The 109,168-nt window shown below is 54.0% G+C and overlaps 5 protein-coding genes across 8 annotated transcripts; 3 read left to right on the top strand and 2 right to left on the bottom strand.

The window, feature by feature from the left end:
- Positions 1–4,308: 4,308 nt before the first annotated feature.
- Positions 4,309–14,835, top strand: PDRG1 (p53 and DNA damage regulated 1). 2 transcript variants are annotated; one of them, XM_040981668.1, is made up of 6 exons: positions 4,309–4,459; positions 5,848–5,923; positions 7,788–7,862; positions 10,006–10,086; positions 10,478–10,563; positions 14,416–14,835. In XM_040981668.1, the coding sequence occupies exons 1-5, from the start codon at positions 4,373–4,375 to the stop codon at positions 10,558–10,560; spliced, it is 402 nt and encodes a 133-aa protein (XP_040837602.1). In that variant the 5' UTR covers positions 4,309–4,372; the 3' UTR covers positions 10,561–10,563; positions 14,416–14,835. The 2 variants fall into 2 exon arrangements, with proteins under 2 accessions (XP_040837602.1, XP_040837601.1); XM_040981667.1 differs by lacking the exon at positions 14,416–14,835 and having other exon boundaries at positions 10,478–11,101.
- On the bottom strand, positions 12,282–48,732 carry TTLL9 (tubulin tyrosine ligase like 9). 2 transcript variants are annotated; one of them, XM_040981665.1, is made up of 15 exons: positions 48,683–48,732; positions 45,067–45,110; positions 41,557–41,649; positions 36,142–36,253; positions 34,968–35,153; positions 29,339–29,407; positions 28,768–28,842; positions 27,148–27,238; positions 25,810–25,850; positions 25,125–25,212; positions 19,579–19,637; positions 18,700–18,896; positions 17,243–17,356; positions 16,279–16,397; positions 12,282–12,620 (listed from the first exon to the last, which is right to left on the bottom strand). In XM_040981665.1, exons 1-15 carry the CDS (start codon positions 48,695–48,697, stop codon positions 12,544–12,546), a joined length of 1,380 nt encoding a protein of 459 aa, XP_040837599.1. In that variant the 5' UTR covers positions 48,698–48,732; the 3' UTR covers positions 12,282–12,543. The 2 variants fall into 2 exon arrangements, with proteins under 2 accessions (XP_040837599.1, XP_040837600.1); XM_040981666.1 differs by lacking the exon at positions 34,968–35,153.
- Positions 48,733–56,139: 7,407 nt separating this feature from the next.
- DUSP15 (dual specificity phosphatase 15) lies at positions 56,140–63,169 on the top strand. Of its 2 annotated transcripts, none has more exons than XM_040981133.1 (7): positions 56,140–56,151; positions 56,989–57,022; positions 58,418–58,500; positions 60,121–60,170; positions 60,906–60,980; positions 62,008–62,179; positions 62,897–63,169. In XM_040981133.1, the coding sequence occupies exons 1-7, from the start codon at positions 56,140–56,142 to the stop codon at positions 63,167–63,169; spliced, it is 699 nt and encodes a 232-aa protein (XP_040837067.1). The 2 variants fall into 2 exon arrangements, with proteins under 2 accessions (XP_040837067.1, XP_040837066.1); XM_040981132.1 differs by lacking the exon at positions 56,140–56,151 and adding an exon at positions 56,426–56,446.
- Positions 63,170–73,123: 9,954 nt separating this feature from the next.
- On the top strand, positions 73,124–74,164 carry FOXS1 (forkhead box S1). The gene has a single exon (XM_040981134.1). It carries the CDS (start codon positions 73,124–73,126, stop codon positions 74,120–74,122), a length of 999 nt encoding a protein of 332 aa, XP_040837068.1. The 3' UTR covers positions 74,123–74,164.
- Positions 74,165–82,619: 8,455 nt separating this feature from the next.
- On the bottom strand, positions 82,620–93,528 carry MYLK2 (myosin light chain kinase 2). The gene is made up of 12 exons (XM_040981135.1): positions 93,477–93,528; positions 92,551–92,998; positions 91,554–91,855; positions 90,378–90,483; positions 89,820–89,913; positions 87,897–88,006; positions 87,672–87,813; positions 85,051–85,121; positions 84,813–84,941; positions 84,124–84,276; positions 83,877–84,009; positions 82,620–82,700 (listed from the first exon to the last, which is right to left on the bottom strand). The coding sequence occupies exons 1-12, from the start codon at positions 93,526–93,528 to the stop codon at positions 82,620–82,622; spliced, it is 1,821 nt and encodes a 606-aa protein (XP_040837069.1).
- Between the last annotated feature and the right edge of the window lie 15,640 nt (positions 93,529–109,168).

Raw genomic sequence — 109,168 nt, forward strand, 5'->3', positions numbered from 1 at the left:
TCGCACAGTTAGGGATGTTGTATGCACAGATGTCAGCTTCATGTCATGGGCTAAAAGCTTGTGCTGTTCAGGACTAGGTCTGTCCTGTGCACTCTCGGGTCCCCAGGGCATGGCACATGAAGAAGCCAACGGTTATTGCTCTGAAGGAGCAAATCGATGTCAACACCCATTTTGCAGATAGCTTGCCTTCCCACCCGCCCCGAGAGAGGAGATGGTTCCGTGCTGTGTCTTCTCCCCAGGGCAGTGAGCTGAAGGGCAGAGAGGGGACGGGTGGAAGGAGAGGCAGTGGGATCAGAGTTCAGTGGCCCGTGATTAGGTCATAGCATGGGCCATGCAGAAAACCCTTTGTGAGTGCAGTTGGAGGTCCCAGGTGCCCAAGGGGTACCCTGGGGAGCCCTGTGCTCGCTATATTTTGGAAGTTCACAGTCCATAATCATACAGAGGAAGCAGGGTGGGGTGGGGTGCTGTCTTCTCTGTCCATATTTATCATACCGTCATGGTTTCACCATGGAGCTCCATCCAGCAACCCAGTCCAACTCGATCACTTCCTGAGGCCCCCACCTGCAGACATGGCCATTGGATTTTTTTCCTGGGTGCCTTCATACGGGCTCCACACGAGCTCATAGGCGATACCCAAACTGCTTATCTTAAGCATGACAAGCCTCCAATGGGCTCAGGCTCTCGGGCTGGGGAAGCCAAAGCCATGAAAAACGCTTGCTGTCTTCCTAACCAAGAAAGAAACTTACACCAAAAGAAAATAGGAACCCAAGGGACTGCGGCCCTCCTAGGGCAAGGAGAAGAGGAGCAGTTGACACAACTTCCTCGAAACTGTATTTTATGGAATGTTTTGCAATTGTTAGAGAAGGAGAATCTGAATATGTGAAAAAAAAGTTCATGGGAAATGTTTATTGGGGAAATAACCAAACATGGATATTAACTTTTTTTTTGCACCAAAGTAAATCTTTTTGAAATCCATTTGCACACATTTTTTTTTTTTTTTTTACAAAATGTGTATTTGTTTTTATATGCTTGAAAGGCAGAGGGAAAAAAAGGAGAGAGAGAGAGGGAAAAAGAGAACATTATCTTCCATGTCCTATTGAGTCTCAGAGGGCTGCAATAGCTGGGGATGGGTCAGTCCAGGAGCCTAGAACTCCAGCCACCACCTGCTGGCTTCTATGGTGCGTGGGAGGTAGGAAACGGGGGCAGGATTCAGGCCCAGGGACTCCGGGATGGGATGCAGGTGCCCCATGCAGCATCGAAACAATGGCATCAGACCCCAGCCCCATGAAGTTTTTGGTTTTGGTAAGAATCTATTCGTGAAATGTAAAATGAGTGGATTTGGGAGGAAAGGCTAACTGCAAGACCAGCCAGGGAGGCCGGGTATGTTCTAGGCTTGCCCTTTCTTGAAAGTCTCTGAAGATTTTTCAAGTCAAGCTGTGGAACATCTGTTGCATGATGGAACTAAGGTGTAGGACTGGGGAGACATCCCCATCTGGGGTCTCCATCCGGCTGCCTGACCTCGGATGTCTCCCTCTCTGGTTCCGGGGCTTAGGGTCCTCATCTACCCAGCAGCAGTCAGATGTCTGTGTTACCCAGGAGTGTGGGAAGATGAATGCATGGGATTATTCTCTGGGCCAGCAGGGAAGAGGGCGTGGAGGCCTCCCTTCCACCTGCCAAGCCCACAAGGGCACATAGCAAGGAGCTGGGGACCACCCAGGCGAGCAAACAGCCTGTCTACAGGACAGGACCATGCGTGGTCAGCAGCTGGGAGGCCTGGCCTGGACAAGTCCCAGGTCAATGCCGGGAGCAGCCACCCAAGCTGTGTGGAGCATTGAGACATGGAGCAGGCTTCCCTCACTTCCCTCCACAGCCCTGGTACAGCCACAGCCTCTCCCACCACCCCCTTCCCTTCCTCACCTCGACACACACACAGCAGAGAGGACCCCAGCACAGGGCTCCTCCTAGCCCACCTTATCGCCAGAACCAGTGGGGGCTTTCACAAGGTAATCCCAGCCATGCAAGGGTTGGTTTAAGGTCATCTTAATGGATGAACTGATAGAACAAAATCCACCCTGTTACCTTAGGCAGCAGAGCCTGGTGGGGTCTATGGCCGCAGAAGCCAGGTTTCTGAGAGAACTTGCCTGCCTTACAATGCTGGTTCTTCTCATTCATCCACAAATGTTTACTGAGAACTGGGTGTTTGGCCTAGCAAGATGCCGGCATGCGTTATCAGAGTACCTGGGTTTGATCATGGCTTAACTCTTACTTCCAGCTTCCTGCTGGAGGCAGTGGGTGGTGGCTGAGTATAGTTCAATCCATACGGAAAACCTGGATTGGGTCCTTGATTCTGGCCTGGCCTGGCCCTGAGTCATCACTGTGAACCTTTTGGGAGCAAATCAGTGGCTGGGATAGTTTTTTTCTCTCTCTCCATCTCTCAAATACATATCTAAATAAATACAGCTTGCAAAGGTTGACCAAGCCCCACACTGTGGCCCAGGAGTTATTCCGAGAGTCTGGGTTCCATCTGTGGGAGAGAGCAGAGGCAGACGCGTGGCAAATCCAGTGCTGCCTGTGGAAAGGGGGCAGAGCTGTGGAACGCAGCAGGAACCAGAACAGAAGGAGCTGCTCAGGAGCACCAAGCCCTCTGTGACGGTGACAAAGGTGACATGCAAGCAAAGCCTTGGAGGAGTGAGCAAGGGCCCACATAGACCTTGGGGGAAGTGCAGGGGCAGTGGGCCAGGGCGCTGAGGACAGATGGGATGGACCCAGCCTGGCTTGCTTGAGAAACAGCCAATAGGTGGAAGGTGACTTACAGAGGTAGGGGAGTCGTGCAGGGCCTCGTCTTTTGGCCTCTGCTGCCCGAGATGGGAGCCTGGGAAGGCTGGCCCTGAGGGCCCTGTGAGCTCCGCAGCTTGGCTGTGAACCCTGGAGCATAAGTCATAATGCAGCCACCCCTGCCTTCCCTTCCCTTGGGTAGGGAAAGTGGTTTCCATGCACCTAAGAAGATGGGGTATGGCTGACAGGGAGCAGAAGCTCCCCCCCCCCCACTCTACCCCAGGGAGGCCCTGGGGTCGGGGTGGTCTTCCCTAAGGAGAGACGTGGTGTAGATCCCTCCTGGGCCTGACTACCTCACCGTTGCGGCCCTGTTTGTGAAGCCTCTTCAACCCCCAGCGTCCAGAGAGTAACTTCCCACGGTCAGTTGCAGCCAAGATGTTGCTCATCTGGCCGGGGTCAGAGGTCAGCCTGGGCGCCAAGGTTGGGCAGACTCAGTTCTGGGGTCCAAACCCCTCTGAGCCCGTTCCTGCATTCGCTGCTGTCCCTGTATCCCCCGCAGCGTTTGTGTCTGTGGGTCCCGAACCAGACGGTGTTTACACAAAACATGCTGAATTTGCCGGCAAATTCATCCTCGCGTGAGGACTCCCTAATGAAGCTGCCGCCTTCCCTACACCAGGTGGCGGCAGGGAGAATGAGTGAGGTCTCCAGCAGTGGAAGGCAGCAAGAGGCTGTAAGGACTTGGAGAAGCCTCTGGGTTTCTAGGCTACTAGGTAGGGGGCACTTTTCCCTTAGGATCTTAGGACGGAGCCCTTCTGCACCTGCCTTCGCTCACGACCTGCTGTGTCACAAGGCACTGCCCTTCTCCTGGCCTCGGTCTGCAGCTCTAACAGGGCGGTAATAATCCTATCTGGATAAACTAACTCTCAGGGCGTGAGGAAGTTTAGTTACTCCGGGCCAAGCAAGGCAGGAGGGATGGCTCATCCAACTTCAACACCTGGGATGGATTCCTAGCTTCTACCCTTGGCTGGATCCAGCTCTGGCTATTTTAGGCATTTGGGGAGTCCGCCAGCAGCTGGCAGCTCGCTTTGTCTCTTATCTGTTTGCCTCTTGAATAAATAGTATGGTGAAACAACCCCCACCCCCCGCCGCCCCATCATTGCTGCTTCCAAAACAACGAGGGTGGTTCCTATGTCTCTTTATAACTTGGAAGCCGAGGGTGTTCCAGGTTAAATATAAGTCGCGGGAACTTCTCCAAAGCCTTTATTGCTACCACCATGGTCACAATTATTTGTCGGTGTGTCCCGCTAGCATGAAGTTCCCATGCGGGGACGGGTTTTTCTTTGTTCCCGGGGCCCCAGCAGGTGCATTGGAACGGGTGGTGGGAGGGGCAGGAGGCGGCGCTGTCTGCGGCGAGTACTCTTGGAACCTGCAGGGGGCGCTCCAAACGCGCCCGCAAGGCAAGGCCCCGCCTCCGGCGTCCCGTCGACGCGCGTGCGTCGGGGCCGGCGCGCCTGCGCCGGAAGTGCTGCGGGGGCGCGTGCGCGGCGCAGTGGCCGTGGGGGTTGTTGACGGACCCGGAGTGGCTGTGCTGGGCGCCATGCTATCTCCCGAGGCGGAGCGAGTGCTGCGGTATCTGGTGGAGGTGGAGGAGCTCGCGGAGGAGGTGCTAGCGGACAAGCGGCAGGTGGGAGACGCGTCCGTCCCGCTGGGGCCTGGCGGAGGGCAGCGCGCGGGGGACTGCTCGGCCACCGCCGGCCGACATGATGGTCAGACGCTTGGCCACAGCGCAGCGCTGGCGTGCCGTCCCTCTCCTTCTTTACTTGCTGTGCCCTCCAGCCTTGGGCTGTGTCCCTGTGTTGCCTGGGCCTCGGTGGGAGTGCCCTGGGCGCCCTGGTGGGAGACGACCCTGTGGACCTCACAGGGAGCCCCTATTTCAGAAGGCAGTGTCCAGGGCGCCCTGTGGACATGCACAGGTGGCTTGTGTCTGGTTCTAATCCTAGTGCAAGAGTTCACGGGGGCAAGGAAAGGATCTAGGTTCTAACGAGGGTCTCCCTGACCGCTGTGCAGAAGGCGGATAATGTGGGAGCGCAGCGAGGTGCTGTTAGATTTACCGACCAGCTGTTAAAGTAAAAACACCGGCAAAGTAAGCAAAGAGAAGTCCGTTCCTGGGCCTTTGCCTGCACGTCGAAGGGGAGGACCGCAAGTGGGAAAGACAAGCTGGGTAGCAGAGACTTGGGTGCTGGCATCATCCCTGCTTGGGCCCTCATAGGACAAGGCATGTTGGTCTTTGTCCATCATTGGCTTGTATGTGGCCTTGGCAGCCTTCTGGGCGTGCCACATCTCCTTAGCCAAGGTCACTGTGGTGTCCACCCACTTGCTGTAACCATGGTAACCATCAGGTGCACCTGCCACTCAGGTTGTGGTGATGGGGAGATGGACCCAGTAGGCAGTGAGAATAGTAACACGGCAGGTGAGGCACTGGAAAGAGTGGCCTCTGCTCCGTCCCCCAGGCGGGTAGGGGAGAGGTGGTCGTGTGTTTACTTATAAAGGGTAGACTTGAGGGAAGACTGGTCTGATTAAGAAGTGCCTTGAGGTATGCTGGCAGTTTGCTGAGTGCATACTTGGGTGTCGGTTCCTGGGAAGGCTCGCTTTGCCGCTGATGATTATTTCGGGGAGTGAGCAAGCAAATGAAGTGATGGAGCTCCCAGCGCGTGGCTGGGTTCAGTGTGACCCCCCTGTCCCCAGCTGCAGAGCCCGGCTCTCCCTGTGCGCCCGCTCCTTAGCAGCTGCTAGATGTCACCTCACCCAGCAGTACCTTATTGTGAATCTCTCCTCATCCTAAATCAGAAGCAGCTGGAGCAGTTGGGCTGCAAGGAGAGCTGCTTTGTGGGGGGGAGGTGTTCCTGCAGTCTGAGTGGTTGTGATTTGCTCAGGACTCGGGCTGCCACGGAACTGCCCAATTAGCAGCCATTCCCAGCACCTGCGCCAGGCAGGCGTTCTCTGTCAGGGGGTGGGAATGGAGGCGGACAGCCGTCCATGGGAGCCAGCTGACCTGTGCCCTGTGCGTTTCAGATCGTGGACCTAGACACCAAGAGGAATCAGAACCGAGAGGGTCTACGGGCCCTGCAGAAAGAGCTCAGCGGCTCCGGTAAGCTGCGTGTGCGCCTGCCATCTCGTCACCTTCCATTCTTACAGCGGCCACCGAGTCATCCACGTAGACCGAAGCAGGCTGTACCCCATACAGGCGCTTGTATAGTGACTGTGTGTCAGAGCCAGAAAGCTTCTGTCAAAGCCCTTGTCGTGTCCCTGATGGAGACTGCGCCACAGATGGTGTGCCTCAGCCCTGGGGGATGCGGAGACAGCCAGTGGAGGGCGGGCAGCTGTTGCAGGTGCTGCCCAGATTGTGGCCTGGGGTTCCAGCTGGTACCCTGGTGACAGGCTGTCAGCTCCTGGCTTGTCAAAAACAGCAGACACAGAGCATGCCGGGGTGAAGCATGAGGCCCCAGCGATGAGGCTGCACGTGGAGTGGAGTTGAGAACAGGCAGGAAGCAAAGCTCTAGATGTGGCCAGGGCATAACGGGGTAGGGGACACGAGTAGGGTATAGAGCAGGCCTGGAGGACCAAGAGGAAGTTGGTGTTTTGGGCTTCTGGTGTCACCCGCATAATGTCTAGTGTCATCCTAAAAGACCCTCCCCCCTGGCCAGTGTTCTCTCGCTCCTGGCTCTTCACACACACACACACACACACACACACACACACGCGCTCCTGGTGCTTCCGACACACTCCCTTACACACACGCTTCTGGTCTTTGCTGGCCCCGCATCCTCTGCCTGGCTTGCTCTTGTTCCTGGATGGACCTCAGCAGGGCTCACACTGTTGCTTTGTTTGGGTCTTTGCCCAGATGGCACATGAGGAGTGAGGCCTCGAACCACTTGGTGTGCCTCCCCTCCCCTAGTATTCCATAATATTTTCTTTTAAAGGTTATATTTATTGGAAAGGCAGATTTACAGAGAGGCGAGGCAGAGGAAGATTTTCCATCTACTGGTTCACTCCCCAAATGGTTGCAACTGCTGGAGTGGAGCTGATCCAGAGCCAGGATGCAAGGGCCTAGCGACTTGAGCCATCCTTCACTAGTTTCCCAGGCCACAACCAGGGAACTGGTTGGGAAATTTAGCAGCTGGGACAGGAATGCCCATGTGGGATTCCAGCGCTTGCAGGAGGAGGATTAACCTACTGAGCCATCACGTTGACCCCTCCTTATCCTTATTTTTCACATTTTTTAAAAAAGATTTTTTTTTATTGAAGAGATGAAGATCTTCCGTCTGCTGGTTTACTCTCCAAATGGCCGCAGTGGCCAGAGCCGATCCAAAGCCAGGAGCCTAGAGCTTCTTGGTATCCCACACAGGGGCAGGGTCCCAAGGCCTTGGGGCATCCTCTACTGCTTTCCTAGGTCACAAGCAAGGAGCTGGAAGGGGAGCAGCCAGTATATGGACTGGCACCCATATGGGATTCCGATGTGTGTGTGAGGACTTTAGCCACTGGGCTACTGCATTGGGCCCCCCCCCTTTTTTTTAAGGTTGTTTATTTGAAGGCAGACAGAGTCTCTGTCCTGTGGTTCACTCCCCAGATGGCCACAATGGCTAGAGCTGGGCCAGGCCAGGGCCAAGAGCTTCTTCCAGGTCTCCCACATGGGCGCAGAGAGGGGTCCAAGTACTTGGACCATCTTCCACTGCTTTCCCAGGTGCATTAGAGCAGGGGACTGGGTTGGAAGTAGAGCAACTGGGACTTTAACCAGTGCCTATCTGGGACGCTGGCACTGCAGGTAGCAGCTTTGCTTTGCCAGCATGCCAGCCCCTCATGTAGCTTTCCTGAGGGCCTGCCAGACCGCCGTGGCATCCTTCTGCCATGGGGACAGGAGCCTGGGCTTGTTCTGCCATTCTTTCGGCTTGCTGCGGGCAGCGCCCAGCAGACAGTGGGTGCCTGCAGGCTGTTAACGGGAGTGTCTATTTCAGAGGATGTGATGGTTTGCTTCGGAAGCATGTTTATCAAGATGCCGCACCCTCAGACCAAGGAGATGATTGAGAAAGGTAAGGTCTCCCTGGCGTGGTAAGGACCTGGCCCGGGAGTCGGGTTCGGGCAGCCTGGGGAGCAGGTGCACCTGCTGTGGGTTGGATGGCTGCCCTGTTGCTCTGAGTTAGGCCTTCTGTGTGTGCAGCATAGTGCTTGTTAGGAACTAGTTGGGTTACAAGTACCATTAAACAACAGCTTGAGGCTTTAGGGAGACAGTGGCTCAGGCTTTTCCCGCAGAGGTGGGCCGTTCAAGATGGGCAGAGTTGCTGGGCTTTGGCTTCTGACCATCTTCTGCTGCGTCATTACAGGCCACATGTCTTGGCCCGGCTAAGGCCTCTCCACTATGTTCTTTGATTCCAGAACTAGGGCCATCTTCCCCAGGGGCTTCCTGCTGACGCCTTGTTGGCCAGAATGTCATGGCTACAAAGGATGCTGGGAGTATGAGTCTTTTTTTTTATTATTATTTTTCTATTGGAAAGGCGGATATACAGAGAGGAGAGACAGAGAGGAAGATCTTCCGTCTGATGATTCACTCCCCAAGTGAGCGCAACGGCCGATGCTATGCTGATCCGAAGCCAGGATCCAGGAACTTCTTCCAGGTCTCCCACGCGGGTGCAGGGTCCCAAAGCTTTGGGCCGTCCTCGACTGCTTTCCCGGGCCACAGGCAGGGAGCTGGATGGGAAGCGGGGCCGCCCGGACTAGAACCGCCCGGACTAGAACTGGCGCCCATATGGGACCCCGGACGTGCAAGGCGAGGACCTTAACTACTTGCGCCACGGCGCCGGGCCCGAGTCTTATTTTTTATACTGAAAACAGACTTGGAGAACAAACCTGTAGGGCAGAAGCAGGGAATGTACACGAAATCATTGCTTCTGCCCAGGCCCTTGGACTCCAGTGAGTCTGTAGGAGGCTAATGTTGAAATGGGTAAGTCTGTGCTCATGTTATAGCAAATGGCCCTGGGCAGGTAGTTTCCACCCCTGCTATAGGGCCTGCCCCAGTCTGGGCAGCTAGCATGTGCCAGGCATGTCTCCAAGCCACAGGTGCTGGAACCCTGGAACGGGAGTGTGAGGGCTGACAGCCGGGAGCAGGTGGGTCCAGGGCTGGGCACAGGCGGGGAGGAGGCTCAGGTTTTTGCTCTGTACCCTGGAAAATGTGTAAGCCCAGAGGAGTGCTTCAGGACTGCCTGGAGGAGTTTCCAGCTGTGCTCTCCACACATTACTATTGTAATTACAACACTGGCATTTGTCATGGCCTGTGGGCGTCTGGCTGCAGGCTGCTGGGGCTCTGCTTCCAGAGCTGGTTGGTCAGGATCTAGTCTTGCGCACTTCTGGCTCTTGACCTGGCCTTGTCCCTTGTGCCTCGAGGGGTTCCGCCACAGTCCAGGAAGCTCCTGAGGGTCTGCCTCACTTTATTACAGAGGAAGACCTTCTATCCATTGATTCACTCCCCAAGCGGGGCTGCCAGGATTAGAACCAGCGCCCCCGTGGGATCCCATCATGTGTAAGGCAAGGACTTTAGCCTCTAGGCTACTGTACCGACCCCTGCCTCATGTTTATGGTGGAAAATAACCCTAGCTCAGGCCACGAGGTGGGGATGGCTGTCAGTATGCCTGGGGTGACCCTAATCTGTCTACACTGGGTTTCAGTAGCCACCCCGTTTTTCCACGGGGTGGAAGGTACCATGAGAGAGCCTGGCTGAGGGTGTGCCGTGACTGGAGGATGGCTTTGTTCCCTGGGGTTAATGTGGTTAAGTTTGTGCATCAGGCTTGCCTGCTTGGTATTTAGGTTGTGTCTCTACCACACTGCTCTAACCACCCCGCCCAACCTTGCCGGACTTGGGCCTGCAGAGTGCCTTAGCTGTCTGGTTCTGCTGCTCTAGGGTCTCTGGGCTGCAGGTGCTTCCACTACGCTTTCTGTAGTTGCACTGTGAGGGCGGCCGGAGGTGCTCTTTCCCCATACACTGCTACCCATGGTGTTAGCATAGTGGAAACCAGGGCAGTGCCCTGGCATGTGGCCTGCTGGGTCCTTGAACCTTTATTCCTTCCTTGGTGGATCCAAGGTTTTCTCAGAGCCAAGTGCGCTGTGGGGCTGGCACCCCCACTCCTGGGTTGGTCAGCAGCACATGGCCCACCTCATTGTTCACCCACCTCATTGTTTCAGATCAGGATCATCTGGATAAAGAAATTGACAGACTACGGAAACAACTGAAAGTGAAGGTCAGCCGCCTCCTGGAGGCCCAAGGTACTGGGCTGGGGGGCTGGGGGGCTGGGGGGAGGGGCAGGTTGTGTCTAATATCTAACCAGAGACTGGATGGGGAGGGCTGGGGGTGCGGGAAGGTTGGTGGGGCTCACTGAGGAAACTGGTGGGCTTGAGGTCCGAGCCGAAATGCAGAGTGGGTGGCAGCAGCTCTGCAGAAGCTGGAGCGCTCGGGCCACAGAGCCCCGTGACTGCAGGTCCGTGGCGACCCAGGAGCAGATGCACTGCGGAGTTTGATGCCCGTCCTGCCAGCACCTGAAGCGGAGTTTGGCAGCATTCGTGCCACGCTAGCTGCTTTCTTGGGCCTGGCGCCAGAGGCAGCAGTCGGGCAGACGGCGGGAGGCCCGGGCACTGATGGGCTGTTTTCTCCTCCCAGGCAAACCGGAGCTGAAGGGCTTTAACCTGAACCCCCTCAACCAGGACGAGCTTAAAGCTCTCAAGGTCATCTTGAAAGGATGACGTGTGAGCACCGTGGTGGGGAAGTGCAGACCAGTACCCCCAAGTCGGAGGAGTCGGGCAGGGGCAGCTGTTCCTGGAAGCAGCAGGCAGCTCGCCGGGGCTCCCTGCTCAGCCTGTGTTGTGCTGGCCTGCTGGGCGGTGGTGGGAGGGGTCCTCGGCCCACCACCTCAGCCTGGAAGATACTGGACCTATTGATGGGCTCTGGCGGCCACCAGCGGGTGGGTGGGGGCGAGAATGACTGCAGTCTGCACTTGCTGACAATGGCCTGCTGTTCCCGAGGGGCCCCAGCCGGAAGAGGGACAGAACTGGGCTGCCTTCCTGCCTGCCTCGCAGGAGGGATGTTTTGCAGGCAGCACCTGTAGTGGATCTGGAGCAAGCCTGTGCTTCGTGGTCACTGCAGCGGCCGTCTGGGGGTTGGCACACATTCCCCTGCTGCATCCAGGGCACATGTGCCACTTACTGGCTGCCTTTGTGGCCTGGGCTCTGAGTGGGCCAAACCATCCTGTGTTCAAGAAGGGCTCAATAAAAACAGCGAAACAAAGACTACTAGCACTTTCCTCACTGCTGCTCCAGTGAGCACCACCATCCCATCAGCACACCGCCTGTGGACAGTCACGTGACACAGCTGTTAGGACACCACTCGGGACGGACATCCCAGGCGCAGCTTCCTGCTAGTGCGTACTGTGGGAGGCAGTGCTGATGGCTCAAACGCAGGTGGAATTCTGGGACCTGGCTTCTGGGCTGAGGCAGTAGGGACTTCCAGATGCCTGTAAAGCAGGGAGACCCCCATCCCCGGGGGATCACAGGAGCTGGTAGCTGCGGACAGTGGGGCACGGGACCCTCTAAGGATACGGGAAGGGTGGAGCACTGACTTGCAACAATTTCTAGGTTGCCAGGGTGAAGGGGAGCAGGTGTCCCTCCCGTAAGCTGATCCCCTGCATATGAACGTCAAGTGCCCCTCCTGCTCCCCGGCTCAGGGCTAACTGCAGGTGGGGATGCGAGTGGGAGCGGTCCCTGTACAGCCTCTCATAACTTTGGATTTTTAAACCCCACTTAGATATTGTAACAAACCTGAGTGTGTGGACACCCCCTTGTTGTGACTGCCTGGCTCCCCCGCCTTCCAGGGAAGGAACACCTGTGCCGGGGAACCACTTAACCGGGGTTTGCCGGTGCTTTCCTGCTTCATTCCAACCCTCCTTGCTTAACCTAGGCCGGCACAGTGCACTGCTGTACCCAGGAGAGCTGGGGTATCTGCAGGTGGCTTGGGGGAGGGGATGTAGACCGTGAAACAAGCAGCCCTGGGCATCCTGCCTTCAGCCTGAGGCTTTGTTTTGAAAATTTCCAACCTGCAGCAGTGTAGGTGGACGCTCTGTTAAGATCTTCGCCAAGCAGCCCTGCCTCCCCATCCTTACCTCATTCATGCGTCAGCGTCAGAGGCTATGGCCCACTGGTTTTTCACTGGTGGTCAGTGGGTCGGGGCTGAACTCGATGGGCACAGTAGGGCTGTGCCAGGAAGAGAGGACAGGTTTGGGGGCTCAGGACTGCCCTGTGTTGCAGTGAGTAGTCCAGCAGCTACTGCACACAGAGCTTAAGGACAAGTTCCCTGATCCCTGAACCCCTTATTCCTCAAGGACCCCTTTCAGTACTGACCTCGTGAGATGTCAGACTGTAGCTGGCAGCCTCCGCTGCCCCAGGCCGTGGGCCAGAGACTCCAAGACAGGCCTGTTCTCGTTTATTAGACGCCATCTTCAGGCTAGCAGAACCTGCTGCATTTGTCTCCTGGGCCTGACAGCCAGGCCAGTCCATCAAGGTTAGAAACCCATCCAGTCCTGGCGTCAGCTGTCTCCTGGTGCCAAGATGCCTGGAGGTGGAGGGGGGTGCCCAGGCCAAGCAGCAGCTTAGCCAGCACAGCGGCTGCCAGGCCTGTGGGAAGGGAAGTAGGGTGGGAGAGGCCTTGGGGCCCACCCGTGGCCACCGTGGCAGTCAGCTTGAGGATTTCTTCTGGACTTGCAGGGAGTGGAAGAGCTGCCGCAGCTGTGTCTCCCGATCGTTGACGCAGCCTGGAAGGGAAGGGGCCTGTTGGCTGGGAAGGCTGATGCGCTCTACCTGGGGGGCTCCACTCCTGAACTGCCGTGGCCTCCTGAGGGGTTCAGCTCGCTCATCTGTAAACCAGAATCATACACACCCTTTGTGGGGAGTGGACTGAAGGACTCACGTGAACCACAGCCAGCATGGACTAGGGGCATACCTCCAGCTGGGGCTGCTTCTAGTGTGTTCATGTGAATACGCTAGGGACCCCTTGCAGAACTAATGGGGAGAAGACCAAGGCTTATTCAGCATGGTTGTCCTTCGCCTCCAAGTCACAGAGCACAACTAGGAAGTGGACCTGGGCTCCCTGGCACCTCACGCATACTGTTAGCCATCCCCCTGGCTGCCTTTGCTCAGTTCAGCTCCATGGAAACACAGCTGGCACAGCAGCTGGCACCTGGTGAACATTAGTGCCCAATGACCATTTGCTTTCTCTGCTTCTCTGACCCGCGTGCCAGGCACGGTTGGACGAGGACGACTTTTCCCCACTAACGGCCCTTGGTCTCCCGGCAGCTGGCCCGGACAGTCAGTGCTGAGCCACCGCCTCTCCCAGCACACTCCCTCCCTTGCTTCCTATTTATTCCCAGAGCTGATCCTCCAGGGAACTCCATTGTTGTTTCAGCTGGGATGTTGCCTGCATGGGCCTCCAGGGCCACACAGAGAGCTGGAGGTAGCCACCATATTTCCGAGCCTCGAGCCTGGTCCCTGCTCCCTGGGCTCCAAGCCACCAAGAGGCTCTACGCATCTGAGGAGCCACCCTGCACGTCTCCAGGGCTGCCCCAAAGGCAGCGCTGCGGAACCCTGGCTTCACTCCCAAACCTTCACATCCAGTACATGGCCAGTCCTTCTTGTAGTTCTAGACTCTGAAGTTTGCTGATCTTCCACCTGGGTGTGCCAGACCATGTCACTACCTTAGCAATCCTCTTCCTACCTCTGACAGCTCCTCCTGTGCTTAGCGCCACACACTCACTCGGTGGGAAACCTGGGGGTGATTCTAGAAGCTTAAAGCTGCTGCCTGGATCAGCCAACCAGACTGTTGCCTCTGATAGGCGTCGGGTGCACCTGACAGCTCACGGGCGTGTCTGCAGAACAACCTAAGAGCATCACTGCTCTCCCTGTCTTCCTCAGAAGCAGCAGCACCAGCAGCATAGAGCTGGTGTCACTGGCCACAGCATCCCTCCTGTTCTAGCACTCGCCCTGTGCAAGGCCACAGTCCCACTCTGCTCGAGTGTGGGGAGCTGGCCGGGCCCTTCCTCTAAGCTCACGGAGAAAGAATGCAATGTTTTCTCTTTAGAACCCTGTGAGGAAGCCAGGGTTGGTCTGCTGGGCCACATGGAAAGCGAGGCCCCGCACATGTGGATGACATGTGGATGAGGCTGTCCTGGCCAGCAGGTGCTAGGCAGCCCGCCAGTTGGCCTCTTGGCTGTCCCCAGAAAGACCTGGAGAATTCTTGAGCGTAAGGTCATTTTGCACTGCGAGCCTGTGGGAGAGGCCCCACTCAGGCCCCAGCCCCACTCCTGAACAGGGAAGCTGCAAAAACATTAAAGTCTTCCATGGACGCAAGAACTGGCGGTGGGAACATTGCTCACACACTCCCTTGCCTTGCTTTCTGTGGGGTAAACCATTCAATGTCTCGGTTCCCCTGCCACTGGGGCGGCCTTGGGACCCAGTACTGGCCAGCAAGATGCCAGGAGAGGTCCCTGGGAGGGCTTCTATTTGGAAAAGCCACTGACTCCTAGGTCTTCCTATTTCTTCTGCCTGGGACAGGGGCTCAGTGTCTGGAGCTGGAGCAGTCATCTTGACTCCATGAGACTACAAGCAGGACTTACCAACCACGTGTGCAAAGCAGAAAGAGCAAAGGCCTGCCCGAGACTTCCTGTTGCCCCAGAGCAATCACTCCCTCTGGTTCATTGTGGCCCTGAGCTGCCTGCAGCCAAACCCACCTCTAAGTCCTACCCAAAGAGGATTTTAAGAAAAAAAGGAGTCGGGCATTATGGTTCAGTGAGTTAAGCTACCATTCAGGGTAGCTGATTCAAGTCCTGGCTCTCTGTGCTACTGTTGCAGTTCCCTGCTGACAGACCTGAAAGTGGTGGATGAGGACTCCAATAACTAGGTGGCCTGGGTACCTGGCCCGGCTGGAGCCCCAGGCTCCTGGCTTTGGCCTGGCCCGGCCCAGCTGCTGCAGTCATTTGGGAAGGGGACCAGCAGATGGAAGGTCTCTGTCACTTTGCCTTTCCAAAGGAAAAATTGAAAAAGCAAATAGCAAATGACACACTTGGGAAAATACCACACATTAGAGGGGTCTTATCTTTAGCATATTCATATAGAAAGGCCTTATAAACCTAGTTTAAAAAAAAAAATGCAGAGCGCTGGGAAAAATACAAGTGCAAAACACCGAGACATGCTAGGGAGCACCAGAATGCTCGGCCAGCCGGTGAGTCAGCGCTTCTCTCTGTGAGGCCGGCACTGGGGTTTTTTGTTGTTGTTGTTGTTTTCTCTTGACATCCAGTGCTGGCAGGTTTATACAATCTTTCTGGAAAGCAGTTTGGTTGCAGTGAGTTTGCTTTTGACCCAATCATTCCATTTCTAGGAATCTTGTCCTAAGGAGATCATCAGAATTTTAGGAGAGCTTGATGTGTGAGGATGTTCATCGCAGGGATTATTTATAGAAAGTGTAAAAATCCGAGTTAGGGCAAACATTCAATTGTGAGGAATTGGTGTGGTCCTCTGCTGGGGTGCATAGGCTCTGGGGGCTCATGATTCAGAACACCGAGACATCATGCTCCTTGCCTGGTAGACGGCACTCAAATCTGCGCCAGGTGAAACGAGACCGTGGACTATTGGGTCAATACCTGGCCACAAAGCACCCCAAAAAGAGAAGGCTCCTGTTACTATTCTAGCGTGTGGGAAAGGGGGACGATCTCGTGAAAATGTGTGCAGATTTGAAACAAGGAAGGAAATACATCAGATGTTGAAGATGGTTACATCTGGGTGTTGTTTAAAAATTATTCCCTGTTTTGAGCCCAGCACAATGGCTTGACTGGCAAATCCTCTCCCTTCAAGTGCCTGTTCCACTTATGATCCAGCTCCCTGCTCGTGGCCTGGGGAAGCAGTGGAGGTCCTTGAGTCCTTTGGACCCTGCACCCATGTGGGTGACCTGGAAGAAGCTCCTGGCTTAGGACCAACTCAGCAATGGCTGTATTAGCCACTTGAGGAGTGAACCTGCAGATTGAAGATCTTTGTTTTTTCTTCTCTCTGTAAATCTGCCTTTCCAATAAAAATAAATCTTTAAAAAATTATTTTCCCTATTTCATTTTCAGATACTTTATAATGATTGTGAATGATTTTTATAATCAAGGGGAAAGTCACTTCAGGCACCAGATTTAAAGTCAAGCCCTGAAATCCTTCATTTCTCTTCTCCTGAGGCTTTTCATCTGTTTTCCATCCACACCTTTCCAAATCCCCTTCCTGACAGTCATGCCTGCCTGTCTCCGCATGCCAGGCCGTGTTCTAGATCCCAAAGAAAGTGCCTCATATCTACCCACAAGAACAGAGGCTGCATCCCTCACCCAGGGTCACACGGCTCACGTACTGCAGCCATCATGCCTGACGTCCACTGACTGCACATACCCAGGTGTGTGTTGGTCACGAAGTTGCCCATGGGGTCTGGAGCTCCCTCCTCCCTGCTGACAGGGCCGTCGTTCCACATGAGGTCGAAGCCCCCGACTCGCTTCTCTCTTCCTGTGAGTCTAGATGGGCAGGGGACCTGGGGTTAAAGGTAGTGCACCTGCTGGGGCCTCAGGCCCCCAGTCATCACCTCCCAAAACCCGTGAGCACCCACCTGGCCAGAGCCCTGCCAGGGCCTCCCCATCATAGGCTATTTGCCAGATCTGCATCTCTCCAAGACTCCCCTGCCTGCCCTGGGGACTGGTGTCTAGGTGTATTTTAGCATGTCACCTTCCCCTTTCAGGACAGAGGCTCTGTGAAGCCAGGACCAGTTCTGTTCTTTACCGCACCTCTGTGGCAGGTACTCATGCATTTATCAAATGAATAAGTGTTTCTAGGGATACTGTGAGCCCGAGGGCTCTGTCTTCTCTGCATCCCATGTACCATCTTGGGAATCTTGGGATCCAAGGATACCCCAGCTTTACCTTTGAGAACCATTCCTCCGTCTTCACTCATGGAACTCCACCCACTGGGAGGTGGGCACAAGACCTCATTCAATTGTTGGGGTGGGCGCAGGGTCAGACACATGGCTCAGTCCCCAATAACAAGAAGTCACCTTCTGCTTTCTGCTGGAATGACTGGGGGTGAGCCAATGTGGGGGACAGAGAGAGGGACAGGCCCAGTGATCAGCCCATCCTGGACATCAGGAGCCTAAGCTTTTCACGATGAATACCCACAACAGCGACAAACCATCTCTTACTAAGCACCTGCTGGGGGGCCTGGCTGCTTACAATGAACTCATCTTGATACACTCACACACACACTTCCCACATGACAGATGAGGAAACAGACTCCGCGAAGCGAAGGGGCAGGGCAGGGGCCCACAGGCGGGAGGCCTGCTGAAGTCCTGCCGAGGCCGCCCACTCACCTGGCCTCCATGTCCACCACATGCAGGGTGTCCTCCAGGAGACATGTCTTGAGCTCGTAGTCCTCTTGGCTGCTGGCTGTCAGTGATGGGGAGGCATTGACCTCCAGGAGCCACCTGAGAAGGAGGGAGGACATGAGCTTTGGGGTACCTCGGTCCCATTGGGGTGAGGGGTGGGTGGAAGGGGAGCACAAAGAGGCTGGGTGGGGTGCCTGGCCTGATGAGTTCAGCCACACAGTTCCCTCCCCATCTCCATGGGGGAGAGGCAGCTTATGATAGAGTGTTTGAGCGGCCATGGCATCTTAGTGCTGCCACTGAGTCCTCTTCCTCCCACAGAGCTGTGAGTGCAAGGAAAATTCCTTCCCCTAAGGAAGGTTTGCCTGTGGATGGTAACTACCCTGTGATATCAGGGGCCGGGAAGGCAGCAGGGAGGGATGGGGACTGTGGTGAGCTGAAAAGGATATTCAATGTCTGAAGGAATGGCGGTGGCCAGCTCCTCCAGGATTGCAAGATCACCTAGCTTTCCAACCAATCTTCCTTGTTGTGGCTGTGGAGTTTGATGTAAGCATCTCCCAGGGCCCAAAACAAAGTAGCAGCAGGGCAAAGGTACACTGAGGGCATGCAGCTGGTAACCTCCTCTGGGTGCCCCCAGGAGGCTGGGCTTGGAGAGCCCAGGCCTTGCCACGGGCCAGCAGGGCCCAGGGCTCCCCTTCCATTCCCTCTTCTTGACCCCTCAGTGTTCACCCTAGCACCTTGTGACAAGCGGCCAATGGGAGAGGCACTGAACTGGGGCCAGCCTGAGGTCTTGGGCCCCTGTGACGTCTGGCAGCTCTGAAAGCCTCCCAGCACCTGCGTGGTAACCCAGGGCAGGGAGCTCAGCTCCTGCAAGGCGGCAGGACTGATGGGTGCAGATAGGCCCAGGGGTCTCGCCTCTGCCCTTGACTTTGAGCTCCTGAAATTGCTTAATGAACTTTTACATCCTGTTGTATCACAGGAGGCCCTGTAGTTCCTGCCAGCTCAGTCTCCTCTATGGCGTTGTGGGGAAACAGGGCACTGCCTTCTGGGAATACTGTTGTGGTGCCCCATTCTCCAACACAGCACTGTGTGTCATGCAGAATGCCAACTTAGAGAGGGGAAGCCACTTGCTTGCTGCCAAAGGGGCGCCCCGGACCCAGCAGATGACTGGGAAAGTGCTCCCTTGTGGCTTCTTAAGGCAGGGGCACAATGGCCACGCATGGTCACGTATCTACCTTGGGCTCCCTCTCAGCTGTTCTCAGGCCTTGGGCCTGCTCCTCCCTGCTGACCTCCAAGTCCCAGTCAGGCCCATCCTGGACTCATTCTGCAGATGGTTGCTGCCCAGATCAAGGAGGCATGCCCAGGGTCATGCAGGCAGAAAGTGGCAGTGCTGGGATCAACCCCGGACAGTCTGGATGCAGAGCGTGTGAAGCATGGCCACTTACGGCTTGAGGTCCTGGTCGATGAGGATGTCATAGCCGTAGAGCTCAAAGCAGTGCTTGTCGCTGATGATGACCTTCTGCACGCTCTGCAGGCTCTTGATGAAGATGTTATCCATGTCGCTGAAGAGCCCCTCCACTGCCTCGGGCCCGTGTTTGGATGCCAGGTACTGCCGGAAACGCTGCAGCATCCACTTGCAGCCCTGTGGCAGGGGAGCCACGATGGGAAAGAGAATCCACATTTAGCCAGAGGTCCCCTACCTGCTGAGAATCCTGGGAGCCACCTGCCCCACCCTGAGGCTCGGACAAGAGGCCCTCAGCCCCAAGTTCCATAATTAGGATAACTCCAGGTATACCCCCTCTTTGTGGGATAAAGGTCCCTGGGGAGCCCAGCATCCCTGCCCATGTGGCCTGCACAGGGCTCCTCCCCAAGGACCTGTGGCACTGACCACACGTGCATCCCAGGCTGCTGTTGGAGGGAGGGTGTGTGCATCTGCTCCTGCAGTGGGTGGAGCCAGGGGAGGGAAGAGGAGGAAGCAGCTGCAGGTGCAGCGGGGGGGCCTGAAGCCTGAGAAGCCTGAGTATCCATGCACATGGCCTGGCAGGTTATTACAGATTAGAGCAGTAGATGGATGCTCAAGTGAACAAGACACATCATCCAACTGAAAAACGGGCAAAGAAGTTGCACACATGGATTCCCAAATAGGTTTTCATAACTATCATTCATAGCTTACAGCCTTCGTATGTCTAGATGCCCAGACAAATGGACCTTCAGGGCCCCATTCATGGCAAGGGTGGGCCAGCTTTCACAGGAGACCCAGAACCTGCCAATGCCTGTTCCCGACAATCACTCTGCCCTTCCCAGTGTCAGCTCAGCGTGCTCACCTTCTTGGGGTGGTAATCAGGCGACGTCTTCTGGACGGCAACATTGGTGAGGTGGACATCTGGCAAAGGGTGGCAGTCAAGGGCTCATGCAGACAAGAGAAGCAAGACCCCACGTCCTGACCCAAAGTCCTCAGGGCCTGCAGCAGGGACCTCAGTGCCGCTCCTCGGTCCACACAGCCCCTTCACACACCTCACCCCTCTTGTTCCATCTCACCAATGAGAACGTGGAGGTGCTGAGAAGTGATAGCTGTCCAGAATAAACCCTTTGCAACATCCTCCCTCCATCACAAACAGGAAGGACCCCCACACCTTATTGGAGGACCAGAGATATAGCTTCATTCAGGGCCCATGCAGCTGGAGCTGTCCTCCCTCGGGCAGCTGGGGTTCAAGGTCTGGCTGAAGCCTGATTCCCTGAAAGCACGCGTCTCCCTGCTCATTCACATGGGAACATGGGTCAGAGCACGGGGTGCCAGCCTCACTGGAGAGTAGTGTGGCACCAGTTGCGAAGAATTCACCTTCCCTTTCTTCCACGTTGTCTGCATGAGTTCTAAAAGCAGCAGTATGTGACAGCTCCCCCAGAAGAGAAGGAGGCCCGGCATCTGGCCAGGTGATTTCTGAGAAGGTAAATTCAGAGACACACTGGGATATCCCTGAGCAAAAGCATAGAGTGGGACCCCTTCCTCACACCACAGACAGATATGAACTCCAACTGGACCAATCACTTGCAGTGCTATACAACTGCCAAAAGGGAAATTTAGGGATAAGTTGTTGTAACCTTGGGGTGGGCAGAAGTTCCTAGCTGTAACACCAAAAACACGAGCCAGGAACGAAAAAATCAATTCAACTGTATCCGAATTTAAAAATGTGTATATCATAGGACATTTTGAAGAAAATGACTAATATTCAAAGAGGAGGAGAAAGTATTTGCCAATCATGAACCTGATGAGATACATTAACCAACAACTATAAAAACAAAACAAAAAAACACTCTTGTAAGCCAACGAGACATGTTATCCAGTTTAAGAATGAGCAAAGAAAAAAAAAAATAAAGAATGAGCAAAGAGTTGAACAGGCGGGTGCCTGACCATCAGGCACTTGAGATTGCACATCACCAGAGGGACACCACTGGGTACCTGCCAGGATGCCTGCAGTAAGCAGAGATGAAAAGAACCGCTGGGGAGAACCTGGGGATGCTGGCACCCCTTGAGAACACTGGGGGACATAGGGGAACCGTGCAACACTGCAAAACAGCTTGGTGACTCCTGGAAAGGTTGACCATGGAATCAAGATGGACATTTGGCCTGGCAATTACAGTACTGGTTGGTATGTCTACACCCCACAGTGGAGTGCCTAGGCTTGACGCTGGCTCTGTCCATTTGCAGTTGGTGGCCAAAGCAGAGTTTAGGAGGTGGCAGCAATGGTTCAAGTCATTAGGTTAATCCTGCCACCCCACATAAGGGCCCTGGATTGTGTCTCCAGCTTCCCAGCTTCAGCCGGGCCCAGTCTGGCCACTGAAGGCATTTGGGGAGGAATAGCAGATGGGTATATACAAGAAATATGCTGGGCTTGGTGCAGTGGTATAGCCTGCAATGCCTATGCCCATGGTGCCAGCATCCCATGGTGGTGCTTGTCCCAGTCCTGGCTGCTCCACTTCCTAAGTCTAGCTCCCTCCTTGTGGCCTAGGAAGGCAGTGGAGGGTGGGCCAAGTCCTTGGGCCCCTGCACCAACATGGGAGATCCAGAAGAAGCTCCTGGATTCAAACTAGTTCAGCTCCGGCCATTGTGGCCACTTGGGGAGTGTACCAGTTAAGGGAAAATCTTTCTCTAACTCAGCCTTTCCAATTAAAAACAAACACGTAGTGCTTGTGTGGGGTGAGCGGCACATGACACATGTTCCCTCCTGAGCCTAGAACACATTCCTGTATGAAAGGTCCAATTACATTGCAACAATATATATATGACATATAGCCCAGTGAGCTGCTGCTTCAAATGTCAGTGGAGGGACACCCTGGCAGAGCGCTTGAGCTTGGCTTCAGATGAGGCCGTTATGAAATCTTGGGCAGGGACAGGGGCGTGGGCTGGGAGGGAGAAATCTCTCAGCTGAGAAAGGGACATCCTTGGAGGCCAAGGAGCCGACCACGTGGCCATGAGGCTAATCAGATGCACAGACACAGAAGTGAGCTTGCTGGGGGCCCTGCAGCAGACGGGCCAGTCCCACGTTTTCCACGTGGAAATCTCACTTCAATTGTTTAACAAGAAAGCATCATGCCTCTAATAAAGAAAGGCTACAAAAAAAAGACAAAAAACATAGCCAGCTCAAGACCATCTGGGAAAAAAATGATCAAAGTTAGGAATCAGAGATACAGTTTCAAAAGGATGCAAATTAGGGGGAATTGTAAACAGTGAGGGATACATCTTCTGAGGCAGAACTCCCATCAGTTTGTTTTATATGTAAACTGCTTCATTGGGGAAAATACAGAACTCACAGCATAGTGGCGAGAATTGAGCCATGAATGGTCGGTTACACACGCTTCCCCCCAGCTGGGCAGGTCGTCTGAAAAATGGCCTTTGCAAAATGGCTGGCCCCAGGACTGGGAAGCTATGGTGAACTGCACGATGCACATGCAGGAGGTAAATGCGTCAAGGACTTTCAGAAAACCACCTGGCCAGATGCCCCTGACCAGAGTTCTAGCTGACACCTTCCAAGGGAAAAAAACATTAAATGTGGTAGAATCAAAACAACACAATTTTTTTTTTTTTTGGCAATGTTGTCACACTAGCAAGAAACTTACTATCTCCCCAAATGCCACGTCAAATCAATACACTGGAATATAACAATAGGAAAAAAAGGGGTTCGGGGGACCTGACGTGACAGCTCAATTGGCTAAGCCTCCCCTTGTAAGCTCCGAGATCCTATATGGGCACCAATTCTTATACCGGCTGCTCTACTTCCTATCTGACTCCTGGCTTGTGGCCAGGGAAAGCAGTAGAGGATGGACCAAAACCTTGAGACCCTGTGCCCACATGGAAGACCTGGAAGAAGCTTAAAATCAGCTTAGCTCCAGCTATTGCTACTATTTGGGGAGTAAACCAGTGGGTGAAGATCTTCCTCTCTGTCCTTCACATAAAAATACATATATATATACATATATATACATATACATGTATATTTTCTATTTTTGTGATCCAATTATTACTTTAAGATTTATTTTTATTGGAAAGACGAATATACAGAGAGGAGGAGACACAGAGAGGAAGATCTTCCCTCCGATGATTCACTCCCCAGGTGGCCGCAACAGCTGGAGCTGAGCCAAGCCAAAGCCAGGAGCCTCTTCCGGGCCGCCGAAACGGGTGCAGGGTCCCAAAGCTTTGGGCCGTCCTCGACTGCTTTCCCAGGCCATAAGCAGGGAGCTGGATGGGAAGTGGAGCTGCCGGGATTAGAACCGGCACCCATATGGGATCCCGGGTGTACAAGTCGAGGACCTTAACCACTGTGCCCCAATTATTACTTTTTTAAAAGACTTATTTTTAATTTGAAAGGCAGATTTAGAGAGACAGAGAAATCTTCCATCCGCTGATTTACTCCCCATATGGCCACAATGGTTGGAGCTGAAGCCAGGAACCAGGGGCTACTTCTGGGTCTCCTACATAAGCTGTAGAGCCCAAGGACTTGAGCCTTCCTTCACTGCTTTCCCAGGCCATAAGCAGGGAGTTGGATGGAAAGCAGAACAGCTAGGACATAAAACAGTGCCCATGTGGGATGCCAATGTAGTTCACTAGTCACTACTTCTTAAATTTGTTTACTGATTTGAGAGGGAGCGAGAGCTCCATCCACTGGTTTGCTCCCTAAATGTCCCAGTGGCCAGGGTCACACTCATCCCAGGCCTCCCAAGTGGCTGGCAGGGACCCCATCCTCCGAGTTACCCCTGCTGGCGTCAGGAGCCCGAGCCACACACGGAGCCCAAGGACTCAAAGGTGGGAGCATCCTGACTTCTAAATCAAACATTTTAACAGTTTGTATGTAATACCCGAAACATACATGAATATGGACGGTGCACGATTCTCTGCAGTCACCTTTTCTGCAGTTTTTATTAGTATTTTAAGATTAAAAAATTAAAAACCAATTTCAAAGAAGGGGTAGAGAATGCTAGACATTTTCTCCACAAGGAAACAGCAGACGTTGTTAACTGGAAACTGACCCTGGGAGAGAGCTGCGTATGTAAGGAGCCCCCGTGCTGCCAGAGAGGCACAGCACGAGCAGGTGCTGAAGGGTCGCTCTGGGCAGACACTGCTCTGTGCACTTCTCATGTAATATTTAATTTTTAAAACATGGCAATAAGACCAAACTCAACCTGATAACCTGCACGCCATTACAATCACTGAAGACAAGAAGCTTCCTGGGAAGTGAGGCACAGATAGAAAAAAAGAAATTGTAGAAGAAAAACAATAATATTCAGAGGGGCTGAATCCCAGCCTCATAGGAGGCAATGTAAACGGCACGACCTTGGTCACACACATAACTGAATGATAAGGAGGCAGGCAGGGGGCGAGGAGAACCACCCTGGCTGGGAGGCCCACGCCTGAAGCGGGCCAGCAGCACCTGCCATTTCCATGTGTAAATCACTCCCAAGATGCCAAAGACAGAACTGCCCTTTGAGCTCCTGAGTCTGTGTGGACTATTTACCCATTTTTCATTTTTCATTTTCTTAGAGGCTCAGGTCTAAACATCTTACAAACTTCATAAAAAATGTTTATATTTCGACAAGATTAACAAACTCAGAGTTCAAAAAAAAAAGTACAAAAACAGAAAAGGAAGCATTTCCCCACCCACTCATTTCTGCCAGAGACAGCTTCTATTTCTAGTCTTTCTAGATAGAAAGGCTTTCTCTAGAGCGGCCTATGCAGAGACGCCAGCGGGGATCAGAGCATACCTGTCGCACCATCCTGTGCTTTCAAGGTTTTACTTCCAAATCAACAATGCCTCTTGGAACCTGCCTCCTGGCCACCGTTCCTTGTGCACAGCTGTATAGTAATCCACTATACTAGTGAGCTGGCACATGAGGCTGTGTCAATGAACAACCATGCAGCCTGCTGTGTCCTACATAAATGCCCAGGATTGGGCCATTGCAGGATCAGGGTGATGCCACTGGTCTTTTGATAGACACCTGCCAGACTGCCTCCTGAGGAGCTGGATGTCTACCCCCAAGCCCTGCCCAGTCTCTGTACCAGAACTTCCAGTCTTGCCGATGGGTTAGAGGACAGTGGCACTGTGTGTGTGAATGAGCGGGCGAGCCTGCAAGGAGACACTGAGGACACAAGAGAATGTCAGTGTCCTCCAGGGAGGCTCCAAGGTCCAGTCCCACGGAGGGGAATACACACAACTGCCAGGACTACTGCCAATGCCATTGTCAGAGCAGTCACAGGGGATGGGGTGGCAGGGGAAGGCTGCCCCTTGGGGGGGCCTCAGGGGGAGAGCCCTGGGCCCATCCTGTCCACTCTGCACTCAGGGCTGCAGGGACTGGGAGGAGTGGGTCAACGCTGGGATACACTGGTCATCGATGCTGTTCAGCGTGAAACGGGTGTTGGAGAACCGGGCAAAGCCGTCCCGGTAAAGCCAGGCCCGCAGAGGGATGTACTGTGGCAGGAGAGAGCAAGGCAAAGAAGAGAGGGTATGTGGCTTTTGCAGCTGCTCAACCCCCTTCTTTCCCAGGCACCCCGATTCCCAGGGGGAGGGAGACACAGGAGAATGAATAAGACCCCTAGTGCTCCCCAACTCCCCGGACACCCACAACCTGTCTGTGACGTCTAGGAAAGACAGAGGCCGAGCCTGCTTCAGTCACCCTGTGCCCAGAACCAGGAATGTGTGCACACTTGCCGAGTGGGCTGTGTGAAGGGGTGGTAAGAGGAGAGCCAATTCCTTGGTTAAGAGAGTGGGCCTGGGGCCAGGTGCCTGGATTTGATCCCAGCTCTACCACCCTGGGCAAGTCACCCAACTTCTCTGTGCCTGTTCCCTTTTGCTGTAACATCAGGATAAGAATGGAAGCCCCCTCAATGGAGGACTCAAGGGGAGCACTCCTCTGAGTTAGCAGGTACTTACAGATGACTCAACCCAGGGGCACAGGCCAGGGACAGGTCTGGATGCTGGGTACCCAAGGTACCAGACATACCATCTTGGGTATGCCTGTCTGCCCCAGGACTCATACTCCATGCCCCAGCCTGACCAGTGACTCACCGACATCACCAGCACGTAGACACGCAGGTCGAACTTGCGGCCTGTGAGGCGGAGACAGGGTGAATTCATCGGGCATCAGGCACTGGGCAAGTCAACAAGGCACACATGTGACTCCCTTGCCTTATGGCATTCTGGGTCAAACCATACCAGGTGTGGGAGAGGATGGCTGGGGGCATGCCGGGGAGGGAGGCGGGGACCCACAGGGTAAGGAGCCTGTCTCCGGGTGGGGAGAGGCCTTCAGGCAGGAGGGACCATGTGGACAGAGGCCCTGGGGACACAAAGCACTTGTGCTAAGGGCCAAGTGCAAGGGGACAAAATCCGTGAGGCCAGCAGTGGCTGAGTCACATGTGACCCTCGTGCTTTGTCCCACCAACTACTGCAGAGCTCCGAACTTCTGGCATGGGGGTGAAGGTGACCAGTGCACCCATGGGGGTGGCCCACACAGTGGTTAGGACCAGGATAGATGCCATAGAGGTGGCTGGGCAGCCTCTGGAGACAGGTGGAGAACCAGCTGTGACCAGGATGGAGGAGGGGCTGGGGAGTGAGGCAGATCTAGGTTGGAGTGGGGGGTGGGGTGGTGATGGGAGGCAGGCTGCAGTCTGAACATGGAGCTTGTTGGGTTGGAGTTGTGGGTGGACATCCAAGGTGGATGTCACCAGCTGGTACACATCAAGATCTGGGACCAAAGTCTTGGACTGGAGACAGAATTGGGATGGCGGCCACTTGGGTGGTGACAGTGTGCGGTTGCTGGGGGAAGAGAAAGAAGAGACCTAGGACTGCAGGGGGAAAAGGGGAGGAAGGAATACCACCTGCCAGGCCTGAGAGGAGGCGTGTTTCCACCTGGCCTGTGGCCCTGCATCCTTCTCTTACAGGTGACTGCTAGCCATCATCTGGCCTCAGCCGCTGGGTCACTGCCAGTCACAGGCCTGCCCTGATGCCCACGTCACTGTGCCCCACTACTTATTATTTACTCCACTGACACACGCAGCTGGTTAACGGCTCTGTTCCCTGGCTATGTCTGTCGATGAGCCCACGCTCCGAGAGCAGGGTGGGCAGCAGGCACCTGGGACAGAGGCTGTTACCCAGCACTTTCCTGCATATGTGCACGGGAGAGCTAGGTCTCCACCTCTTCCTGAGCTGCCACAGGCTTGGCAAGGGTGTGGCTGGCTGGAGAGACTGGCACAGGCGGCGGCCTGGAGGGGATAGCCATGCCAGGCTGGTTCCTGTGCCCCTTCATGCCTGGTTGTCAGGCTGGGCTCTTGGCAGCCCTTGCTGGAGGCTTGTTGACCGGCTGACCAAGTGTTGGTATACAGCCTGGGGGAGGAGCCGGCAGCTCACCTCCTATCAGGTAGGGGTTTTCGATGTAACGCTGGGCCACATAGTTCTCTACCGGAAGCTCTTCTTTCTGCTCCTCTGCAGTTTTTACTTCCTGATCGTAAGGACAACCGGCTATTAACATCTGTAGGCACCTGTCGGGTGCCAAGTGTGGTGTGGGGACATCTGTGGGGATCCCTCACCAGGTCCTTCAACCAACTCAACCAGGGAAGTGCTGGTATGTGTCCCACTTCACAAATGAGAGGCTGAAGCACAAGGCAGGGGAGTGAGGTGGGGAGGAGCAGCAGGGAGCCTGCCCAGGGCCACAGAGCTGGTTGGTGGTGGTACTGCTCGGGGAAGGCACCAGAGAACCTGCGTACGTGACCTCTCCACGTGTGCCCACTGTGCTTCAGCCGATTCAAAGTAAGATCACGAGTGTCTGACCTGATGGTTAAGGCATTACTTGGGAAACCTGCATCCCATGTTGAAATGCCTGACTGGAGTTCAGATCTGCTTGCTTTCTTTAAGGTTTACTTATTTTAAACAGAGTTAGAGAGAGAGACGCAAAGGGATAGAGATCCTCTATCTGGTGGTTCACTCCCCAGATGGCCTCGATGATGTGGGCTTGGTCAGGCCAAAATTAGGAGCTTTATCCAGGTCTCCCACACGGGGGTCAGGAACCCAAACACTTGCACCATCTTCTGCTACTTTCTCACATGCATTAAGAGGCAGCTGGATTACAAGTGGAGCTGCTGAGACTCGAACTGGCACCCACGTGGAATGCCAATGCCGCAGGCAGAAGTTTCACCCACCGCACCACAATGATGCAGCTTCCTGCAACTTGCATCCCAGGAGACAACAGATGATGGCCAGCAGGTGGGGGTGCTCTCTGCCACCAATGTGGGAGACCCAGATAGAATTCCAGGTTTCCGTCTTCAGGTTGACCCAGTCCTGTATGTTGAAGATATTTGGGTAGTGAACCAGCGGATGGAAGATTTCTCTTTCCCTCTCTCTCTGTAACTCTTTCAATTAAATAACATACATTTTTAAAATCTCATGTTCCAACACAGATGGAATGGGAAGACGATATGCTAAGTGGATGAAGCCAGACACAAAGGACATCGGGTGCTCGGCGGCACGAGGCTCCCAGGGCAGCTAGCCTGCAGTGGACAGCCAGCAGAATGGAGCCGGGTGAGGGATGGGGACCAAGTCTTAGCTGGGGAAGGTGGCACCATGATCGGGAGCTGGGTGGTGGTGACGGTGTGTGACACGGCTGTGCTGAGTGCAGTGGGAACACATCTCCGTTCTGGCTGGAGTGGCCAGTTCTGCCTGGTATGCATTTTACAATTAGATCCAACAGACAACAGAACTTAGAACCTGTCCCTTCACTGGCACCAGCCAGCCCCATCTGGGGTCTCAGGGTCATGTGGCTGGTGGTCCCCAAGTCGCAGAGGTCAGATATACAGCATTTCCATAGAAATCTGTGATAGTCCTCTACACAGGGTATCTCATACCACCCGCAGGACTCCCACGCCCTATGCAGTCCCTTCTTGTCCATTGCCCTTGTCATAGTATCCATGGGGCGGGAGCTTGGTGTCAGGGATGCTTCCTCCAGTCCCACCCCTCCGCCCAGCTCCTACTCACGTGGCTGCTGGAGAGGGTGATGGCACTCCGAGTAGGCTGCAGCTCCAGGTTGGTGAGCTTCCTCCCAGCAGTGCCCTGATAAAGGCAGGGGAGGAATTGGCACGTGGTGGGCAGTGGGAGAGGCAGTTACCCAGCATTCACTGGTGCATTGGGTACCCCCTGCCCCCCCCCATCACCACTGAGGCTTTGGGGGCTTCAGCAAACAACAAGGACAGGGTCTGGGCAGAGGGACAGCTGTTTCCCCACCCTCACCCCCCACCAGTGGTGGCTCAGTACCCCCTAGGCCAGAGAGCAGCAGACCCAGCTAGAGACCTTGGGACTGTGTGCGTGCCTGCTGCAGGGGACTCACGTGTACTAGCCCACAATGTTAACCTTCAGCAAGTGCCATCCCTACTTTCTGAGGCACCAAGAGCTGGAGAAACCTGTCTGCTGTCACATAGCCACTGGGTGGTGAGGTCGGAGTCTGGATCCAAGGCCTCCTCCTTCCCCCACCCCCTGTAGGGGACAGGCCAAGGGGCAGAGCTGAGGGGAGCAGCGGAGGGCTTGGGAAGAGGGGGAGAGGCACGCTCACCTTCCTCCAGTCCATGATGTCCTTCAGCCTCCGGAAGAGGAAGATGCCCTTCCCCTGGGACCGGGCTACCTGGCATGGGGACAGGCCCCTCAGATCTGGGCGGTCCCTCCTGGCAGGTGCAGCCCCACTCTGATGGTACTAAGCTTGGGGGCGCAGGGAGAGTGGTCAGGAGCCAAGAACGGGGCGGGGGGGGGGCGGTTCACTCACACAGAGATGTACATTTGCATGAATAATGCAAGAGAACAGACAATTAAAAAGCCATTTTAACAGTCCTGGGAACATCTCATCCAGTTCTTTTTTTGGAAATCAATTTGCCTTCCTAATTAGGTTTTGCCTCGGCTAATACTGAAATCAGCTTAGCTTGACTGAACCCTGTACTGCTGATTCCTGGCTTCACTGAGTCTGGGAGCCAGCAGACCTTTCCTACTTTCCACAGGGTGTCCCTCCCTCTGTGGTAGCCACTTGCCTGCATCCCCTCCCATCCCCCACACTGGCACACTTGTAGGGCCAGGAGCTCACGATCCTCTCCCACCCCACACAGTTCCATTTGGGTGCAGAATGGCTTTGCTAAGCAGTGCACAGTCCAGCCAGAAGGCATACAGTCGGTGTCTACTGTGTGCCAAACATTCTGCGACAGATGTAACCCAGGTCTGGGGGATCATTCACAGCTCCACTTAGTGTGCCAAAGTCCATGGTGAGTGGGTCTTGCTCCACCTGCCATGCCATGCACCCTGTGTGTACCCAGAAGACTAGGGGCATAGGTAAGGGCAGCCATGTGGACATGACCATCTTGGGGAAGCACTTGAGCCAGGGCTTCCAGCAGTCCACAGTTCTGCCAAAGACTTGGGCAGGCATTTTGGGCAGGAAGACAGCTCCATGCTAGCATGGAGACAGGAGCTCAATTGAACTGTACCCTTCCGAAGAGCAGCTGGGATTACAGACAGATGATGTCCGAGAAGCCACGGAAACTCACTTGGCTGCTGGAGCATGCCCCACTGGGAAAGCGCTAGGCGGCATCCTCTGCCTTATGACCGGCACTTCCTCTACCATGCAACTACACACCCAGGGACCTGGACACACCCACAGCAGCACTGTTCACATCGCTCCAGCCTGCGTTGGATAAACGCTGGCCCAACCGTCCAGTATTGATGACAACCACCATCCACAGCTTGCAAAGCCTAACCTCCGCCCCTATGGTCAGTATAAACCCTTCAGTGGAGTCACCAAGGACGTCCCAGACCTGCAGGGCTGACCTCAGCTCACAAAGAGTGCATCTAGGACTACAGCACACAGAACTGTGGGATGGTGTGTGATGTGGCCGTGAGCATGCACCTGCCAGCCTCCACCTACAGCAGAGCAGTGAGCCGAGAATGCCTCGGCCTTGTGCTGAGCCCCATGCCGTGCTGATATCCTCACGAGGGGCTGCTTCCAGCCAATGACCGAGCCCCACAGGGAGCTGAAGGATGAGGACCCCAATAGTGACTCCCACTTGAGGCCTCCCTGTGACTGAACTTCTAAGGCCACACAATGGTCTGGGAGCTTCTAGTCTCCCTCCATCCTTCCTTTTCTTGCACCTGATGCTCTCCCAGCCTCTTTCCTTCTTTCCCTCCCTCTTTCCCTCCCTCCCTTCCTTCCTCCCTCCCTCTTCTCCTACAGGCAAAACTGTGGCCGATTCAGGGGTCAGGGCCAGGGGCCAGCAGCACACTGGGTGAAGCTGCTATGTATAGAGCTGGCATTCCATATCAGAGGGCCAGTTCTGGTCCCTGATACTCTGCTTCCACTCCAGCTCCCTGTTGATGTACCTGGGAAGGCAGCACAAGATGGACCAACACTTGGACCCTCTGGAGCCCCTGTGGGAGCCCTGAAAGGAGTTCCAGCCTCCTGGTTTCAATCTGGCCCAGCCAAATGGGGAGTGAATCAGCAGGTGGAACATCTCTGTCACTCTTTCAAGTAAATAAATAAATCTTACCAAAAAAACCCCCTGTATTTAGCCTCATCTTGCCATCTGTTTCTTGGAGGACCCAGATTAAGAGATTTGTGACTGTTTTTCAATACAGTTGCTTTATTTTTAAAACATTTCTTTGAAAGGCAGAATGGCAGGGAGAACAGGAGGGAGGGAAGGAAAGAAGGTGGTGAAGAAGAGGGAGAACCACATAAACTAGGGCTGGGCCAGGCTTAAGCCAGGAGCCTGGAACCCTGGATGGTAGGCACCCCAGTACTCAGGGCATCTTTCACTGCCTCCCCCAAGCGCACAGGCAGCAGGGTGTTGGGGTTCTGATATGGGTACCTTGAGCAACAGCTGAACCTGCTGTACCACAATGCATGCCTGTTATTCTGATGTATTTATGGGTGCAAGGTGACAGTCTGATCCATGAATCCCATAGGTGCTGATCCAGTCACACTCATTAACTCCTCTAGTACTTGGGTCCCAATCACCCATGTGAGACCTGGACTGCGCTTCCAGGTTCTGGCTGGGACCTGGCCCAGCTCTGGCTGTTTCAGCTACTTGAGGGAATGAACCAGCAAGTAAGGGATCTCTGCACCTTTCAAATGAACAACAATTTTTTTTTTTTTTTTAAGTAATGGCTGCAGAGTCGTTTATTAGAGTCTTTCTACTTTTGCACTTTGGATGCTTTTTTTTTTTTATGATTTTATTTTGACATTTTTAACATAGTTAATTAGGGTAAGAAGGTTCAAGGGCTACATGAAAGTGGATAATACTAGTATGTTTTCCATATTGTTACCTTCATGTTTAAAGGGGGTTATTGAAGGGAGAAGGCCCACCCAATTTCCCACCCTCCCCAGGTCCCCAAATGAACAACAATTTAAACACACACACACACACTACTCTGTGACTTTTCTAGGTGCTAAGGAAGGCCCTGGCATAAGAACACTGCAGAAGGCCTCTGGCTGAAGCGCTGTTAGTTGGGGTTTCCATTATGTACAGACAGAAACACCTAGTGCTTAGGCGGGCTCAGTAAGGCCCTGGCTGGGGTGAGCTAGCAGAGTGTCAACATGTGGCTCTTCCTGTCTTGTGGCTTGGAAAGCAGCCCCTGAAGCTACAAGCATCCCAGCAGTCCAACAGGTCCACAGAGCACACACAGAGAACTGTCCCTGGTCAGCCCAGCGGACACACACCAAGACCATCGGGCTCACCCAGCCCAGCCACCTAGCACCTGCCTCCGCGCCACACGCAAGGCTCCAGGAACCCAAGGTGTCCCCAACATCCCTGCCCTGGCCATCTGCCCCATGACCCAGCAGGCCTGAGCTGCAGGGAAGGGACGATGCTCAGAGGGGGAAACCGCTACCATTGATGCAATTGTGATGGCCAAGCCCTGAGATGAGCTGGGGCCTGGTGCTGTGGGGAAGGAGGTCCCCCACAGCGGGGTCTGACTCAGCCCTGTCTGGGCTGCCGGGCTGCCCCTCAAGAGGAACAGGATGGCTCAGCCAGCCACAGGGAGAGAAGTGTTTGGCTGCCCCATGACTGGCCTGGCCACAGTAGCCTTGCAGGGCCAAGGTCACTCGGAATCACAAAGTCAGGCCTTGTGGGAAGAGGCCAAGGACCCACGCAAGTTGGTTTTCCTGCTGTTATCCACATTTAATGTCCACTTAAATGAACAAAAAACTCCCTTTTTGTTCAGATCTACTCTGAAGGAGTAAGATCTCAGAAGGAACTATCTAGTCCAACAGTTTCCAAGCCGTGCACTGGCCGCCTAGGCTGAAGGCTAACCTTGGGCGTCAGCTGCGTGAAGTTCCACTAGCACAGCTGTGTGCACTACCGATATGATTGACAGGTGATGAGCACCTGCTATCACTCAGTGGCCACAAGGATGGCTCGTTCACAAGCACTAAAAAGCAAAAACCTAGCAAAGGGAGAAACTGGCCTCCAGGCCCTAACAGAGAAATCCTGCCAAGCCCACAGCCCCCTGGTCTGCCCTACAGCCTCCAGACCTGCCAGCCCCCACAGCTTCCCAAGGTACCTACCCCCCCTCAGCAGTGATGGCCCCACCCAGACCTGAAGCAGGCTCTGCATTCTAACCAGCTGCCTGGAGATTCAGAAAACCCTAGAAACACTTGATCCAGCGCTTCCCAGGGAGCTGCCCATGCTTTTAGAGGGAACAATCCCAACGCCCCTGATTGGCACCTAGCTGAAAGCCCTCTGTGGGTACTGCCTGACCATACCTTGTCACTACCACGAGGTCACATCCGGGCTGCCAGGTGGGCTAAACCAACTCCATAGCAACAGATGGAGGGGCACATGGATACGGAGGCTTCCACAGGATGAGAACCCCCCAGCGGAAGCACCCTCTTCCCACTCCCCTAGGCGGGGCCCTGTTCTGCACAACCCTCGCACTCAGCCAGGATCCCTCCTCTTAATTACAGCGTTTGTGGCTCACAAAGGCTGTGGGCCGGGAAAGGAATCAACTTACCACGCAATTGCTCATTCCCAATTAGTGTAAATTAGCATCTGCCAGGAGGATAATGCTGGGAGCTGGAGCCAACTCCTGGCGGCCTGCGCTCCATCTGCCTAATCCCCAGCGCTCTCTGCTGTGCCTGTAAGCACCAGGGACCATCCCCCACACCCCCAACTTTCGGACCCAATGCCTGCTGGGAGCGGCCAGTGGAGTTTGTGCCGAGTGGTGTCTTTGGCCAAGCACCTGTGCATCACCCAACACTGGGCTTCAAGAGAGCTGTGCCTTCCAACCCTGACCCCAACCCTGTCCCTGGAGCCCAGAAAACCTAAAGGGGGTGGAGGCATTGATGATAGTATCTGAGGCTGTGTGGCCCGTGGCCTTCTGGCATGTGAGTGACCGGTGGGTGTTCTGCCCTCCACTCAGCTTCTCCATCCTGAGGGGGCTACCTCCAGATGCCAGGACTTTGCACATACAATTCCCTCCACCTGTATGCTACTGCCCACCTCCCTCCATTCTTCTTTTAGGCCAATCCCATGAAACCTGTCGGCGGCAGCTCCATATGGGTTCTTACAACAGGAACAACAGCTCTTATTTCTTGAGTACCTACTGTGTGTTTTACCCACAGTGCCTCATTTCAGTGCCACTACACTAGGCAATGGCATTATAGCTCTTCCCATTCAGCAAACAGGGACACTGGGACCCAGAGAAGTCAAGGCGCCTGCCCAAGGCCACACAGCCAGGATCAGCACCCACGGATTGGGCCGCAGAGTCCGTGCTCCTGCTCCAGGGCAGCCTGCCAGGCCAGGGAGAGCACAGAGCTTTCCACACGGGGTGCCGGCCTCTTCACTAACACTCAGCACCACTACCTGCACGTGTGGCCTGTTCACTGTGGACTGAGGCCAAGGGAGAGCTCAGGGGGTCCCAGGGCCTTTCCAGAAGCTCATGGAGAAGCACTTTGTGATCAAACTGTGTGTACATTTCAAAGCTTTTTGCACCACAAATAAACCTTTCCATTCTGTTTTCGCACCACCGTGTTGAGGTTGCCTGCACTTGTGGATGCCTGGACTGACGGGCTGTCAGTCTCAGCTGGAGAGGTCCCTGCTCGCTTTTATGCCAAGAAGGGAGGCTCTGGGTCTCCACTCCAGGGAGAAAGCATAGGGGCCACCCGAGGCAGGGCCCGCCCTGGGGCCCCAGCACACCACGGCTCCACTCACCGGCTTCATGATCCAGGTGATGCCTGGGTTCTTGCGGAACTCCTCCACGAACAGGTGGTACTCACAGGGCAGCTCGAAGGTTTTGGGGAAGAAGTCGCACTTCGCTGCCTCCGCCTTCCCCACCTCACGTTCCAGCTGCTTTCGGAACCGCTTCAGGTTCTTCACCATGTAGTTCTTACGGGTCAGCTGGGTGGCGGCAGTGGGGCAGACCATGGACCCTCGGGTTCCCGACCTACCATCCCGCGCCCCGCCCCCCAGCCCTGCAGCCTCAAGGCCTGCCGGTCTACACTCACGCCCACTCCACAGGTGAGGATATTAAGGCCTAGAAACCTCAGCCAGTCACCTGGAGTTATTCACCAAGGAATACCACATCCAGAGTCTGACCTGAAGGGTGCCCGGCTCCAAAGTTCATGGGCTTAACTACTCACGTGGGAGACCCGGATGGAGTTCCAGGCTCCTCCCTGGCTTTAGCTCCACCCAGCCCTGGCTGTTGTGAATATTTAGGAAGCGAACCCGCAGATGGAAGATCTTGCTTTCTCCTCCACCCATGCCTCTCAAGTAAGATAAAAAGTGTTCATTCAAAAAAATTATTTGAAAGAGTTAGGGAGAAGGAGAGAGAGCAACATCTTCCACCCACTGCTTCACTCCCAAGGGCCGTAAGGGCCAGGGCTGAGCCAGGCCAAAGCCAGGAGCCTCATCCGGCTCTCTCGTGTTGCGGTAAGGGCCCAAGCACTTGGGCCTTTTCTGCTTTTCCCAGACTATTCGCAGGGAGCTGGAGGAGAAGTGGAGCAGCTGGAACGCAAACCAGTGCCCAAATGGGATGCTGGGGTGTTGTAGTCTGCAGCTTTACCTGCTACCTCACAAAGGTGGGCCCAATAAATAAACTTCTACATTAGCCACTAGGCTACTGTGCAAACTTCCTCCCCCACTGGCTCCTTCTGGACCTCTGTCTTTAGATCTCAAATCCCCCCACCTGTTTCTCCCAAGACCTGTAGCTCCCCAGGCACCTGCTTCTTCAGTTCCTGAACCCTCACCACCCCCAGCAACCTGCCAACCAGAACCCCCACTGAGGACAGTTGGCTCCTCCTCTGGGCTGGGGGTTCCTGCTCTCATGCCCCAGGGCCCTGAGGGGGCTCACCTCACCCTCAAGCCCCAGGGCCCTGAGGGGGCTCACCTCATAGTGGTTCCGGAAGTGACTGATGCGCACGTGCTCATCCATGTAGGTGTGGTCAAAGTTCTCTCGCAGCCAGCTGACATCACACCAGTAGAAATCCCACTCCCCTTCACTGTGGGAGGGAGGACATGGTCACGGCCACAGGGCCTTGCTAGCCGCTGCTGGGCTCCCAGGAGGACATAGGAGGGCATGGGGGTCATGGGCGGCCACCAACTGCCTGAACTTAGTTAGGCTGAGAATGAAGGCTAGGATCAGGTGCCCATGAAAATCCAGGCAGCTGTCTTACCTTGAACCAGCAGCAGGTGTGGCCATGCTACATCTCCAGGGCCTCTGGGCCTATCTGGATGGGGCTGGGAGCAGACCTCAGCCCGCATCCCTCGTCCCGCACACCTCAGCCAGCCTCACCTGCTGCTAGCAGCCCAGCCACCTGTGCAGCACCCGGAAGGGAGAACTGGCAAGCCCTTCATGCAAGCGAGGTCCTTGTGGATCCCTTGGATCAATCCCTGGGATGGCCATGGTCATCCGTGAAGCTCTTGGAGAGGACGGCCTGGCTCAGGGTGGGCACCAGATGCACCAAGACCCACCCATGCTCCTCTGGCCTCCAGCTCTCAAACCTTTTTCCGTCACCATGCCAGGGAGAGGGGACAGGAACCCAGACCCAGCCACTGAATCTGGGTGCGGCTGCTGGGGTGCAGGGACCAGGAGTTTGGAAAAGATGCCATAGGAAATGAAATGGCTCCAATTTGTTTGTTTGTTTGTTTCCAAGTTAAAAATGACTGCAAGTGAAGGCCTCTGCATTTTTCTCTGTGTCCCAAGGGACAGCACTAGTGGGGGCCTGGCGCACCGTGTCTATGCAAGCCCCCATGGCATTCCTGCGTGTGCACATGCAGACACTGCACTCAGCACCATGCGGCATGCTTTTGGGCTTTCTGGTTGCTCATACTTATGGTTTACCCTGTGCTAGACCCTGCTTCTGAGCACTTTACAAATGTTAACTCATGGGGCAGAGTGATGACTCAATTGGCTAATATTCCACCTGCAAACTCGGGCATCCCATATGGGCACCAGTTCATGTCCCTGCTGCTCCACTTCCCATCCAGCTCTCTGCTTATGGCCTGGGAAAGCAGTAGGGAATGGCCCAAAGCTCTGGGACCCTGGGACCCTGCACTCGTGTCAGAGACCAGAAGAAACTCCTGGCTTCAAATCGGCTCAGCTCTGGCTGTCACAGCCATCTGGGGAGTGAACCAGCAGATGGAAGCTCTCTCTAAATCTGCTTTTCCAAAAAAAAATATAATAATATATTTTATGTATGCCACCCTAAGAAGCCGCAAGAACCTTCTGTGGCTGATTTGTGCCCATGATTGCTGGGTAGGGAGGCAAAGATGCCCCAGCACGGCTGCTCCTCATCCTCACTGCGACCCCCAGTGTTACAGAGAGGTACTCTACTCCTGGTCCACCGGAACTGACAGCCTCGTGCCACGCTGACTTAGCAACGAAGCTTTTTTCTCTCTCTTTTTAAAGATTTATTCATTTTTTTATTGCAAAGTCAGATATACAGAGAGGAGAGAGAGAGAAGATCTTTCATCCAATGACTCACTTCCCAGGGGGCCTCAATGGCTGGAGCTGCATCAATCCAAAGTCAGGAGCGCAGAGCCTCTTCCAGGTCTTCCACCCAGATGCACGGTCCCAAGGTTTTGGGCCATCTTTCACTGCTTTCCTGGCTACAAGCAGGGAACTGGATTGGAAATTGGGCTGCCAGGATTAGAGCCAATGCCCATATGCAATCCTAGTGCGTGCAAGGTGAGGACTTTAGCCACTAGGCTACCACGCCAGACCCTCTCTCTGGAATTTTCAGGACACCATTTAAGTAGCTCCTCAGTTCCCAGGGTCTTCTCAATGTTGCAATCTTTACTTGGTGGGGCGGGAGGAGGGAGCTTCGGTGATAGAAGACGAGCCAAGCCTCACTTTGAACTCCAAGGCTGGGGGCATGGGGCAGGGAGAAGAGCTCTGTGTCGCTTGCCGGGGGCGCTGTGTGGGACAGCTCTGTAACTGTCGCAAGCTTCACGGTACACCATTTAGAAGGGTAACAGCCATGTCCTTATTCTCATGTAGACCGGAAAGCAAGCAGACGTAGGCAACAACCCCGCCATCCCACAGACAGTATGGCACGTTTCTTTAGTTCAGTTAAACAGTGAGTCGGTCTTGAGGAAAATCTAAACAGCACATGCCCCACACAGATGGCGAGGCACGAGGGGACCGAACGGCGGCGGAGTCAGGAAATACCCACTTCTCCATGGTGCCCTGAGTTATTCATGAAAACCTGGGGCCTGGGCTGTCTCCAGACTCCCTGTGCTTGGGCTGCTGCCTCAGGCACAGCAGGGCTACTGACTGCCTTCCTTCTGCTGGTGGCAAACTGCCGGGGGCCAGGCACAGAGCCGCTGTGGACGCTTCACTGGTGGACTGGGACCTTGTCCAAACGCTTCATTGCTCTTTGCCACCTCGAGGCCTTCCTGGAGCTGAGGTGATGCCACGCAGGGACCAGCAGCCCTGAGCCAAGAGCCCGGATTCAGGTCCTGCCTGCTGGGCGGCTGTGCCGTCCTCTCTATGCCTCAGGTCTTCTGGCCATCACAGTGGACTTCAATAAGCAGAAGTGATCTTAGCAGCCAGTGCCATGGGTCAATTAGCTAATCCTCCACCTCCAAGCGCTAGAATCTCATGTGGGCACTGTCCCAGCTGTTCCTCTTCCTATCCAGCTCCCTGCCTGTGGCCTAGGAGAGCAGTTGAGGACTGCCCAAAGCCTTGGGACCCTGTACCTGCATAGGAGACCCAAAAGAAGCTTCTGGTTTCTGGCCTGGGAATAGCTTAGCTCCAGCCGTCATGGATATTTGGGGAGTGAACCAGCCAGTGGGAGATCCTTCTGTTTTTCCCTCTTTCTGTAAATCTTCCTTTCCAAGGAAAACAAATAAATACTTTTTAAAATAAAAGTGATCTTTAATACCTGAATGGCTAGGGGGACAATGTCACTTTGCAGAAGAATGCCACGTCATAAATGGGGCATGACTGAGAGTCACTGCTGTGGCCGCAGGGATAAAAACAGCAGATCCAGGCAAGGGTCCTCTAAGATGCTGAATCCTTGGTGTTCAAGTTTGTTGATGCTGGTGCCACTGGTGACACCAGTGTCTCATCGTGGATCACCAGTTCAAGTCCAAATGCTTGGACCGCAGCATCTATGTGGGAGACTCGGATGATGCTCCTGGCTCTGGTTTGTCCCAGCCCTGGCCGTGGCGGCCATTTGGGGGTCGAGCCAGAGGATGGATCTCTCTCTACCTCTCCCTTTCTGTAATTCTTTCAAGTAAAAGGATAAATCTTTTTCCAAAAAGAAAGAAAGAAAGAAAGAAAGAAAGAGAGAGAGAAGGAAAGAAAGAAAGAAAGGAAGAAAGAAAGAAAGAAAAAATGAAGTTGACATGCTGTTGATTAGAAAGATTCAGGTCTAAAAACATAGTAATAAGGCATCAAATGACAAAATAGCTTAAAAACGTTAGGGAGTGAAGGCATGCGGTTTTGAGAGACCAAGCTCTACTTCAGTTTTCTCCAGGGCCTTCTCACCACCATCTCACTCAGAGCCCGCCTGAGCAGGGAGCCTGGGGAAGGCTCTAGCATCACCAGCAAGCAGCAGACAACTCGGGGTTGTGAACTGGCCCAAGGGCCCTGGAGCACTCGGGGGAAGGTCTGCATGGTGAACAAACGTGTGAGCAAAGAACTCGCCCCGTCTCCCCTGTTGCTCCCTGTGCACCCAGGCACCAAAGGAAGCCTCATCTGATACCGGGACTAGCAAGATCATGATGGAACCAAGGAGGCAGATCCCTGGCAAGAGCCATGATCAGCGACATTCTCATGATCATATTCTCTCCAGATCCCCAAGACAGGATTCCACCGTCTTGGATTCTCTGTGTCCCAGCTTGTCCTGGAAAGTCAGCCCCTAATTTCCTTGCACAATGGAAATGGTGTGCGGCTCCTGCTGGACCCTGGCAGTGGGTAGCATTCTCTCTCTCATTCCTTTACTCACTGAGAGGCCATGAGCATTGGGCAGGGGATGAGCTGGATAGCGAGGCAAGGTGCCAACGCTAGGCCGCACCCCTACAAGCTGAGAGGCTGCAAGTGGGATATTTTTTTCCCACCACTTTGTGTCCAGTTTTCTCATTGGTAAGAGGAAGACACTGATAGCGTGGATCTGGATGATTGGCTGGCAGGAGTGAAGGACATTGTGCAGGTGAAGTGCCAGAAAGAGTGCCAGAAAACAGGCTCAGTGGTTGGTATGAGATAAGTCAAAAAGTTCATGCAAAATGGAATTTTAAAATGCAATCAATTCTGACTTAAAACCATTCTGAAGTCCACGCATATTTTCCCTAGACCCCTCTTGACATAGATTTCAGAGGTTTTGTTTGTTTGTTTGTTTGTTGCAGCAAATTAAGCTTAGTGTTTAACTCCATTTTCCACGAACTGTTGGAACCACACTCATGACCACCAAGCTCCTCGGCAAGGCAGCCGGGTCCCTCTTACATCCCATGTCTCTCTCCCCCTTCTCCTACCAACAGAATCCTCAGCCTTTTCTGAAATGAACACATTGTGCAGTCCCTTGCGGCTGGTTCCGTTCCAGCCAGCGAGTCCTGAAGGGCTCCTGGGTTACGTTCTCCTGGGCTGGGACAGGGGAGCGGGAGGGGCGTCTCTTCTTACATCCTAGGGGAACTCACCGGGGGGACAGGAGGGCAGGGCCTCATTCAAGGGAGTGCCACTTGGAAAGATGGAAACAGATTAAGAGATGCTGCCTTACTCCTCTGAACTCCCTGTGTGGCCTTCCAAGGGACAGAGAAATTGCCTGTCAAAGCCTGTTTTACTCTGCGTCTCCATTAAGTGACTCTCAACCCGACTGATAGAAGCACTCGAGCTAATACAAGCACCTGCTGTGCAGCACACATTGTACCTTGATTTATCTTTGCATTCCCAGAGCCCAGCATGTGCGCACACACACAAATGCAGAATTTGGGGTCAAGAGCACACAGTGGCCAGGGGGGCTATGGTCCTGGGTCCACTACTGGAGAATTCAAGCCAGTGAGGGGACAGTAGCTGCCTTCCTTGTTTCTACGGAGAGCTGCAGGATACTGGCTATGCTGTAGCTACACTGAACTGGGCTTGGGTCCCACTCCAAGCCTTACATGCTGGGTGACCTTGAAAATCAGGCTTAGAGATTCTGAATGTGAGCCTGGCTCACAGGATGGCAATGGGGCTTTAAGAATGATGGCATTGGTAATGTCCCTGACACACTGAGACTAGACAAACGTCATAGCCATTTTGAGTCTCAGTGGGCTCCTGGGGAACGCTGGGAAGAAGGGGTTGGGGAAGCAGTGGGTGTCTTACTCCTTTACTTCCACCCATCCTGGCCTGTGGCGAAGGACATCCATGAGCGTGTTCATGAGGGTGGTCTTGAACCGGATTGATGCTCTCTGCTCTCTGCAAGACAAGACGGTGAGCGGAACACAGCTCAGCATCAACAATGTTCTTAGCACGGCCCAGGGGTAGGAAAGCAGGAGCGAGGAAGGTCAGTCAAGTTCTACAAAAACAGAATTAGTGCATTTCACCATTCATCATCCCAGTGTGACCACACCCAAAATAATCAACTTGAGGATTACAGAATCTTGAAATGATTAAAATGGCAATCCTTTCATCCAGCACTTACTAGGTGCCAGGTATGGTGCAGTTGCTTTACATGAAACCTGTCTAATTCTTTTTTTTAAAAAAAAATTATTTATTTGAAAGGCAGAATGGCCCAAATCTTTGGGCCTCTGCCTTTCAGAGGAAGCTCCAGGCTCCTGGCTTCGGATTGACTCAGTTCCAGCCAATGTGACCATTTGGGGAGTGAACCAGAGAATGGAAGATCTTTCTGTCTCTTCTTCGCTCTGTAAAGTGTCTTTTCAATAAAAATAAACATATATTTAAAAATAAATAACGACATGGCAGAGTTACAGAGAGAGAAAAGGAGAGACAAAGACAGAGAAAGAGAGGAAAAAAAATCTTCTATCTGCTAGCTCACTCCCCAGATGATTACAACAGCCAGGTCTGTTATGCGGGATGGAGGGACCCAAGCACTTGGACCATCTTCCACTGCTGTCCCAAGTGCATCGGCAGGAAGCTGGGTCAGAAGTGGAGAAGCTGGGGCTTGAACCAGCACTCAGCTATGGGATCCTGGCCTTACAAACAACGACTAAATCCACTGTGCTAGAGTGAGGGCCCATGAGTTTTCTCTCAAACGGTGAAGTATTTCAAATCTCTTTTCCTGGCAGTCATTTGGAAAGTTGAAACAAGTGTCTTTTTCACTATTCCTCCTATGAATATGACTGAAAACCCAGGACACTCTACATAAAACAACCTAAGAAGATTAAATGGTGGAGAAGGCACCTCAGAAGCAAAAACAACAACAAGCTGGTGGATTTCCTGAGTTTCACCTCAAATATCCCACATCTGGAAATAAAAAGCCAGTAACCCAGAAATAACAGTGAGTGCAAGAAACAAAACAAACTCACCATCTGCAGCCAGGGGACCAAGAAATGACCCAGCACCACAGAAGATTTAGACAACAACTGCTCTACACCATCCAAACCCCAGAAAACACCTGTGACTCGCTGCCAAAGACCAAGTGGGGAGTCAGTACAAGGCATCCCAACACCCCCTAGGGTAGTGTCAAAGAAGGGCAAAGACAGATGCAGGGCTTTCATCCCTGCCCCTGCATGGTGACAGTGGACACCACACATGGAACCTGGATGTCCTTCTCCACGAAGGGGTAAGAAGGAATCAAGCGTGGCACCTCCCACTCTGGGATGATGTCAGAGTTAGGAATCATTGATACTGAGTTTAGAAAGACAGTAGAGAGAAATCAGTCAAAATAAGAGATTTGCTCACTGAAAAAGCAATAAGATGGACAAACTTTTATGCCAAAGAAAACACAAAGACGATTCTGCTGCCAAGATGAGGAATGGCACAGGAGGTGTCACGCTAGCTCCTACAGACGCAAGATGACAATGAGAGAACGCCATTGGCAACGTCACACTCCAACAGCTGACAACCTCAATGAAATGGACTGGTTCCTTGAAAAGCACAGATGACCACAATTCACCCAATGTGACAGAAATTATTTGAATAGCTCTGTCACCATCAACGAAGTTGGATTCATAATTCTTAAAAATCTGTAGGTCCAGATGCTTTTCCTGGAGAAGTCTCCCAAATGTTTAAAGGAGAATTAGCTTGCCTGCACATGATCCCTACCAAAAAAATCCAAGCAGAGGCCTCCCAGATTTGTTGTGTGAAGCAAGTACTAACACAGCAAAACCAGATGAGGATGGAACACAAACAGAAAACTGCAGACCAGTGTCCCTTGTGAATACAGGTGCAAACAGCTCAGTCAAGCAGATTTCTATACCATAACCAGTCAGTCTAGCTCAACAGCAAAGCTGACTCAAGACCATTTCCTGTAACTATCAGGAAATGTCTGTGGCTGGACCCTTGACCGTGGACGCAGGTCACTGATCTAACAGCTCTGGAAGTCTCCCAGCTCGCACCAGCACTGCTTGGCTTCTGGCGAGGGCCTCTTGGCACGTGGCACCACAGAGCAAAAGTGGGCACAGGTGGTGAGCAGGTACAGCTTGAAGAGCATGAAGGGAGGCCGATCCCCTCTGCCACAACCCACCCTCCTCCCTGCACAGAATACAGCCAAAGACAACTCAGTCGGTGGGTGGACCTGGCTCTCTCTTGTCTTTCAGTGGGGTGAGAGCCTCAACTCTCTTTGGCCCCACCCCTACACACAGTGAATTCCCTGCCTCCCGGCAATCCCCAGGGGCACCGAACCCACTTGGCCATGGTGGCAAGAACCTGTTCACTTCCTACCAGGAACCGGCGCCCATGTGGGATCCTGGTGTGTGCAAGATGAGGACTTTAGCCACTAGGCTACCACATCAAGTCTAATTGTTCCACTTTCATTCAACTCCCTGCTTGGGGCCTGGGAAAGCAGTCGAGAATGGCCCAAAGCCTTGGGCCCCTGCACCCGTGTGGGAGACCCGGAAGAAGTTCCTGGCTCCTGGTTTCAGATCGCCTTGACTGGCTCTTGTGGCCGCTTTGCGGGTGAGCCAGCGGATGGAGGGTCTTTCTCTCTGCCTCCCTTTCTCTCTGTGAATCTGTCTTTCTGATAAAAATGAATAAATCTTTTTTAAAAAAAGGGGGGGGAGGCATAGATGGAGAAGGTCACTGCTGCTGGTGGTAGTAGCAGGAGGGACCTCAAAGAGAACATAACCTCCAGTGTGTGTGAACCAGATGGACTCCTCCCACTCTGCCTGCCACTCCCCAGTCTTCAGTGATGTCTACACTGCTCATTCCCCAGCTCTGGGCAAGTCGGCTCTGTCCCAGGGAAGCCCTAGAGGGCCTGACCTTAGCAGCCGGGTTGCTGGTGCAGAGTGAAGCAGAGGACCAGACTCAGGGGACCAGGGAGCCATCAGTGCTCGCAGGCTTGCTGAAGGCGCAGGAGCAAGCCATCGTGATGAGAGAGCTGGCCCTGGTGTCCAGCCAGTGCTGCGGATGGCAGAGCCTGCGATCAATCATGGGCTGGCACTCAGCCTCTCTGAACTCCAGCACCCCCATCTGTAAAATGGACACAATCCTAACACTTCAGACAGTGTGGGAAGGAGCTGATGATACAACGAAGGTGATTGGCCCGAGCACGTGGTAAGTGCAGGCTTGCTTGTTAGTAATCATACTGGCCATGAGTATTGCTGTAAATGCTGAAGCCAGGGAAGAAGAAAGGGCTGAAAGATGGGAGGGAGGGACGGAGTCTGTAGGTAAGAACCGCAGCTCCTGTGGTTATGGTTAAGTGGGATCACTCACCTTTCTTTCCCCTTTGACACTCCATGGCCCTTCAGATTTGGATTCTGCCATGAGAAAAGGAAAAGGGTGCAATTGGTTTTGCATATCCATCCTGCCTTCCCAGCTCAGATTAACATTCAGGCCACTGGACTCAACGATGTCCAGGACCTGGGTAAGGTTTGGGCTAGCCAAGTTTTTGGGGGCCATCCTGTGCTCAGCAAGTCAAGTCCAGAATGGGTCTCCTGTTCTTGGGGTGAATGCCCCCTATCTGAGGGCCCTCTGCACCCTAGGCTTCCTCCCCACACAGGGGTTTTGCCAGTGCCTAGTGTTCCATGCCTCAAACGGTGAATCCTCAATCCTGGTTTTGAGGCTCAAGGAAGGGGCTCTGAGCACCACCTAGCTTGAAACGGCAGATGGGACCAGGGATTCAGGAGGGGCGGGGTTAGATGGACCTTCCCAGCTGTCAGTGAGTGGGTGTTGTCCTGCTCCACCAATGTCCAGCCTGGTCCTCTGTGTTATCTCCAAGGAAACGGAAGTCCAAACCAGTCCTGGGCCAAAAGACCTTGGCATCAGATTTGCCATGCTTATTCATTTTCTTTTGCTGGGTGGAAAAATGGCCACCCACTGGGTGGCTGACAACAATGCACATTCACCATCTCTCAGTTTCCATGGGTCCCAGCAGGCCCACGTACCCAGCTCAGCTGGAGCCTACGCTCAGGTGCCCCAGGGTCAAGAAAGATTCTGGTGATGGCTGACAAGCTAGCTCTGTGTCTCAAGCTATTCAGATCTCCACCCACAGTGTTTTCCAGCTCCAGGGTGGAAGTCCTGCACCTTTTAAATTGTATGTATTCAGGCACCTTTGATGTGCAGTGCTGCTGCCACCAGTATCTCTCTTTCATCTTGTAATGCTTTGATGTTAATAAATGGTGATCAGCAGAAAGGCCACCCACAGAGACGTCTACGTGTGTGTGTGTCTCTCTCTCTCTCTCTCTCTCCCTTTCTCCCTCTCTCTCCTGTACCCATGGTACCCGACACAGAAAAAGGGGGGTTCAGGATGCAGGTGGCTGACCTAAAACCAGAGTGCTTTCTCTGGATGGTCAGGGTGGGGTGCTCCATGTACTCCCGAGGGTCCTTCAATGTGGCTGAAGGAGGCAGCTGAAGCCAAGGGGCTGGCGCTGACAACAAGATGGGGTGAGGGAGGGCAGCCGCTCTGAACCAACAAAAGTGAAAAAGTGAGCTCCGTGCCTGGAGTCCCCTAAGAGTGAGGCAGGAAGAGGGAGGGGGCACAGGGCTGGCTGCCTGGCTCAGCTGGCTCCTGCTAGCCCAGCTTCACGCCTGCCTGATCCCATTCCTCACTCCCCCTCCACTCCCTGAAGGATTCCCAGCATGCCTCCGGAGGGGCTGAGATCCAGGCTGGAGTTTATGTTAGTTGGACCTGGGAGCCTGTTTTGATGCAGTGCACAAATACGCCCTGCATGAGACCAACCTCCATGGCCCAGCTGATGTAAACTCATGTTTCTATTTCCCCTGAGTCTTTTGAAAGAAATCACAACATCCTCAAAGTACAGTGATCTGTGCCTCCCTCTTCAAAAACAACAGAATACATGGGGCTGGCGCATTGGCTCCACCTCCAAGCGCAGGTATCCCAAGTGCATGCCAGTTCTCATTCCAGCTGCTCCACTTCCCATCCAGCTCCCTGCTTGTGGCCTGGAAGGCAGTAGAGAACAGCCCAAAGCTTTGGGACCCTGCACTTGCGTGGGAGGCCCAGAAGAAGCTCCTGGCTTTGGATCAGCTCAGCTCTGGCTGTTGCTGCCATATGGGGAGTTGGCCACCACATGGAAGTTCTGTCTCTCCTCTCTGTAAACTCGCCTTTCCAATAAAAATAAATTAATCTTCAAAAAAGAAAAAATAACAATGCAACAAAGCAGTTTTCATGCAGATGTTCATTCACAGTGGAGATGCAGGGTCAGTGCCTCCCACAGCCACCTGCACCTTGTCCCTCCTCTCACACGAGCCAGTCAGGTGGACAGACAATGATTCTTTCCATTGATGTTCAGTTTCTGCTTTTACAATACCGAAAAAACTGCCATGCATCCCAGTCTGTGTTTGAATAGCTATCACTTTTTTTTTAAAGATTTAGTTATTTTTATTGCAAAGTCAGATATATAGAGAGAAGCAAAGATAGAGAGGAAGACCTTTTGTCCGGTGATTCACTCCCCAAGTGGCCACAACAGCTGGTGCTGTGCCAATCCGAAGCCAGGAGCCAGGAGCTGCCATGCATTGGTTCACTCCCCAAATGGCAGCAACAGCCAGGAATCCGGAGCCTCTTCCGGGTCTCCCATATGAGTACAAGGTCCCAAGGCCTTGGGCCGTCATTGACTGCTTTCCCAGGCCACAAGCAGGGAGCTGGATGGGAAGTGGGGCTGCCGGGATTAGAACTGGCACTCGTATGGGATGCCAGCGCATTCACAGCGAAGACTTTAGCTGCTAAGCCATTGCGCTGGGCCCTGAATAGCTATTACTTTTTAAAATTGAGAATTAGATGAGATCTGGCGCGTTCAGGGTGGTATGGCCATAGACAATAAAATTGAGAATTAGATCAGGATTATCATGGTGGAAACAGAAGCAAAGAATAGTACAAATTCAAGATCTACTCTGAAAGCCAGAAGCAGACCCTCTGGAAGGCAGAGAAGGCCAGGAGGCGTCTCGGGGCCAGCACAGGCCCAGTGCCGAGGACAGCCGCCTCCCAGGGCCGAGTGCCAGGCTTCGCGCCCTGGCTCCTAACTCATCATTTCTGAGGGGGCAGTGGTGACGGTTCAAGTAACTGGGTCCTAGATCAGCTCCTGGCTACAAACCAAAATATCGCAGGCATCGAGGGAGTCAGCCAGAATAAAGGAGCTCTCTGCTCCCCAAGCAGACTTTGTTTGGCTACCCCAGGAGGTAAGCAGGTTCAGTATTAGTCCTTTAGTGACAGTCACCAGATGCCCACCACCAGATGCCCACCAGGACACTGGGGACACAGGGAAGCAACATCTTAGGCTAGGTCCCAATGTCCTGACTTCAGCCTGAGATAGCCACAGTTGTTGTAGCTATTTGGGGAGCAGAAGTAATGTGTGCATGCCCCCATTAAAAGGTACGTCTTTATTTATTCTAAATGTTATTTATATTTAGAATGGAGAAGCTGGTCTGTGCTCTCCTAGAAAAGCTTATCTGATTCACTTCTGTGTTTTCTGGTTGGCCCCTGGCAAGGGTCAGTCTGGACAGGCAGTCATTAACATGTTTTAGATGGATGATCGGGTGGGTGGGTGGGTTAGTGGATGGATGGATAGGCAAATGGCAGGCTGAAGGAATCTCTAAGATCTGCTCCAAGTCAGATAATCTGAAAGAATCAGTTTCCCTAGGGTCAAAATAACCTGTGCATACAGGTGAGGAGTCCAGAATATTTTAAACTTGCCGCCAGCACGCTGGGCTCACGGGAAGGCACAGCATGCCAGCCTGAGTTCAACTTTTTCTACTTCTTCTATCAGAATCGCTCCTCGAGGGCAACCCTTCCCCAATCCCAGGTTCTGAAGCCCTCAGCAGCTTCCCTCCCTCTCCCTGAATACTGTGAAAACATCTGGATTGGAGGCGCTCCTACCTTCTGCCGCAACATGACCCGGTTCTCCAGGGCCCCCGACCCTAACCGCCACCCGCCTCCGCGCCGGGTGCGAGCGCGTGCATCCCGTTGCCAAGGTGCCGGCCGGCGCCCAGTTCGCCACTCTGATTGGATGAGCAGAATGCACAGCTCTGGGGTTGGGGGTGCGCAGGCGTAGGTGCATCCCGGAGGCCCTTGGATGGCCTGGCAGTCCCTATCCCGCGGCTTTTCTCTGCCAGTCCCAGTTCTCCGTGATGTGGGGCTCTCGCCCAGAGCCTGGCTGTCCTCCACGGACACTTCCCTGCCCAACACCACCTCCAGCTGCCCCTGAAAAGTTGCGGTTGCTTTTCATGAATCCAATGGAATTCCATGCCCTTCCTCGGCAGAATCCCCAGGAGGTGCACAGGGACAGGGCCACTTCGTAGTCTTTAAGCTCTGGCAGTGGCTTTGTAGTTCTTAACCAGGAAGGGTACGCCTGAACTTGTTCCCTGCCCTGCACCTCACCAGCAGAGTCCACCCTGGCGTTCTCTGCAGACCAACAGCTCTTGCAAGCACCCCACACCCAACCTCTTGTCCCGCCCCACACCCAGCCTCCCTTGGCTCCCCAAGGCCTCCATGTACATGACACCTGCAAGGCTCTCCCTGAGCTGGAGCGGAGGACTCTGGCCAGCCTCATTGCTGTTTGTGTCCCAGGATGTCTGCCAACCCAACTTCTCCCCGGATTCCATCACCACACTCCCACGTGTGCACACACATTTCTGTCACTCAAAATTCTCTTGGCTGGTGCCTTGGCAAGCTCTCTGCCTCCATCTCAGCTTGCATGCTTCTGGAGAAACAGGGAAGAGAAGGAGGAGAAATTGGAAGGGATGAGAAGAGGTGAAGAAAGGAAGGGAAAATATGTGTAATGAGTTCAAATAGAAATGGAATTCATTGGTGCAATGCTTGACAAGGCAAAAAGTTGGTGGGAAGCTGGCAGACTCAGGATTTAAAAAGGGGCAGGGACCAAGGGAGTGATCAAAGCTGGTCAGAATCAGATTCTGCAGAAACCCTGTCTAGGTGGTGCCAGCCAGGCCACTGCTGGAGCTGCACCTGTGCCCAAAGCTACCACCAGGTGGACATTTGACCTGGCAGGCAAGGCACTGATTAAGACATCTGCAATCCCATCAGAGCGCCTGGGTCTGCACCCAGCACCACCGCGCACCACAAGCTTCTTTTGTTAATGCAACCTGTGCCAGGCAGTGGTTGGGTCTCCGCCATGCACAGGTGAGACCTGCATTTTGTTCTGACTCCCTGTTGCCTTCTTGGCCTGTTGGGCAGGGGGAGGGAGGAGGGCTGTTGAAGGTCTTTGGGGAGTGAAGCAGCAAATGGGAGCATTTGCTCACTTTCTCAAATAATTTTTGAATGACAATGTTTAAAAAGTGGCCGCTGCTGCTGCCACCCTTGGCCAGATGAGTTCTCAGCAGACATCCACCTGTTTTCAAGTCCTCCTGGATACAATCCTGCAGTTGCCTGAGCACAGGCCCGCAGAGCCCAGCTCCTACTCACTGCACCTGCTCCCTGTGTGCCCGGCGCTGCTGCCTGCCTCCATGACAGCACCTGCCGTGGCTGCCCACCAGCACTGCTTCCACTCACAAACCCAAGAGAAGCGAGCCTGCTGCTGGCACAGTCGGTTGAGCCACTGTGATATTGCAGTGCTGGTTTGAAACAGGAATCCTGTGCTTCCAGCTCCCTGCCGAGGGGCCTGGGGAAGCAGAAGATGATGACCCAAGTGCTTGAAGCTCTGCCATCCATGGCTCTGGCTGTTATGGCCATTTGCGGGGTGAGCCAGTGGATGGAAGATCTCTGTCTCTCTCACCCTTCTTGCCTCATCACTCGGTCTTTGAAACAAATAAACACCCACAGAGTGTTTGCCCTTGTGACGTTTCAAGTCTCATGGAGAGATCAACCTAAATAGCAAAACAGGCAAGGAGAAAGAAAGTGAGAGAGAAATTCTCTAAAGAAAAAAAAAAATTAGATTTATTTGGACTACCACAGCATTGCAATGTATATGCATACACTGGTAAACTACAGCCATATTCAAGGAGGCCGTAGCAAGAGAACATACCTTTTTTAAAATCAAATTTATTTTATTTACTTGATGGTGATTACAGGGTTGACCAGGGTGGTAAGGATGAGGATCAGAGAAAAGTGGGCAAAACCATTGCTTCCTAGTTCTCCATTTCTTCTTGTCTCTGTACTTTTACTTTATTTGAAAGAGAGACAGGGGAAGACATTGAGATCTTTCACCTGCTAGTTCATGCCGCAAATGACTGCAACTGCGAGGACTTGCCCAGACCAGAAAGTGGGAGCTCGGTGCCACCCTACCACATGGGCGGCAGGGACCAAGCATTTGAGCGCTCACCTGCTGCCTTGTAGGCTTGCACACCAGCGGAGGAGTCAGGCCTTAGGCCAGGCACTCCTGTGTGGCATTAGGTGTCCTAAGCAGCCACTTGACCGCTGGGCCACACGTCCCCCCAACCACCCAGGGGCAAGCTTTGAAAGGCCCGAAAGAGGAGGATTATTTTTAAACAATCACCTGTGGCCACAGTGACTAGCACCAGGATGTCATCTGTCCAAGACTGAACATCCAGTTGCTGGGAAGGAATCCTCAATGTGCCACATCTTATCCCAGATGTGGTGGCCTCTGTGCCGTGTGTTTCCGGTAGAGGTTTTTGTGACAGTTAATGTCAAGCAGTTATTCCAAACAACAACAACAACAAAAAAAAAACCCTTTATCTGTATAGGGTTGACACGGGCAATGCCATTCCATTTCTGACAACTTTCACAGAGAGAACTGTTAACACATTACTGAAGGGCATTAAATAAGGTGTGAGCAAATGGAAGATTATACTGCTTTCATGGGTGCAAAGACTCTATATCAAAGAGAGTTTTTTAAAAATCCAAATCCACCAGGATTTCTGAAGCACGATATCCTTCAGCTTGTTTGTCACTTTAACTGGAATACCAGAAAGAAGCTGCTTAGGAAGGAACCAGAATTGTTTGGGCTCACAGATTTGGAATCTCCGAGTCCAAGAGCCCCATGAGTCTGGCGTCTCATGCGGGTGGTGGGCGGCAGAATGCAGAGGGCGGATCTCACGCCAGGCTGGGCAGCAGAGAAAGAGCCAACTCAGCTTATGCAACTCAGCCTCCCAGGAGAAGCACCCACCCCCCGGGCCGGGCTTAGTGACCAAGAACTGTTTCTGGTTTTAAGGGAAGCATTAAGCGCTCTCTCTCTCTCACACACACACACACACACACGCACGCACACACACACGTATGTTTCTAGAATCCCTGCTATTTTCCCCTGATCAAAATAGGACTCGATAGGCAGAGCAGCGTCTCTGGCCCCCAGCACATACACTCTGTTCTTCCCATGTTTGAACAGAATTCTCCCCAACCCAGGCACATTTTGAAGTCATGAGCTGATGATCCTAGAAATGTTAGAGGCTCAACCCACTTAATGATGATGATGCAAAATCTCTCTTCCTTTCTCTTTTTCTCTCCTCTTTCTCTGTAATTCTGCCTTTTGGATGAATCTTGTTTAAAAGGAAAAAAAAATCTGTAACAATCTCCAAATTTAAACTGCTGCCATGTAACAAAAGGAATAGTAAGCCCAAGAAACAAGCTACGGAGGGGCCGGGGTGGAAGGGGGCCTCCGCAACATGGGTAACAGGGATGGTGCTAAGGAACTGGTAGGACACGGAACGGAAATGACACGCTCACTCAACTCCGAAAAGACAAGAAACACGGGCAAAAGAAATCAATAGGGAGCATTTTTTAGCAAGAGAAAGCCAAGTGAAGAGGGCAGCAGGATAGTTCAGCAAGCTAACCCTCCACCTACAAGCACAGCATTCTATATGGGCGCCATCTCATGTCCTGGCTGCTCCATTTCCCGTCCAGCTCCCTGCTTGTGGCCTGGGAGAGCAGTGGAAGATGGGCCAAAGCCTTGGGACCCTGCACCCACATGGGAGACCCAGAAGAATCTCCTGGCTCCTGGCTTTGGATCAGCTCAGCTCCAGCCATTGCTGCCAGTTGGGGAGTGAACCAGTGGATGGAAGAACTGTCTCTCTGTCTCTCCTCTCTGTGAATCTGTGCCTTTCCAATTAATATATATATATATATATATATCTTTAAAAGAAGAAAAAAAGAACAGCAGCAAGAGGAAAGCCCAGTGATCAGTAAGCCAGTTGAGAAGTTGGTGTGAAGTGTTGTAGTAACACAGAGTGCAAACCACACTGTGGTGCTTGTGAGAGCCCGTGGGAGACAGGTGTCATATCAAAGTGCTGCATTTGGAAAGGTAATTTGTCAATCCCTCCTGAAGCAGGTTTCTCTCAGCCCAGCAGTTCCCCTGTTAACCCTGATCCTGCCAGGATGTCCCCTGCAGCACTCCTAAGAATACAAGAGATCCGAGAAGTCACGTGAGACCAGTGTGCTGGTGCAATTTGTTAAGCCTCTACTTGTGACTCCAACTTTCCCAGCTCCCTCCACTTCCTTCCCAGTTCCCTGCTAACACACCTGGGAAACGAACAGAAATCGGCCCAGGGACCTGAGCTCCTATCACCCGTACGCGAGACCCAGACTGAGTTCTGATGCACAAATAAAATGAAACATATCCTCTAATAAATGGCATTATAAAAGTGATCTAGCTGTCAACGTGGGAACATCCCCCAAACCCGTTATCAAGTAAGTAAAGTTGTAGAGTAGTCAAAACAATGTTAAGGATACAAGTTCATAAGAAACACAGATACAAAAAGATGCTCCAGCATGTAAGAGTCTAGATAATAAGTTTTAAAATATGGAAAGATACATGTCAAATTCATGATGGTGAAATATTTGATTTAAACACAGTTGAAGCAAAGAGATCAATGTATTCTTATTTGTATTTAAGTATTTTTTTCCGAACAAAAACCACAAAGCATAGTCATCCGAAGGCAAGGGATGCTTTGGGAATGTGCAACAGTGAAGTTCTAAACAAACAGAGCCTGTGTCTGTCAAGGAGGGGTGGCCAGGTAGGGGGGTAGCTGGGAAGGGACTGCAGACCAAGCGAACAGGAGCAGGGTTGGCAGAGAGGCTGCAGGGGCTGGAGGGAGCGAGTGCTGACTGGTGACCAGGAAAGGGCAGTGATGCTGGACCCAGATCCTGCACCTATGTGGGACACCCAGAAGCAGCTCCTGGCTTCAGCTTGGCTCAGCTCTGACCATTGCAGCCATTTAGGGAGTGAATCAGCGAACATAACACCTTCCTTTCTGTTTCTCCTTCTCTCTGTAGCTTTTGTCTGTCTGATAAAAATACATTTTTTTTTAAAAGTGGGGCCCAGTGCAATAGCCTAGTGGCTAAATCCTCACATTGCCTTCACTGGGATCCCATATGAGCACCAGTTTGTGACCCAGCTGCTCTATTTCCCATCCAGCTCTCTGCTTGTGGCCTGGGAAAGCAGTGAAGGATGGCACAAAGCCTTGGGACCCTGCACCTGCGTGGGAGAGCTAGAAGAGGCTCCTGGCTCTTGGTTTCGGATTGACTCGGCTCTGGCCATTGTGGGCCACTTGGGGAGTAATCAGCAGACAGATCTTTCTCTCTGTATATCTACCTTTCCAATTAAAAAAAAAAAAAAGATGAAGTGGAGCAGCGGGACTTGAACCGGTGCCCATACTGGATGCCAGAGCCTTCCTGACTCCAGCCCTTCAATGTTTGGAATGTGCCTTGTCTGAACCGACATGTGCTCTATTTCAACACACACCAGATTTTGAACACTTCATAGGGTTTTTACAATTTTACTAGAGATTTTAAAATATTGACTACATAATGAAATGATGTTTTAGATACACTCGGTTAAACAATGAATTTCTTTCTTCTTTCCCAAATGGCTACCAAGAAATGTAAGTCACACATGTGGCCAGAATTCCATTGCTAATGCGAGTGCTGGTCCAGAATGAAGGCAGGAAGCATCGCACCCAGTACTGCGTCCCCAGTCCCTGCCACGCAGGTGCTCAGTAGGTACTCAGAATAGCTTGTTTTATAATGCTGATCCTGGACACAGAGGGAGCTGAGAGGTATCCCCACGGACACTGTGACCTTGAGAGAGGGAGAAACATGAGGAAGTATCTGAAAAAAGCCTTGTCTTCAATCACACCACGTCAGATAGCTCTGTCCTATGCCCCTCCCTTGGCATCTGCTGGAGACAGAGGGATGGAGATGGAGAGATGAGGGGTCAGGAGGTCGGGATGGAAGGATGGAGGTTTAGGGGATGGGGGATACTAGAATAGAAGGTAGGGGTGAGGCTGGAGGGATGGTTTGGGGGATGGAGGGTTGGGGAATGGAGGGTTGGGGTGAAGGATTTGGGGATGGAGGGTTGGACTGGGGGCTGGAGAGGTGGGACGGGAGTGCAGGGTTGGGGGCTGGAGGCATAGGATGGGGGATGAGGGCATACTGCAAGAGGAAGGCTGTGCAGCCACTTGTACTTCACTTCCTGAGGAGCACCTGGTCATTGATCACTCACATTCTATGGTCACGGAGATGATCTTCCATGTTTTGGTCCTGCTGGCCAGGAAGTGCTCCCCCAACATCCCGAGACACAGATGAGGTCAGTGAAAGCCCACGGAAACTTCTCCAGGGCCTCCACATTTCATTCAGTCTTCTGTCCCTAACCACAACCTGCTATGGTCTGCTCTGCTCCCAAGGAGCCCAGAGGCATGGAATCCTCCACACTGATCTGTCCCCATAGCCACTTCTGACTTCCTGGGACTCCTAACGGCGGTTAGAGTTGCTCCAGATACACCCTTCCTACAGAAGCCAGAATGGATGGCAAGAGGGGAGGGAGGGAGGGAAGGGGAGGAAGAAAGAGCCGGTGAGGGACAGAAGGAAGAGAGAGAAGGGGGAGGGAGGGCAGGGAGGGAAGGATGATGGGTGGTGAATGGATGAATGGGAGGATGATGGATTGATGAGTAGACGGATGTAGGATGGATGAAGAATGGCTGGGTAGAGGTATGATGGTCCATGCACACAGCTGGATGGGTGGGGGGCTGGGAGGGTGACTGGGAGTGAAGAAGAGTGAATGATGAATTATCCACTACTCTCCCCTCCAACCGAATCTCACGCGCAGAGAGCCCTCTGAGACCTCAGCCACCCGAGGGCAGCCCCATCGCGCTGCTCCAGGAAAAGGCAAGGGCGCAGAACAGGCCGGAGCTGGGATGGGAGCGAGGGAGTCAGGGCCCTGCTGGCCGGCCCTCCGAGGGGGCTCTCCCGCTGCATCCCCCATCCGCCCGCGCCTGACACGGCCAGGGTGGGGGCGGCGCCCCCGCCCCCTCTCCGGAGGTGGCGCCCCTCGCGGGCCCAACAAGCTGCCGTTGTCCTGCGGCCCGTGGGCTCGGCACACTGGGGCTTTGTCCGGCCCCCCGCCACGACCCACGGCGGGGGGGCCCCACATGACCGAGGGGGTAGGAGGAGCCTGCGGCGGCGGTGGCGGCGGTGGCGGCGGCAGCAGCAGCAGCAGCAGCGGCTCCATCACTTCCCTCCCGGCCCGGGGGTCGGCGGGCGGTGGCAGCGGCGACAGCGGTGGAAGCTAAACAGGGCTGGGCAGAGCCACGGACGCCGGACCTCCGGGTCCCCGCCAGGCTCCAGGCGCCTGGCCTGGGCCAGCAGGGCAGCTGTGACTTCAGTGCCCCCTCGGCTGGGAGCTGGGGGTACACCCGGCCCCTCGGGCCTGGGACCATGGGGAATGGCATGACCAAGGTAGGGGGGTGCCGTGGTGACCCTGGCTAGGTCGCTGGCCACCTGGGACCCCTGGGGCTGCTTTGGTATCTGTGCCACTAGCGCGTGTGGGGGTGTCTCCCTGTGACTGCCCCTGCTGTGTCTGTCACTGTCTGCCCTGGTCTCTGACATCCCACCCACCCCGCCTCCCTCCCCTGCATCCCTCAGTCATAACCCTCCCACTACCCCCTCCTTCCCTATCCACCCCCATAGTCTAACAAGGGATCCCCCCGCACCCCCGCATGCAACCCTTAGCCTAACAAGCTCACCTCTCTCTGCACTCTGTTCCTTTCTCCTCTTTCTTCTCCCCTAGGTCTGGGGTCTCCCCAAGCCTCCCCATCCCACCCCTCCTTAGGCTACCCCTCTCCCACCCTCCCCAACACTTAGGCCCCTCTCTTAGAGGTCCTAAACTCCAGGCAAACCAGGAGACAGACAAGCGTCCCAGGGTCCCTTCCTCGCACAGGCACCTGAGGGTGGGAGCAGGGTGCAGCCAAGCCACTGACCCCTGCCTGCCCTTCTTCTAGGTACTCCCTGGACTCTACCTCGGAAACTTCATTGGTAAGCACTGTCCGCTCTGTGCCATGGCCATGGCACTCTGCCTGCCCCAGGCCTGGAGCTGCTGTTCATGCCTGGCCCAAGGACCTTAGACATGTTCAGCAACGAGGCAAGGGCCAGGGAAGTCATGCCAGGCTGGGAGGGGGCAAGGACAGGCTTGTGGAGGAGGTCGAGGAGTTGCAGGGGTTGGCTAGGAATGACCCCAAGACTGAAGGTGCAGGAAGGGAACTTGAAGAGCCCAACACTGACACCCCCCCATTCAACCTTCCTCCCAGGAGGGCAGAGGGGCAGTGCCAAGGGCTTAGGATCTGAGCTGTGGATCTGGGTTGAGTGTGCACCTGCTCCTGCCTTGGCCTCCTCCCAGCCATCAAGACTCGCCAGTCTCTTCTGTCTCTTTGGGGTATCACTTCCAGCGAGGAGGCTGAGCACTCTGCCTCCACAGCCTGGTTCTCAGGGAGCCAGGGCTGGATTATTCTGTAAGCAAGTCCTGGGTCCCAACAGCCCACACCAGCCACAGCCCTTGCAGACAGCAGTTGCTGGGACCCAGTGCTGAGGCCTTTGGCTAGGGGACCAGTATTCCATCCATCCCTGCCTTTCCAGGTTTCCAGCTTGGGTGGGGAACCAGAAGGGTGACAGGGGAGAGGGTGGCAGGCAGCCTGAGCATCGGCCCATAGAAAATGTGTGAGAGCCAGGCTGATGTGGAATCTGGGGGCCTAGAAGTGGGAAGTCACTTCTGTTTGTGAAGTCAGAGAGCGGATCTTCAGACAGGGAGAGGCTGGTGGGGGGAAAGGGAGCTCCTTGGATATTCTGGGCCTCTCCTTCCCCCGGGCACTGCCTCAGCAGCTCATGCTGCATTGATTTCTGTGTCTGGCAAAGCCTGCTCTGGGTCCCCTTTGAGTGAGTAGACCTCAGGAAAGCCAAGCCCTTGGTACAGAGTCCAAGGCCACAGCCAGGGTGCTGAAAGAGGAAGTGGACATAGGAGATAGGGTACATGCCCCAGGACCTCGCCAGGCCCTTTCTGATGGACAGGCTGCTCTCGCTCTTGTCCGACTCCTGATATAAGCACGGACTCCACAGCCAGCCAACACTCTTCCTCGAAAGGAGAATTGCTAGGTTCAAGGATAGGCTAGAGCAAGACAGTGGGGGAGGGGAGCAGGCAGGAGGTTGAGCTGTTATCCAGGGGTGTCCCAGGAGCAAAACAAAAGCCTGGCTGGGGGCAGGGCAGGGCCTGTGGTGTGTGGAGCAGGAGGAGGGGAAGGAGCAGGCAGAGGCAGGCATGGACCCCAGGACGGAGTGGGGGCAGAGCTGGGCAGCCAGCTCCCCCTGTACTTGGCCATCAGGGATACAGAAGCCTTACACCTGCCAGCTTGGCTCAAGACTCCTGTCTGTTTCTTTCAGATGCCAAAGACCCAGACCAGTTGGGCCGGAATAAGATCACACACATCATTTCCATCCATGAGTCACCCCAGCCTCTTCTGCAGGTACCCCCTCTCCCTTCCCAGGGCTGGGCCTGAGTGGACGGGGTGGGAGCCCCCACTGATGAAGGAGCAACAACATGCTGGGTCCCAGGCAACCTTCTGGATTCATGTTCATTCACATGGTCCTCACATGGGACTGTTAACTATGGGGTTAATTTTCAACCCCATTTGGCAACTGAGGCCCAGAGAGGTAAATGAACACACTGGCACACAACTCAAAAAAGCTGGGATTTGAACACAGGCCATCAGACCCCTGGGGTCTCACACGGGACCTTTTAAAAGGCTACCATGCTGGCTTCCCATGGCCTCACGCGGTTGGACAATTCCAAATGGATGTACTGGCTGGGCATCCTTGGTCTGTGAGCCCAGAAGCCATGGCAAGGACACAGAGGGACAAGGGATGGGGAGACTGCTTTGCACATGGTCCAGCATGGTCCTCCCTGGAGCTGCCGATGCTGACACCTGCTGGGCTTTGGAAAAGGTAGGAGAGGGGCTGTTAGGAACTCGAGGAGGAAGGCAGGAAGTCTAGACTCCCCTGGGTGGAGTCCAGTGGCCAGGGGGCACTTCATCCCCATGTAGCCTTTTGATGACCTTGGCAATGTTCTTGTCCTCTCTGGGCCTCAGTCTGTCCCTGTGGTGGGAGCTTTAAGGGGTCTCTAAAGGAAGCTGCAATCACCTGTGATCTTCAGCGTCCTTCCAAGAAGAAATGTCTGGGCTAGCAGAGTGATTTTGGAATATGCTGGAGGACACAGTCCCCACAGGATGCACGGGAAGGGGGTCAAGTCCCTGTAGAAGGGAGCGAGTACTTGCTACCGAGCCCCGGGCTCCCACAGGCTGACCCTCCTCTCACCAGTTCCTGTCCCTTCCCGTCCATCATCAAATTGACCCATCAGGGTTGGACAACACCGTGCAAACCCAAGGCCAAATGAATTGCAAAGGGAAACTGCAAGCCTTGCAAAAGATACAGGATTTCATGACCTTGAGGGAAGGTGAATTCCAGAAGGGCTGGAATTTCACACCAAGTCACGGACAAATGAAACTCTGTGATCCCTCGCCCAGTGGTGCACCCGAACAGAGCCACCTGAACTGGCCAAGGGTTAAGGGGGAAGCTTGAGAAAAGCAGTGGGAGCCTCAGAATCCCCGGCAGACCTCGTCTTTCTGGGCTTAAGAAGCCAAGGCGATCACAGCAAGTCAGCTAGGAAAATGACACACAGTTGTATCCCTCATTTCTAGTAATCTTAGTTCATGAAATGCAAACTTGTTTTCATTAACCCTTGTTGCTTTTGAAGACAATCCTAGCTGCTCTGTCCTTTCCACCATGTGGTTTTCAAATCCCAATCAGAAGCCAGTCACTTTACCAAGGCTCTTCCAAAGGGTCCATGGAAACCAGGCATTTATCTATGTCATTTATGGGGGTTAGGGCACCATCTGCTCAGAAGGTTCTGGAATTATAGAGTGTCACAGCTGCTAGGCTCACAGAAGTGGCATCTACTCTCACTGGCCAGAGAGCATGACAGTGGCCCATAGGGAGCAGGAACTGGGCAGGGTCGCACAGTGTGTGGGCAGCTAGAGGGAGGAGGATGGGGGTTTAGGGTCATGCCTGAGTGTGTTTTGTCCTTATAGGATATCACTTATCTTCGCATCCCAGTGGCTGATACCCCCGAGGTACCAATGTAAGTTTCCCTGGATGGGCTCGCTAATGGATAGATGGCAGCTGCCTCCTGTTTAGAGGGGAAGAGAGGTGCTGCCCTGAGGGGTCACCCAGACATAAGAGGGTCCCTGGCTGGGACTCTGAGCCACCCCAGAGCTCTGAGAGGGAGAAGGTACCCTGTCTCGTGAGCTCAGTTGCGCCTGTAGATCAGAGAGGGCCTGGCACAACCTGTTCCTGACCTTGGGCTCTAGACAGCTGGGCTCTTGCCAGGCACTGCCGTTTCCTTACTGCATGACCTTGAACAAGTTTCTGACCCCTCTAAGATAATGTATGGGCCAAAGACCAGGAGGCTTTCTAAGCTCAAATGCTGCCGGTTGCGGATTGAGGCACAGCCTGGCATGTCACCATGGGCCACCCCCCCGAAAACAGGATCTCAGTGTTCTTAGCACCAGGGTCCACCAGCTTGGGAGGGACCCAGACAGAGCTCTCAGCCCCTGGGGAGTTTGCTCCCCGTCTGTTGCTGACCATTATTGTTTTGCACGTGAAAACTGACTTGAAAGATGATGTGACTTCACAGGAATTGTTTGAGATCCTCCCCCTTCTTTCTGTAGTATAGGATCCTGGTCACTGCAGGTGCCGGCTGATCTGAGGACCCCCAGGGCTGTCTGTCCCTTGCTATCCCACCCATGGGGAGGGGACACCTCCTCAGAGCCAAGCCCCCACAAGTGCCCCTCTACCCTGTTGCTTGCCTCTCCAGCAAAAAGCACTTCAAAGAGTGCATCAATTTCATCCACTGTTGCCGCCTCAACGGGGGGAGCTGCCTGGTGCACTGGTGAGCTGGGAGGGGTGAGCTGGGACGGGACATGGGGTGGTGGCCCCATGCTCTCCCAGCCGTGCCATTAATCTGGGAGGGGACAGCCAGAAGCTCAAATCCAGATGCTGTGTGTGGCTGCCACAACCCCGAGTGTCCCTAGGACTCAATTTCCTCATCTGTAAAATGGGGGTAGACACGTGGCCCTGACTAGACTGCTGGGGGTATGGAGCAGGGGAGGGCTCTGAGACCAGGGTGCTGGGATGGCTCCATCTTGTCACGTGCCACTGGCCCTGCAAATGGCATCGTCACGGAACATCTACCCCATGCCAGTTCAGTCTGGCTGCCAGTACTTGGGGCCCTGCCACTCACATGGGAGACCTCTGATGAAGCTCCAAGCTTTGGCCTAGCTCCTTTGGGGTAGTGCTCCATCAGATGGAAGTTCTCTCTCTCTCTGTAACTCTGCCTCTTGCCTCCCACCCTCCCTCTCTCCCATTCCTGCTCTAGTACTGCAAATCTTTGCCCCGTTTGTGCACTCACTCTCCACGTCATTCTTGGCTTACCTTACAAGATGAAGTTTTTGATGTTGCTTCCTGCACTGTCCCCTGTTCCTAAATAGCTCCCATCCCGCCCTCCCTGCCCCCAGCCTCAAAGAGGTCGTCCGTGCTGGCCAGAGTCTCTCTGGTCAGTGTCTGACTGCTCCAGCCACACTGTCCTTCCTGGGGACACCAGGCCTGTCTAACTACCCCACTAAGGCCCTAGCACCCGGAAAAGAACAAATGATCAGGAAGTGTTTGTGGAAGGAATGGATATTGCACCCAGGCCTTTGGTGTAGAATGGCAAGAGATGTTTCAGGCAGAGAGTCCAGCATGAACAAAGGCCTGGCCATGGGAAAGACAGATCCTAGCAAAGCCTTTGCAGCTGAGGGATGGTAGTGGAGGTGAGCTGGGGAGCAGAGGTGAGGATAGGGTGCCTGGGGTGAGGGTGGGAGGGCCAAGGAGGACGGTGGAGCTTACCTAAAGCCTGGAGTTTTCATTGGGGACCCCAGCTTTGCAGGTATCTCTCGCAGCACCACCATTGTGACCGCGTATGTGATGACCGTGACCGGGCTAGGCTGGCGAGAAGTGCTGGAAGCTATCAAGGCCACTAGGCCCATCGCCAACCCTAACCCAGGCTTTAGGCAACAGCTGGAAGAGTTTGGCTGGGGGAGTTCCCGGAAGGTGGGTACTGGGGTGGGGTGGGTGTGGAGCCAGGGTGGGAGGCCCCTCTTCCAGGCTGTGCCTCCCACCTGGCAGGTGTTTCCTTGCGGGGAGGGGGAGGCTCAAATTTAGGCTAATCCAGCTCCCAGGTGTAGTTTATTCCAGCAGTCAACTGTTCCGCCTTTTTTGTCACTGGAATAGAAATGTCTAAATGTAGACCAGACCGTGGGCCCCTTGCCTAACCAGGTCTCCCCACGCTGCCCATTGCCTGCTCCCCTGTGGGAATATGCCTGCACTTGGGTATCAGATCTGCGTGGGGAGGCCTGCCAGCGCCCCACTGCAGCCCTGGGTCTCTGGAGGGGTTGCAGCCAGTCAGTCTTCTGTTATGAGGAACATGGGAGGTGGGGGAAGCATAGGCAGGCTCAGCAGGTGGCAGGAAGCGCCACCCTGGGAAAAGGCAGTGGATGGAGTCCTGGGACCCTTGTAAGTGAACACACGGCTAAGTTTGGGCAGGGCGGGGTGGGGGGCGGCGAGCTCAGGTCCCACTGTGCACGTGGCAGTGGGGTTGGAGGGCGGGGTGTCTGTCTGGCACACGCAGACTTTTCCAGTGTTAAAGGCAAGTGGGTTCAGGGAGAGCAGAAATCGCTCAAGAGAGGGGGATTGGGGATGGGGCCGAGACTTAGGCAGGTGCGGGAGGTCGTGAATTTGGCTCTGACCCCGTCCCCTCGCCGTGTTCAGCTTCGCAGGCAGCTGGAGGAGCGCTTCGGTGAGAGTCCGTTCCGCGACGACGAGGAGGTGCGCGCGCTGCTGCCGCTGTGCAAGCGCTGCCGCCAGGGCTCGGCGACCTCGGCCGCCTCCGCCCCGCCGCCCGCGTCCGCCTCCGAGGGCACCCTGCAGCGCCTGGTCCCGCGCACGCCCCGGGAAGGCCACCGGCCGCTGCCGCTGCTGGCGCGCGTCAAACAGACTTTCTCTTGCCTCCCGCGGTGCCTGGCCCGCAAGGGGGGCAAATGAGGACCCCACCCCACCCGCGGCTCCCTCTCCTGCCAACGGGTCCTTTTCGGAGGCTGGTGGGGCCTCCCCCAGCTAGCATGAGCCCAAGGGCCGTGGGAACCCCTGTCCGACCCCGAGCTCGTCTGCGTCTGCGGTGTGTGCGTCTCCACCTATGCGTGCGTCCGGCCCAGCCTGCTGCAGCCACCTGGTGCCTTAGACCTTGGGCTGGAGGAGGACCTCGGGCCTCCATCCTGAAAGGCGGAGAGGAGAGGGAAGTGGGTGGGGTGCCGGCAGGGGATGGGCGAGCCTGGAGGATATTAAAGAGACACAAAAGAGGCCTATCTGAATGCCTTCTGGTCGTGAAAGTGAAGGCTGGGGAGCAGAACTCCAACAGGGGTTCCTAAAAGATAGCTGGGGGGCTACGAGACAGCTGGCTTGCCCGAGGGGCCTGTCCCCTTCCCCACCACAGTTCCGGCGCTCCTGTCCACTCCCTGGGCCTTGGTCTCCAGGAAAGCACCTCAAGCCACCTCCCCAGCTTTCACCCCTTCCATCTGCACAAATACTAGCTAGTAGGGTAAGGCGGTGCCTATCACCCCTGAGATTTTACCACATTCACCATGTCAACCTCAGAGAGGAAGCTGGGGCTCAGAGAGGGCAGGTGGCTAGTCCAAGGACACACAGCTTGGAGCAATGACATCTAGATGTATTGTCAGCTGATGAGTCCTGCAACAAGGGTTAGGAAGCAGGTCCCTGAGTTTGAGAGGTGATTGGCAAGCAGAACCTTCCCCAGCTAATGGGAACGGCTCTTCACAACTAGAGTGCATTCTTCTTTTAAAAGATTTATTTATTTGGGGCTTGGCACGGTGGTCTAGTGGCTAAAGTCCTCACCTTGATTGTGCCAGGATCCCATATGACTGCTGTTTCTAATCCTGGCAGACCCACTTCCCACCCAGCTCCCTGCTTGTGGCCTGGGTAAGCAGTCAAGGACGGCCCAAAGCTTTGGGACCCTGCACCCACGTGGGAGACCTGGAAGAAATACCTGGCTCCTGGCTTCAGATCGGCTCAGCTCTGGTCATTACAGCCATTTGGAAAATGAACCAGTGGATGGAAGATATTTCTCTCTCTCCATAAATCTGATCTACCTTTCCAATAAAATTAAAATAAATCTTTAAATAATTTGGAACAATAGCTCTGACAGGCCAGACTAGGAGCTTTCTCTCTGGATCTCAAACTTGTTTGGCCAGGACCAGTGGTGTCAGCCGTCAGCACCGCCTCCCAGGACCAGAGTGACCAGGAAGCTAGAGGCAGAGACTGACCAGGACTTCAAGCCAGATGCTGCAATACTGGAGGCCCATTCCTCTGCTAGTGCCCTGAGGCCACACAGCGCACTGCTCAGCTTGCCTAACAATAAAATGGGCCAAAACGCCCACCTCACACGCCCATGTAGGACCCGAGGCTGCAGGCAAGGGGTCTGTGTGGACAGTCATTGTGGAGACTTAAGGAGATGATCTGTGTAGCCCATGGAACCCCTTCTAACACCCCTACCCTGGGTCAGAATCCCACAGTGCTTTCTGCCTGGTCCGACTCTGCAGATCTGAGCTGGAGGTCAGGAGTGTATACTGGTCACTGCCTCCTGCCCAAACAATCTGCCAGGTGGCTGGGCAGAACTGACAGGTGCAGGGACAAGACCAGGCTGCATCTCTGGGCACCCTGGGTGGCACCTTTCTCATTGATCCAGCTATCCCACTTCCCTACCTCAGCTCAGAGAAGTTAGATGCCATCCAACAGCAACTCCCTCAACCTCCCTACCCCAAACAACGTGGCACCTTTCGACCACTTGGGAACTGCCCATGCCCACAGTACTGACCTTCCTGGGGGGTGGAGGGGAGAGGCCTGGCAGCCTGAGCCTCATCTCCCAGGCTGCTGGTCCCCTGCTACACACAGGCCCTCCCAGGAGCTCTGCAATCTTACCCTAAGTAGGAAGCAGCCAGTGCCACCAATCCAAACATTGACATCGCTATCTCTGGTTCCTCGAAGGTCCTCTTTGCTAACCCCCTCCTTCCCAGCCCCTGTCTGTCCATCTGTCCATCCAGCCGCCCAGGAGGCAGGGGTGGGATGATGGTGGTCATGTCTTCACTTCTGGTGACTCCTGGGGGCGTGCACCTGCAGGCCCCTCCCTCCTCTTCACCTGCTTTCTAGCCTTCACCCTCCTCTTCTGTTGGCCTCGTTAGACTCATTTTACAAGCTCTCCCCTCTGAGCCCCAAACCCACCAGCCTGACGCATGCCAACTCCTGGATGGGCCCAGCCATCCCAGTAGGCTCAGCACATCCCCAACACCACTCTCTTCAGCTCATGACACTCACTTCTACCCCCAAGTTCGGCAGCAAAACCACACACCGGAACCCCAGTCTCTCCCTGCTCTTCCATGCCTCATCCTGCCCGTGACCACTTCCTGGGGGCCTTTCCCACAGGGGCAGGCCTTTGGCCCATCCACCAGAGCTGACTTCCTCTGGCTCTCCAGGGGACAGCCCCTGGGGACTCCCTGGGCTCCCTGCACCCTGTGGCCTCAGCTTGACTCTTCCCACCCCAAGCCTTCCAGGCAAAACTTCTAGAGTTTTGACCCCACTAGCCTGAATTCTCCTATGGCCTGCATGGCATCTGGTGGGCTCATGGCTGGCCAACCTTCATGGTCCTGTCCTGGTCTCATGGCTTGCCATTCCCTGCCCTCTCTGGTCACAACACTTTCACATCTCTCTCCATGAAACCTTTGCCCCTGCCATTGTCCCTGCTTGCAGGGCCTTCTGGTCACCCTCACCCGGCCACTTCCCCGTCCTCCCTCACACACTCACCTACTGCAAGCATCAATTGAGCTCCAGCTCAGTGCTTCGCCTGGCCATCCCTGGACAACTTTGTCCATTTAATACCTGGGTACCACATCATCTCCTGCACACCTAAGCTTCCTGAGGGTGGTCACACAAAGCACAGGACCCGGCCATAGCAGGTGTTCAACATATGCTGAGTGGATGGATACATGATTTGTCCCCTCTATTGAAAGGCAGATTTACAAAGAGAAGGAGAGATGAAGATCTTCCATTCACTGCCCATCCAAAGCCAGGAATCAGGAAACAAGAGTCTCCTTGGGGTCTCTCATGTGGAAGCAGGTTCCTAAGGCTTTGGGCCATCCTCTGTTGCTGTCCCAGGCCATCAGTAGGGAGCAGGATGGGAAGTGGAACAGCCAGGACATAAATTGGTACCCATATTGGATGCCAGCACTATAAGGTAGAGGATTAGCTTGTTGAGCCACCATGCCAGCCCCATGGTCTGTCCCTTAAAATGTGTAGGCTTGGGTTTAGCATGATAACCTAGTGGCTAAATCTTTGCCTTGCAACTGCCAGAAGCCCATATGGAGCTACTTTATGTCCTGACTGCTCCACTTCTCATCATGGTCCCTGCTTATGGCATGGGAAAGCAGTAGAGGATGGCCCAGTCTTGGGACCCTGCACCCACACAGGATACTAGAAGAACCTCCTGATGGGCCCAGCATGGTGGCCTAGTGGCCAAAGTCCTTGCTTTGAACACGCTCGGATCCCATATGGGCGCCAGTTCTACTCCCGGCAGCTCTACTTCCCATCCAGCTCCCTGCTTATGGCCTGAGAAAGCAGCTGAGGACAGCCCAAAGCCTTGGAACCCTGCACCCAGGTGGGAGACCTGGAGGATGTTCCTGACTCCTGGCTTCAGATCAGCGCAGCACCGGCTGTTGCGGTCACTTGGGGAGTGAATCATCAGACGGAAGATCTTCCTCTCTGTTTCTCCTCCTCTCCGTATATCTGACTTTGTAATAAATCAAATCTTAACAAAAGAAAAAGAAGCTCCTGTCTCCTGGCTTTGGGTCAGCTCTGCTGCGGCTGTTGTAGCTACTTAAGGAGTTAACCAACAGACAAAAGATCTTTCTGACTCTCCTTCTCTCTGTAAATCTGCCTTTATAATAAAAAAAATTTTAGGGCCCAGCGCGGTGGTGCAAGTGGTTAAGGTCCTCGCCTTGCACGCCCGGGATCCCATATGCGCGCCGGTTCTAATCCCGGCAGCCCCGCTTCCCTTCCAGCTCCCTGCCTGTGGCCTGGGAAAGCAGTCGAGGACGGCCCAAAGCTTTGGGACCCTGCACCCGCGTGGGAGACCCGGAAGAGGCTCCTGGCTTCGGATTGGCATAGTATCGGCCCGAAGCGCTCACTTGGAGAGTGAATCATCAGACGGAAGATCTTCCTCTCTGTCTCTCCCCCTGTATATCCGCCTTTCCAATAAAAAAATAATAAAAATAAATCTTTAAAAAATTTTAATACATAAATAAATAAAAAATATTTAAGCTGTAGGCTGTTACTCAGATGAGGAACATTCTTGAGCCTCTCCATCCTCCAGCCACTCCAACCAATCCCCAGCCTGCCCTTGACGCCCACACCTGACGCCTGGGCCCTAAGCATGGAGTAAAGCGCCAAGCCCCTTTAGGATCTGCTTTCCACCTGTGCCTTTTTCTTCAAGGACCCTTCACCCCATACACAGTGGATCCCCAAGACTCAGAGATCCTGCAGTTCACATCTCTTCCTCACCAACACTCATCTGTCACCCCTGGGTCAGCGCTTGGATCGTGGGCTCAGCCATTCATCAGCTCAGCCATTCAGAATCTGTCCAGCCCTCTCAAAGGGAACACTCACTGCTGGCAGCATCCGAGCCCGACATCCCACAAAGCAACTCAGCCTGCCTTTGCCTCCTGTCATTCTGTAAGTGAGTGTCCCCTCGGCTGCCTAGTAAGGGTCACCCTGACTGTTGAAAGATGACTCCCCAAAAAGCTATGGTGTACCGTACAGAGAAAATTTTCGTTAGGTAGGTTCCATTCAGGCCTGAGTTACAGCAAGGCTGGCCCTGCGGTCAGTGCTCATCAATCAAGCGTGCCCCTCAACTTGACAGTTCACGGAGACACAAGGCCTGTTTCCCCAGCAGGAGCTCAGCCCTGTCTTTCTTCATGGCACCTAGCATGGCATGTTTGTGGGGACCTGAGACAGCCCAGCCACCATGGGTAATGAGAATGGATTTGGATGCACAGGTGTCCCTAAACTCATGTACCTGACTCCAGCCTGGCTCCCCAAATGCACCAGGCATCCTACACCCCCAGTATCCTACACTCCCACCCACCCTACACCCCAGCTTCCTGCACTCCCAGGCGTTTACCTAAGCTGCTCCTCCCACCAGGGCTGCTCCAGACTCTGCCTCAGCTCCATCAGCAGACACAGCAGACAACCTCCTGGGTGCCAGGCACCAGCCCTGGGGATGCAGCAGTGGACAAGGCAAGGTCCCTCTTGTCAATGCTCATGTAATCTTAGAGTTGGCACATCCACAACACAATGACTATGCTGCAAGAAATAAGCGCTGACTGTATGCCAGGTACCTATGCCAACTGCTTTGCATACAGCAGCCAACCTTCTCAGAGGTTGGATGCTATAGACACCTGCAGACAGGCAACCAAACTTCAGAAGGGCTTGCCCTTGGCACGTAACACAAACGGTGGCTTTTTTAGTGTCCACAGCCCAGGGCAACTTCTGCAGACACCTTTTCTGAGCACCCTCTGTGATGTAGCCCCCTCACTTCCTCTTGCATGGGCCCAGTTCCCTCTACCCACGCAGCCACCTTGGGCAGCCTCGCATCTTTTTACTTTAATTTCTTGGGCTCCATGGAGCCTGAGCACCTCTCCCTCTACCTGAGGGAGGCTACTTTCTTGTCCCCCAAAGTGCCAATTGCCATCCTTTGCGGGGGGTTTCCCTCAGGGGTTGCACCCACTCTTCCTGATTTGCAGAAGTTCTTCATTTGTTCTAGACCTTCATGTCAGACACTGCCTTATGGATCACGCTGTTGACATCTTATTTAAGAAGACTTTCTTCTTCATCACTATCACACATTTTATAGTTTTGCCGCTTACGTACAGTTCTCTAAATCACGGGGTGTCCACACTGTCTGGGGCAGCGGGCAGGAATGCCTCCCACACTTCTCCAGAAAGCAAACCATGCCCGTTATCTGCTATCCCGTCACCTTATTCTTTCTTTTATGTATCAGATCAAAGAATGTGAGATGAGAGGGAGGGAGGGAGGAAGGAAGAGAGAGAAGGATGGATGGATGGATGGATGGATGGATGGAAGGAAGGGCAGAAGAAGAGATGGAGGGAAAGAAAGAGCAAATAAAAGTGCAGGAGACAGGCAGTTTCATCCCTTTGTGTGGTGCCAGCCCTGCACCCCGGTCATTCCTCTCCATGTGCCCCTGCCATGTCCAGGGTGTTTGAGAGGCACATCAGTCCAATCCTAACATATTAAGGAGATAGTGGCCAAGATATCTGGTTAAGAATGCAGAGGAGGGCCCGGCGCAGTGGCGCAAGTGGTTAAAGGTCCTTGCCTTGCACGCCCGGGATCCCATATGCGCGCCGGTTCTAATCCCGGCAGCCCCGCTTCCCTTCCAGCTCCCTGCCCGTGGTCCGGGAAAGCAGTCGAGGACGGCCCAAAGCTTTGGGACCCTGCACCCGCGTGGGAGACCCGGAAGAGGCTCCTGGCTTCAGATTGGCATAGTATCGACCCGTTGCACTCACTTGGGGAGTGAATCATCGGACGGAAGATCTTCCTCTCTGTCTCTCCTCTCTGTATATCCCGCCTTTCCAATGAAAAAATAATAAAAATAAATCTTTAAAAAAAAAAAAAAAGAATGCAGAGGAGTAGCCCGTGTCTCAGGCAAAAGAGTGGCAGGGTTGACGGCCGTTTGATGAAAACGAATGCAGTGTTGATTTAACAAAAGCGCCTGGTGCTGGGCTGTAAAATTGTCGAGCAGAACAGCTCTAACTCACAATGCAGCGCTTCATTAAAGAGGGTTGGGGAATGTTTGAATTCCTGGGTCACCCAACTCCAGGTGGGTTGCCTGGCCTAACCTTTTCCCACACAAATACCAACATAGGCTGACTCACAGGAGCTAAAGGGACGGTGAAGGACGCATCCTTGAGATCAGAACAGAATAACAAACATGAGTCGATGGGAGGAAGCCATGTGTAAGGGTTAGGAACAGACGTGAATGTGTGTCCATGACTTAGAGGTCACAGCTGGCAAATCTTATACTGGAGGACAATCCTGTGAATGTGGCTTTTTCACTGGCAACAGGGGAGAGTTCCAGGGAGACTGGCACGTAACTAATATGCCCACTTTCAGTAACTGTTTCATATGCACAGAAATGCCCCCGTTCGCTGTTTGATATCCAGGACGTGGGACACCGTTTCATCTCACTGGAGGTGTGGCAGTTTTGAGTTTGACCACTACCAGGGGGTAATGGCTTGCCAGTCCTGGCAGGTTGCTTCCAGCCCAGCCCGTGGGCGATTGCAGCTGGAGTTGATACAGGAGGGCACTTCCTTGAGCATCTTCTTCGACTCTTGTCGTAGGAGGCCCGCCTCTCTCAAAGGGACAGTCATCATGTCATTCTTACTGGTTTATCTTATCCAAACTCCACATTTGACTCACTTTCCAAGAATTTCAGGGACACATATCTCTAAATATATACAGAAGTCTTTGTGATTTTGTGCAGCAAATCTCAGCTCAAAAATCCTGGATATGGACACTCTGGCATTATAAGAAAAAAAGGCATAGCAGTCTTTACCAAGATTGACCTGTCAGGGTGGAAGTCCATGTGCACTCATGGGTGCCCCTGGCTCCTTGTACTGGAGTTGTTTCGGCCTGCTGGGCACCAGCGTCTTTGCACAATACTGAAAAAGTGGCATTGGTGTCAACTAGGAAAGTGTTAGACTTGCCCCCTATTTTTACAGTTGCCAGATGCTCACTGGTGGCCATTGAGCTCTGGCCCCTTCCGTCTGAATCCACTTCCATAATTTTGGGGTGATTTTCCTGTTTCTGTTGTATATGCAAGTTTGGACGATCCCTTCTCAGAGCCCTTGGTGTGTGCAGTGTGCACTGTCTGACGGCTGAGTCAGTCCCCTCCAGAGCCAATTCCAGCGTCAAGCACGGGGATCCCACATTAGGTGCCGGTCTCCCCCTGCCGGCCAATGGAAGAACTGCGTTCCCCTCGGGTTACACCTGTTTACATTTCCGTTCTATTTTCCCACCTTTTTGTAAGGGTTCATATTTACAGACGCCAACATCCAGTCCAATCCAATCCTATCCGTGCATCCTTATCTCTAAATATATACAGAAGTCTTTGTGATGAATATATATAATGAATATATAACCAGATAAATTCTAAAATATACTAAATAAAACACAATTATATAATTTAAAACATACTTAGATGTAACAGGACATATATTTACATTTAACCTGCTATTATATGTATGTGTCATATATTTACATATCTATATAATTTATATTTAGGTTATATTTACAGTGTCTACATATATACATAAGAGCATATTGATAACATACAATGTTATCAATTTTATATTTATGCGATATATAAATATGTGCAAACACTTATGTTTATATGGATAATATACAATATATAATGTTATAAAGTTTATGTTTACAATTATTTGATTCTGTTACAGATTCATGGTGATTCTATAAATAATAAGTCTATAATTCTGTAACTAACCTATCTGAATGTCATTATCTGCAAGTTTCACTGAAGCCAACATCGTCATTAAGAGGCTGCATCTGTCATTGATTAAGCACCTGTTCTGTCCTGGTTCCCAGGGCTGGTGGAGAAGCCAAACAAGTTGGGGTTCACGGCGGGAGTCCAGTGTCAGCCCCCCGCAGCCCTCACAGAAGGGATGGCACTACGGAGTCAACAAATCCTCAGTTCCCACCCTGGCTTTGTCCCAAACCAGCTGTGTAGCCTCAGACGCACCACTTCTCTTCCCTGAGCCTCCTGTCCTTTATCCATTCAAAGGAAGCCGTGAAGACCTCCTGAGCAGGCTTGGTCTGGGGACCAAGTGAGTCGGTCTGGTTGGGAGCAGTGGCCCAGACATGGGGAGGTGTGAGATCAGGGAGCATGTTGCCCCACCTTCAGAAGGCCTGGAGCCGCAGGGTGTGGCCCCAGCCAAATGACAGCCCACAGCCATGCTCAGACCCCTGCTCCGTGCTGGGCTCTCCTCGAGTGCCAGTTCTGTTTAGGGAGTCTGAACCTGGTTAGGAATGATGGAAGAGCTCCATTCTACAGAGAGGAAAACTGAGGCCCCGGCAGGTTCCTCGGTTCCACCTGGGAGAGGGTAGCTGCCCAGAGAACTGCTCTTCCCACACCAGTCACCAGAGGGCGCCGGGGGGGAGGTCCAGCAGCTGTGGATTCCTCAGTTCTCTGTGCCCAGGGCATACACCAGGGCTGGGTCAGGAAACCCTGTGGCCCAAGGGCTCTTCTCTACAGGGGACAGGAGACAGACCAAGGCCTGCAGGAGAGGAAGGGCAGGGACCTCAGGGGCTGTGGGGACCCTGCTGGGTGTACCTGCCTCCCTGCCCTTCCCTGTTGGGTCTGCACCTGTGTCTCAATGCCTCCTGCTCCCCCTCTTGGCACCTCTTTTGGGATTCTAAGCTTCTCCAGCTATTGTGTCCTGGCTCGTGACTCTGTCCATTTCGTCTGTCCATCTCATCTCTCTTTCTTTATGTCTATGCCTTTCTCTCTCATCTCTGCCTCGCTTCCTTCGTTTCACATCCTGCCCCTCCCCAACTGCCGCCACCCACCATGTGTGGGCCTGAGGTCTCCGTCGGGCCTGTGCCTCCCACCTCCTCATCTCGGGCAGCGGTTCCCATCTTCCAAGTCCTGGCCACTCCTGCCCACCCCTCTTGGGCCTGAGGGAGGCGTGGGTCAGGGAGGAGGAAGGGAAGGCAGGGCAGCCTGGTCGGCCCACCCCTTTTTGCCTTTCCAGGCTGGGAGGCTGGACCAGGGACGCTTTTAACCAGCCTGGCCAGGCTGTACCGGCCGCCAGCCCTGGACAGCACTCCCGCCCAGCCAGCATGCAGCAACAGCCTCCGCCCGAGCCCTCGGGCCCCTCGGCTGAGCCCACTAAGCCTCCCTACAGCTACATCGCCCTGATCGCCATGGCCATTCAGAGCTCCCCAGGACAGCGTGCCACCCTCAGCGGCATCTACCGCTACATCATGGGCCGCTTCGCCTTCTACCGCCACAACCGACCCGGCTGGCAGAACAGCATCCGCCACAACCTGTCCCTCAACGAGTGCTTTGTCAAGGTGCCCCGCGACGACCGCAAGCCCGGCAAGGGTAGCTACTGGACGCTGGACCCCGACTGCCACGACATGTTCGAGCACGGCAGCTTCCTGCGCCGCCGCCGCCGCTTCACTCGACGGACAGGTGCTGAGGGCACCAAGGGCCTCCCCAAGGCACGCCGCGGACCCCCCAGAACTGCCAGCCAGGACCCAGGTGGCCCCAGCAGCGTGACCGACAACAGGCAATGCCCACTTCCACCAGGGCCCGCAGACCCCAAGGGCCTGAGCTTCGGGGGTCTGCTGGGAGCCTGGCCAGCGGGCATGCACCCAGCTAGCACCGACGCCAGGCCTCAGCTACTGCCAGAGCCCAAACAGATGTCTGTTCCCAAGCCCGCCTGCCCAGGGGAGCTCCCCACAGCCCCCTCGCCTTCCTCGTGCCCCGCGTTTGGCTTTCCTGCTGGATTCTCAGAGGCCGAGAGTTTCAACAAGGCCCCTGCACCTGTCTTGCCCACGGAGTCAGGCAGCATCGGGAGCAGCTACCAGTGCCGCCTGCAGGCGCTGAATTTCTGCATGGGGGCCGAGCCGGGTCTAGAGCACCTCTTGGCAGCCGCAGCCCCCTCCCCTGCACCATCCACCCCCCCAGCCTCCCTGAGGGCCCCGTTGTCCCTGCCGGCTGACCCCAAGGACTCCTGGGTCAGTGGGGGTTTGCCTGGGCAGGGAGCCCCTGGCTACCCATTGGGGCTGACCCCTTGCCTCTATCGGACACCAGGAATGTTCTTCTTTGAGTGAAGGCAGCCTGCCAACTGCAGCCTGCAGGCCGAGCCCGGCTCCAAGATCGGAGGAATTCTCAAGGACCCAGTCATGGCGGGCCAAGGACACCCAGGACAGGAATTTGGGATTGAAATTGTGGACACTCAGCCAGGCCGTGGGGCCTCTGGATAACCTGGGAGTGGGTGGGGGAAAGAGGGAGCCCCTTGAATTTGCTCTGTGGCTGTTGGTGCAATAAAGCTATGTAACGATGAGGGTGAGAGTGCACTTGCTGGATATTGGAGGCTGAGACCAGGGTGCCCCATCAATGCGAGGCCAGCTGTGGTTGTATGGGACCCCTGCTAGGAAGGCCACCCAGGAGGCCTGCTCCCTGCAGGGGACTTTCTCAGGGAGTTTCCCAAAGGCGCTGGGGAAGAATGAGCAGCACATGGGGGCAGGGAGGGGAGCTGGCCTGGGGGACCCAACTCTGGAGCCTGGGATCCTGGAACTCGGCAGCCCCCAGCCTGGGCAGTCATGGAGGCAGTGACCATCTGTGGCCTTGCTCTGTCCCACATGCTGCAGTGGTGGCAGCTGAGGCCCAGAGCCTGGGGCCTGCCAGCTCTGGCTCCGGAGGGCCAGTGAACGGCAGAGAGGAAGCAGAACCCAGTCTGTGTGACTGTGGCCTGCAGGACTGTTGTGGAACCCCGGAGCAGGCCAAGGGCCGTGTTAAGTCACGGTTTACAAGGGGACCTCATGGTAAATATGGGGATCCCATGGGAAGCAGAGCCTGTGTCCATCTGAGCATCCCCCTTACCAACTGCGGTCTCTCCTGAGGCCCCCAGGCCCCGGGTCTCCTGAGGACTCTGAGGACATTTTCCTCCTGGTGCAGGGGCAAGACACCCTCTCCCCGGCTGGCCTGAGCCCTGACCTTTGACCTTTCCCAGCTATTCAACTGGGTGGAAGCAGCCTTGTAGGTAGGTATCTGTGGTTCCCATTAGAGAGTCAGACCTAACCCAAAGCCACACCAATCCCACAACCCCCATGATGAAGGACAAGTGGCATATGGCTTCCTCCCCAGCACCTCAGTCTTCTCATCTGGGTCATGGGTGTGTAAGGAGAGGAGGGAGTGCTAGGTCACCCCTATGCCGGGCTTTAATCTGGGGGCAACAGCCTGGGGACTGAAGACCCCATCGGTGGGCAAGCAGCCCAGTCTGCCCCCAGAGGTCCTCCCTCGGGCAGGCGGCCATGGTGACTTCAGCTGCTGTGGCTCCCTCCTCAGTAAGTCTCCTGGGGCCAGGGAGGAAGTTAGCCCGGCTGGACAGCCCCAACTGTCTGGTTCCCACAGACTCTAGAGCATGGGTGGGGGCTTTTGCTGGGGCCGGAAGGGGCTGGGAAAGTGGCTGGCCAGCTGCGGGGCCCCTTCCCGCCATGCCTGCTGCACCCAGACCCTAGCATGCAGTGAGGGAGGGAGCAAGGTCCTTCCTGCCTGCACTGGGGGATTTGGGTCACTGGCTAGGGAGAAAGGTCCCGTGTGGGAGGAGGACAGAGGCTCGTGTGGGGGGTTGCAGGGCCGTGTGTGCCCGTGAGTATTAGGATATCTCGGAGTAGGGGTTTCTGTCTGTGATTCCAGGGCAACAGACGTGGAAAACTGTAGCTCTTTCTCAGCGGAGGGAGGCCACACAGGCCTCGTTCCCTGCTGTGCATTCCTTAGGAGCCCCAGTGACCCTATGCCTCCCTAGTCTGTGTTCTAGATTGGTAGGAGGCTGGCAAGGAGGGCCCAGGCCCCGCTCGGAAAGCAACCCAAGTTGCCAGGGTCCTGGGGAGATGTGAAGAAGGGTCAGCCGCCCACAGCTACACCGACTCAGCTCCAAGTGGAAGCCCCCTTTGCAGACTCCAGGTGCTCGGCCCCAGGCCCTGGGCAGAAGCCAGGACTCCATGCCAGCTGTGACCCTGGACCAGCACCCGACTGTCCAGGCATCGCTTTTTCCTCCCTTTGCCCAGCAGCTGGGAGATGGACAGCCTGAGTCTTGGGGGCCTGAACCCCAGGGGATGATGTGACTCGGGAGGATGGAGCAGAGGACTTCAGGAGACTCAGACACCATGATCTCATGCTGCCCTCTGCTCGCTGCCCAGCTGGGGCCCCCACCCACTGGGCCTCCTGCCCTTACATTCCTTCCATGACCTGCCGACACCTCCCTCCGGGCTCCCACTTGCCCGCCCCCCACCTGGGTCCAGCTCTGCAGGCCAAGATCCAGAGAGCCTGATCCAACTCTACCCAGAGACGGACAGCGAGACTGAGGTCAGACGAGGCGAGTGGCATGCCTAAGCCACACACCAAGGCAGAGCTGGGCTGTCCACCCATCCATCACTGCCCCTCTGCTGCCCGGAGCCCCCGGGCTGCCGCAGCTGGCCCTGCCTCAGGAGGGGTCCCAGTCCCAGTACCTCCTCTCAGCAGAACAAAATGGAGTCTTGCAGACAAGGTCCTAAAGTGATAGCAGTATTTCTGAGCAGCCCAGCGCTCTGACAGGCGGCACAATCCTTGGGCAATCAGAGTTGGCATCCCTCCCCAGGGCAGCCACCAAACCCTCTGACACTATTAAGTGTGGACCCCATATGGGGCTCCAGGAAAGAGGGTTCCTCCTTGCTCCACAGGCCCGAGCAGGAAGCCCCACACTGCTGTGCTTTCGTTGTCTGTTCTCTCCCTGCCCACTCCCACCCGCAGGCCCTGCCTTCCTCAGCAGGCCCTCCACCCTTGCCTTATCTCCTGGCCACTTGCCCACCCACTGCTTCCTTCCCTGGTCTATGGCATTCCACCGCCCACAGTGAGGCACTCCTTTCCCCAGCTTGGCATGTCAGCCTGCTGGGCGTGCTGGTGCCAGTCTATCCTGCCCTTCCCCTGTATACTCCATGCAGCCAGAGAGAGGAGGCTGCCTGCCTGGGTTCCCGTCCCTGCAAAGCCACTTCCTAGCTGTGTGGCCTTGGGCAGACTATCTTCCCTCTCTGTTTCTCTCATTTCTAAAATGTGGACACAAGCAACTGGCATAGTGGTGCCACCTGTGATGCCAGCATCCCCTTTGGGCACCAGTTCAAGTCCTGACTTCTCTACTTCTAACCCAGCTCCCTGCTAATGTGCATGGGAAAGCAGCAAAGGATGGCCCAAGTGTCTGGGACTCTGCCACCCACATGGGAATCCAGATGAAACTCCTGGCTTCAGCCTGGCCCAGCACTGGTCACTGGTGGTCATTGGTAGCCATGGTGGGAGAGGGGTTTAGCAGTGGATGGAAGATTCTTCCTTCTTTCTCTTAATAAATAAAATGTGGGCACATACTAGCGCCTACCAGTGAGCTGCGAAGATCACACTAGGAAACGCTTGCCAAGCGCCTAGTACGGGGTCTGGAAGCTGCAATCCATGTGGTATTCAAGGAGAATCAGTGAGTGAATGCATCTCAGACACTTCACCCTGCACCTGGTTTACGCCCTCAGAGGAGTGTCTAATCACAACGGGAGGGGGAGAGGACGTCACGGTGACAAGGTCTTGCCCTCAGCCCCTGCACCTGCTCTGTCCTGCCAGGTGACCCTCTGCAAGCAGAGTCACTTCTCTGCATCTTGCTTTCTCTATCTGTAAAACGGGTCCGGTGATTCAGACTTGCCACTTCCGGTGTCCTCCCTCACACTGCGCAAACCATTCGGCTACCACGAGTGTAAAATAGCCCCACTGGCGGCTCCAGTCCTGTCCACCCCCTCCTTCCCACACGGCAAAACCCACTGCCCGGCAGGGCCAAAGCTGCCGCTTTCCCATCTCTGCCTTCCCGGTAACTGGGTGGGGCCGGAGAAAGCGGTTCCACGGCTAAAAACAGGCCAGAGGCCCCTCCCGCCGCACGGTCCACCAAACCCAGCCTGGGACCACGGGAAGGCTGGGACAGGGTGGTGTAGAGGGGGGCTGCCTCCTTCTTGACCTCTCTCCGGTTCAAATAAGCAAGGCTGCCTGCCTCCTGCTGCTCGCCCGTGAGGTTTTTTTCCACCCCTGAACCCTCAAACTCACAGTTCCTTCAGCCTGGAACGCCCTTTCCCCGCTGGCTGGCTCCTCCGTGGCCAGAGGCCAAACCTCATCAGCCTCAAAGAGCTGCCCGCTGCTGCCTCACGTGCGCCCGTGGCCACATGCAAAAGGCTCAGGTGTGTGCTATGCACCTGTGGCTGGGTCTCTGCCTCTGAGGGCAAGTTGTTCGCGTACAATGGGCGCCCAGAAAGAGGTTCACTGAGTGGCAGGATGGAGGCCTGATACAGTCTCAAAGAGCCCTTCCCTGTCATTTAAGGGTGACAGCACAGCCCTGGCGGGCCTGGGGCCTCTGCCAGCGGCCGCGGTCACCTCTCGCCTTCCCCTCTGCCCTTGCTCTTCCTTCCACTTGGAACAGCATTCCATTAACATCCACAGGGTTCCTTGCCTCAAGTCACCTCACCATCACATTCACCATTCACTGCCCTTCTCCTCCCCCACCCCCTTCCCCAGTCAACACGTTCTCAAGCCATTTGGGCCCTTGGGAGTCTGTAAGAATGAAGTCCCAGGAGGCAAGGGGTCTTTGGTCTGTTCACTGCCTGTCCTCAGCCCCTGGAGCAGTGCCCAGATGAGGCAGAGACTCAGGAACATGCTAACCAGCTCAGCAGCCAGTGCCAGATGCTACCCGCGGGCCCCACGTGACTGTGCTGGGACCCCAGAAAAGCAGACTTGGTCCCCGGCCAGTTTTGCAGACACAATGGAGGAGCAGAGAGGACAAATACTAGGCTTGAACTCCATTCCCTGCAAGCCTGTCTCTCAGGCTCCCCGCCTCTCATGCCCACAGTTCTTGCAGCCTTTCGGGCAGATGGGGTCCGGCTCCCAGTTTCTGTGTCACGCACAGAACCTCGCAGGCTGCTGGGACCCTGACAAAGCACCGATCTGACCATGTCCTCGGCCCCAAACTCTCCCCCAGCTCCCTGTCAGCCTGAGCCAGCCTGGCGTTTGAGGTTCCTGGTGATTTCTCCAGATTCTACTTCCGGTTTCATCTTAAGGGGGAAACACACAACTTTCCTCCAGCCATTCATTTGCTTGAGACGCGCCCCCCTCCCCACCCTCTCCCTGCGACGTGGGAAAGCCCTGCTCTGTATTTGTGCTTAGGTGAGTGCAGGCCCCACTGGAGAAAGAGAATAAGTATGGCGTCTCCCTCTACCCTTACCCTCTACACACACACACACACACACACACACACACACACACACACGGGTCCCAGGGCAAACTCGACTGTCCATCTGCATTTGACAGGCCCAGAGCGAAGCAAGAGTGCCATGAAAAGATGAATGCCTTCAAAGTCAGACTGCCTGCCTCACCTCGCCTCCCGTCTCCACCCTTTATTGGCTAAGAGCATGAGGCCTGTCCAAACACCTCCTGTGCCTCCATTTCCCCTTCTTTGACACTTGCATAGAGGAAATGCCCCCTCAGGGGAGGAGGGGGTGGTGGGAGATGAGCTAAGGTCTGGGGCCTTGGTGTCACCTGCTGTCTGGGACTCACCAAGTAGTGGTCGGTAGAGAGGAGAAAGAGAGGGAAGGAGAGGTATGAGGGCATCTCTGGTGGGTGCTCGCTAAAGACAGCTCTAACGTGTTCGCACCCTTAGGACAGCCCTGTCACTGCTTCAGGCTTTTCCCACCGCTGTGCTGTAGGGTCCGAGGAGGCCAGCGGAATTCGAGGCTGCTGGACCCAGACAGGAAAAGGCAGCGTCACCAGCCCTGGTGTAATCCAAACCAGATGTGGTCCCAGTGGCTTCCAGACCCATGGGGGTGGTCACTGTGGGCCTGGCTGAGGCCCAGAGGCAGGAAATGGTCTTGGAGAAAAGTTTTCTGGGCTGGGCCCAATGGGGAGGGGCAGTCCCATGCAGCGCGTTAACCCTACTCAGCCCACAAACAGGATCCCAGGACCCTGAGCCGGGCAAGCTAGTGGCACCTTAAAGGGGAAGGCTCCAGCCTCAACACTGGGGGATGTTCTGTGCAGAAACCTGGAACCCTGCTACTGTGGTGGACAGAGCAAAGCATGCAGGAAGCAGGGCAGTTCACAGCCAGGACCCTGGGAACCACAGACCCCTACACCCAGAGCCTTGGTCCAGGCCCTGTGTTCAGTCCTAGCTGTAGTAGGGCCAGCCCGAGCCAGCTGTGGGCTTCCTCCCTCCATCGGGGTGACTCCCATTCTTTCTCCCTGTGGCTTCTGGGCGTGCAAGATGGGCAGGACAAGAGGGCTGAAGTGCAGGTCTGTCAGAGGCGGACCCAGCACCACTCCAGGAGCTGTGGGCCTCAGGAGGAATCAGGACTTCCAAACTCCATTTCCCCATCCATGTTGTCCCTGCCTCCAGGGACCAGAGTGTTTGGAGAGGCTCTGGAAGTGTGTTGGGGCAGCAGTCGGTGCAGGGCTATGCTTCTGAGTGAGTTTCTTTCTGGGACATGGAGATTTGCTGTGTGGCCTTGGGCCAGTCACATTTCCTTGACGCCTGCCTTCCCACTTGTGGCATACGGGGAAAGCATACATCCATGCCACCACTGGACTCACATGTGAGCTGCGGGAGTGGCCGAGCAGAGCCAAGGCTGTCACTCGCACACCACACAAGAAGCTGAGACTCACAGTGGGTCTCAAGAACATTAGGTTCTAGTCCCAGTTCTTGGGGTTCTCTGCTGAGGGGCATTCTGGGATTTGGCCTCAGTTTCCCCCAGCAAAGGCCAGGCCCTGGCTCTCCGCCCTGGCTGGACCTCATCATCCACCCTCCCCCCTTCAGCCATGATTCATCCCTCATCATCACGCTGTGTGGCCCAGGCTCAGCCTGGGCGGAGGCCAATAAGGCTGGGAGAGCCACTCAGAGGAAACCACAGGCCTGGCCCAGCTGGCAGGTGGCAGGCCAGGAGGAAAGAAGCCATAGCCCAGGGGGCCCTGTCCATAAGCTCACCTCCCACCGGGAGCCTGAGTCAGCCTCTCCGGGTCCCCCTGAGGGCCTCAACTACAAGAGTCAGGTTCAGGCCTTGGAGTCTCCCATATTTTTTTTCTCCTGAACACCTGCTACAATGAGCCGAGATTCACCTGCTAGATCAGAGCAGGGGTTTGGGTGGGGATCCTGGCTTCGTGCTCCAGGCCAACATTCACAGAGACAGAGAGAAGTCCTTGTCAAGATGACAAATCAAGGTGGCTCAGGAAAGCAGCCCCTTCCTGAGGCCTCCTGAAAGCCCCCAAAGAGCAAGACAGCAAAGGCAGCCCAGGCTTGCCGCCCCCCGCCAAGGTATACCCCGGAGCCCCTGATCTGAGGAGTAACCTGCTCTGTCTCTGCTTCCTCCTTTGCCCAATGAAGATAAAGAACCCAGAACTCACCAAGCACTTTCAGCACCCCAGTCTGACCCAGGTAACCGTCACTCTCTCCCCTGGCCAGAGGGGGACAGAGCAGGTCCTGTCCCTGCCTCCCAGGCTTGGGTTCAGTCTCCCTCTCCATAAAATGGAACCCTGAATCTCTACGGCATCGCCTCAGAGTGGGCATTAATGAGGTGACACCTCTACTCGACAGCGCGGAGCCCAGCACACAGCAATCACCTGACAGGTGCTGGCTGTGGTGTGCCTGGCTTCTCACAGGTGAGGACACAGAGGCAACATGGCAGGGAAGCCCCCGGGTGGATGACTACAGACGCCTGGGATGCAGCAGGTGCTCCAAGAAGAACAAGCAGGCCACAGCCAACCTGTCCGTTTATTTACAAGGCACAAGCTGACAGTCTGCCCGAGGGCCTTCTAGCCCCTCCTGGGCCTCCTGACCCGTCACTGGAGGCCATGCTGGGCCCTTGGGACAGGCCCAGAGTGGTTGCACTGGGTCCCGGCTTGCTTGGTGCTCAGGCAAGCTCGAGGGTGGTCCTCCATGTCCCTCAGGCTCCTCCTCTCCTCCGCTGCTGCTGACCTGGGCTGGCGCCCTCGCTCGAGCACAGTTCCTGTGTGTTGGTGGTCGCATGGAGGGTGGGAGGGGGCCAGCGGGCCAGATGATGTGTGCTGGGTCTTATCTGTTGGGAAAGGAGGCAGCGGGGTGCCGGGTCTCTCTCACAAAGCCTGCTCTGTCTCCCCCTGGCAGCTGGGCCTAGGCATGGGCTGAGTGGCTTCCCCATAGGAGCCACACATGCTGGGACCTCCAGTGAGCCCGGGCTGTGGATGACCCTAGGGGGGGGCAAATCAGGGGCCACCAGGACAGACTTAAAAGACAAGGAGTTGGGGGGAGGGAAGGGAAGCGGGGGTGTTGGCAACAATGGACCCTAGAGTCTGGGGCGCTGCTGGTGGGCCAGAACTCTGGGGAGGCGTTAGCAGGCTGGATCCGGGCCACACTCTGCGGCGGCTCACGGCAGGGAAGCGGTCACTGCGTGGGGGGCACGTGGGGAGCCCCGAGCCTCCCAGCCTGGCGCAGCCTGGTGCCGGCCAGCCCGCCTTCTCTGGCCTTCAGGGCTGTGTGGCCTCAGCCCCGGGCCCTATGCGGCTGCGTCCAGGCCTCGGCTGCCTGGGGGCTCACACCCCCAAAGTCATCAGGGCCCCGGAGCTGCTGATTTTCTTGAAGCGGTTCGCGGCGCTGACAGCGATGAAGTTTTTCTAGGGAAGGAGGGAGAGGGAATTCTAGTCAGCCCCAGGAGAAGGAGGGCTGGTGGAGGGAGAAGCTGGGGTGTGTCCGCTGAGTGTCCATCAAGAGGCCAGAGTCCACGGAGGGTGCAGTACCCATAGTGGCCACAGCAGGCGCCATGACATGCGCCATCACTTGCTAGGTCAGCTCACCGCGTTCAAACACTCTGGCAGCTCCAAGCAACCCCTCCTTTCCTCTCTGACCTCATTCCTACTTTCTTGCTCGGCTCACTCCAGCCTTACTCGCCTCTACCTGTTCCCCAGATTGACCAACAGTGCTCCTGCCTCACCCTTGGCACAGCCTCCCTTGCCTCAGATGGTTTTGCTGCAGCCCTGGTACTGCTCACCCCTCCTCCTCCCTTGGACATTCATTCCAGGGCTCCCTCGCACTGAGTCCTCCCAAATACCCTATCTTCAAAGTGCAGCCTTGGTCCAGGGCAAGGGGTCGCACAGTGGCACAATGGGTTAAACTACCGCTCCAAATACCAACATCCTTTATCAGAGCTGTGGTTTGAGCCTGACCTCTGTTTTCCTGATCCAGCTCCCTCTTGATGCACCTAGAAGGCAGCGGACTCTGGCCCAAGTCCTTGGGTGCCCGCCATGCATGTGGGAGATGGGGAGGGAGCTCCTGGCTCCTGGCCCCCACCTGGCTGTTGCAGCTGTTTAGGGGAGTAAACCAGTAGATGGAAAGATACCTCTGTTTCTCCTCTTCTCTCTGACATTTTGCCTTTCAAATAAATCAATCTTAAAAAAATAATAATAAAATGCAAATCAGGCCTGGCACTCCTGAACCCTGTTATTTTGGGGTACAACCTGAGGACTCCTTCTTCAGCTTCCACCCAGTACCTCCACAGAAACTCAGAGCTACAGAAAATCAATGCCTAGAGATTGCGACTCCACCACAGGCTTGCTTCCTTCCATCTTCAAATATCAATTGCGCAGCAGCGGACACTTCCCTGGGCCCAAGCCCCACATGGACACCCCACCCAGAGTAGAGGAGTGGGTGGAGGGCTCCCCTCCCGGGCAGGAGCCAGTCCAGGATGGAGCGAGAAAGCTCAGCCCTGCTTGGCAGACAAGACTAGGTGGCCAAGGCAGAGCTGCAGGGGCTGGGAGGCACGCCAGCCTCTCCCTGCCCCCACCCCATGGTACCTTCCAGCGTCTCTTCATGAGGTATTTCTTCAACAAGATCTGGGACTTGAGACGTCGGTTACAGCGCTTGGCTTTCTCCGCCAGGTTGTTGAGCCAGGGGTGGGCGAGACACTGGGCAGCACTCATCCGGGCCCTGTGGGAAGGCATGGGAGGTGAGAGAGGGCAGTGTGCTGGGAGGCACCCAACCCTGCTGTGCCACCCTGGGAACCCACGTGGGGTTGGGGTCTCAGCCCAGGGTGAGCCTCACCCCTGCTCCTTGACAATGAGGTTGGAGACGAAGTCTTTGGCCTCGTCTGACACGGCCTCGAAGGTCTCCTCGTCGAAGTACCAGTTGCCGGAGAGCACGTTGTTCAGGGTCTCCGTGTCGTCATCTCCCAGGAAAGGAGAGAGGCCGCTCAGCCTGCAGGGAGGGCATGGCAGGGCCAGGACTGGGTCAGGCGTTGTTGAGGAGTCATTTTGGGGGTCGGGCAGATCTTAGGAGGCAATACCATGTGCTGGAAAGACCCCCAGCCTCCCAAGTGGGACAGACCTGGGTTTGAATCTGGCTGGGTGACTTTGGACAAGTCACTTCCCCTCTCTGAGCCTCACTCTTCTCATCTGTAAAATGCGCATAATCATCCTAGCTTCCCAGGGAGAAGCTGAGGACTAATGAGTGGCACAAAAACCCACGCTCTGGTCATCCAAGATTTGTTCTCCTGAGCTCTGGGCTGGGATGATCTGCTGCTCGGAGCCTTGTTTTGTCCATCTATGAAATGGGTACACAGCCCCACCTTTCCTAATTCTCCCTGGTGTGCCCACCCCCGCCCCCCGCAGACCCCTAACTGAGGGAATAAGGAGCAGGACCATTTCCCCAGAACACGAAGGCCAGTCTTGGCCTGGACTACCCTCTCACATGACCCAACCCTCTCCCTGGCCCCCCTCTCCTTTGGGGCTCACAGCATGTAGGTGATAACCCCCAAACTCCACATGTCTGTCTTATCGGAGATTTGGTCGTAATTCACCACCTCGGGCGACAGGAACTCTGGGGTCCCAAAATTCACCTTCAGCTTCTCGTTGGGGTTATACCTGAGGGTGAGACCAAGGGCTCAGAGCATAGCTCCCAGTGTGACCCGCCAAGCCCCCCAGCACCCTTCCCATCCGTCAGAGGCCAGCCCCACCCCCTCCTCAGTGGTACCTCCGTGCCAAGCCAAAGTCAATGATCTTCACCAAGTGGCCCGTAGTGTTGACACACAGAATGTTCTCTGGCTGGGGACAAAGTTGGGGGGGCCTGGATTGGTCTCTGATGCAGCCGTTGCCCTCTGGCACCAGGTCTACCCAATCCACAGACTGGTGAGGTTGGCTGCTGCCAGAGACCCTCTGAGCCTGCCTGCACCTAGACACGAGGAAAGATGCTGAGGCCTCATCTCAAAGCACAAGGCCTGGCATCGCTGGCTTCCTTCATGTCAGTTCACTAATCCTCACACCTGCCCTGTGAGGCACAAACTGTCACCCTGACGGACAGTGACCATCTGTCCCCATTTTACTTTCAATTAGACTCCAGTCGCCTCATAAGCAAATGACACAGCCAGGCTTTGAACCCAGGGCTGAAACTCCAATTCTGGCCAATGGCCAACATCCCCTGGCTGCCACTGGCCAACAAGGACCCACAAAGAACTCTATGAGTGCTGCGGTAGACACAACACTACAAGGTCATTCCTTCTGGAGCAAGGACCCTCTTTTCCCAGTATCCAAGGGCACCATCTCCATGTCTAACCATAGCCCCTGGTACTTAGCCCATGCTCAGAGGAAATCTGAGTCCCAAGCTCAGTGATGCGTGCATGATGTGTGCATGAAGATACGGCAAGGCCGGTTCCTGTTGCTGCGGCCTCCACTGCCTCCCCAGCACAGGGATCAGGGGCCGAAGCTGAGGTTCCAGGGTTCAGTAGAAGCATCTTCACACTAAAAACACTGCCTCCCAAGAACTGGAAGCCCTGTCCAGTCCATTTTTTAGAAAAATATTTTTTAAAAGAAGTATTTATTTATTTGAGAGATAGCGTAATGCTTTACTCCAAAGGGCCACAAGACCAGGCTGAAGGCAGCACCAGGAGCTCCACCCTGGTCTCCCACATGGGTGGCAGGCACCCAAGCCATCCTTCTGCTGCCTTCCCAGGCATATTAGCAAAGAGCCAGATGGGAAGTGGAGCAACCAATATGGGATTACAGTGTTATAAATGGTGGCTTAACCAGCTACCCTACCACTCAGGCCCTGGGAAGCCTCCCAGGAACTGCGCGTTCACCCAGGGCAGGACAATGAGGTCATTCCCAGCTCAGCCTGTGTCCTACCAAGACAGGAAAGGAAAAGCAAGGTCCCAGGGCCCATGTGCTGGAGGACACCCAGCAGGGTCCGCTCCCACCCAAGGAGTTTTCAGCAGCCCTGGCACATAGACCCCTGGAAACAGCCTGCCTGAGATCCAAGGGTCTCCCAACCTACTTCACCATGAAACACTTTTGTTAATTAAAACTACTTTTGTTAATGCATTGCTATCCTAGGGCAGCGGGGAACAACACATCTCAGGACCACAGGGGCTTGTTGGTTGCCTGCCTTTCTGCCTGGGGACTGTAGTCTATCACCCACAAACTAGCTCGTGCCAGGGAGGGACTTGGGACCACAGACTCCTAATCTCCCCAGGTGTCAGTGGGAGTGGCAGCAATGCACCTCAACCCGGCACTGCTGTTGTGAGGGTCACTCCCCTGTCTCGAGCAGTCCTGGACAACTTGGTAGCCCAGGGCGAGTGTTAGGGGCAGCAGCCACAGCTCCCTGGCCTGTCTTGGGCTGGCTCTGGGTGCCTTGGCCTTGGCCTTCTTCTTCAAGCTCACCTTGTATCTTTCCTCTCACTGTGAACCTCCTCAAGAATCAACTGATTCAGCCATGATCTTATGAAAAAGGGAGGCCGCATGCAACAGAGGCCACAGCTTCCCCAGTGCATCGGGTAAAACCCCAACGCCTCACACAGAACCTGCCAGTGCAGGCACGTCAAAGGCATTCATTGAGCGAGTAAGCAAGTAAAAACCCTAGCATGGCCACGTGGCTACTGGTACTAACCTCCCTTGGCTACTTGGTACTAACCCACCTCATCCCCCCCGCCTTGTCACTTGTCCCAGAAGCATTAGCGCCTTCTCCAAGGACAGTGACCACGTGGCACTGCTACCACCCTTGCCTGCTCCACACCCCGAGTAGAAATTACTCAGTTCTGGTAGCCATCACCAGCGGAGCAGCGGAGACCTGCGGCAGGAAGTCCGTATTCTGACCTCCTACTATGTGTCTGAGTAGTCTCCACATGTGTGTGCTACTGTCCTGGCACCCTGCCTAGGTGTAAGGATTAGGGATTTTTTTCTATCTTATCTCACGACCCTTAGAGGTCTCCACTACCTAGAACAGTGCCCAGCAAAAGCAGGCCGGTGGGAAATAGCAAGCAAATTAAAGCAACAAACATTTGTAGTGCCCATCGCGGGCCGACACCAAGCTTGGTGCTTTCCTGACACCTCTTAGTGACACATGTGCAGGAAGTACTGAGTCTGCTGTTCCCAGAGCTGCCAAAGACACATTCAACCACTCCCAAACACCGGGCCAAGCAGCTCAGGAGAGCTGGCCCCCAGGGTCGCTTCCCTCTCGCCTCTTCGATCACATCCAACATGTGATACATGCTCAGTAAACCTGTTGAACCGATGCGTGAGCCTGGACGAGAGGGTGCAGTGGGGCAAGGAAGGATGGAGGGTGGCAGAGCAGATGCCAACGGACCACACATGGCTCCGTACCTTGAGGTCCAGGTGCAGCACCTGCATCTTGTGCATGAAGAGGATCCCATCACAGATCTGCCTGACAAACACCATGGTGTCCACCTCGGTGAGCTGGTAGTCCTCGTCCACGATCCTCTCGAACAGCTCGCCACCCTCGATGCTGCGTGCACAGACCCCCCTCTCTACAGGCTCGCCCCGGGCCTGCCGGCAGCCCGCCCGTGCCCGCCCCGCGGCCACACTCACTACTCCATGAACAGGATGATGTCATGCGGCGTCTCAATGGCCGCGTACAGCTGGATCAGGTTGCGGTGGTTCAGCTGGTTCATGACGTCAATCTCGAGCTTGACCATTTCCTGGTGGCCAGGAGGGGTGGGGACACCCCCCGAGCAGTGGTGTCACTCCAGCTCTCCTCCCTCCCTCTCCACCTGTGCCCTCTTCCTCCACCTGTGAACACTTCCCAGCCTGCTCCTCACTGGTCTCTTTGCATCCCCTCTGTCCCCGACCCTGGGGTCGGCTGTCCTCTCCCTGGTCCTTCCCTCAGGGACTCCTTTCCCAGGCCAGCTTCACCCCTCTTCCTCCTCCTTCCTTTCTCTGCCTCCCTGGCCGCTCTCTCCCGGGGCGTCACTATCGAGTCCCATGGATCCAAACGTGACCAGCTTCCAGGTCTGCACCTCACACTGCTCCCTCCCAGGCATCCACCTGGCTACTTGCCATTTTCTGGGGATGTCTAAGAGGCATCTCCAATCCGTCATGTTAGAAATTCAACCATTGGTTCCCCCACCCCCTACCCGCCACCTGAGGTCCCTTTAGCTTGCCCCTTGGCAGAAAGATGGCAAGGCAAACAAGAATGATCTGAATTCCTCGTACTCTCACTCCACAGCCCCACACTCAATCCATCAGTAAACCTTTGGTGTTGTCTACCTTGAAACTAGACCATAAATCCAGTCATTTCCTACCTCCCCCACCACTGCCTTCCCAGTCTGAGCCACCAGTGTTTGTCACTTTCAGGAAGTTGGCAAGGCAGGTGACACCTTGGTGTGTTGGTATCAGGGATATTTCTATCACAGAGACTGGCAAACACTATGCATCAAGCCCCTGCCCAACCCAGAGCCTACTGTTAAATGCTGCCCATCTCACAGCAGCCTCTTCCTCCTCTCTGCCCTTCTTCCATCCTTCTGTTCAGGCCTCGCCTCACATACAAGCTCTCAGGACGCGCTGGCCACATCTCCCTGGCACTTCTCCCTGGCTCTTTTCATTTACTGCCACCATGTGTTTCATTTCAGTTTTAATTAAAAGATACAAGTCCTTCAGTTCTACCAGGGCAGGACCTCCCCCATTCATTTATTCAAGACATACAAATGAGAGAGAGAGAGAATCTCCCATCCTTTAGTTTACTTCAAAAATGTTTGCAATAGCTGAGGCTCGGCTGGGGTTGAGCAGCAGAAACTCAATCCAGGTTTCTTACCTGGGTGCACCTCTGCCTGGAAGGCCTGGAGTCTGCCTCCATCCTCAGCTCCCTCCCCTGCCCCCCCCCCCCCGCCTCCTGCTGGCTGTCACAGCTCTCCCCCTGCCATCCCCCACACTCCACCTTCTCCCCCTGAATCACAGCTTCATTCTTCAAAGCCCTCACGGGGGCGGGGGGGGGACAGATGGCTGCCTCGCTACCCCTCCCCCGGGGGCCCCAGGCTGTGGGGGCACCAGCCTGCAGGTGGGCGCTGCTCTCCTCCTTACACACCAGGTTTGACATTTCACCTTGCCTGCACCTGGGCATTCACTCCTTGAACGCTACTTGTGGTCTCCTCGCCACCTAGCCCAAGTGGCTGCTGAAGGCAAAGCTTCCAACCAGGCTGGTTTACCTTCACATCAATTCCCCAGGGTGTAAACCACATCCACTTCACTCTGGGACCCCCAGTTCCCAACACGGGGGCCTGGCCCAGAACCCCCACTCATCACCGTTGAACTAAACATCCAAGTTCCCTCTTCCCCCCACCATCACTAACGGTGGTGCCTGGCTTGTGCCTGCGTCTGTCTGTGGCTTGTCTTCACATAGCAGCTGCCATGCAACAAGGCTCCCACTTCAGGGCCCGCATTCAGTGGCACAGGTGGAGACAGGAGGGAAGGACCACCTCTTGGGCACCCCTCCCCCTCCTGCAAACCCTCCACTACCTTGTCTTTGGGGGTCTGCTTCTTGATGACCTTGGCTGCCAGCTTGAGGCCTGTGGCTTTCTCTGTGCAGGTACACACTGCTCCAAACTTGCCTCTGGAGAGAGAAGAGGGTGAGGATGAGGGGACACTGCTCAGGGCGTTGTGCCCTGCCCTCCATCTCGGCCTCCGAGTCCTGCTGGGAGACGGAAATGCTCCCTCCAGCCCCACCCCAACTTTTTCCTGATGCTGGGAGCACACAGACCGTGGCTGAGGGAAGGCTCCTCCAGACCCGTGACCCTTTTGGGCTTAGGCCTTGTAGGAGCCCTGTGAGAGGAAAGCCACCTTGCCCCCAAGGAGGTCAGAGTGGTGTCTGAAATGCAGACAGCTAGGGAAACACTGTCTTATAGAACCCTGGCATGCCTGTGTGAGTGACAGGGACTTGGAGTACAAAGAAGCACATAAGAGCTTGCACACACAGTGTATCACCACACACAAGAGGGGCGTGTCCAGGCCTTGCACGCGGCCAGGGACTCCGTGCTCTTCTGTCTGTGGATGCCAGCATGGGACCCCAGCTCTCACCCTCCCAGCGCCTCCTTGGAGTTGATGCTGAATTCACTGTTGACATTTCCGGTTCTCAGCTCCACAATGCGGTGGGGAAACGGGGCTGGGGGTGGTGGGCAGTCATCTGAGGAGGCAGAGTGGAGCTGTCAGGGTTAACCTCAGCAACTGTGGAGTATTCTTCCCAGAAAGTGAGATTCGCTAAGTGGGACTTGGGGGACACTGACTCCAGGACTGGAGGCCCAGCTTTCCCCAGCAGGCCGGCCACCAACACACAGAAGGGCTTTAGGAGGTCTCTGCCTCTCTCTGAAGGGACCCCGCTTCTCCTGGCTAAACAGTAAGCACAGCTGACTGGACTTCAGGGTAAGGTATGAAGACTCCAAACAACCAAACCCACATAGCAGGTATGAAACGAAGGCTGCGCACCCTGTTTAAAGCACCACCAGCCCCGCAGCACCAGCGAACCGGAGACGGAGACGTTGGGTGGAGAGGGGCCGCCACCTAGTGGTAAGCCTGGAGAACAGCAGGCCCTGAAGCCTACCCCAGCTCCAACCCCTAGGCTGAGTCATCATCGGGAATGGAACCCTCTTTTAAAAATAGCGAGAGGCCACAGGGAAGCCGGGCTGGTGATAAATCAGACGGCCTTTGGAGATGGTTCAGGTCCCATCGCCCGGAGGATGTGATTTCTGGGCGGGGCAGGGCGCTGCAAGGCCACTGGCCGCCACCCAGCCGCCAGGTCCTCCCACCCTGTCTGGGTGGCATGGTGCCGCTCACCAGGCGGGCTGGCCTGGCTCCCAGGGCACCTCAGCCTGGGGGCGGGGAGGGGGGTTGTTAGGACATTCTGAGCCTTCCTGACCCCATCTCACCCCACCCCCAGCACGACTGAACCCCAGCTCAGGGCTCCTCCTGCTGCGGCTAAAATGCACCACAGGCCCTTCTCTAATCACCCATGGGGAGCCCTTTGCACTGTTGTCCCATCTCACATTTGAGTCCATGGAGTCTGGGGTGATCGAATAAACTTCCTGCGTTTTTAAAAAAAATTTCATTTTAGCCAAAGCAGAAGAATGTTCAAAGTGAGAGGCACTCCCTAGGGCTATGTAACAAGTCAGCTGGGGAGGCCCGGGAGTGGGGGATGCCAAGTGGGCGCCCTTTATCCTCCTGCCCAGGCAGCGCCAGCCCCCTCCTTGCCTGGCCTACCTAAAATCTGGAAGCAGTCCTCCTCTCTGGTTGGGAGGCCAAGGGCCTGCCCCACCTCCGGTTTCTCCGAGGGAACAGCCTGGAACTCCATCCCACTGGCGGTGTCCTCTTGCACCTTCACCTGGCCATCTTGGCCAGTGTGGCCTGGGGCTTTCTCTCCTGCTTCCTTCTGGCTCTCCGCCAGCTCGTTCTTTGCTCCTTCTGCATCGGCTGACCCGGGATCTGTGGGGGCGAGGGTCACCCCTTCAAAGATGAGCTCGGACACCTCACTGAGGGGCTGCTGGGGGGGCTGCTTCTCAGAGCTGGAAGGGGGAAACAGACAAGGGAAAGACTTAGCACCGCCTCATGCGCCATCCACAGCCAACAGTGCCCCCAGAGTGTTGTGGGGAGATGCATGCTGCTTGACTTTGCATCAACCAAGGAAGGTCAATACCACAAAAACTGCTCCCCATCTTGGCTTTTGACATACTTAGAGATCTGATAACCGTGAAGAGGGTCCTTCATGAAGTGTCACGTGGGTACAACTAGGAAGTTGGTAGCTCTTGATTCATAGTTTGTGGCAATGTCATTGATATTACCCAACCATCAAATTGATAAGCTAAGTGTCCCTGTGGTGGCTTACATCATTAGCATTCAGCAGGTATAGCAAATTGTATGACACCAGTGCTGCACAGAGATTACCAAAGTGCTGGCGACCATCCACCTGTTTAGTCGCTAGCCAGCTTTTCCTATTACACGGTTCCTAACGATTGTATTAAGACTGATGATGTCTCGTGACAGATCAACCCTGCCCTTGCCTAGAGCCAAGTCCACAGAGAAAGAGGGGCATCAGCTTAGGGATCTTTCAAGACCCAACACGCAGGATGAACGCATCTAACAAAAGCATCAGAGCTACCCTCCCCAGCACTCCACGGAATGATAATGATGCCCGTGACAGGGGAACAAAGCAGGGGATGAGCCAGAGGCCTCCTTCCCGCTCCTACAAAGGGGAGCTCACCTTGAGATGACAGCGGGGCAGCTGGGGCTGTGCAGAAATGCAGGTGAGCCTCTCCTAGCAGCCACGTGGTCCTCTGCTGCCTTCCTGCCCACTGTGGGCTCTTCAGGGTCCTGGTGACCTGAGGGGATTTCCTTGGCCTCCAGCTTCTGCTCACTGGCCTCTGCTGTTGCAGTCTGCTCGGGCAGGGCCGCTGGCTGCCCAACACCGCCTTCTGCAGCTCCCCCATCCTGGCCAGCCTCTCCTTGGGGACCCTGGCTGCTGGGTGATGGTGGAACTGGGGCAACATCCCCTATTTCTGGAGCAGGGCTTTCGGCGTCTGTCTTCAGGGTGGCTGGATCAGGATCTTTCTTTGGGTCTGAGGGCCCGGGGTCCTTCTCTGGGTCTGGGGGAACAGGGTCTTTCTCCACAGCTGGGGACACTTGGCCTGCAGCACCTTCAGGTGCCTTGTCTGTGAAGAAAGTGAGATGCCCATCAGCGTGCACCCCACCCAGCTCCCTCCCCAAGGATCAGCACTGCACCTGAGTCCCCATCCAGTCAACAACTTGTAGCTGCTTGACCCACCGAACTTTCTAGAACCATTTGTAGAACCAGCTCCTGGGCCCTTAGGCAGCCTCTGTGTGAAGTTTCTGGCCTTTGGGTGGGCCTGGATCCTCCCCCACCACACCTTGCCGGGACCGTTCAGGTGCATCCCGGACAGCCATCCAAAGAAGCTTCGTACCTTACCCACGTCTCTAGGGAAGGCATGCAGGCCTCAGGCCAGGCCTGGCTCCCCCCAGAGATCACTCTGGCTTCCGGCTCCCTTCCTGCAGAGTCCATGCACAAAACCAACCCTCCAACCCAGCGCTTGCACCAAGGAACCTGCCCAACCCTGGATTCAGATGCCCCTTCCCAAGCTCCTCCCTCTGACTCCTGCCCCAGCCTGGCACCTGTTGAGGGGCTCTGGATTCCCAGCTCCACTGTTACGTCTTCTGTCGCCATGAGGTAGGGAGGCGTGTGCTTCTGTTTATCTAACTCGAGTCTTTCCAGCTGCAGAAGACTGAATGAGGTGTGTCAGGCTGTTGAATGCCTCCTGCCGTCTGGTTGCAGTAAAGGAAGAGACTCAGGCCTGTGGCTGATTGAGGAAAGAGAGGTACCTGGGGTGGACAGAGGCGACCTGGTGGCCGCCCGTCATGCAGCGGCTGCTCAGGAGCGGTCCCAGGACAGTTGTAAGGGTTTGGGCTGGGTGGGCAGAGGCGGAGGCAGAGGCATGGGCAGTGGAGGCGGGGACGCAGGAGAGGATCTCTTACAGCAGGGGCCATGCAGCTCGGGCTGCCACCACCTGTCACTCTTGGCCCCATTTCAGAGGACACGGCATTCTTCCTACAGCCTGCTGGAACAAGCAAGAAGAGCAAGGGAGGGGGCACAAGGGGCCCTCGATGAGCAGCCCTTCCCCTAGGCTTTGCTCAGTACCCCCGACTTGGACAGGATGAAAAAAGGGGGCCCTGGGAGAAGAGGGCTTCTCAGGCAGGGCCAAAGGACAAAACTGTGCCCAGGCCCGGTGCCTGCTCTGCCCACCTGCCTGCCACATCTCTTCTAGGGCTCCCCAGAAGCTGGTTACTGACACGCAGGCCCAGGGCTAATCACCCCAACCCCGTGCCCAGCTCTGTGCCCCTGGCGTCCGGATCTCCTTGGATCGTCTTTGGGTAAGAAACTGTCTCAGGAGCACTTGCTCTATGTGCCCATAGACCTGAAAGTTTTCTTGCTGGACAATCTTTCTCTTAGGCTTCTGGGGAGGCCTCCTGAGGCGCCGAGGGAAATGGCAGCCCTCTGTTCCCCTAACCCTGAGCCTACCCGGTGGCCTGCCTAGAACGAGAGGCTGGGAGAGTCTTCCCAAGGACCAGGGCCTTCCCTGTGCCCAGGGGTCATCTGCCCAGGGCCCTTTTCTAAGGGGACCCTTGAGAATTGGGAGATGTGCTGATTGTGTCTGGGTGCAAGTCCCGCCTGCGTCCTACCCACTGCCACAGCTCCTGCAGCCATCCCTGAGCTTAGCCACCTGCAGGTAGAAGGGAGGGGAGCATGATCCCTCTTTGCCCCAAGACAACTATGGAAGCTGTGAATAAATGGGCATGAAGTGACTTCTCAAGTCGGGGGGCAGCAGGAAGTAGCAGGCAGAGTGGGGCAGAAGGAAGGCATCACAGGGTGATTTCGCTGGCAGGATAGGCAAGTGGGGACCAGGTGACATGTATACCTTTCTGCTTCTGTTTAGTACCATGATCTTTGTGAATAGATTGCTATTTGAATTGCACGTGTTTTCCTTAAATGAACAAATATCAAGGGTTTTGGCACAAGCTAGTAAAACCAGCGCTGGGGCTCCTTCTCCAAGTCCTGATTCTGGGCACTGGGGGACACTCTTTGCTGGACTTGGCCCTCCTCTCTTCCATTTTTCTTGAAATCCGGGTAACAGCCTGACTCTCTCGGGAAACAAGAACAGTTACACTGAACAAGAAAGAAGAACAAGAAACACTCACTGTGTGCCAGCGCTTGTCCCACAGAATCACCCACATGGTCATACTACCCATAAGGAGGGGGTGCCAGGTGGGGCCTGGGCCCAGGCTTTCCCACTCACACGTGCCTGCTCACATCACCCATCTTGTCCTGGAGTATCCTCCTGGTAGCAGCTCTGTGGGGAGCTGTCACCTCATCTTCTGAAGGAGAATTAAAGGAATGAGCAGTTGGCTAAAATCACTCATCAAGGGTGGGGAGTCAGGAACATCCTTCTCTGAAGCCTGCAGTCCCTGCTCTTTCTAAAACTCCCCAGCCTGCACCTCATCCCCTCTGCCCACCAGCTCCCCCAGTGGATTTCCCAGTGCTCCGAAGGTCAAAATGCTTCCTGTCCATGCCTGTGACTCTGGCCCCCGAGGCCCCCATGCTGTAGTTTAACTTCAGGTGCTGAACTTGGCCTTCCTCCCAGCCTTCCTCCATGCTCCAGGCTGAGTCCATTGTCAGCTTTGACTGCTACGAGTACCTCAGGGTGGGGTTATATGATGTTCACATGTGTCCACAGCACAGCGTGTACTTGGAATCAGCATGTGAGGAGTAAATAACCTACAGCGAGCAAAGTTCTGCCCTGGGCTCCGTGGGATGACTTTCCCCCGTGGCCCTGGCAGACGCCCCTTGTCCTTACAGTGATCAGCCCCAGTCTGGATTGTCCTGGGTGTCCAGGCTAAAGGCCTGATTCATGCAGTGCATGGGATCCCCCACAGGCCTCACCCCTCAGGGAGGGATGGAAACAGATGCTCAGAGACAGTCAGTCACACAGGTGGTGAGCAGCCTCAAGCAACTAGATTCAAATCCAGAGCCACCTGAGAAAGGGACCAAAATCCAGGCCAGGATCACTTAAAAGACTGTTGTATAGGAGTTACTATTATAATTATTTTAAAGGTTTATTTATTTTGGTTGGAAGGGCAGATCAGATTTACAGAGAGAAGGAAAAAGATCTTCCATCTGCTGGTTCACTTCCCAAATGGTTGCAATAGCCAGAGAGCTGAGCCAAGCCGAAGCCAGGAGTCAGGAGCTTCTTCTGGGTCTCCCATGCAGTTACAGGGTCCCAAGGTTTTGGGTAGCCCTTTACTGCTTTCCCAGGCCACAAGCAGAGAGCTGGATGGGCATTGGGGATCTGGGACACGAACCAGTGCCCATATGGAATCCTAGTGCTGGTGAGGTGAGGATTAAGCCATTGAGCCATCGCGCTGGGCCCTATTTTTGTTATTGTTAAGATGTCCAAATAATTTAGTTAATTGAACACCTTTCAAAGTGGACCAGGGCCTGGGGGTGAGCCACCTGGCGAGTGTTCTTCCAACAGCCCTGCATTGTGAGTGTCAGGCCACCCAGTAGGGAAGCTCTCAAACAGCAACTGTGAGAACAGACCGAGCCTTCACTTGTTTCCTCATCTGCCAGACAAGCACCTGCTGCACGGGGGAAGAATATAAAGTGTTAAGAACAGCATGGATGCATAGGGAGCCCTGTGAAGACAGCAGCTATTCAGCCCCATTTCACAGATGGGCCAGGAAAACTGAGTCAGAGGGCAGTCAGTCAAGACTGGAACCAGCTAGCTAGCCCCAAAGCTCAGCTATTAACCACCCTGTCCTGCAGCACCCCCTCTCCCAGGGTTGTTGCAAGTATTTAGCCAGTACGTGTATATGGAGTGCTGGGTACCATACTGCTCTGGGGGGCTCCATCACGCTGTGAACACAGCAGGGCGAGGGCTCCTCTGTTCCTGTCGGCTTTCTCCTCATGCCTTCCTTCCACTGGGATAGGAGGCTGGCCTGGTTCCAGACCCCCAGCATTGCCTGCTGAGCCAGCTGCTCCCTGGGCGTCCCCAAGCTGCTTGTCAACGCTCCGCTGGAGGAGCAGGGGTGGGGCATGGGGAAATCTTCACCCAGCTAGGGGTTGCCAGAGCCCCTGCGCATCCTCACACAGGGGCTTCCCCGCCATGCCTGCACCAGCTGTGTCGACAGCCTCTCCAGGGTACAGGACCAGGCGTGGGGCAATGCCAGGACCAATTAAACTTGCCGGTGGAATTAAGGTCAGCAGGATGCAATTATGCCCTGCTGGATTTAACAAGGCCAGAGAGAAGGCCTCTCCAGCCAGAGTTCACGGCTCCTTAGGCCTCATGCCCTGGGAAGCTTTGCCTTCCAGGAGTGTGAGCTCCCAGGCTCATCCATCTGTTGGGAGCGACAGGGTTAATGCCACCCGAGCTGCTTCCCTGGCCCCTGAGAGGAAGCCACTGGGAGCCAACAGGCTTTAAAAGGACCTGCTCAGGAGAGGCTTCCCCTGCCTGACCCTTTCCCTGCCCCGCTGTGATGGAAAATCCAAGGAGTTGAGCAACCTCTCTGACTCCAAAGAGAACAGCCAGCTCCCCTCGCAACTTTCCTCTGCTTTGAGAGGCACTCCGGGCTCTCACCAGCCAAGTTGTTTGCTCTTGCTCTCTCCCACGTGGCACTCCGGACCGCTAAGCTTTGACAAGCCTGGTACGTCTTCAGAAAGGCCCTTCCCACCAAGCCTGGTAGGCAGAGATCTAGAGGCATCCCGAGGGGCAAACTAGACAAGAGATCCAATTGGAAATCCAATTGACATACTGTTCCATCCAATAATTGTAATTTTACTGTCAAGATAATTTATTTGTGCTCTACTTCATGGCAAAGACCAAACTGGTCACTTTGGAGCCACAGATATAAGGATGGGGGAAGAGTTAGAGACCCTCTACCGGCTACAGTTTAGGTATAGGATGGTGGTATAAAGCATCCATTACTTTCAACACTAATAGAGATATCTGCAGGAATATACATGGACATACCAACAAGTAAGGCAATGAAGATGATTCTTACTGTCTGCATTCTCTTTTTTTTTTTTAAGATTTATTTATTTTTATTGGAAAGGCAGATATACAGAGAGGAGGAGAGAAAGAGAAAGATCTTCCATCCAATGGTTCACTCCCTAAGCAGCCACAATGGCTGGAGCTGAGCCAATTTGAAGCCTGGAGCCAGGAGATTCTTCTGGGTCTCCCACGTGGGTACAGGGTCCCAAGACCTTGGGCCATCCTTGACTGCTTTCCCAGGCCACAAGCAGGGAGCTGGATGGGAAGCAGGGCTGCTGGGATTAGAACCGGCGCCCATATGGGATTACAATGTGTTAAAGGCGAGGACTTTAGCCACTGAGCTATTGCGCTGGGCCCCATCACATTTTCTTTTAATGATCCTTTTAAAAAATTTTATTTACTTTTATTGGAAAGTCATATATATAGATAGAGGAGGAGAGACAGAGAGGAAGATCTTCTGTCCAATGATTCACTGCCCAAGTGGCCACAAAGGCTGGAGCTGCGCTGATCTAAAGCCCGGAGCCAGGAGCCTCTTCCAGGTCTCCCACACAGGTACAGGGTCTTAAGGCTTTGGGCTGTCCTCGACTGCTTTCCCAGGCCACAAGCAGGGAGCTGGATGGGAAGTGGAGCCAGGATTAGAACTGGTGCCCATATGGGATCCTGGCATGTTCAAGGCAAGGACTTTAGCCATTAGGCCACTGCACCAGGCCCTTAATGATCCTTTTTAACTCATCAGACTGACAAGGCACTTGCACACATGTGAGACAGAAAGTGGGGAAGTGATGGGACAGGACACACCATGAAATTTCACAAGTCTTTGGGGCCCACCATCAAAATGGCTTCCTTCTCAGTACCTGAGCCCCCAGGTGATTCATGTGTGCTCAAGTTCAGGAAGTGCCTGGTCAGTGGATCCAGTTAACTGGCAGACTCCCCAGCCTTGAAAGGGGACCAAGCTTTGCGGCACTCGCTCAGTGCCTTGTACCAGGAATGATTGTGGTATAATTCAGCAGAGAATTTCAAAGACAGGTATTCCCACAGACAGGGCCACACATCTCAACCCTGATACACTCTGGAAAGCGTCTGGAAGGCTTTACAGCCTGCTCCTCCCCTCCCCTGCCTCCCAAGCCCTCTAGAGTTCAGGCTGATTAAAAGAGCCCTGGAACAGGTGAAGCCCAGGATGCTGGGGTCTTTGCAGTCTTCCTAGGAGATTCTAAGGTGGGTGAGCGTCACTGCTCCGAGGCTACCCCAGGGCAAGAACTTGGTCCTGTTTCCCAGCAGGAACACAGTGGTGTACACAGCAGCCAATTTTTCCTGTTTGCTGGTTGTGTATGTCATCCCTACATCTCGGGACACCAGCTCAGAACAGACAGGGACCAAGGCCCATTCAACTCAGCCTACCAGATAGCCAGTACAATAAGTGGTGCTGTTGAGGTTAGCGGTGTTGGCAGCTAACATTCACTGCACTGTCCATAAGCCAGGCACAGAGACCAACTCCAGGCAGCCTCACTGCACCCTTCTGAAGCAGGTTATCACAAGCACGCCCATTCCTAAGAGAAAACTAGAGCCACAGGGGAGTACCTCACCCAAAGTTTCAGAAATAGCTAATGGAGGGGCAGCTTCCTGGGTGCAGAACCCTTCATGCTTAATTACTGTCCCATGCTGCAAACCAACACCCACAAAAACCCATGAGTGAGTGAAGAATAAGGTCATGAACTTGGCTTCTCCAAGGCCTCACATGCACTAGATTCTCTATAAATGCTTAGGAATAGGGCCCGGCGGCGTGGCCTAGCGGCTAAAGTCCTCGCCTTGAACGCCCCGGGATCCCATATGGGCGCCGGTTCTAATCCCGGCAGCTCCACTTCCCATCCAGCTCCCTGCTTGTGGCCTGGGAAAGCAGTCGAGAACGGCCCAAAGCTTTGGGACCCTGCACCCATGTGGGAGACCTGGAAGAAGTTCTTGGATCCTGACTTCGGATCAGCATAGCATTGGCCGTTGCACTCACTTGGGGAGTGAATCATCGGACGGATGGAAGATCTTCCTCTCTGTCTCTCCTCCTCTCTGTATATATCTGACTTTCCAATAAATAAATAAATCTTAAAAAAAAAAATGCTTAGCAATAAAGGCTCCTACTTCAATTGGGCCACAAAACAATGGGACTGAAGACCAGCCTCTCCTTCTCCCCGATCCCAACCCAATGTCTGCAGCATAAACAGCAAAGCCAAAAATAGCAACCTAATGACGTCAGAGGACAAGGTCATCTGCAAACTGCCCCCAGTCACTGGACACCTAGCTATAGGATCAAGTAGCAAGAGGGTACCCCAGGCTGGCGCAGCTGTTCCCAGAACAGGAAACATCCCCGGAGCAGACTTGGAAGCCTCCCCACAGGAAGGCTGAGGCAGCGGGGGTGGAAGACACAGAGACACATCAAAGAGTAAATGCAAGACTGAGTGCAGGGCACAGACCCAGGAGCTGGGAGGAATGCAGCCTGAGCTGCACTAGAACTCACTCCCCTCACACGAGCCCAGGAAATAGCACAAGTGAGGCATGCATTGCACCAGAAGCTTCCCAGCGTGTCATTGTATTATTTCTAAAATTCCAGGTCCGTTTGCTACCCTGGGTTAGTTACCCTAAGAACTTGGTGGGGTGCAGGGCAAGCCCTGAGAGCTCTATCTGGAATGGTGAGCAAAGCATGCTGGTTGGCATCTGCTCAGCACTTTGGAGTGCTTGTGGAGACTGTGGATTAATTGACCAGCAGCGTGTACATCCCCCAACAGGAACCTAAGCCTGATCTCCTCAAAGGGATGTCTGCTGAGCTGGCTGCGAGGCCCAGGGCCTTCCTCTCAGCCCCTGGGAGACAGCTGGCGGTTCCACAACAGGGTCATGTGTCCAATGAATGCTCAGGCTCACACCCAAAGACAGCAGGGAGCTCCCGAGAAGGCCCATCCCCCAGAGCCGGCTCTGTTCAACGGCTGGACACCAGCAGTGGAGAAAGGCCCCTGTGGGGCACAGACAGACCCTGGGTTGCATTCTTACCCTGGGATGACTTTGGCTGAAATCACCAAGGCTCAGTCTCCTCATGTCATGATTTGGTGGATGTTCATACGCAAAAAGCGTCTTCCCCGCTTCTTCATTCTGGGAATGGAGTCTTGGCTGAGGAGAGCAATACCTGCTCCGCAGGCTCAGCAGCTGTGCTGTGTAACAGACTGCACGGTGACTGCCCAGGACCAGTGGGTGCTGCGGAGAATGCCTCCAGGACCTGCAGGCTCCTGTCTGGCTCTTGGGACACGTGCTGTCATTCCCATAGGCCTCACACCCAGTGTGTCTGACTTAGCAGACCTGGGGTCGTGTTGGAGGTGATGTTGCTGTCAATCTGCAGACCATGCTGGGAGGATCACCATCCCTAAATCTCGGCCCCCGGTGTCCAACTCCCAGAGCCTTTAATTGGGCCACTTTCCATGAGGCCTCTGTGCTCAGCAGCAGTGAGCTGGCATGCGGGAGGCGAACAGAACCACTCAGTTGCCAGGAGGCTTGAGAGGCACCAAGTTAAACCAGTTGATGAAGATGGGAAATGCTGACAGTCCCTCTCAAGTGCTGACTGCTTACTCTGTTGCTTTCTATTGCTGAGGTTACAAACTACCACAAAGGAGGTGGCATGATGGCTCAGAGGCTAACTCCCTGTCTTGCACGTGCCAGGATCCCATATGGGCACGTTTGTGTCCCAGCTACTCCCCTTTCCATCCAGCTCCCTGCCTGTGGCCTGGGAAAGCAGTAGAGGATGGCCCAAAGCCTTGGAACCCTGCCCCTGCGTGGCAGACCCAGAAGGAGTTCCAAATCAGTCCAGTTGCAGCCATTGCAGCCATGTAGAGAGTGAATCAGCGGACAGATCTTTCTATGGGTCTCCCCTTCCAACAAAAATGAATACTTAAAAATAAAATAAACTACTACAAAGGAGAGGAAAAAAAAAAGACTATAGTATAAATAAGGGAAGCACAAAGAAAGACGCTTATCTTGGCTCCAGTGCCTACCAGACACAATGAGCTCGAAACAATGGGAATATTGTTTTTTTCCAGGGCATACTTTTTTTTTCTTTTTAAAAGATTTTTCAATTTTTATTGGAAAGGCAGATTCACAGAGAGGAGAGACAGAAAGATCTCCCAATGCTGGTTCACTCCCCAAGTGGCCACAATGGCCGGAGCTGAGATGATCCTGAAGCCAGGTGCCAGGTCTCCTGTGTGGACGCATGGTATTGAGGACAGGGGCTGTCTTTTACTGCTTCCCCAGGCACATGAGCAGGGAGCAGGACTGGAAAAGGAGCAGCTGAGACACGAACCAGTGACTATAAGGAATGTCAGCATTGCAGACAGAGGTTTAACATACTATAGTCTTTAAAGCTAGGGGCTGCACAGTGGCATAGCCCACTAATCTTCATCCTATAGCACTGGCACCCTAAATGGATGCCAGTTTGAGTCCTGGATGCTCTAGTACTGATCCTGCCCATGGCCTAGGAAAATAGCAGAGGATGGCTCAAGTCCTTGGGCCCTGTACTCATGTGAGACCTTTTAAGAGGCTTCTGGCTTCAGATCAGCTCAGCTGCTGTCACCATTTAGGAAGTAAAACAGCAGATGAAGCTCTCTGTGTCTCCTTCACTCTATGTAACTCTGCCTTTCAAACAAATTTTTTTTAAATCTTAAAAAAAAAAAAAGCTAGGGCAGATTCCCCACTGACCTGCAGGAAGGTTAAGGTGATCGAGGTCCAGAAAATTCCAGGGACACACTCCAACACACGAAGCCACCAGCCGCTCTCCAAATTCCTGAGTTACGGTTTACCCCTTTATTCCTCATGAGCCCTGCACCAACTACAAACACAATCTGGGTCTCCCTAACCACAAACACCGTAAAACCTGACTCCCAGTGGAGAGAGAGAGAGAGAAAAAAAAAGAATAAGGCAAGGTCTCAGATTTATTGTGATGTCCTCAAGCGGTCTCTAACAATAGGAGAGCCCCTTCCAGGAACACAAATCCCACCTAGCTTAGGTGTGGGAGCACTTCTTTGATGTGGTGTGTAAAACATCAGTGAACACTCTGTAGTCTTCAGCCAGTTCCAAGGTCAAGACAAACATCAGAAAATATGTGTGCATGTCAGAGGGCCACATTATTCGGGGATTAGTCCCCTGCAGGGATCTGGGCTCGATTTCCGTTTCCAGACCAACATTTGGAAAGCCCTCAACAAGACAGCAAACTGGTCTCCAATAAACTTCATTGAGGCTCTCATGAAAATGCAGGGACAGGAAAGTCTGAGTGGCTGGCATAGAAAAAATATATAAATTTGAAAGTAGGGTTATCATAACTTAGACAAATTGCCTGTAAAGATTTGAAAATGTTTAAGTTAAAGAAGCTTTATTCATCACTATGACTCAATCCTGTTTGACAGATATGGAAATTAAGACCTATGAAAGGCAAGTAATTTGTTAAATGTCATTTGGCATGTCAGTGACAGAAGTTAGATCACAATCCCAGCTCCATTTTTTCCCAAGACGCATCGCAGCCTCAGTCTTCTCCTTTCCAACCTGATCTGAAGGCACACAGACAACAAATCCAGGCTAAGCTGATTGGAAAAGGTAGGGCTACAACTTTAAAGTAGCAGGACTCAGATTATCTCGAGAAAAGCCTTGCTCAGTGCCAACTTCCTCACAAAGACCAGAGCTGTAACACTGACGCTCTCTCAGTGAGAGCTGTCACTGGCTCAAGTCCTTGGGCCCCTGTCAGTGCTGTCAGTGCAACGTCATTATGCTTTGGGGCTTGCATTTCCTTTTGAAATTATATTTCCAATTCAACTAATTGTTAAGTGGTTAGAAAACAGCCATTTAAAGTTTAGACTCAGACATGATACATTAAGGGAAGAAAATACACACAGAATCCTGTCCTCTAAATGACAAAAATTATTTGCAAAATAAGCAAACAAAATGATGGAATAGTGTGCTGCTATTAAACTGATATTTATAAAGCATACATAAGAGCCTGGCGCAGCAGCATAGCGACTAAAGTCCTCACTTTGCAAGTGCCAGGATCCCATATGGGCGCCGTTTCTAATCCTGGCAGACCCGCTTCCCATCCAGCTCCCTGCTTGTGGCCTGGGAAAGCAGTCAAGAACTGCCCAAAACCATGGGACCCTACACCCGTGTGGGAGACCCAGAAGAGGCTCCTGGCTCCGGGCTTCAGATCAGCACAGCTCCAGCCATTGTGACCACTAAGGGAGTGAATCACTGGATGGTAGATCTTCCTGTTTCTCTTATTTTCTGTATATCTAATTTTCCAATAAAAATAAATCTTTTTTTTTCAAAAGCATGCATAGGGCCCGGTAGCTTGGCCTAGAGGCTAAAGTCCTTGCTTTGAACGCCCCGGGATCCAATATGGACGTCAGTTCTAATCTCGGCAGCTCCGCTTCCCATCCAGCTCCCTGCTTGTGGCCTGGGAAAGCAGTCAAGGACGGCCCAAAGCTTTGGGACCCTGCACCCGTGAGGGGAGACCCGGAAGAAGTTCCTGCATCCTGGCTCCGGATTGGCATAGCATGCGCTCACTTGGGGAGTAAATCATTAGATGGAAGATCTTCCTCTCTGTCTCTCCTCTCTGTATATCCACCTTTCCAATAAAGGAGGGCCCGGTGCGGTGGTGCAGTGGTTAAGGTCCTCGCCTTGCACACCCGGGATCCCATATAGGCGCTGGTTCTATCCCCGCAGCCCCGCTTCCCTTCCAGCTCCCTGCCTGTGGCCTGGGAAAGCAGCAGAGGACGGCCCAAAGCTTTGGGACCCTGTACCCACGTGGGAGACCTGGAAGAGTCTCCTGGATCCTGGCTTCGGATCAGCATAGCATTGGCCGTTGCGCTCACTTAGGGAGTGAATCATCGGCTGGAAGATCTTCCTCTCTGTCTCTCCTCTCTGTATATCTGCCTTTCCAATAAAAAAAAAAATAAAAATAAATCTTAAAAACAAAATAAAGAGCAATTGATGCAACTGTTGAAATTTAATTTGTTAAAATTGTTTAAATAAAAAGGAACTGATGCCTGCAATCCAAATTTAGTGTAGTGAAATCAATTCTTGCCTGACAAAATCTAGCAAAGGTTAAGTAAGCATGCCTGATCCAAATACCCAAAATGACAAATGCTCCAATATGTACCAACATGCTATAAATGGGAAACTCCATTCCTTGAATTTCTGTGCCATACATAACTGTTTCTAAGTGCATTGCTATGCGATATAAAGCAAATGAAAAGTGTTTAGACTAGTACCCCATTCCCAAGTATGCATATATCCCCTAATCCCAAACACTTCCGGTCCCAAGCATTTCAGTTAAGAACTAGTTAGTCTTTATCTCCTAAAAGCTTATACCCGACACTCCAAGTGAAACTTCAGGACTTGTGAAGATCTTTCAGGAAGATGATAGCTTTCGCACATAAGAACCACAGCTTAGCCCAAATCCAGCCTCTTAATTTCCTTACAAAAGAATAGCAACATTCATCAGATATTTCCAGCCTTAAGCAACCTTCACTACAGCCTTAGAAAATAAACTGGGTATACAAGAAGACAAAGTTATGTTTCTACCCACATATTTCTTTTTTGTAGCAACTACACCAGCTTAGTTGGATAACAAATAGTCCTGGAATTCTTGGCATTGGAGCAAGCATGTCAGCTCCCTGGTTACGCCTTCGTCACTGCTCAAAGTACCACACACTTTAACCTTCCTGCTGTTTCCATAGGCCTGAGGCTGTCCTGTATCCATGAAACTTTATATGTTGTCTAAAATGAGCATCCCAGCAGGTTGTAAGACTGATGGCAGCTCAGGATTCAGAATGTTGACCAATTCCTACCTGGATCCACCCCATGAAGCTGTAACTCAGCCTGCTTGTGTAGAAACAGGAGCCCAGCCACGTGGCTAACAGCATTTGTAACTGCTATTCTCAGCAATGAGGAACTTCCAAGGCAGACATGATTCAGGGAGAGGACTTTCTTCAAGGGAAACGAAAAGGAAGCTGTGTCAAGATTGCCTGACACTGATCAGATGCACAAATAAATGAGTCCTCAAGGATGAATGAGCCAGGAGGGGCTGCTGGCCTGCCAGCGCAGCATGCAGAGTCCGCCCCCTCAGAGACTCCTAAGCAGCTTCCTCTGTCAGTCAAGGAGCCAAGGCATACCTGAGGCAGCACCGGAACCACATCATTCAGATCCATAACACAGTGAGGAAAGCAAAGTTCCAGGAAAGTTCCAGGAATACGGTGTGGTGCAGACCACAGAGGTGGGCAGCAAGAAGCAGACACTGTCTCCGAAGCGAATATAAAACTCCTCTGGTGAGGGGAAATGCAAAGCTAAAAAAAGCACTTTTTACCTTCAATTCTTTCAATTTTGAAACATAGAAGCAAAATGTATAAAATGCACACAACAACTTCACCATCTAAATAAAAGAACAAAATGCTCCATAAGCTCATGTGCTCATGAAACACTGCAGAAAACACAATTATGAACAAGTTACTCCTGGGGAATAGGAGCAGAGGAGCAAAAAGATTTCATTTTATAGTTATATTTGCTTTAATCGTTTCTAGAAGGGAATACTTTTTGCAGTTTTTACTTAAAGAGACTGTTCAAACTTCACGCAACCTCACTTCCAACAAGAATCTTTTACTTCTACAATACTGTCCCCCACGTGACTAAATCACATTCTATCTTGTTTACAGCCTTCATTTTTGTTCAACTACATTCAACTGCAGTCTACCACTCTCATTTACAAAAATAAAACATTAATAGAAAAGTTAAAAAAAAAAAGCAACCAAAATGGTAATCAGTCAATTATGCAAGGACAAAAACATCAAAGTAAACACAAATAGCAATATTTCCAGTATATTAATACAAGAGTATAAGCAACAGAAAACCATGACCAAGAACTAACGTCATGGTGGTTGCGTTTGGTTTTGGGTGCCGCTTCTGACACTAGCAGCCTACACTGGGCACCACACCAAGCCCCAGCTGCCTGGGAAAGCAGAAGAGAGCGCAAGTGCTCAGTCCCCCACATCCACCCTAGAGCTGGATGAAGCTCCTGCCTCCTAATCCAGCCCTGGCCATTGCAGCCTTTCAAATAAACAAACCTTTTAAGAAAAAGAGAAAAACACGACCAAGTAAAACTGACAGTGAAGACAAAGCATCCTCTCCAAAAACAAAACAAAACTTAATATTTATTTTTATTAGAAATGAAATTTTACAGAGAAAAGGAGAAATGAAGGGAAAGATCTTTCATCCACAGGTTCATTTCCCAAATGGCTGCAAGGGCTGGAGCTGAGCTAATCCGAAACCCGGAGCTTCTTCTGGGTCTGCCACACGAGTGCACAACCCCAAGGCTTTGAACCATCCTCCACTGCTTTCCCAGGTCACCTGCAGGGGACTGAAAATTGGAAGTAGAACAGCTGGGACATAAACTGGCACCCATATGGGATGCTGGTGCTTGCAAGAAGATCAGTCAGCTCATCCATCTTGCCGGGCCCAAAAGCTAGCATTCCACAGCCTGCATGAGCACATGTGCTAGGACCTCTGCAAGCGTGTCAAGCAAGTGTGGTAATTCATCAAATGCTTATGTCAGGACATTTTGTTTAGGAAAATTCCTAGCAACCTCAGACTGTGCAAAGACGAAGCTCCTCCTATGACATGATTGACCTAAAGAGATAAAGAACTTGAATTTATTTGTAAAATACAGGTGAAGGGCTCGAGACTCTGAGGAAGATGGGAAGACGTACTAGAAAAACAGGTGGTACGATGTGAGAATCGAGAGAGGACAGAGTACTGGACAGAAGACTGTGCTCAGGAGAAACGGCCTCTGGAGACTGAGGACTGCACACAGCAACGGCGCCAGGTCTGCGTGTCTCAAGTCTAAGCCGTTTGCTCTAAGTTTCCTAATTCCTTTCTGCTGCTTCTAAAAGACCGGTACTTATTCCTGCTCTAATGGGGGTGGAGGAGGGAAAGCAGGGGATAATTCAGAATGGATTAAATGGGGTATAGGAATCCCACAGGTGATAATACTTAATAACAGTCCTTCCCAAACTTCAATTTGACGGCTAGATTAGTCTAACTGAAACAACAAAAAACATGAAATATGAAATAACGATACCAGAAAACATGCATTAGGAGGACAGCTGCTGATATAAACTGCAGGAAAACTACATGCAGCACTGTCTCTGCGAAGAAAGACCCGGAAGGAAGACCAAGACATAAAGGGGGCAAAAACTGAAAGCACTGACAAGGAACACTACAAAATTCCCAGGTAAAAAACAAGGACCAAGTTGAATCGGGATGTCCAAAGCAGAAGGGATGGAGAAATCTGTCCGTCTTAGAGCTGATACCTTGGCAACCTCTAGAATCCCAGGTCCTTCCACTCTACCCACACCCAGTCCATTAGCAAATCTTGCCAGCTACAACTTCAAACTACATTCAGAATCCAACCACCACTGGCAGCTCCCAGCCCAAGCTATCAGCTCTCATGAAGACAGTATCTCTTTATTCTCCCAAGGACAACTTGCAGGCTGCTCCTCCCCACTATGGTCTATTCTATACATAGCAGTTACAGCAGCATTTGTTTCTTTTCTAAAGATACATTTTTATTTGAAAGGTAGAGGTACAGAGAGGAAACAGAGAGAGATCTTATCTGCTGGTTCATGCCCTACATGGTAGGAGCTAAGGCAATCTGAAGCCAAGAGCTTCTTCTGGGTCTTCCATGTGGGTGCAGGTGCGCAAGTACTTAAGTCATCCTCTGCTGCTACCCCAGGCCTTAAGCAGGGAGCTGGATCGGAAGCGGAGCAGCTTGAGCTTAAACTGATGTTCTTTCGGGAATGCTGGTACCGTGGAATAGTAGGCTTAGCCTCCGCCTGCGGCACTGAACCCCTCCAGAGTGGCATCTCTAATCTGAAGCTTCCCTCTATGAAGCAAGCTGTCCTTCTTTTTTCTCACTGCTGTAGTCCCAGGAACAGAACAGTGGTAAAATATACAGAGTTAGTTCCACATAAGAATTTGTTAAATGAACCAAATAAAGTTAGGGATTTAAATACCACAACTCTCTAGGTAGTAAACAAAGAAACTGCATGTTACGTCAGTTATGGGCCTTCAAGAGGAGCAGGAGTCTTCAGATCATAACATCAATCATAATCTTGCTTTGCCACCCATTGTGCCATCTACAATGGCTTCTCCACAACAGATCTGCAAATGCTCAATAAATGGCTAAAAAATGAATTT

Source organism: Ochotona curzoniae, unplaced genomic scaffold, assembly GCF_017591425.1.
Source record: "Ochotona curzoniae isolate NIBS_2020 unplaced genomic scaffold, NIBS_Ocur_1.0 contig_3520, whole genome shotgun sequence".
Lineage (NCBI taxonomy): Eukaryota > Metazoa > Chordata > Mammalia > Lagomorpha > Ochotonidae > Ochotona > Ochotona curzoniae.

What these genes read in the sequence shown, in the direction of transcription:
- MYLK2 (XM_040981135.1), bottom strand. Translation starts at nt 93,528, where the DNA reads ATGGCGACAGAAGACGTAACAGTGGAGCTGGGAATCCAGAGCCCCTCA. An exon ending in TGCCCCGCTGTCATCTCAAG is followed by an intron (nt 91,856 to 92,550) that starts GTGAGCTCCCCT and finishes TCCCCCTTCCAG; the next exon opens with CTCTGAGAAGCAGCCCCCCC. An exon ending in TCCAAGGAGGCGCTGGGAGG is followed by an intron (nt 89,914 to 90,377) that starts GTGAGAGCTGGG and finishes TTCTCTCTCCAG; the next exon opens with AGGCAAGTTTGGAGCAGTGT.
- PDRG1 (XM_040981668.1), top strand. Translation starts at nt 4,373, where the DNA reads ATGCTATCTCCCGAGGCGGAGCGAGTGCTGCGGTATCTGGTGGAGGTG. An exon ending in TGCTAGCGGACAAGCGGCAG is followed by an intron (nt 4,460 to 5,847) that starts GTGGGAGACGCG and finishes TGTGCGTTTCAG; the next exon opens with ATCGTGGACCTAGACACCAA. An exon ending in CCGCCTCCTGGAGGCCCAAG is followed by an intron (nt 10,087 to 10,477) that starts GTACTGGGCTGG and finishes TTCTCCTCCCAG; the next exon opens with GCAAACCGGAGCTGAAGGGC.
- TTLL9 (XM_040981665.1), bottom strand. An exon ending in GGATGGGTGGAAGTAAAGGA is followed by an intron (nt 36,254 to 41,556) that starts GTAAGACACCCA and finishes TCCCTCCCACAG; the next exon opens with TGAAGGGGAGTGGGATTTCT. An exon ending in TCACCCTCTCCAGCAGCCAC is followed by an intron (nt 27,239 to 28,767) that starts GTGAGTAGGAGC and finishes CCTTACGATCAG; the next exon opens with GAAGTAAAAACTGCAGAGGA.
- DUSP15 (XM_040981132.1), top strand. Translation starts at nt 56,426, where the DNA reads ATGGGGAATGGCATGACCAAG. An exon ending in TGGGGAATGGCATGACCAAG is followed by an intron (nt 56,447 to 56,988) that starts GTAGGGGGGTGC and finishes CCCTTCTTCTAG; the next exon opens with GTACTCCCTGGACTCTACCT. An exon ending in GATACCCCCGAGGTACCAAT is followed by an intron (nt 60,171 to 60,905) that starts GTAAGTTTCCCT and finishes TTGCCTCTCCAG; the next exon opens with CAAAAAGCACTTCAAAGAGT.
- FOXS1 (XM_040981134.1), top strand. Translation starts at nt 73,124, where the DNA reads ATGCAGCAACAGCCTCCGCCCGAGCCCTCGGGCCCCTCGGCTGAGCCC.